We start from the raw sequence: 144,179 nt of genomic DNA, 5'->3' as shown, positions 1-144,179 counted from the left end.
ATCGCTATGGTCTAAAGAATAGTTTCCTGCAGTTTGTCCCAATTTAGCAAACTCACCCCGAATACAGACTGGTGAAACTAGTCTTTTCAGAAAACGTCTTTATTTTATTCTCCAGCACGTACAGGTAGAGACTAATCGATAACAAGAGCTTTTCGGTGCTGTTGCACGGCTAGCAGCTCTATACTCTGCTTCATCTACTACAAACAATGAGTACGTGGCAGCACCCACAGGACGTTGCCTAAGTGTTAGGCGCTCGCGGAGGCTCCCCCGCCGTCGTCAGACATATACCTTCCGAGAGGAGCGGCCGCTGTCGTGGATGGTACACAGCGGCGTGTTGCTGCTGGTGTTGGGTAGCAATGCATGTCTCACATCCCACCGTCCAGCTGCATTCTACGGGCGACAACAAGAAAGCGTTGTCGTTGGAGAGACGTGTTGCAGGTTTCCGGCGAAGAGTCACAAACGAGCCTATTGAAGATCACTCTAGACACCTACCAGCGTGGGGGCGACAAACGTGGGATCACATTCGAGCATTACTTAAGTCGAAATTAGTCTACCTGATCAATCTTCAAACTGCAGCAAGCGATCCAGACCATCGGGCAGGAGCGTTCTTTAACGTCATATGCAGACAGTGAGATGGACTTCCTGAATATAACCCCGTAAACTGTTGTCTCGTTTGAGCAATCGAGTTTATGCTATAGACTATTTTATCATATATGTAAGATACTTGTACTCTATGTATTCATCTATTAGTGCCATTGTTTTATATCCGTAACCTGAAGTATAATAAAATCATATGCTCTGCAACATGTAAATAAACAAAAAATGTGGTAACATTATTGGAAATAATCCTTAATTTTAACTGAGTACCAGGAAGCAGTGATATCAAAAATAAGCTAAGAATCTCTCTCATACTATATTACTGAAAGTAACAGCTAAATTAACTGAGTCTGTCATTACCAAGCTTGATTTATTCGTAATAATAGTTGTATGTAATAGTCTTCCTCAACCAGCCGGAGTGGCTGTGCGGTTCTATTCGCTACAGTCTGGAACCGAGCGACCGCTACGGTCGCAGGTTCCAATCCTGCCTCGGGCATGGATGTGTGTGATGTCCTTAGGTTAGTTAGGTTTAATTATTTCTAAATTCTAGGGGACTGATGACCTCAGAATTTAAGTCGCATAGTACTCAGAGCCATTTGTCTTCCTCAAACGTTTCAATTGTTCTTTTGTTGGAACTGGATAGAAGACTTCGTATTCGGTATGCCATCACTTGAAGCGAAGTAACCAAAATGATTTATATACATAATCACGACATCACATCTACGCCACGCGGTCTAAGGCGTCTTACCTCGGTTCGCACGGCTACCCCTGTCGGAGGCCTGAGTCTTCCCTCGGGCATGAGTGACTGTATTGTCCTTAGTTTAGGTTAGTTTAAGTGAGGTTAAGTAGTGTGTAAGAATAGCAACCGATGACCTCAGCAGTTTGGTCCCATTGAAAATTACCAGTACTTTCCAAATTTTACATCTACATTAGCACCTACATATAACTGTATGGCAGATGGTACATCCCAGTTTAATACGTATTGAGGTATCTGACTATTGTGCCTGCATATAGAGCATGAAAAATTATTGCTTACATAACTATGCGTTTTGTAATTCGTCTATGTTTATTTTCGTAGTCCCTATGGAAGGGATGTATTGATGGATTCTTCACTTTATACTGATTCTTGAAACTTTCTAAGTAGACTTTCAAGGAATAGATGGCGTCTGACTTCTGGCCCGTATCTCTTCTGGGTTTTCCCTATTTCTGTATCCATTCTTTGCATATGTTCAGTATCCCCAGTCAGTCTTACATTGTTTGAGTCTCACACTTTTTAACAAAATCGATGGATTGCAGTAGTATTTTATAAGCAAGTTACTTTGCATGCGGACCGTCTTTTTTTAATATCCTACCCATTCAGCGAAGCGTCCCATCTAGTGTTTAGACCCTTCTTTTGGATGTCTAAGACTTGAGGTGGCTGCCGTAACTGTAACCACTACTAAGCGCTCGACCACCGATTAACTTTAGAAAGCGGTAGCTTATTTCTGCTCATTTTGTTTATTGTTGTCAATACATAGAAACATTATACTGATCACAAAGAACGAGAAAGCTTGCCTACCTCGGCCAGGTTTCATTCAGCGAACCCAGCGCAACAGGTGGGCCGGGATAACAGACGGCCCACCGGCGGCGGTACATCTAGGCAGTAACTCAGGAGGAGATTGAGACAACAGGAGACGGAACTGCGGGGCGCAGCCAGCCGAAGGACCTGCGTCGGATGTTTACATACGTGGCGGCCGGAGGGTGAAGGATGGGTGGGAGGTGGCGTGACGCAGACGCGATCTCGGTGTGTGGACACTGTGAGGGACTTCGATGACCACCTCAGCAGCCTCTTCCGTGTATTCTACTTTCACTCTCGTTCCACTGGTTTTTGGGTCCTGACTGCGGTCGCTTTACACACACAGAAAAGGACATCATTGTTAGACTTCTTCCTGATATATTTGGAAAGGACGGCGCATGCCATATCACTATTAATAGTAGTAGGGAGAGTGGATTTTCTTGCCATTTGGAAACGGCAATCACGTGATCGTTTTCTTGCCACTGAGACAAGTAAATGATTGCCATCTTCTGCTAAGACGAGTAATGAGGCGAGACAAATTTTCTCCCTCATCACTTGAGTATAAATTTGAGTGATGATTTGAGAAAGTGAAGCAAAGCAATAATAGCGATGTTCCGTAGGGACGTTTCCCTGCAATTTAAAGTAAGCAATACTTTCTTGTTTAGTATAACAAAAAGCAGATTAGTTAAAAATCTATTATTTAATATTACAGCAAAATGGCGCTAAAGCTATTTAAATGAAAAGTAGTGCCTTTCTTTGTTAAGATGCTGTCTAAGTAGAACACATGATGCTTGATAACTTCTTTAACAAATATCGACAGACTGTAAAGGGTATGTCGAGGTTATGCTTCGAATTACCTCACTTTCACGTATCCTGGATGACATCAATAGGACCACTGTCAAAGAGTGTGGAGTCTTGGGAAGCTAAGCCTCAACCATCCTCCAAGCAGTACGCCTCTACTTCAAAAACTAAAAAAAATACCGATATTGACTAGGAATTCTGAAAGAATAGATGTTGTGGTCTTCAGTCGTGAGACTGGTTTGCTGCAGCTCTCCATGCTACTCTATCCTGCACAACCTTCTTCATCTCCCAGTACCTACTGCAGCCTACATCCTTCTGAATCTGCTTAGTGTATTCATCTCTTGGTCTCATTCTACGATTTTTACCCTTCACTCTGCCCTCCAATGCTAAATTTGTGATGCCTTGATGCCTCAGAAAATGTCCTACCAACGGAACCCTTCATCTTGTCAAGTTGTGCCACCAACTCCTCTTTTCTTCCCAATTTTATTCAATACCTCCTCGTTAGTTATGTTGTCTACCCATATAATCTTCAGCATTCTTCTGTAACACCACATTTAGAAAGTTTCTATTCTCTTCTTGTCCAAACTATTTATCGTCCATGTTTCGCTTTCATACACCGCTACACTCCATACTTTCAGAAACGACTTCCTAACACTTAAATCTATACTCGAAGTTAACGAATTTCTCTTCTTCAGAAACGCTTTCCTTGCCATTGCCAGTCTACATTTTATATCCTCTCTACTTCGACCATCATCAGTTATTTTGCTCCCCAAATAGCAAAACTCCTTTACTACATTAAGTGTCTCATTTCCTAATCTAATACCCTCAGCATCACCCGACTTAATACTACTACATTCCATTATCCTCCGTTTTGCTTTTGTTGATGTTCATCTTACATCCTCCATTCAAGACACTATCCATTCCATTCAACTGCTCTTTCAAGTCCTTTGCTGTCTCTGACAGAATTACAATGTCACCTCAATATTTTTATTTCTTCTCCATGGATTTTAATACCTACTCCGAAATTTTCTTTTGTTACCTTCACTGATTGCTCAATATACAGATTGAATAACATCGGGAAGAGGCTACAAACCTGCATCACTCCCTTCCAAACCACTACTTCCCTTTCGTGCCCCTCAACTCTTATGACTGCCATCTGGTTTCTGTACAAATTGTAAATAGCATTTCGCTCCCTGTATTTTACCCCTACCACCTTCAGGACTTGAAAGAGAGTATTCCAGTCAACATTGTCAAAAGCTTTCTCAAAGTCTACAAATGCTATAAACGAAGGTTTGTCTTTCCTTAATCTAGCTTCTAAGATATGTCGTAGGGTCAGTATTGCCTCACGTGTTACAATATTTCTACGGAATCCAAACTGATCTCCCCCGAGGTCAGCTTCTACTAGTTTTTCCATTCGTCTGTGAAGAATTCGTGTTAGTATTTTGCAGCTGTGTCTTATTAAACTGATTGTTCGGTAATTTTCGCATCTGTCAACAGCTGCTTTCTTCGGTATTGGAATTATTATATACTTCTTGAAGTCTGAGTGTATTTCGCCTGTCTCAAATATCTTGCTCACCAGGTGGTAGAGTTTCGTCAGGACTGGCTCTCCCAAGCCTGTCAGCAGTTCTAATGGAATTTTGTCTACCCCCAGGGCCTTGTTTCGACTCAGGTCTTTCAGTGCTCTGTCAAACTCTTCACGCATTCTCATATCTATCATTTCATCTTCATCTACATCCTCTTCCATTTCCATAATATTGTCCTCAAGTATATCGCCCTTGTATAGACCCTCTATATACTCCTTCCACCTTTCTGCTTTCCCTTCTTTGGTTAGAACTGGGTATCCATCTGAGCTCTTGATATTCATACAAGTGGTTCTCTTTTCTCCACATGTCTCTTTAATTTCCTGTAGGCAGTATCTATTTTACCCCTGGTGACACAAGCTTCCACATCCTTACATTTGTCCTCTAGCCATTCCTGCTTAGCCATTTTGCACTTCCTGTCGATCTCATTTTTCAGACATTTGTATTCCTTTTTTCCTGCTTCATTTACTGCATTTCTATATTTTCTCCTTCCATCAATTAAATTCAATGTTTCTTCTGATACCCAAGGGTTTCTACTAGCCATCGTCTCTTTACCTATTTGATCCTCCGCTGCCTTCACTATTTCATCCCTCAAGGCTACCCATTCTTCTTCTACTGTATTTCTTTCCCCCATTCGTGTGAATTTTTCCCCTATATTCTCCATGAAACTCTGTAAAACCTCTGGTTCTTTGAGTTTATCCAGGTCCTGTCTCCTTAAATTCCCGACTTTTTGCAGTTTCTACAGTTTTAATCTACAGTTCGTAACCAATAGATTGTGGTCAGAGTCCACATCTGCCCCTGGAGATGTCCTACAAATTAAAACCTGGATCCTAAATCTCTGTCTCACCATTATTTAATCTATCTGAAACCTATCAGTATCTCCAGGCTTCTTTCATGCATATAAGCTTCTTTTATGATTCTTGAACCAAGTGTTAGCTATGATTAAGTTGTGCTCTGTGCAAAATTCTGCCAGTTGGCTTCCTTTGTCATTTCTTCCCCCCCAATCCATAATCACCTACTGTGTTTCCTTCTCTCTCTTTTCCTACTACCGAATTCCAGTCACCCATGACTATTAAATTTCCGTCTACCTTCACTATCTGAATAATTTCTTTTATTTGATCATATATTTCTTCAATTTCTTCGCCATCTGCAGAGCTAGTTGGCATATAAACTTGTACTACTGTGGTAGGCATGGGCCTCGTGTCTATCTTGGCCACAATAATGCGTCCACTATGCTGTTTGTAGTAGCTAACCCGCAGTCCTATTTTTTTTATTCATTATTAAACCTACTCCTGCATTACCCCTATTTGATTTTTTTATTTATAACCGTGTATTCGTCTGAACAAAAGTCTTGTTCCTCCTGACACCAAACTTCTCTAATTCCCACTATATCTATCTTTAACCCATCGATTCCCCTTTTTAAATTTTCTAACGTACCTGCCCGATTAAGGGATCTGACATTCCACTCTACGATCCGTAGAACGCTAGTTTTCTTTCTCCTGATAACGACGTCCTCCTGAGTGGTCCCCGCCCGGAGTACCGAATGGGGGACTATTTTACCTCCGCAATATATTACCCAAGAGGACGCCATCATCATTTAACCATACAGTAAAGCTGCATGCCCTAGGGAAAAATGATGGCTGTAGTTTCTCCTTGCTTTCAGCCGTTCGCAGTACTACGACAGCAAGGCCGTTTTGGTTACTGTTACAAGGCCAGATCAGTCAATCATCCAGACTGTTGCCCCTGCAACTACTGAAAAGGCTGCCGCCCCTCTTCAGGAACCACACGTTTGTCTGGCCTCTCATCAGATACCCCTCCGTTGTGGTTGCACACAAGCCTCCCCACCAACGGCAAGGTCCATGGTTCATGGGGGCTGCAAGAATTATGTCATAAAATTACGGACAATAGCTGTAGCAGATACTTTTTCTGTTCTCGTAGTCCGCTACAGCTGATAACTTTATACTTTCAGAACACGTAGTCAATAACTTTTAAATTATTTAATTTTGCGTGTAGGGGTCGTGTAGTCGGTAGAATAGTCTATGCGATTGGTAATTTCTGAATGCTATCCCCTTTTTGACGGCGCTGTCCTGAGGTCACCGATGATGGGAGCAAAATTCCTTCCAGGATCCACCGCAGTTTCAGCAGGTATCAAGGATATTAAAACAGGTCTATGTCTACAGATAACACAGCGCTCTTCAACTCGATTGTCTCCTTCCTTCTTAGGAAGGTGTTCCGTATTGGGCAGTGTATATTCAAGCATTACCGTCTTGAAGGGCTCTAGGGATACGCTACCGATTGGATAAATTTCCCTCAGTAGCGATGATAGCGATTTAAATCATGACCTCTTCCCTGTTGCACCCGTTGGACAGCATACCTGAGACATACATCCATACCGAGCAACCTATACTCGTCCATAACGGTTATCAGACGCAGGACACATCCTGAACTAGAGGGTAACAAGAGCCCGAAGACAAAGACCCGGGTATTCCTTTGCTCACCTTCGCTGCTCAACTACGTTGTTGGTTGTCCTGTACTATTGTTTGTTATGGACACCTAAAGGCTAAATGTTATCTTGTGTTGGCGGCTGTGTATTGAGCTACAATATGTTTTATGTACAGCACATCACATTGAAGTTTATTTCTAAATTTCATATGCAGAACGTTCCAAATAACGCCAGCCACCATGTCGTTTCCTTCCACAAACGCATCGCGAATTGGCCACAGCCAGATAACCAGAGAAATTAGACCGTAAGAGGCTTACTATCTGCTGTTAGTTTCACGAATCATTCGAGAATGAAATTGGGAAAAAAATAACGAATTCAAAGAACACGTCGCACAAACACTGTAAGGGTGCTTGGCAGTAGAGGTGTAGATGTGCACTTCGTTGGGCCATAGAATGGAGAAAATTTGCAGCGTCGAAATACGGCGACTTCGTTGTTTCCGATGTCAACCGTGCGTGCCACAGACAGCGTAGTACACCATCTTTCTAAAAGAAACATCTAATTTCGCAAAACCGTATCTTCTACGTAAATGGAGATAGATATTTGGATTAAATTTTAAGTTATGTACCGAAACAAAAGTTTTGTATCCGTGTCACTTGTAAACTATCGGTTGCTGTGAAACTTCCTGGCAGATTAAAACTGTGTGCCCGATCGAGACTCGAACTCGGGACCTTGCCTTTCACGGGCAAGTGCTCTACCAACTGAGCTATCGAAGCACGACTCACGCCCGGTACTCACAGCTTTACTTCTGCCAGTATCCGTCTCCTACCTTCCAAACTTTACAGAAGCTCTTCTGCGAAACATGGAGAACTAGTTCTGCATGTTTCGCAGAAGAGCTTCTGTAAAGTTTGGAAGGTAGGAGACGGATACTGGCAGAAGTAAAGCTGTGAGTACCGGGCGTGAGTCGTGCTTCGGTAGCTCAGTTGGTAGAGCACTTGCCCGTGAAAGGCAAGGTCCCGAGTTCGAGTCTCGATCGGGCACACAGTTTTAATCTGCCAGGAAGTTTCATATCAGCGCACACTCCCCTGCAGAGTGAAAATCTCATTCTGGTATCGGTTGCTGTGTTTGCCAGTAAAATCTGCTGTTAGAAGTAGCTCCCAAGTTTGTACACAATTACATTGCGTTTGACGAGTTGAGCGTGCCGACTTCCACGTGCTGGTGAACGCTCGCAAACGATGCGACTTGTGCATCCGGTGCGTGTGCCGTAACGCAGTGCACGCGGCTGTAGCGCGCTCGAGGGCCAGTCCGATGGCTGTGTCCGACTCCCAAAGCTACGCTGTTTACGGAATTAATGGACGTAAAATTCCTATGCTAGCCCTACTAAAACGCACATTTCCTCCATTGCTAGTCATGTTATTCTCTCTGTAGAATACATCAAAAAAAACTTCAATAGGCATGGAAAAAAGGCAAAAAAGAAAGTACCATATGCGGTCAATGAGGATATTGGCTTATAAAAGTTTTCAATAGTTCTCCACATCAAATAAATACTATTTCATCATTCTCACTTTTTAGTAAAATGCTAAGGTCTTTCTTACTTGACCATCGTTCCTATTCAGCAGCAGAACCTTTACAAAATGTGAAATACAACATTAAAACAAGAAAGTGCAAAATATCCTACCGCAGGTAGTGCAAGCTGTCTTGTAGATCAAGCCACTGAATAACATCGGGGAGAGACTACAACCCTGTCTCACTCCCTTCCCAACCAATGCTTCCCTTTCATGTCCCTCGACTCTTACAACTGCCTTTCGCTCCTTGTATTTTAACCCTGCCACCTTTAGAATTTGAAAGAGAGTATTCCAGTCAACACTGTCAAAAGCTTTCTCCGAGTCTACAAATGCTATAAATTTAGGTTTGCCTTTCCTTATTCTTTCTTCTAAGATAAGTCGTAGGGTCAGTATTGCCTCACGTGTTCAAGTATTTGTACGGAATCCAAACTGATCTTCCCCGAGGTCGGCTTCTACTAGTTTTTCCATTCGTCTGTAAAGAATTCGTGTTAGTATTTTGCAGCTGTGGCTTATTAAACTGATTGTTCGGTAATTTTCACATCTGTCAACACCTGCTTTCTTTGGGATTGGAATTATTATATTTTTCTTGAAGTCTGAGGGTATTTCGCCCGTTTCATACATCTTGCTCACCAGATGGTAGAGGTTTGTCAGGACTGGCTCTCCCAATGCCGTCAGTAGTTCCAATGGAATGTTGTCCACTCTCAGGGCATTGTTTCGACTCAGGTCCTTCAGTGCTCTGTCAAACTCTTCACGCAGTATCGCATCTCCCATTTCATCCTCATCTACATAACCTTAAATTTCCATAATAATGTCCTCATGTACATCGCCCTTGTATAGACCCTCTATATACTCCTTCCACCTTTCTGCTTTTCCTTCTTTGCTTAGAACTGGGTTTCCATTTGAGCCCTTGGCGTTCATACAAGTGGTTCTCTTATCTCCAAAGGTCTCTTTAATTTTCCTGTAGGCAGTATCTATCTTACCCCTAATGAGATAAGCATCTACATCCTTACATTTGTCCTCGAGCCATTCCTGCTTATCCATTTTGAACTTCCTTTTTGCCTGCTTCATTTACTGCATTCTTATATTTTCTCCTTTCATCAATCAAATTCAATATTTCTTCTGTTACCCAAGGATTTCTACTAGCCGTCGTCTTTTTACCTACTTGATCCTATGCTGCCTTCACTACTTCATCCCTCAAAGCTACCCATTCTTCTTCTACTGTATTTCTTTCCCCCATTCCCGTCAATTGTTCCCTTATGCTCTCCCTGAAACTCTGCACAACCTCCGGTTCTTTCAGTTTATCCAGGTCCCATCTCCTCAAATTCCCATCTTTTTGCAGTTTCTTCAGTTTTAATCTACAGGTCATAACCAATAGATTGTGGTCATTGTCCACATCTGCCCTGGAAATGTCTTACAATTTAAAACCTGGTTCCTAAATCTCTGTCTTACCACTATATAATCTATCTGATACCTTTTAGTATCTCGAGGGTTCTTCCATTTATACAACCTTCTTTCATGATTCTTAAACCAAGTGTTAGCTATGATTAAGTTGTGCTCTGTGCAAAATTCTACCAGTCGGCTTCCTCTTTCATTTCTTAGCCCCAATCCATAGTCACCTACTACGTTTCCTTCTCTCCCTTTTCCTACACTCGAATTCCAGTCACCCATGACTATTAAATTTTCGTCTCCCTTCACTATCTGAATAATTTCTTTTATTTCATCATACATTTCTTCAATTTCTTCGTTATCTGCAGAGGTAGTTAGCATATAAACTTGTACTACTGTAGTAGGTGTGAGCTTTGTATCTATCTTGGCCACAATAATGCGTTCACTATTCTGTTTGTTGTAGCTTACCCGCATTTCTATTTTCCTATTCATTATGAAACCTACTCCTGCATGACCCCTTTTTGATTTTGTATTTATAACCCTGTAGTCACCTGACCAAAAGTCTTGTTCCTCCTGCCACCGAACTTCACTAATTCCCACTATATCTAACCTTAACTTATCCATTTCTCTTTTTAAATTTTCTAACCTACCTATCCGATTAAGGGATCTGACATTCCACACTCCGATCCGTAAAACGCCAGTTTTCTTTCTCCTGATAACGACATCCTCCTGAGTAGTCCCCGCCCGGAGATCCGAATGGGGGACTATTTTACCTCCGGAATATTTTACCCAAGAGGACGCCATCATCATTTAATCATACAGTAAAGCTGCATGCCCTCTGGAAAAATTACGGCCGCAGTTTCCCCTTGTTTTCAGCCGTTCGTAGTACCAACACAGCAAGGCCGTTTTGGTCATTGTTACAAGGCCAGATCAGCCAATCATCCAGACTGTTGCCCCTGCAACTACTGAAAAGGCTGCCGCCCCTCTTCAGGAACCACACGTTTGCCTGGCCTCTCAGCAGATACCCCTCCGTTGTGGTTGTACCTACGGTACGGCTATCTGTATCGCTGAGACACGCAAGCCTCTCCACCAACGGCAAGGTCCATGGTTCATGGAAGGGGGGGGGGGGGGAGGTATAGGGTAATAAACAGTAAAGCGTACATACAGCTTTCCAGCACCTGCCGTTTTATAAAATATGCGTCAATGACGCAGTTTTTGCACATTTTAGTGGTCCACTGCATGCCGCGTTGTGTATCATATTGTTTGCCGGCGCTCTATAAGCGAGTTTTAATTTTTATGAAAGTTAATGTAAGTAGCGAGAAATTACTGATGATATGATCCAGTGGCGAAGATTCCGGTGCAGGCAGGCTGACTTTTTTTCTGGTTTTCGTATGTTATATCTTGGTTGTACTGGAACGATTCCTGTAACAATGAATTGTCTCTCCCGGTCCTATCAAGTTCAGCTACAAATCCTAATGATATCAGAAAAGTATTTAAATCCAACTTACCTTTCTTGCTCCAGATATTTTTGCCAATTGAACTGATCGATTGCCAAAACACAGTAACGAAACCTTGCAAGTAGGTGGGGCAAAGCCCCTAATATTATGTAATCTAAAACAAAAAAAAAGCTGACGTTATAAAAATGGGCAGTAATTTCATAATGGCAACTCCATAATGTCAAGAGTAGTATTTACATCGCATGTTACACAAGTTGCATAAAATCGTTCACGGAAGCCTTTCGCAGCTCTTAGCACTTATTACCGACCCGAGACGAGTGGCTGTCAGCTTCCCACACGATTGCAACAGCCACATGGACAACACGACTGTGTAAACTTTGAATAGCCCGTGTTCCAATATGATGCGACGCAGTATCGTGATAGCAAAAATATATTGGAAAGCTCAGTAAATATCAGCTCATACGCTTGGCTGAATAATAACATTTAATGTTTAAATGAAGGTCCGAGGACTGTGACTTCGCAGCCTTATTAAATATATTTGTAATTTCATTTATTAGGAAATAAATTTTTTCGAGGCTTATCGAAAAACATAACTCTCGTTGCATTCGAAAATTTCTTTTGGGTAGAGGGGATGGGACTCAAATTTCACTGGAATTTTATGTCGATTTTCGTAACACTTTCTTGCCAAAAATTTACACTGCTTGCTTTATTTAGAATCAGAACTTGATTTTAGGGATCAGCTGCATTGTTTCTACTGCTACATCAGAGATGATAGATACAACCACAGAACGAATAAACAAGTAGTTTGCGTCCGAGAAAAAAAAGAAGTAAATTGATACTATACTGTCTTGTACGAAGGCAAAAATATTCGTGATAAAAATCCAAACAAGTGTTTATTACAGACTGTCAGTGTGCTTAAGTGTTAATTACCGAACTCGATCATTTTTGAGGCAGATGATATATCTTTTCTGTTCACTACTTCTCCATACAGTTGACTGAAGTAAATAAAATACCGTATTACGCTAATGTTAAGATAAAAAGTACCTGTAGTGTCGTTCAGACCACTATGACCCAGCATTCATGAACGATGATGCAACAGATGTTATCATTGAGAAAACTGGATGGATAAAAGCACGATGTAGCAGTTAACTAAAGCTTCCACAACCCGTGCTACTAGTATAGAGTGTGTGTAGCATGCTGATGGGTTGTATTCGGTTGTATTCTGAAGCTCTTTCAGCTACCTGTCTTAGTATGTGATTATCTTGCTTCACTCCCTACACTGCAATCTGAGCACAGTTTGCATGGTACTCATTAATAATGACACTGAATACCAGAAGGAAAAAGGAAAAATATTTGCAGTTGATATTACTTCATAATCATTATAAAGAAAGTAGTGTAATATTCAGCAGTTATTATTTTCAATAAACTTCCCGAAGATCTCAGAAAAGCTGACAGATTAACTTAAAGTCTTTAATTACAAGTAGATAGATTTCCTTTGACAAATACTTTCCATACAAGAGTTCCTCACAGCATTTGAGAACGTTCCTTTTTAATGTGTTACTTATTCGTACATCTCCTCACGCGGTTTTTGATGTATTATTAATTACGTTTTCTTTTGAAACTTCCTGGCACATTAAAACTGCGTGCCCGACCGAGACTCGAACTCGGGGCCTTTGCCTTTTGCGGGCAAGTGCTCTACCATCTGAGCTACCGAAGCACGACTCACGCCTGGTCTCACAGCTTTCCTTCTGCCAGTGTCTCGTCTCCTACCTTCCAAACTTTACAGAAGCTCTCCTGCGAACCTTGCAGAACTAACACTCCTGAAAGAAAGGATACTGCGGAGACATGGCTTAGCCACAGCCTGGGGGACGTTTCCAGAATGAGATTTTCACTATGCAGCGTAGTGTGCGCTGATATCTTCCTGGCAGATTAAAACTGTGTGCCCGACCGAGACTCGAACTCTTCTGCCAGGTTCGCAGGAGAGCTTCTGCAAAGTTTGGAAGGGAGGAGACGAGACATTGGCAGAAGTAAAGCTGTGAGACCAGCCGCGAGTTGTGCTTCGGTAGCTCAGATGGTAGAGCACTTGCCCGCGAAAGGCAAAGGTCCCGAGTTCGAGTCTCGGGCGGGCACACAGTTTTAATCTGCCAGGAAGTTTCATATCAGCGCACACTACGCTGCAGAATGAAAATCTCATTCTGGAAACGTTTTCTTTTATTTATAAATTTTCCAATCAGTAATTCATAAAGTGTACATTTATTCGTACCATGACTAAGTTTTTTTGGTTTGTGTGGTCCTAAGAAACCTGACAAATACGTAAATAAATTCCAAATCCTTAAACACAGTGCTCGCTGGTTGGAAATAAAATCTAATAATAATGCTACTATATTGGACTATATAGACCTAGCGTACCTGAACACTACTTAGAACTAACTATGTCGTAGTATCTGTAACATTATGTGATTGCCTTATCATTTTAAATCATTCACTAATCGAGCAATCGCTCGGCAACAGCTACAGTTAGCAAATATGTTGCGAGAATGTAAAAGGTTAACGACCTGTGACGTAACTTGTTTATTGTCGAAGCGCCGTCAGAGATGCAGTGAGTTGTTGACTTTGAAGACCGCGGTGCGAAAAACGGACAGAAGAAGAACACTTTTACACATTTTCTTTTTCTTATGTACGAGATATTCTCGATGAACAGTTACTCATTCTTCTCTTGTCTCTTCTAACTTGTGTCGGACGCGCATGCCTTGCCGCCGTATTATTATCGTTAAAAATAATATTATTTTAGTGTAAAGTAAAGTGCAATACTAAAAGTGCAATACTGCGCACCAGTAAATTTATTGTGCGACGTGTATGTGAAAACGTCAAAGGAATTATTCTCATTACCAGAAGAGAAGTGCCAGTCAAAACGGCATCCATGTTAAATTTTTCATTGCAGTGTAAGCTCTTCTATTAATTGCCATAAATTCAGATTTAAATGGAATTGGTGTATGGACTATTTATTTAGTGTAGAATTTATGTCTCACTCCTTCATGAAGTTATTTAATTTTGTGTATGTTTCTGCCAAATAGAGAGTTCAGAGTCACGAATTCTTTCGTCGAAATCGGACGGAAGTTGTATGCGGCGAAATATTTTCTCCGCGCCACATTCTACTGGTAAATGCATGATAAACTACCGTCCCTTAGGAAATTCATGTTGAGCTATCCAAAAGTAATTATATTTTGAATAGGCATTTGCTCTCCTCTGCAATGCCACTTCCGACTGATCAGACGATCCAAAAAGAGGCAGCGTAAGTTAGTTTAAATAGTGTGTAAGTCCTGGAACCGAGGACCTCAGCAGTTTAGTCCCTTAGAAATTCACACACACAACATTTGAAAAAATAGTTCAAATGGCTCTGAGCACTATGGGACTTAACATCTGAGGTCATCAGTCCCCTAGAACTTAGAACTACTTAAACCTAACTAACCTAAGGACATCACACACATCCATGACCGAGGCAGGATTCGAACCTTCGACCGCAGCAGTCGCGCGGTTCCGGACTGAAGCGCCTATAGCCGCTCGGCCACCGCTGCCACAACGTTTGAATTATCGTATGCCAAGGTCGTCCAATGTTACTTCCAGCATGTTGCCAAGTAAATATTTTGTCTTACCGGCCGTTTTGGTTTCCAAATTGATCACTTCTCTATAATGACGTAATTTTAGAAACAGCTGACATTACAGTCCTTCCATGGAAGCAAACCTGATGTCTACTGACTGTTTTTTTTTTTTAGACAAAATGGTCAGCCTGCTGTTAATAGCTCTGCCGACAGTTTTGTAGTCGAAGTTCAGCAGTGTAATAGGCTGCATTTTTCCTAAGTTTTCAGTCTGTTCTTTGGTACGAAAACGATTTTGCACCCTTTAATCTCGTTAGACACAATCTCATCATGAATTATGTTATTTAAAAGCTGTGAATGTAGTCCCAGTGATATCCTAGAATTTGTGATGGAACGCTTTGAGAATTTCGTCCAGTCCTAGAGCATTATGAGCTGATGATTTAACAACGAATTCAAATATTTCATCCACGCTGAAACCAGCTGCAAATTCTCTGTCGTCTTCAGTGATTCCTCTGTTTAACGTATGTGTGCGTACAGGTATTAAAACTCCAGTGGTGTAACACAAGGAGTAGAGTTCTGGTAATGTCGTTGTATGTTGTTCACCATCTCCTTTCACCATTCCGGTTTCCACTTGGTCTTGAAATATGCGCCTGAGATTGTTTTGATGTTTGATGAGGTGATAAAGAGATGCTGTCTCGAATTCTACTACGGATATTGCGTTGAATTTGATTTTTACCCTATCTAACTGATTTCTTCTGATGGTAGTGACTTTCGCTTTAGTTCTCCTTATATGTTGCAAGTGCTCGTTTGTAAGGTGGTATTTTTAGGTAGACCTCTAAGGACGGCGAAGTAAAATTCCATGGCTTTTTCTGTTTCATTGGTTTTATGTCTTCCATGCGTTCCAAATGTCGTAGTAAAGTTGGTACTTGTCTTGCAATAAACAAGCGCACTTCCTGACCCAATTCTTCACAGCCGAGTGAACAATATGTCCCTCCTATCCGGCGTCAGTCACGGGGGGCACTGATCCTACACTGACTCCCATGACTTGTATAGTACAGAATACAGATGTAAAGTTACAGATGGACATGTCCTCAAAATGACGATATTTGGAATTATTTATAAAGAAATTAATCCTGTACTACGGTAATAATATTTATTTGTAGATTTATAATTTTGCTGTAGTATACTGATCGAAGAGTTTGATTCCCTTAGATTCAGTAAGGAAACAAGGAAACAGGACTAAAATTCACTGCTCTGGTGACAGATTATGACCAGCTCGTGGACAATCGTTCACTAGTATACCTTCATTGAGAAGAAAGATACCAGATCTAATGGTTTGTGTCGTCTCAGTAGAAACCGAATGTGTTTGAGGTAGGAAGCTGGTAATCGCCAGTCGGTCTAGGTAGGAGCAGTAGGCCGCTCTCCTACAATAGAGGGGTTCAAATCCCCATACAGACATGATTTTATATTCCGAAGTTTATCTTGGCATCGTTGGCTAATGAAATAGACTGCATTTCCCCTTTTTTTGTTGGTTTTGGTAATTGCATGAAATGGAGTACATGAATGTGCGCAGCGTATAGGCAGACATAATTTAACACTTATGTTGTCATGCGAATGTAATGGTAGCTCAAGCGTGTGATACAATCTAGGCGACTTCTACATTTTATGCGAAAGTATCAGTTAAGCAGATCAGAAGTGTACATGAAAGTAAATGGATTTGTTTATTTATTTAGATTGCTTTTAATTTGTATAATAACAGTCATAGTTTCCTTAGGCTTCAAAGTTAGAAGACAAGTAACAGATAACAACAAATGTTATTTGCTCAGTCTACAGACACAATATCTGATTATGACCCAAAAAACATGAAATTTCTCGTTATTAGTATTTCATTCTGAAATGAATTCGCTCATGAATTAGGAGAACATGTTCAGAATTAAAACTACATCGGTTATGTTCAACAGAAAGGACGAATTTGGGATTAACTAGTTGTCAACGACGAGAACAATCTCTTAATGGTCAGGGTTACAGAATGAAATGTGACATGTAATTTTCAAAAAATATTTCCTGTTATTTATGGAAACGGATTCTGGTAAACCATTGAATAATTGAACTTGTGTGGTTCAACCCCACTCGTCCTGGCTCATAGTCTAGTGCATTACCCAGCTCTCCGTGTATGGTGGAAATGTGACGCTGTTACGTAAGCAAGTAGACAATATAACCAACTTTTTATGGAATGAAAAGTCGTATACAGCTACTATACATTTTCACAATAGTCAGTGGAAAATAGGGTTGGTTGTTGTGTTCACAATAGCCCAAAAAATATACAGTAAATGGGGATCTCGAACCAAATGCATTCATACTCCGTAGTTAACATGTGCAGGACACTTTGCAAAAAAACCGGTAGTGAGTTACTTGATAATTCATAGACAAGTACATCGATAGAAGAAGCGAACTTGCTGTGTTGCACGTTATTTTTAACAGTTCCCGTGCGTAAAGAGAATGACAGTAGACTGGCGAGATTGGTCAGGGGCACGTATTTGAAAATTTCAGATGCTGTATATGTATCTTTTAAGGGAAAATCTATTTATTCTCCAGTTTACATAGTTAAACACAAAAATCGCTTACAAGGACGTTCAATTCATGTGTACTTACGACCGAATGGAAATTTGAAAACTCATTTTAAAAATACACGAGCAGTCCCAGGAATAACTATTAAATATTGACACAAGCAGCATCCCAATCTTTGGCTCGCATCCATCTCAGTAAACGGCTCGCCACGTCACTAAGTAGATGATTCTGTTGTGCACACACATATTCCTCTGAAAGAAATAATAAAAGCCTAACCCCCAGTGTTTTCATACTTTTGTTAAGCTTGATGGACTGGTATGACCCGAGGTCATTCAACTGCGCCTAGGGTGCCTAGGGCGTGCTGTTGTATGCAGATTTTGTGAGATGTTTATTCAACGTCCTGTCAATCTCTTGCCTGATACACCATTCAATTTTTCCCATTCTCGTTTGTCCAGTGTTTAAAATTTTCTCGGTCGGTTCTCAATTCTGCTTCTGTCAAATATTTGTTTTTATTTAATTTCGCTGGTTTTTCTACTCTGGCGGTACTGTGATGTCAGATCGTAAACTCGGCGCTGTTGTGAATAATAGTTTGTTAGTGATACGAGGAGTGTTTAGTAAGTAATGGAAAATAAAGCCGCTATAGTTTGATGAAGTTCTGCTAGGTGGCGACGCTATTACAGCCTTCAAAACGGCGTCTGTAAAAAAGAATTTCGTTAAAATACGTTGATTTAATTCTCACATATAGTGTGCATTCCAGAAATGCAAAAAAACGTAAAAAATTACAAGCGAGAAGCAAAAAACGAAGTACAAAAGTGAAACAGAGGAGCAGTAATTCATCGAATAAGACATAAAAATGTTCTTCCTCCAAGTCGGTCTGCTCGTTTAACAATTCTTGTTGCAAACTTTTGTGCTAACTATACATTCATATCTCTTCTAAAGCATCCTATAATAGACTTATTGGAGCATTATGCAGAATTTTTATACTGTCATTTATACTACTTACTGAGTGCTCACTCCTTAATAGATGCTGTCCAAATACTGATTTGTTACATGCTACTCCAGTGAAACGCTCTTGGAACCGGATACTGACATAATGCTCCATTTGTCATAAATATAGTATCTCACTGTCATTACAATTAATTTTGCAAACATTAGAGTGGTGAAACTCGTTCGGGTGGTTATGTCATTTACAACAGGGTGAATTGGGATACCTTATTTATACAATTTTGGTTGAACCTTCAACGTGGCAAATTGTTGATTCATCACTGTAGATATTCTTTTCAGTAATAAGGTATACTGCCAAAAGACAGGATGGCTGCGGGTAATTTTTCTGTTGGAAATTAGAAGATATATTCATGAATTAAATTGATTTTCGAAGCCTATCCTGAAATTAAACCAAAAACTATTTAATACAAAAGATACACTGCTGATGTGTTAACACTTCACATGGGCGAAAAAGATAACAATGCACAAAACCCAAGCAGCATGCATCTTAAGTTGTAATTTACAGTAGAACATGAACAAAGTAAGTTAATTAATTTTCTGGATTTCACTATTATGAATATTAGGAGTAGGCATCAATTCCTCTGTTTTGGAAAGCCAACAAATTCTGACGCAGTTATTAATTCCCAATAATGCCATCCCGATAAATATAGAAAGTCATTCATGACGATAAAACTAAAAAATAAATTTTGAATTCTGAAACAAGTTACGTGAGCAAATGCTTACGCTACTGGAGAAGCGGACGCTATTCTGAAGTATCATCTGTAAAAACAATCCGTTTTGACAATACAACATTATATGGGCCCCATTTAAGACAGCATATATCGGTTATTTAGAAATATAAGTTTGGTCACTACAGATTCCACACAAGTGAAATCGAAAACCACTGTAGATAACCACCGAAAAGAGTTTCATCAACCCACCATTTGTAAAACTGAATGCAATGCTTGTGATAAACAGTATGTTAGGATAAAGAGGCCGCCATGTCAATATCCGTTTCAAAAAACACACTTCTGGTGAAGCACGTAACAAATCTGTTGCGCATTGTCTTAAAAAAAAAATACCAGTGTTGCGCGGTGAGTGTACCGTGTTGAAAGATTTAGAGGTCAGAACGCCAACGCAATATTATGTTCACCACACCATAGCACCTGGCCCACCGGAACGATTATGTTCGATAATATTCCTGGTCGCATTACATGTTTCCACCTCTCGTCGTATGAGTGTACGACCAGCATTGTCCAACGTGATCATTTTGGTGGTCCAGATATTATAGTGTGGAGTGGCATGATGTTACATTCGGTCCTGACTGCTTTGTTATGTCCAGTGGACCTTCATGAATAGCACTGACCTCAGTGTAACCATTGACCGTGAATGAAATTGTCATTTATGACAGCCTCATTCCGTATTTGTTTCAGTTACCTTCTGCTCTATACTGTACCAGTTCTTTCTATGTATGGTGCAAATCTCATCGAATTAAATTACTTGACTGTACTGTAACACATCATACGAAAGCTACACTACTGGCAATTCAAATACACTACACCACGAAGATGACGTGCTCCAGACGCGAAACTTAACCGACAGGAAGAAGATGCTGTGATATGCAAACGATTAGCTTTCCAGAGCGTTCACACAAGGTTAGCGCAGGTGGCGACACCTACAACGTGCTGACATGAGGAAAGTTTCCAACCGATTTCTCATACACAAACAGCAGTAGACCTGCGTTGCCTCGTGAAACGTTGTTGCGATCCCTCGTGTAAGGAGGAGACATGCGTTTCCGACTTTGATAAAAGTCGGATTGTAGTCTATCGCCATTGCCGTTTATCGTATCGCGACATTGCTGCTCGCTTAGGTCGAAATCCAATACTTCTGTTAGCAGAATATAGAATCGGTGGGTTCAGGAGGTTAATACGGAACGCCGCGCTGGGTCCCAACGGCCTCGTATCACTAGCAGTCGAGATGACAGATCGTGCAGCCACGTCTCGATCCCTGAGTCAGCAGATGGGGACGTTTGCAAGATACCAACGATCTGCACTAACAGTTCGACGATGTTTGCAGCACAATGGACTATCAGCTCGGAGACCATGGCTGCGGTTATCCTCGACGCTGCATCACAGACAGGAGCGCCTGCGATGGTGTACTCAACTACGAACCTGGGTGCACTAGTGGCAAAACGTCGTTTTTTCGGATGAATCCAGGTTCTGTTTACAGCATCATGATAGTCGCATCCGTGTTTGGCGACATCGAGGTGAAATCACATTGGAAGCGTGTATTCGTCATTGTATGATCCAGCGTGGTGGTATGGGGTGCTATTGGTTACACGTCTCGGTCACTTCTTGTTCGCATTGACGGCACTTTGAACAGTGGACGTTACATTTCAGATGCGTTACGACCTGTGGCTCTACCCTTCATTCGATCCCTGCGTAACCCTACATTTCAGCAGGATGATGCACGACCGCTTGTTGCAGGTCCTGTACGGGCCTTTCTGGATACAGAAAATGTTCGACTGCTACCCTGGCCAGCACATTCTCTAGATCTCTCACCAACTGAAAGCGTCTGGTGAATGGTGGGCGAGCGACTGGCTCGTCACAATACGCTAGTCACTACTCTTGATGAACTGTGGTATCGTGTTGAAGCTGCATGGGCAGCTGTACCTGTACACGCCATCCCATCTCTGTTTGACTCAGTGCCCAGGCGTATCAAGGCCCTTATTACGGCCCGAGGTGGTTATTCTGGGTACTGATTTCTCAGGATCTATGCACCCAGATTGCGTGAAAATGCAATCACATGTCAGTTCTAGTATAATATATTTGTCCAATGAATATCCATTTGTCATCTGCATTTCTTCTTGGTGTAGCAATTTCAATGGCCAGTAGTGTACATTTTTTCTTAAATTTGCACACCAGTGCACCATAAAGCTGAGAATGTTTCTATGGATTTTCCATAAAAACTAGAAGTTTCGATGAGAAGACATGCAGATTAGCACGTTAACGAGGTATTGTTGTGATCAAGACCGATAATATAGCTTAAAATTCCAGGAAGTGATCGCTGTTTTTCTCACTCGGACATCAGACATAATGTCCTCCATTTTGAAACTAAGATAAAGCATCTAAAGAGCTTAAATTTTCTATAATTTTTCATCCGTTTCACACTGTTCTTATACGAGGGCTGTCCAGAAAGTAAGTTACGATCAGTCGCGAAATGGAAACGACTAAGAAAATCCGATAAAGCTTTGCACAGATGTGTTGGCCAGTGTCTCTAGTATGACTCTAGGTAGAATTATGTCGCTCTTTTCAATCCTGAGCTCTTAGTGAGCACGTAAAGATGTTATAGAAAATAGTGTCTCCCGCCAAGTACGAGTGCCTGGTGAGAATTTTCCCCTGAAGCTACGCAACCAACATTACATAACTGTCGTACGGTTTCTCCTTCAAGACAATTCTCAGCCTCATTCTGCAGGGGAAATGAAGATGTTCCTGCACCATTTCAATTGGAAATGTTTGTTTACCCACAATACATACCGTAATTGTCTCCCACTGAGTTTCATCTCTGTTCAAACGAACCGCTGGCTATGAAGACAACATTTTGGCACAGACAACGAGCTTTAGGCCAGCCTAGAGATTGGGGGAGTGCACTGGCGGCTGCCTTCTTTGATGATGGTATTGGAAAGTTGGTTCAACGCTACGACAAATGTCTGGGTCAGAACGGCGACTACGTAGAGAAGTAGCTGAAAGATGTAGCTAACTATTACAAAATGAAACATTTATGATTTTTCACTGTGATTTTCATTTCGCGATCAATCGTAACTTACTTTCTGGACAGCCCTCGTACATCTATTATTTTTATCAGAATGCATCTGTTTCACAAAGTGGCCATTATTTATATAATTGATCCCACGACTTCATTTGAATGCCTGTGTAAGTGCTTATTCTACTTCTCCTAATCCACTTTTGAGTATTTGCTATAAAACTGGGGTACGTTGTTCAAAGAAACGTGAGAAATAGAATTTTCCTCTGAGGACGTCATATTTAAAATATATACTGTAGATCGTAATTCGTTGCATTTTCACCAAGCACACTTTTAGTAATTTTATGCAAGCAGACGGTGGACGATCCACAGAGCATTTGGATGGCGCTGGCCTTTTCATTACTGTCGTGAAAAATTTCTTTAGTTGTGTAAAACGTTGAGGGGTAAAAGCTAAACCTAAGCAAATGGTTAGGAAAACAAATATGCTGTAACTTCCTGACAGATTAAAACAGTACTTCAGACGAGTATTAAAACAGACTCTTGCCTTCCACTAAAGAAACTCCTATTATCTAAGCTATCCACGTGAGCACGCGAGTCTCAGGACGCTCCTCAAAACTTGAGTCCGCCACTACATCCAAAGGATCGTTCACATTAAAATATTAAGCTCTTTTGCTTCAATTGCCTGAACAGCTGCCGCAACGTAAAGATTGTTTCCTGATTTTTCATTCTGTAGAGGTACAGTCATACCCAAAAGTAACCGAACGACCTGAATTGCGTTTCGCCTGATTCCCATGTAACTGGCATAACACGGCTGTTTAGCAGGTCCTCTAACCGCTCGTTGGTTCAGTCGTTTGATTATTGAAAATGGTTCCAACATGTCACCACTAGAAAACACTGCTCTGTATCGCAGTGACTCAAGATGTAAAGTAATACCACGATGCTACAAATATCAGGGAACACCTTATCACAGATAAGACTGCCCTTAAGGCTTGAAAGCTCACATTCATTACAATAAATGACATACCTGAAATGTTACATCTCTCATTATTACGTCAGATAGATAATGCACGTACTTCGTTCTTCGTATTAATGATTTCCTATTCAAAGTAACATACAGTACGTATTATTTATCACAAAATGACATTAAAAATTTAAGTTATTCACGAGCTGTTAGTTGAGAATATGTATGAACTTCAAATGACACGATGAACTGTCTTGTTCTGCATATGGATTCAAACCCAGGTCAGACAGACTAAGCAAACTTTTCGTGACTGACACAAACTAACTGTCATTCCTGATAAGGCATACAGAGAGCGATATACCTTGATTTTAGACCGTATCAGTTAGCAAATATCAACTTTAAATTACATAACGCAAACATTTGTAGCGGACGCGAATTCCTACCCAGCATCTATTGTCCCTGTTAACGAACTACGAGACATGTCAAATAATACATCTTCACAAGTAACTTACTTGAAAGGCCGTCAGGCAAAGCTTTGTATTCGACGGGGATTAGAACCCAGAAACTAATCGCATTGATATCGAAGCACAACCAACTGTGACATATCGGATTTTCTCGGCACTAGCTATATGTTTTAACTGAAATGGCGAGAGGAAACATTAATTTTTTCCTTCCCAGGACTCCAACCCGGCACCTACCACTGTTATAATCTAGAGAAAACGAACGTTAAATACGGGTTTGTTGCACCAGCAGTGACATGTGAACATGTTTGAACTAGAAATAATATGACGAAGAGTTCAGTGCTCACTGGGAATAGAGCCCCACACATATCGTTGATTGCACACAAAGAGACGTCAGCTACAGCATTTTTCAACACCACCAGCTCGGAATAACATCTTGAACTTACAGTGATCTCGGAAATAGTTCTGAGTCCCACTGGGAGCCAAAAACGTCAGATATCGTTAGTGCTGACAAGGAATGAAAAAACATTAAAAATTAAATTTTTTATCCACCAGCAGGTAGGTGTTCTCATGCTAGGGCTTGGTAATACATAATGAAATCTTTAGTGCCGGGCCAGGATTCGAACCCATTCACACGTAATATGTGGAGATGTTGGGGAATCTGCAGTTTTGAACAAACAACAGATTGTAGTCGAGCTGTATTGTCACGAAGGGATCAAATTCCGCGTTAAGGGCAGTCTGAGTTGCAACCTCAGTTTAGAACCAATTTTATCGACGTACAGAAACTCAGATAAAAGATGGAATAAGTGTCCTGTGACCCTACATAGCGTTTGTTTCGTCACTGGAAATAAATAACTAGTATAAGAGAGGTTACTGGTGATAGAGTTTCTACATGTGGCTGCTCCAGACTTTATTGTGGTTCAACATAACGTCTACTTGGCAGTGAAGGAATATCATCTTTAATGTGAATTTCAGACCACGCTGCCATTATATCTCCTTCAGTTGGTGTAGTCAGAAGAGAATGGAAGCATTCCCTCCCTATATAAAATCATTGACAGAAGTGGAAATCGAACCCATACCATAGGTATAAGAACCTACCATCAGTACAACTGACCACCAAACACTCTTCTCTGTGGCTCATGTTTCTATCAGAATACCGTTGGGCCACACTGGATGTGACTTCAGACACACAGGCTCCCTGTAGTAAATTGCAGCATGTTCAGTAAATTCATTTACTTGGTTGACAGAATCACCAAGAACTAGCTTCCTCGGCTACCCAGTGCATACATTCGACTCTATTTTCTAATCACCAAAATAAAATCACGTAACTGCCACCTACACAGAACAGACAACAGTGTCGGATGCAGAAATTTAAATAGGAAGTTTTCCTATCCACTTGAGGTATTCTATTGCGCTATCTGTCTGTAAAAAACGTCGTGCAACGCAATAGAAAAGCTCTAACTGTTTCTCTCATAAGTCTAGATCCGGCCATTTGCATTATATCGCAGCGCTGTAGTATGTAGAAGTTCTGGAGGAATTGTTGTTCAACTCAGGAGTTGTATCTCTGTGTCAGCTAGTAGCGTAATAGTAAGTGTAGTGCACCATAGATAAAATGTTGCGACTTCGAATACATTTACTGCTAAATTTTTTTTAAATGCAATTCTGCTGTCTGCTGAAGTTACCAATCTAATGGAACTTTGAACACAATTCTCTTCACTTCTTAACCCAAAATAGTCGCATGTGGAGAAAGGGCTAACTTCTGTGACATTTTGTTGTTTTCAGGTTTAACAGACAGCCAGGCAGCAGATGCATCTCGAAGCTTTTGTATTATGTATGGGGAGCGCGCATCGTGCCCAAATACGTCATAAAAGTATTTTCTACATTAGCTGTCATGTGGTAGTGGCATTTTATTCTTCTTCAAACATTGTTTGACAGCTTTAACTCAGGACAAGTTTTCTACATGCATGTAATCAATAAACATCATGTGCATCGTGAGACTGTTATAGATAACATCAGAGAAATCGCATATATCGTTGATGATTAATTTCGCTCTCATGTTTACTATCGTTTCCACAGCACTAAAGGAAACCATACGAAAATTGTGCACTATATTATAAGAAATGAAATAAAATTACCCACAATAACCTTACGACGAAAGTCTGTTTTAATAAAACTAGGTATCCGTACACAAGCATTCCTCTATCGACATGAGTTAGTGAAATACTAGTCACTTAGATTTTGGTGGGGTCTGTGTTTAATTGGTATGCTGTGTCATACTCAAGAGGTATGCAAATGTGGCATTTCATAAATATGTAATTCTAGAAACCCAAAATTTGCTTGTCAGCAGCGGAAAGAGGCGTTACCTGTTGTGCAGCATTGTAAGTGTTTCATCACTACACTATGAGCAGGAAGTATTTTATTGGGAATTCCTTATTTATGTTTGAACTGACTGCTTGTAGCTCTTTCACAGAAGGGGTATAAACGTTTAAGTTAGTGAGAGTGGAACTGCCAACCACAACATAGGCATTTTCACAAATCAGCACGTTACCACAGAGCTGGCTAGGAGGTATGTGTCTTAGCTGCCTATTACGAGTGCAATAGTGCCTAGAACTCATAAACCGCTTTTTAAGGACGAGATTAGTTGCGATTTCCACCTGCAACGACTTTCGTGGGCTGAAAACCGTAAGTTTACAATCTTTTGTTACACCTCAAGCGATAATAACTGAGATTATTCAATGGAAACGACAGGTAAAAATCAAGTGAACTTTGAGGCTTAATTCCGTGCACACCAGGAAGTAACTCGTCGATCACAGAGTTGCCAAACATATGTTGGCATGTTGCCAAATCTCAGTCACAGTACCCGCAGGAAGAAGACGAACCGATGTGATCCTAAAGCGGGCTTGGGGAGTGACCCATAGCTGGTGTCTCCAAATCGCAGCTGCTACGGGCTAAGATGATATTCCTTCTCTGCCAAGTAGACATTAGGTTGAACCACAATAAAGTCTGGAGTGGCGACATGTAGAAACTCTATCACCAGTAACCTTTCTTATATGAGTTATTTATTTCTAGTGACGAAACAAACGCTATGTAGGATCACAGGACACTTATTCCATCATTTATCTGAGCTTCTGTATGTCGATAAAATTGGTTCTAAACTGAGGTTGCAACTCAGACTGCCCTTAACGCGGAATTTGATCCCTTCGTGACAATACAGCTCGCCTACAATTTGTTGTTTGTTCAAAACTGCAGATTTCCCAACATCTCCACTTATTACGTGTGAGTGGGTTCGAATCCTGGCCGGGCACTAAAGATTTCATTATGTATTATCAAGCTCTAGCATGAGAACACCTACCTGCTGGTGGATAATAATTTTGATTTTTAATGCTTTTTCATTCCTTGTCAGCACTAACGATATCTGACGTTTTTGGCTCCCAGTGGGACACAGAACTATCTGCGAGATCACTGTAAGTTCAAGATGTTATTCTGAGCTGCTGGTGGAGAAAAATTCGGTAGCTGGCGTCTCTTTGTGTGTAGTCAACAACGATATGTGTGGGGCTCTATTCCCAGTGAGCACTGAACTCTTCGTCATATTATTTCTAGTTCAAACATGTTCACATGTCGCTGCTGGTGCAACAAACCCGTATTTAACGTTCGTTTTCTCTAGATTATAACAGTGGTAGGTGCCGGGTTGGAGTCCTGGGAAGGAAAAAATTAATGTTTCCTCTCGCCATTTCAGTTAAAACATCTAGCTACTGCCGAGAAAATCGGATATGTCACAGTTGGTTGTGCTTCGATATCAGTCCGATTAGTTTCTGGGTTCTAATCCCTGTCGAACACAAAGCTTTGCCTGACGGCCTTTCAAGTAAGTTACTTGTGAAGAAGTAATATTTAACATGTCTCGTAGTTCGTTAGCAGGGACAATAGATGCTGGGTAGGAATTCGCGTCCGTTACAAATGTTTGCGTTATGTAATTTAAAGTTGATATTTGCTAACTGATACGGTCTAAAATCGAGGTATATCACTCTCTGTATGCCGTATCAGGAATGACTGTTAGTTTGCGTCAGTCAGGAAATCTTTCCTTAGTCTGCCTGACCTGGGTTTCAGTCCATATGCAGAACGAGACAGTTCGTCGTGTCATTTGAAGTTCATACATATTCTCAACTAACAGCTCGTGAATAACTTAAATTTTTAATGTCATTTTGTGTTAAATAATAAGAACTGTATGTTACTTTGAATAGGAAATCATTAATACGAAGAACGTACTACGTGCATTACCTATCTGACGTAATAATGAGAGTAGTAACATTTCAGGTATGTCATTTATTGTAATAAATGTGAGCTTACAAGCAATAAGAACAGTCTTATCTGTGATAAGGTGTTCCCTGATATTTGTAGCATCGTGGTATTACCTTACATCTTGAGTTACTGCGATACAGAGCAGTGTTTTCTAGTGGTGACATGTTGGAACCAGTTTCAATAGTCAAACGACTGTACCAAGGAGCTATTAGAGGACCTGCTAGACAGGCGCGTTATGTCGGTTGCATGCGAATCAAGCTAAATACAGTTCAGGTCTTTCGGATACTTTTGAGCACGACTGTACATACACTGTAACATAAGTGCCAGGTAGAGTCAGTACTTAGGTCCAGTGTCTTTCCCCCGTGATATATAAACTTTTAACCTGTCGATAAGATTCAAATTCACGCATGTTGCCCCATAAATTGAAAATCTGCACTATAAATAATGAACGGCTTCTGAGCTTTGTACGTCTGCGATTTTCCCAGATTTCATTAGTGTCGACGTACCTCCAATCCTTATAGCTGCGAGAAGATGTCTAGTGAATGTGCACTTCTTTGTTAATTGTTTTACACGTACATCTAGGTATGTATCGAGTTACAATAGTTGATGAACTATATGAGCCACGTAAAACTTTAGAGCTTACTAATAGGAATCTATGTAACAACAATAAACGTTGAACTTATAAATACAACAGATATGTATTTCTAGCATTTTGTGTATAATGCCGTCCATGCAGAGCAATACCAGTTATTGCTATGTTATCAATATTACTAGAGTACCCGAATGTATGGGATCTGTTTCTAGTAAGATTTTCAGATTAAAAGCATTTGTAGTGTAATGTTTTGATGGTGTTTATGTACATGCAACAGCGACAGAGGTGTGCCAAGCTTATCTATTTGTAGCCGTATGGTAAGTCTTTCTTCTGCGTTTCGCTGTTCATGGAGAAATTGAATCGAAATGGTCTCTAAGCCATTATTGTCAGCTGAACTTTGTAAATTATAGTTCAAGTTATAATAGAATAGTTACTTTGCGCATATAAACTGGACAAAGAGCAAGCAATGTTACTGATTTAATGATCGCAACAGCTACTTCTCCTGGGGACGGTGAATTCATTAGATGTCAATGGAAAATTACCGGGTTTAGAGCGTAACTCCTTTTTCGTTGCTTTGCCACTGGACTGCGCTAGCCTTCATTCACCGGATTCTGCACCAGCTGATGCTGAGCGTTACAGCAATCGAAATACAACCATCGGAATTTGGAATGAAACAGTCATAGACGGAGTAATGGTGTACAGTATATTCTTAGACTTTCTTGTGAAAGATATAAAAGTTGTCGAATGAGGAAGAGGTGCTCACCATTCCAACCAACTTCGCTACGCATTTAGGTCTTCATATTAAGTAAGCTGTATTGTTAAGTGCAGTCAGGATCAGACAGAGAAGATAATGGTGCATTTCCGTCTCGTAGGAGGGACAAAGTAGTTCTTATTCGCCTTTGTATCGGACACAGCCCCATGACATACGTTCTTCTCTCGCTGCACGAAGATCTAGTATCAGCGCAGTGTTTGTGGAGTAAGTTCACAGTACATCAGTTTTTAACATTTTGTTTTTCAAATGCTGAGAAGAGGGACGTCTGCGGCATACCAAGAGGTCTACATTCAATTACGGGTGACAATGAGACGATAGCAAAAAAGCTTTGTGTGGTGTCAGAAACCCTGATACATTTTACTGGACGAAGATTTTAGTATGTTTTTGGGTGGCTAGTTCGTACCATTAATTGATCGATTTAACAATACAATAATCTGTTTCATCAATACTTTACGGTATGACAGTAGTATAAATAGAGGCACTGGTGAAGGAATTTGCAACATTTCAATGTTTCTGTTTCTGTTTGTGAGTTCAGTAATATTGACTCCTCGCAATTGTATATTAAGAGTGGAGCCTGATGACTCCGCTATTTAGCGCCAAAATTGAAATCATCCATGCATTTACTGCTAAAGGTTAATATACCGTTAAAAACTAGGTGTTTGGTGAAGAATATCAGTATTTCGAGTATGGATGCAATAACTTAACAACTGCACTGTTTCGCTCACTTTGTGATCAGGAGCAAGGAACATAAATTTATACTCTGAGACTGTTGGCATATCGTTCTTTTTTTTTAAAAAAAAAAAAAGGAGAGAGAGACAAACTTATCCTATATATCTCGTTCATATAATAATTTCATCGTCAAATCATTGATAGCAGCATTATTTACATCGAAAAGATGTTATAGAAGCACTATTTCAAGGAAAAGTGCGTATGATTTTTTGTACGTATCGCTACATAATGGCCATTTACGTAGTGGTTAATATCATGATGATCAAAATATTTTTCACAAAAGGAAATAAAGGATGTTCATAAACGTTTACCCTAATTTCAAGATTAAATATTAATTACATTTATTTTAGTACCATTCTTTTCTTTGTTACAGGTCTACGAGGGAGCCCATGAAGTTTCTGTGCAGCTGTGTCTCTTTCAAACTTCCGCCACAAGGATCACTGTGTGACGCATACCATAAAAGTGCCTTCCCTTTCCCCCCCTTCCACTAGGAGAAAGGTCATTGAGTTATGTGGCTAGCAGAAACCAAATCACCCATTATGTACAATGGAAGTCTGTTCCGTTATGGAAAGAAGGCACCTGTTATGAAGTTACCAGAACGTGGCTGGAAACTTTTTTAGCAATGGAGTTGGTCCAGAAATGGACACGTAGCTGCAGACCATCTGTTCCGGAGGAAACTGTGCAATCAATTCAAACCGCATTCACGTGGTCACCATAGGCATTAATCAGACAAGCTTCGCGAGAGTTTCAAGTGCCAAAGAGTACATACAGTAAATGTGGTATGCATACAAGGTCCAAATTGTTCAGGCATACCGTCATGTGATCGGCGACAACGTGAACAGTTTGTAGTGGCAATGCTGAACCGCTTGGATGAGGGCAATGATTTCTTGAAAGGGCTGTGTTTTTCCTATGAGGCTACATTACACGTTTGTGATGCTGTTGACTGCCATAAAGTGCGGATCTGGGCATCAGAAAATCCTGATTTAGTGGTAGAACACATTGGGGACAGTCAAAAGGTTAATTTGTGGTGTAGGTTAATGTGTGATCGAGTGACTTGCCCATTCTTTTTCCTTGAAAGAAATGTAAGGGGATATATTTACCTAGACACGTTGGTGAATTATGCCGTTCCCCAGCTACAGGATAAGCAGGACATTATCATCTTCCAGCAAGGTCTCGCTCCACCTCATTGGCCTCTGAAAGTCTACCATGTTCTTAATCAAATCTTATGCAACAGATGGATTGGCAGAGACAGCCCAATTCCGTGGCCCCCGAGCTCACCTGACATTACCCCATTAGGTTTCTTTCTTTGGGGGTATGTGAAAGATATTATGTACAGAGCAGCAGTTCCTGATATTGTGACACTACAGCAAAACATCAGAAATACTGGCTTGATATTTTGCGTGGTATCAGGGTAGCACACGTTAAAAGTGATTTAAATGTTGAAGTGTATTACCTGTACTGAATGTTTATGTAAGGCTCAAAACTTAACGAGTATAGGTATGTGTGGCATAACGCACGTTTCATTTACTGTATCCAATAAAGCGTTACATTGTTTTGTTATCAGGGTAAAAATTTATAGGCAGCCTGTATATTTGACTTAAACAATACTCGATTTATTATTGAAGCTTGCTCAAAACAAACAAAAAAGGAAAATATGTTTATCTTCTACGCCACTAGGGAAACGTATATAAATTTTACATCAACGGCAAACATCTATCTATTGAATAGCACTCTTACCCTATAAGAAAAAATATCCTGTTCAGATAAATTTGCTTCTCTACCTCTGAGGCATTTTATGGTGTGCCTACTGGATAAATAGATAAAAAAAGTTTATTATTATAAATTATGCCCTTTCGAAAGCTTTATATGAATACTGAATATGGTTCCTTTCCTATAGTCTGATACTCGTAGTTTTGCACATTAAAGTTCCATTTTTTGCCTCACCTTCCATTTACAACTTATCGACGAGCACCAACTTCATCTGCCTCTTCTGTTCCAGCTACAAGGATGCCAGAATTTCTGCATTTCATTTGCAACGTCCAACACCACTTCAAAATCTCCATCCAATACCAATGATGCTGAACACCTTTTATGTTAAGCCAACAACACGCTATAGAAGCATCAACTTTCCCAGCACCTGCATCATTCTAACCAACCGCATCAAGTTGTGCCATGAATTAGCGATTCACGGCACAGTCGTATTCCAGAGCGTTGGTATTGCCTGTCGCCACAGCAGCTACGCTTGCAACATCAAAATTGCCGCTAGCAGTATCATTGCGAGGCATGGAACGCCTTGATGCCTGATTGAGTTGCTGCCTGGCGTACGGGAGTAAACTGACAACATCACCTTGGGGAACCAGCATCAGTGGGCCGTGGACAATGGCAGATGAGTCTTCCTGTTCAGCGCCGGGGCGACATGACGTGATGGCCGACCTTGTTAATGTACCAGTACGGCTGACCCTCGGGATTGTAGCAGCTCCGTGCCGAAGGGGATGGCTGCTGTCGTCGTCGGAGAAGAGCGTCAGTGCAGACAAGAGTTGAAAGGCGGCTAACTGGAAGGACACACAGCTAGCAACTTCCAAGAAAAGCAGCTGGCTGGACTTAGCGTAGGAGTGAGTCCTGCAGTGAAGCAGCGAGACAGCCCATTGGACTGGCGGTGGCTTGCTGTCAACACAGTCTGGAGCAGTAGACGCGGGAAATGCATCATGGCCAGGAGTCTGATGTTATCAGTGTTTGGCTATAGCCATTAAAGGAAATTGAGCCGTTTGCGATCAAATGGTTCAAATGGCTCTGAGCACCATGGGACTTAACATCTGAGGACATCAGTCCCCTAGAACTTAGAACTACTTAAACCTAACTAACCTATGGACATCACAGACATCCATGCCCGAGGCAGGATTCGAACGTGCGACCGTAGCGATCGCGCAGTTCCAGACTGTAGCGCCTAGAACCGCTCGGTCAGTCTGGCCGGCCGTTTGCGACTGGTGCAGTCTTACTCCGCAGACGAGTGCCCCTGTATGGAACAAATTAATCAGATGAAACCATGTGGTTCCAGAGACCATTTCAACTCTCAAACATCTATTGTGCATATATGCAAATTGAATTGGTGACTAAAAATTTGTACCAAGATCTGGGTCTCGGTTCGCATCCTGGTCTTGGTACAAAGTTTCATTCATTTCTTCTGTCCACATATATACATTATAGATGGTTGAGACCTGAAAAGTCCTCTGGAACCACATAGTTTCATTTGATTAAACACCTATGGCTGAGTTTCAGGCAGTATCCTCCGTTTCGTTTGAAGCTGAGGTGGTAATCCAATACAGTTGGCGAGTCTCTGCACTGCTTTTCAAATTTAGGGGAAATACAAAGTGGACTGAGGCGTGAATGGGAATTTGGACTGACGAAGGATGTATGTTAGGGTGGTATGTGCAGTTGTGCAAAGCCACTGTTCCACAGTAGCGTAGTGGTTAGCTTATTTTGCTACTGAGATGGAGATTTGGATTAGAATCCGAGCCTTGGTAAAACAAATTTCTTCGTCATTACTGCCTGCATGTATACATCACGACCAAATGAAGGTACCAAGTGATTACAATAGAGATCAAAATTTTAAACTATATCGAGGTCACTGTGAAGTTGGAAAGCAACAGCAACCACTGTCTTGCTCGTCTGGCCGAAATGAGTCGTAAACAACTGGTAAACAGTTGGTTCAGCAACTATAGTGGTTTCTTCCTTTTGTGTAAATGGACATATACAGCTGCGTTTGCTGTATGAAAGGAAAACCCTGGTTGTGTAATTGTTTATGGTATAATATTTCTTGTCTCCTTTACTGTAAGGGTGATGAAATTCAACGAGATGGTAGATTATCGTGTGTTCTGTTGTGTTAGATATTATTGTGCCGTGCGTGTGCAACGTCTTTGGTTCTCGTGAAACGATTTCCTCTGCCCTAAGTTCATCTCTGGTCTGTTTGTTGAAGACCAGAGGGCGCCTGTGCGTGAATCAGGACGCGCATAAGCAACGGTGGATTCCGATATTGGACCGTGATCGTCTAGGTATTGGGAAATTACTTGTTAGCAAGTATGGGAAACTGGATGTCTGTGTTTACCGAGGACGCATGAGGGCTCTGTTAAGTCTGAAATGTTACAGTAAATAATTTCTGTGCCAGATGGAATATTATGGTCTCTGTAGAAAAACAATAGATATGTTAAAGTCGATCTTGTTTTGTCACATTCTGGTATCTTTAAATTTTTACCGTTGAATGTAGTTCGGGTACAGGGGAGAATGCCCATTCATTATTTAATGACAACCATTCAAGTGACGAAATCGGTACAGTAAATTATTATTATAGTCCTGCGACATCTTTTACTACAGAGAAATCGAAGGTGCTTACCGGTTCTTTGAGTCTGTAAAAGGAGGTAAGTGAGAACGTATTAATTCCTTGTTGGTTTGTAGTGCGTCAAAACGGGCGCTTATGCATTAGGCTTTCCAAGAGCTTGAAATCCTTAACTTTCCGATTTCCCGACCACAACACAAAAGCAATGATTGTTTCCTCCAGGTCAGCTCATCTCAGAAGCCCTCTGACTCCCGCATATCGATCTAAAGCTAGGCAGGCAGTTTTTTTTTTTCTTTTCTAGATCGTAAAGCAACCATGATCATGAAATATTGCACAAATAAAAAATCCATTCGTAGCTCTCTTGCTAATGTAAATCCCTTTTGTGTTCTGCGACTAACGATTCCTTCGCGAATCATCCTCAGATTGCAGGCGTATCTGATTTTCAAAATTATTTCAAAATTATACTAGTATTTTTCTCTCACTAAGCAGTCAACAATTTTTCTACCCCTGTCAGTAAAAGCAAGCCACATAGGAGAAGGTTATACAGGTCAAACGTAGCTGGAAGGCGGTGGGGTTGCCTTGTGGATTGATATTGGGGACTATTACGCCGACATGAGTTTAACTGTCAGTTATTCGACCATTGAAGGAAGTGACTCTGCTTGGAAAACTGTCGCGTGCATGTATTTTGGACGGTGTGACGAGGCTCTTTTTGTAGCTGGGAGTAATTTTGTTCCAAGAATTTTGTTCCTGGTGCCTACTGCTCCTACTTGATATTTGTGTCGTTGTTTCGGTCCGCTGTAGTCAGCCAAAGCCGTTCGTTTGTGTTTTGACACTTGGCCTTCTATGGCCGATTTTTTGGACATGAATACGCGACTATGGCGGCCGTGTATTAGTTGTTTAATGGCCACGTTACTAAGAAGTCTGGCTGACTTGTGTGTGCAAGACGTTCTTTCTGTGACACCATTCTGTCGCTTACCTGCCCTGGTTCTTTTATGTATTGCTTGCCAATCTTCTTGAAGGTGTCTAGTATTTTGTTAAAACAGTGTTCAAGTTTCTTACTGTCAAGGTCAACTGTAAACTATGTGCCTCACGTAGTACCAAAGTGTGTTTGATGCGAGTCGTGTTCATTTAATGCTCACCAGACTCAAAGTCATCGACGGTTTTGGCATTGTAGTAGATTAGTGTTTAGTGCCAATGTCTGCTCAGATACTTTGTAATACATCTATCAAAGAGGTATCTATTTTGTTACGGCAGCTGGCTAGTTGATTACATTAAGTCCACATTACTTTCCATATGCTATTTTCCAAAGTAGTTGCCTGTGTGATAATTATCTCGCCAGTTGCTTACTTAACGATCTTGCCCACTGGGATTAGTTGATTCAGTTCGTATATACTACAGCTCCCGTTGTTTATTTTCCTCTGGTCTCTAAAAGTAATCGCTTTTCTTACGTTGGTCTTTTGTAGATGAATTAATACTGCTGATTTCTTAGAAATCCTGTTTGAGTGAATATAAGTGGAACTATGCGTAGGCGGGCTTTAGTATAAGTTTAAATTGATGTTTTGCTAGGCCATTGCTCTGTAAAGCTCTCTGTATTTAAGGTTCAGATTCTCCAGAGTTGTTACTCATTTTGATAAATCATGAAGCACCTTCATCAATTACAAAATTGTCGCCTGGCGGCCGGCTATTAATTATGGTACCCCTGTATTTGTCATAACGCTTTTAAGGATCCTTGACGTGTAATTCCCTTGGCATAAGTTTGGTTGGTGTTACCGGCAAAGTAGTCTAATGACTGAGGAAACATGTTTATGGAAACTGCTGGTAAAATTGTATTATTTGAAGGTTCGCCATGGTAGACACAATCATTTGACCTTAAGATGTTATAGCGTTTGCTGAGTATAGTCAACTAATGTTCCTGAATACCCTGTTATTGAGCAGTGCTATTGGATGATTAACAAATTTGTAGCAACTGCTTAGCACTTGAATTATTTTATGATTTCATTTTGATCCTCCAACGTGTAGTGACCTTTGTTGTTTTTAATTGTTATCTTACTATAATGCATTTCAAGTATTATATTTAAATGCATGATCTCTCATTGCTAAAGGTTTAAATGTTTGTATTAATGAACCATTGTTCTAGTACATTTTTAATGAAAGAGGAAATATTCAGATCCTAGCTGCATACCACACACATAAATCGCTAATCAGCCCCCCCCCCCCCCCAGATTTGAATTTTGGCAAATTTAACGCCGAATACCTTATATGCATCATCTTGTGGACTTGCTCGGGGTTGTAGAAATCGATACCTACTCTAAATACAAAAGTAATTCTGTCTGCTGTCACCTACCTTTTCCTGACTAAACCACTCAACCGATTGCGATGAAATCTGGGATGGAGGTAGCTTAAACCCTGAGAAAGAACATAGGCTAATTTATAACGCAAGAATATGCTACTTTATAACGCAAGAAAACAGAAATAAATTGAGCCCAAAGAGATAAAGAGATATATGCGAATGGGAGGTTGATGATGCTTTGCACATAGGTCAGCGACTCTAAGTGTTTATAGATTCTTCTTTGACTATGTAAATCTGTGCACCAGCGGTCGATTTCTGAAATTTTAGAAAGAATTGATACACTGCCTTGCGAAGATGGACAGTGTTGCAGCGAAGTATTGTGGAGATACATTAATAAAATGCCGTGGTAAGCCGGAGACCCACATTTACAACTTTTTCGTCGGGGAAACACTGAAAAAGCCCTTATTAATAGTATATGTTTTACGATATGCCATGTAAACTAAGTCTGATCTAGACATAGTTCTAAGAGAGTTCGAGCTATGTGAGGTACTTCCATGCAGAGTGTCATGTGGCCTTAAGAAGTAGGGAGACACTAGAACAGTAACAAGCCCACTTATATGTCAGATGCTCAGCATCCTGCTAAAGTTGACAGCTTACAGTGGAAGTAGTTGCTGCACTGTTTCTTCTTGCAGCTATAGCTACAATAGCATTACTATTGCAAGTAGCATCTGAGTCATTGGATGGGCTGCCTTTTTTTTCGGTCATCAGTCTACTGACTGGTTTGATGCGGCCCGCCACGAATTCCTTTCCTGTGCTAATCTCTTCATTTCAGAGTAGCACTTGCAACCTATGTCCTCAATTCTTTGCTTGACGTATTCCAGTCTCTGTCTTCCTCTACAGTTTTTGCCATCTACAACTCCCTCTAGTACAATGGAAGTCAAGCCTAAACTGCAACAAAGTCCCATAAAAACAATTCATGGGATACCACACCAGAAGGGACCAGAAAGATAAGGTCAGTGACATTGGAGAAATCTGCCAGTTATCTCTTTGCATAGTGTTGAACCTTCGGTTAAAAATGAATAACTAGATAAAATGAAATACTTTGCATGCCACAGTTTATCCTAGGTAAAGCAAAATTGAAGGCAGCAAAGGTGTGCCGATTAATATTGATAACATTATCACAGAAATAGTGTAGTTATCATGTGGTAGCTTGGTAGCTATCTCAGAAATATTAACTTAAGACCAATTGACCGAGAATTTCATGTTAAATTAAGCAAACCCAGGACAGTCTTTCAATCTGAATGCACTTCAAGAAAAAGTAGCAATTCTTGAGGGACGAGGACGACATGGTAAAACTGTTAGAAGAATACATATTGTTATTTGATACTCGTGGAGCACTGCATGTCATGAAAAATAAATCAACACTACATTCACAGTGCATATCAAACACCTGTCTGTAAAAGCCGTATAGAGTCCTACAGCAACTACAACCTGCCATGGAAGAATTTACGACAGTAACTTGAAGATTAAATCATAGAAACATGTTAGAGTACCTCATCAGCAGCAACTGTCATCATCCAATCGACTCAGCAGATGGCAGAAAGTCATATGCGCTCTGTTTCGACTACCACTATTTTAACTAGAAGACAATATCAGATGTCTGTCCCGTGCCAAATATTTGAGAACCCTCTAAATTTATTTCACAGTTAGGGACTTACGAATTGGGTACCATCAGCGAGAGGTAGCACCTGTAGATGGTCTGAGACTAGGATCCTCGGCCTCCTCTAAATCGCCACACGCCTTTTGGTCTCAAAAACGTTGACTGTTAAAGAGTGTACTGCGAGGATTGAAACTGTAGAAATGTGTGGTCTGTTTGGATGATACAACTGTGTTCTCCAAAAGTATCCAGGAACTTATAGTACGTTTATACATATTTTTTGACTTTTTATATGCTGTATGGTTATTGCTTACTGCAGAAAAATGCCATTTAGTTTTGTAAGAAACTTGTTACTTGGCACAGATAAAATGTTGTACTCACCAATCCGCACCTTGTAGCTGCTGTAAAGACTTCCCCACCACAGTAAAGGAACTACAGTCATTTTTAGGCCTTGCAAATTTTTATCGAAAATTCTTTCCAAAGTTCGTTGAAATTGCCACACCCCATACCCAATCCCAATTATTGAAATGAGGTATAAGGTTCATTGGTAATCTGATTGTGAAGCAGTATTGCTGCAACTAAAAGATTTGCTAGTGTCTAGTCCAGTTCTTGCCTTCGCAGATTACCAAAAAGAATTTATGCTGCCATGTGACTATAGCCATTTTGATGTAGGTTGCATTTTAAATCAGCAGATAGATTGACAAGATCACTCCTGGCATAAGCATTTAGACAGCTTATTGGAGTGGACAAGACTTGTTTGATAACTGATGAAAAAATTCATATATTAATGTATGAAATAACTCATATGTAGTGTTATTTATATGGACGAGTTTTTAAAGTTATAAACTATCATCCTCAAGTCAAGTTGTTATTATGACATAAAGATTCAAGAAGTAGGCTTACTAGATGTGGATTGTATCTCAGGGAGTTCAATTTTCTAGTGACACACCAGCCAGAGAAGTTATGTGAAAATGCAGGTGGTATCAGTGCTTTGAAATGCACTTGTAGAAGGAGAATGAATCGAAGGAAGCACAAACAATGGCTCCAATTGTCAGCAGTTCATCAGACGACTGCAATTCAGCATGTGACTGTAGCGCTGTATAAACAGATGAAATGCAGAAAATGTGTACTAGTGAACTTAAGAAAAGAGGTACTAAGGCAAGTCTATGTCTTGATCTTGGCCAGACATAGTGGTTGAAGGGTGCTGGAATGGTGAGTAGTACAACATTACTGGTGAGTAATGTGTAGGTATGGTGTCGATTGTTACATCGCACACTGTATTCCTTGCATGCAAAGGATGAAGATCAATCACTAAAGGATTGTGCTGCAAAAGTTACCCAAGATACATAAGCCATTTCACATGATTGGTATGGATATCCTAGGGGCATTCACATGAACACCGGCAGGAAACAGTTATATGCAGACAGTAATCGATCATTCGTCTCGTTTCATTCCTATGATACCCATATCAAAGAAGAAGGCAGAGACAGTAGCACATACGATGGTGAAGCTCGGGCTACTAAAATTTGGAATGTCTAAAAAAGGGGCGAATTTTAAGTCCAATTTAAGGAAGCAGTTACGCTGGTTATCACACATTAAGCTGCTTTGGACCAGTGCTTTACACGCAAAGGTTTGAATGGAGGAGTCCATTGTAGCACCATCATCACTGTCTTCAAGGATTAGGTCTTTTGGCCTGTTCTGCCTCAGAATTGTTCATGCCATCTGTTTAAGGGACGCCAGTGTTCTTCTTGTCAGTTAGGTTATATTGTATTGAAGCTTTAGTTATCCTATTATTTGGCATATGAGTACATTGGGCATGGTCTTTCGAGTTCAGTTGGTATCGTAATACCACAGCCACTTTCGCCAAGTCGCCACAAGTGGCCGAGGAGGAGGAGTAAGCCCAGCCCCTGGGGTGAGACGCCGGGTGCAGTGATTCTGCAAGGACCCAACAGGAAGCCGGGGAGGACATCCTCGCCTCGTTCAAGGAGGGCACGATGCATAGGGCCTGTCTTGCAACGAGAAATGTGCCGAGAGCTGATGGGCACCAGCAGCCATTTGGACGGAACAACAAGAATGTACGCACAAAAGCATCTGAGTTCTTGTGGCCTGGTGACAGTCATTTTACCTGCCTTAGAAGGCAGAGATGTGCAGTCAATTCCAGCACACCACAGACACAAGGAGCAGCAGGCAAAAAGTGTGGGGAATTGGTGCAGGGAGGCGTGTGAAAGAAGCCAGCATTCTTAAGAAGATGTTTTTTCTCGACGGTGAAGACATTCCTCGTAAATGACGGACACCAGCAGATTCTGAGATGGAGCCCAAATATGAGTCTGTCCAGAGCTCACGCAGAGAGAACCGTTATAAAGAAGTGTTTTGTAGCTGCTCGCCCAACAGCCTCAGATGCGGGAAAATATCTTAAAAATGAGAAATCGCGAGAAAGAGGCCAATTCACGAGGCACACGCCATCCCAATCTAGATGGAAAAGTTCGACCCTGCACGTAGAGGCGTGGCGATGAAACGGCGATCTTTCATTGAGCTATATTCAAAGAAATAATGTTTCGAAGAGAAGTTGATCTAAGAGATGGAGGAGAAGCCAGAAAGGGGAGTCGTGGAGACAAAAAAAAAAGGTTCAAATGACTCTGAGCACTATGGGACAATTTCTGAGGTCACCAGTCCCCTAGAACTTAGAACTACTTAAACCTAACTAACCTAAGGACATCACACACATCCATGCCCGAGTCAGGATTCGAACCTGCGACAGCAGCGGTCGTGTGGTTCCAGACTGAAGCGCCTAGAACCGCTCGGCCACTCTGGCCGGCACAACGAAGAATGGTGAGACCATTCGTTCACTCCTTCTTCTCCTTAATAACTAAGTCATGTCAACGTCCAGTCAAATCGGATCTGAGATTTATAATGTTGTTTTGTTTTTTCTAAACAGCACAAATATAAATACATTTCTTTCATGTTTTGATCATATAAGCAGTCGCTTACATTCATAAATTAAGTCCTTAATTTTGTATCCATTGTGCTTGATTCCATTTAATTATTGATATTAATCAACTGTTGGCACCAAACGTGATGCAATCTCATTAGTCATCTCCACGTCATTTCACGTCCAACGGCATAGAAAAGAATTTCACGAGTCCACTGCAGTATTTTTCACTTATATTTGTAATGGAATCACCATTCACTCCTTCTCTTATATCAGTGATTCTATTTGGTGTACTTCATCAGGTGCTAGGCGCTAAGGCGCTAACACTTGCTACCATTTAGTAGCAAAGACAACACTATTACTATAGAGTTTAATCAGTGTTTCTTTACATGTTCTGTATTTTATGCGTTGTATAGTACCACAGAAATGTCTGAATCTGGCTACGTTTAGTACTACAGTCTGTAACTTGGAATATTTAAAATTGCACCCTTAAATTTAAACTATTAATCATTCAATTATTTGTCAATCTACAATAATTTTGGCTTTTATGGGCTCCAATCCTTGAAATGCCATCAATTTCATTTTTCTGTCGATATTTACACTCCACATATAGTGGCAATTTGTTAAATTTATGAACTGCAGTTTGAGCCTTTTCATCAGGTTCTTCTACTCATCTGATAATCAGGAAACAGCATTGTCACAAAATGGAAATTATCATTTCTTAATTTCATTTAGTACAACCAATGTTTGTACCCTGGCGAAGGTGGGAAAGGCTGGACGTCCACATCATACTTCCAGAACGGCGGCAAAGTACGAGGTTGTCCTGGCGCACAGATACTTAGACATCGTCATCACGACACTGAGCAGCATACTGCCACATAACTGCCTATCTGTCCGTAATCTGGTTTATGTGGGTTTAAATGCTGCTGTTCCCCTCTGACTTTGCTGTTATGGTAGCATTGATGTGTCACACCGAAGTATCTGGAACAGAAGAAACGAGCTGCTACCGTAAGTGGAAACCGATCCGGCTGTAGTACTTAGTGATGACTGGCCTGGTTTCATGAAGTGGTAGGCTGTGATGCGGATGATATGTTGGTCCACTCAGCATATGGGTCAGTGACTGGCGCTTGGCTGACTCCATTGCGACCTAATTATCGTCCTATCGTTACATCTCTGGCTCCAAGTCCCGTTATAATTTTTCCCTTTACAATTCATCCTTTCTACAGAAGAAACCTGCCCTCATATTTTGTTGATACACAGGCACTGGTTCATTTACAACCAGTTAAACGTAGCGTTTTCACATCCACTTGCAGTCTGCTTTGTGCTTTGCACTGTTTACACTTTCCGTCAGACTTTACTAGCACTCGTTGCCACGAATAGGTCTTTGTTCATGGTCTATTACTAGACTGAACCCGTATGTTGAATGTTGCCAGAATTGGGACGATCTGTCCTTCACCCGAACTCGTAATATATGATTCCTATTACTGCTAAAACCACACAAGCAGTTGAGATTGAGGCTCCTATAGTTAGCAGCTGTTGATGTTTACCACGGTAGTTTTGTACATTGTCTCAAAATTGCTCCATCAATAAGCGAGCATTTTGCGCAGGTGCCATTTGGTCTAGGGAGGTAAGCAGAATTAGGTCTAGTGTTTGACTTAGGTAAGTTGGATGTTATGCGGGCAGAATCTCCAGGGGTGATTTCAGCGGCGTAAATCAATATGTGGCAGATATTCAGGGTGGTTGTTGCTTTGTGGTAGCAGGTAACTGGAGGGTCGGTTAGGATATATTACATTAGGTACCATTAACAACCCACGACCTTGTAATTTTATTGCCTGTGAGCCACTCTGTTGACCTAACAAACATGACTGTTTAGTTTGGTACAGAGTAAGGAATATAGGCAGTGTAAACCTACGCCGTAGAACAATTCCGTTTCGCTTTTAATTATTTCTTTTGGCTTCCTGTTATACTTTCTTTATAATACCTAGGAACGAGATGTACCAGTTATCAAGATCTGACAGCCTGTGTTTGGCCTTTCTCTTTTTTGTTGCACCGATGTGTCTGACGCTGTAGTTACGCAACAGCTGACACAGCAACTCATGTTTTCTCTGTGTGTCACTGAATTTCGTCTGGTTTTTCTAACGCAGTGCAATATGTCAAATTTGTCTTCTAACCGCCGTTTATTGTTCTGTTGTGTCCAAATATTTCAGTTAAATCCAGTTCTTCAGCTCCTACCTTCCAAACTTCACAGCAGAAGTTTGGAAGGTAAGAAGTGAGGTACTGGAGGAAGGAAAGTTGTAAGGACGGACTGAGTTATCCTTGAGTGCCTCAGTCAGAAGAGCGCTTGCCCACGAAAGACAAAGGTCCCAACTGCGAGTTTCGGTCCGGCAAACAGCTTTAATCTGCCAGAAAGTTTCATATCAGCGCACGCCCTGCTACAGAGTGAAAACTTCATTCTGGAAGACATAACCTGTTATAGAACGTGTCATGAGCACTTCTATCACTCTGCAGCAGCATATTACACTAATTTTGACGAGGATTCCTGTGTTCCTTTTCGTCCAGAGCCCGAAGCTTGGAGATGTAACGTTCCTTCTCGTCCTTGGGTAGAGGCATGTGTTCTGAAGGTTTACTCTCGCTCAGGGCTCAAGTGCATAGCGATGTGTTGGAACAACTGCAGGACTGTCTCACTTCTATTGGTTAAACTTTTACTTCTTATCTTTTTTCTCTACGTATTCTCCTCCTCTCTTCTGAAGATACTGCCAACAGCAGAGGCAACACCGTCAGAGTGCCTTTAAAACGACGAATCTGACGTTAAGTATCGTTGTGCGGGTTGGTAGCTGCAATTTGACGTTAACAGGTGACGCCAGTTCTACTATCTGAAAGCGACCCTGATACGTGTCACAAACTTTTTATTATTTCCTTTACGTAAACATAAGTTGGTTATCATTACTCAATGGTTTGTATGTTACTTAGGTCACACTGCTTTCTTATTAGTGGTTCTTTTCTTGTGTTCCAAATCTTTGGTGTTCATCTTTTTCGCCTGTCGCCAAACAATGTTTAAACTTAGAGAATTGTTTCACTGATGAATAGCCATCCTTTGGGAGGCTTACAGAACACAAGTGGGGAATGCACCTTCTGGCAAAACTGGATGGCCCTATCAGGGTGTATACGCAGAGCGGACAAGGAAACAAATTACCGGATCTCCCGGTTCAAAATACACTTTCTCCCGGATGAAAACATACTTTTTCCCAGTTAACTGACAGTAGATTTTATCTCGGAAGTGTATAACTTCTACGTCCTTTGAATGGTTATGGTTTTATATACGGGTGTAGAATTTCCCAGTGCTTTAGGAAACTAAACGCAGGAAAAAAACGCGTTTGAAAAGATCTTTGATGTGCAGCAACATGTACCCTGCATATTTTCGTATTACGAAAGTATAAATTCTAATTCCACCAAACACCGCATGTTACTTTCTGAAACATTAAAATCGAGACTGCGATGGGCTTTTGAAAGCCAGTCATAGCTAATGTCACGTGATCTAGCTGACCAATCACAGCAGGTATTCTGTGCTTAGGACACGTGATGTAGTCTACCAATAGCAACACCACTGTTGAGTAATGCGAACACGCAAACAGAAAAAAGTTAATGGTTTAAATTAATTTACATATTGTTGCTACACGAAATGCAAAGCTGTCACATGTAATATTGGTCTATAATATTAACACGCTGCAAGAGAAGCTAAGCTGTCACATACAATGTTGGTCTTTTATGCTCGTATTACAATTTAAGATACATCACGTAAAGGTGCCAGTAAAATTTGTAATAACGACATAAACGTCTGATCTGGGATCGAAATTCATCTAAATGGCTCGTCATCAAAGAGTTGATTTTTAAATGAGAGTCAAACGCTCTGTGATTTAAGAAATTCATCGTACAATATCGCACATAGTTCCGTTGTAACTGCCAGAATGATACTTTGATGGCAACGCTTTCAAACCACCATTCGGAATATTTTCTCGCAACCTGTTAGAAATAGGTTCGTTTCTGCAGTTGCCAGAGAGCGCCAGATGACAGGCGTCACCGCGATACGATGTCGTAGGCAGGCCCGTATGTTCGTACGTATAAAACATTAAAAGATCTTACATTACGTCATAAAAGAAACAAGGCATCAGAGGATACTCCAAGAGGATCGGAATTTCGTGACCCCAGATACCCAGTGAAGTAGGACACGACCTGATGTTAAGCTTTTCAATGTGGTTTTCGGGATGTAAATTTTCTTGGAGTACTGTGTTATCTCATGTTTGGTTCTTTATTATGGCATAATGCCAAACGGCTAGAAGTTGAAAACGTGCAATTGAAATGCAGCTAACAGTGTGGAACTAAACTCTTCGTATCAAATATATTGTCTGCCTCAGCGGAAAAGATTAATAAAAGAAAAAGTATTTGGCAAACTGACAAAAATAATATCATTGTTGCACAAAGCAATTAATGCTTGACTGTCAGAAAGGTGGAAATAAAATAATATCTGCAACTCATAACACATTTTAGCCTTCCGTAATTATGTGAATGTATTTTAATTTACTTGATAGCTCCCGGCCACAGAAATCTGTTTTGTTTTCATTTGACGTGAGAGCAGTAAACGAAGAGGAAATAACAAAATCACTAATGTAAACATGGGTCACGTGGAGACTACCCACTTCCCCACTGTAACTCAGACTGCTCTGCGTAACAGCCCCGGATATACGATATTTTCGAACGGGGGCAATACCACTCCATTCCCTCGAGCATTTGAGATAGGACGTAAAAAATTTTAAAAAAATCGAATTTTCAAAAATATGTTCATTTTATAGCGCACATTTTTCTGTAGTGTCTGATGCATAAAACACATGTGTTCGAGAAAATGTAAGACATGTTATCTGGTCGTAAGTGTACCAAAGTGCAGTGCCTCGCCTTCTCACACAGCATTCTTCCATCGCACGTCACTGTACTTCACTCTGTGGAATTGAAACGTGAATATTTTGTAATGGATGCCATCAGACCATATTCAGGACAGTGAAAAAGTCCTGTGGTGCCTCTCCTGCTTATATTCGGCCGGTTTGACATCCTGTCCCTCTTTTTTTTAAAAAAAGAACTCTTCAGAAAATTTGCGCTCTTTGTTCGCTATCAGCTAGCAACTTGCTGCTTTGTGTGACATAAAATTAAATATAGGATACATAAACCCAGTAAAGACAGGAGGCAAGCAAGACAATACACATTTCTTCAATCCTTAGCTCCTAGAATTTTTTTTCTGTCTAATCTTGGTACAGCTTTACATGGTGTGCTTTCCTTTCTGCCGAAGAATGTATCACCTCATCAAAGTTCGTCAAACGTTTTGCTATATGAAAAGTCGAAATGTCGTTGTCTAATACTGAAAAAGCTGTTAATACAAATAGGACCCAAGCCTGGTGTGGTTTGCCGATCTCATTACGTCTCTTTTGTCACTGTCTGCTAGATAAAACAAAATAGGCCTTTCTAATGCTGCAACAATTGTAATACACACCAAATAAACGAGACTGTTTAGGCACAAACGGTCTTTTTTATAACGACAGAATATAATTCACAAAGTGCCAATATGAGGTGCCCATTAGGCCTACTACAAGCAAAAAGCATTACGTTAAGAAATAGTTTCACGCTTCATTCATATGCCCCAGTTTCTCAAGCATGAGATCGAAAAGTAGTAGCACGAAATTTTTAATACAAACTTGGAATAGACATATTGTTCCATAATTTGTGTGATGTTCCCGTTTCTTGTCCTTCCTCGTTCTGAAAACAGTCTTGTTATCACTAATTCTGTATCTACTCCTGCCAATAGGAAAGCTTATTCGCAGGTTAACTTCACTATCTCGGCCAGAATCACCGGTTTAGTTATCCTGCTACACTCCTGGAAATGGAAAAAAGAACACATTGTCACCGGTGTGTCAGACCCATCATACTTGCTCCGGACACTGCGAGAGGGCTGTACAAGTAATGATCACACGCACGGCACAGCGGACACACCAGGAACCGCTGTGTTGGCCGTCGAAAGGCGCTAGCTGCGCAGCATTTGTGCACCGCCGCCGTCAGTGTCAGCCAGTTTGCCGTGGCATACGGAGCTCCATCGCAGTCTTTAACACTGGTAGCATGCCGCGACAGCGTGGACGTGAACCGTATGTGCAGATGACGGACTTTGAGCGAGGGCGTATAGTGGGCATGCGGAAGGCCGGGTGGACGTACCGCCGAATTGCTCAACACGTGGGGCGTGAGGTCTCCACAGTACATCGATGTTGTCGCCAGTGGTCGGCGGAAGGTGCACGTGCCCGTCGACCTGGGACCGGACCGCAGCGACGCACGGATGCACGCCAAGACCGTAGGATCCTACGCAGTGCCGTAGGGGACCGCACCGCCACTTCCCAGCAAATTAGGGACACTGTTGCTCCTGGGGTATCGGCGAGGACCATTCGCAACCGTCTCCATGAAGCTGGGCTACGGTCCCGCACACCATTAGGCCGTCTTCCGCTCACGCCCCAACATTGTGCAGCTCGCCTCCAGTGGTGTGGCGACAGGCGTGAATGGAGGGACGAATGGAGACGTGTCGTCTTCAGCGATGAGAGTCGCTTCTGCCTTGGTGCCAATGATGGTCGTATGCGTGTTTGGCGCCGTGCAGGTGAGCGCCACAATCAGGACTGCATACGACCGAGGCACACAGGGCCAACACCCGGCATCATGGTGTGGGGAGCGATCTCCTACACTGGCCGTACAACTCTGGTGATCGTCGAGGGGACACTGAATAGTGCACGGTACATCCAAATCGTCATCGAACCCATCGTTCTACCATTCCTAGACCGGCAAGGGAACTTGCTGTTCCAACAGGACAATGCACGTCCGCATGTATCCCGTGCCACCCAACGTTCTCTAGAAGGTGTAAGTCAACTACCCTGGCCAGCAAGATCTCCGGATCTGTCCCCCATTGAGCATGTTTGGGACTGGATGAAGCGTCGTCTCGCGCGGTCTGCACGTCCAGCACGAACGCTGGTCCAACTGAGGCGCCAGGTGGAAATGGCATGGCAAGCCGTTCCACAGGACTACATCCAGCATCTCTACGATCGTCTCCATGGGAGAATAGCAGCCTGCATTGCTGCTAAATGTGGATATACACTGTACTAGTGCCGACATTGCGCATGCTCTGTTGCCTGTGTCTATGTGCCTGTGGTTCTGTCAGTGTGATCATGTGATGTATCTGACCCCAGGAATGTGTCAATAAAGTTTCCCCTTCCTGGGACAATGAATTCATGGTGTTCTTGTTTCAATTTCCAGGAGTGTATTATTCTCCGATTAGGTGGTGTTACATGTTCGTACAACGCGTTTTTCGCGCTTCTTCCAGAATAGAACTTAAAGCGGCTGCTAGCGGGGACTGTACAACTGGCCCTTACTAGTATAGCTATCTGTCCTAGAATTTCATTTTCTTGGATATACCGAGATGGTAATACGAAATCTTTCTTATCTGTTATTCGTTTATTTCCACTCCTGTAGTCAGAATGTATGGATTTCGTTAGTAATTACAACTACGCTCGTCATTCGCAAACCCAATCAACCACACAGTGTGACAGCGGTTGACATTCATCCGTTCGGCCTTACTCCGCTCAGCTCTTATAGCCCCTTTTGTCTGTTGGAAAGTTTGTTTCTACATGCGACGAGGATTCCCCTGACAGAGACATCATGTACACTATGCACGCATTCACAAATCAACTTACGAGTCATCCAGAAATAAACTTAGAAAGTGTTCAAATGGTTCAAATGGCTCTGATCACTATGGGACGTAACATCTATGGTCATCAGTCACTTAGAACTACTTTAACCTAACTAACCTAAGGACAGCACACAACACCCAGTCATCACGAGGCAGAGATAGAAAGTGTTAAAAAATGTTCAAAAACCGACAGGGATGCGTTTCAAAGTCATATGAGCAATCGATAGACTAACGTGCGCTGGATGCTACTCGCTTTGTGAAACAAGGCTCTTTCCCTCAAGAATGTTTAATTTGCCCCCAAGCTCCCCCCCCCCCCCCCCCCCCCCCCCTGCTGCGCATGCATGAATCTGGCAACTAGGGCGCTCCCGGTAGCATCTAGCTGCTTGCTGTGATTCCTTACACAGCCAACATCCACAATTCTGTAGCCAGAGGCGGGAGAAGGTACTACTCAACTGCGCATGCGCATGATAACGCTCGTTAACTGCTAAAACAAATCTAGTGTAAACAGTTGTGATGTCACGCTCATCGGAGGCAATTTGTTGTTAAAGAGCATTGCACAGTCTTTCTAAAGCCTTTGACACATTTTTCTGTTGGCAGACGCTTGTATCAGCACTGTGTTTTGTTGCCGTATATTGCACATTTCCCTTGCAATTTCAGTTTCATTTTCGTTTTTTCTCTCGTTCATCTTTTATTGCTGCAGTATTACTCGGCAGTATCTGGACACAGTAATATCCTTTGTTAGAGTATCGGTTCTTACCAATCAAAATTACAAAACTTAAAGTGAAAAGAAAAACAATGAAAAATTTCCGGAATTCTAAAACACTCCCGGGTTTTTCCCGATTTTCTCCCGGATGAAAAAATTCCCGGGTATTGCTAATCTCTCATGGGCACCTCCCTCGGTATGAGGAATAGGAGAATGCTCGGCAGGTATGAAGGGCGCTAGGGAAATAATATATCCAAGATGGACTAAAACCAGCACAATGGGAAGGCAGATGTCAAGGCCATAGATGAGGAAATTTTTCTAGGACAGGTCAACTCTGAGATAAAATGAACAGGGATGGAAACTTAAAACTGGCAGTTCCACCCCTGTTGTTACCCTGTAAAGAGTTTGCAACGCGGCCAGGGAACGAAATGTGTGTGAATTCCTATGGGACCAAACTCCTGAGGTCATCGGACCCTAGACTTATACACGGCTTAAAGTAGCATACGCTAAGAACGACACGCACACACCCATGCCCGAGGGAGGACTCGAATCTCCAGCGGGTGGGGCCGCTTAATCCGCGACATGGCGCCTCTAACCTCGCGGCCACTCCCGCATTGCTAAAAATCTAATGAAAATTCCAGGTGTGCTGATAACTGAATGCCGACTCATGAAAGAAGTAAGATACAAAAGACACATTACATATATCATAAACGTTTAAAATGGCAATATCAAATGTAAGAGGTCTAATTCATACAGCCAAGAAAAATAATTGGGAAAAGAACTAGGAAAAGCTGAAATCGATATTTCTCATATCAATGTAGCGAAACATTACATAGAATGATCTAATTTCACAAATGTATGATGACCTATTGCGTAGTCTAACAAGAAAAAAGAGATGCTGCTGGAATTTCCAAATGGCGGCAGAAAGCATTAGAGAGCGAAATACATTTGTACATGTTTATAAAGAATAATGATAGCACTAAATTTTAAAGTTGAGTGAGGATACATCCTCATATTGCCTTTGTATTGGTCAGAAGAAGGAAGAACTCAAAATAGTTATGAATTTTATGACCTGTTATGGAACAAAATATAAAAAATAAATAAAAATTATTATGTACTACTTCTAGAAGAGTTAAATGTTCATGTGGAGTAGGAGACTCATTAAGTGTTTGGTAGGTACATAGGGTAAAAATATACTGAGTAACAATAAAAAGAAACTAATAGTGTGGGACAGACATAATGAATTAAGAATAATACATTTTAAACATCATAACATCCATTAATTTATATGGGCAGTTCGAGGTACAGGTTCAATAATAAACTAGTTTCTTTCATAAGGTTCTACAGAAGCTTTGATGTATCATCAAATCACTTTTTAGTACGAAGGAACATGACTTTTTCAAAAAGATGGAAAAACAATGCATAAACAACAAGTCAGTTGTAAGACGTTGTAGACTGCATCTACACCAAGAAAGGAGTATCACACTATTAAACAAAAATACACAAAAAGAGATGTCAAATGAAACCAATAAGTACAAATAAACATGGAGAATGAAATACTGTTACAGGAAATCTTTCCCATTCAGCCACTGAAGGTTCAGAAATGAGACAAAAGACAAAAAGGAGGCATATCTATACACTTTGTATTAGTTAATACTGTGTATTACGCGAGGGGTTACAAAAGTAAATTTGCTGTAGTAAAGAAATACGAAAAAATAAATATGGATGTTGGGACCGATATCCAAGTGAAATAGAACATATTCATGAAAGACAAAACAAAGCATGCAAAAGTATGAAGCACTTGAATAAACAAGAATGAGATATCTTACAACTGAATGTAATGTCCGTAAAGAAGTGATTAGACTGTGTAAACCTCTGTGGACTAGTAATAAAGAAGAACCAGAAGTACACATCAATTCCAGTGAATCTGCAGATCTGATAACAATGGAAGGACAACAAAATGTGATCAAAGAAACAAAAACCAAAAAGTCGCAAGTCAATTATAATCTAAATATGGGGCTGATCACCTTGTCAAATACAGTGTAGATCTTCAAATTTTATGATGGTTTGCTGACTGAGCAGACATTGCCAGATGAATGGTTTGAAGCTTTGGTATGCCCTACTTACAAGAAAGTCGATGAATTACAATGGTCAAATAACTTAGGAATAAGTCTGATAAAGTCCTGTTACAAATTGTGTGCTAAAATTATAAGCAATAAATGAAGAGATTAATATCAGTGTCAGAGGTACAACATGGTTTTATAAAAGGCAGATAGGGTTATGATTGTGTTTACTACTCTGATTGTGTTTACTACTCTGGCACAAGTAGCAAAGAAATGAAGAGTATTTAGGTTTCCGGATTTACGTTTTCGCCGATATGAAAGGTGTTTGACAATGTAAAGGGGTTTGTGCTATGGGAATCCCTTATGGAAATCGGAGTTCCAGCACATCTGGTAGAGGCAATTCAGAAATTATACAAAGGAAACACAATAATTATACAAAAATAATACAATAAAAATCTGTGCTGTAAATAATGGGACATAATCTACCAATATTAATCAAATAACTAGATAAGGCTACCCTCTGTCCGCCATCTTTTTCAATGTCTATATTGTCGCAGAAAAAGCTGAATAGTACCGTGGTGTAGTCGTTATGGTACTAAAGTGTTGCATGGAGGGTCGTGAGTACGAAACTCACCTGGAATGCCCAATATTAATTTCTATATTAGGTCCGAGTACATTCTAGAAGTGTCCACAAATGTCAAGAATCATTGTACTGGAATGTTCCGTAGCTGCATATATACTGTATACGTTCGCTCCCCGCTCTAGTATACGCAAGTGCTGAATAAACCTTCGTTAAGTGAAATTAGGGTTCGTCATTCATCAGATCACACCTTCTTCTACGTGACAGTATTGATGGTATCATTCATAAACAGTTGGTTGTATGGTGGCATGGACGTGTCACACCGAAGTATCTGGAACAAAGGCAACGAACTGCTACCGTAACTGGAAGCCGATCGGGCTATAGTACCTCGTGATGACAAAGTGGTAGGCTTTGATGCGGATGATATGTTGGTCCACTCAACACTTTTTTGACCCTAGGAGGTCGCTATGCGTTGCCACTTCGGAAATCCAAATACACACTGCAGTCAGGAATGAAGCGTTGTGTTCCAGTCTGTTCCAGTCGTAAATGCGACAGTGCGGCTTTTTAACACCGTTCACTCTTTCAGAATACCTAGAAGGGTCATTTCAAAGTTAGATCGTGCGAGCTTTGTCACTTTACAGCAAGAATGATTTACGGCACTGGAAGCTGCCCTTCGAATCGGCGAACATCATTGTGACGTCATTTGAATGTTCAGCGTCTACCGTAAGACACAAAAACAGTGGTGCCCGGGTCAAAAACGCCAACCTACGACTAGCATGTAAAAATAATGCACAGCCGGTACCACCAGAAGATTGCGACGTAAGCGCTCGCTGGCTTTTTTTAAGCCAACTGGGACGGTTGTGTTAGCTCAGACAGATCAGTTTAGCCTCTAAGGCCTCAGTTACGAACAACAGTACAAGCCGGCCGTGACAGGGGTTCGCAAATATGGAATCTAGATCAGTGATACCGGTTCTCTTAACCAGTGGGTGCAAGATTTATCTGACGCTTCATGATTTCGGGTTGTGTACGGATCTCTGATGCATCTCACCGTCAATCATAGTAATTTGAAGGCTGTGCATTATCGGGACAATTTCCTTCAACATAAAGACCTACACTACGGTCAAGATGTTGGTGAGGGTTTTGTGTTCCAAAACGATAATCCACGAGCACACCGCACCCATAGCAGTTACACCTTTCTCAAAGAAGCAAGATTCAACCGAATAACAATTACTGAAATCATTATTTTTAATATAACACGATTTTAAAACGGACTATAAAGTATAATCTGGTTCCATTACATCACTGGCTCTCTGGTACAGCAATCAGTATGATATTTTTTGAACAAAGAGTATCTAGGTTGCAAAATAGTTTCTGTTAATACCATTTACGTGTTTCTCCCTTTTGAGGCATCGTCAGATAACGTTAAAATGTATCAGAAGAAACTTCATTTGTCAGTTCCCATAACAGGGTACTAAATAAGATAAAAAATCACGTTGAGAAGGCATCTGCTTGTCAAGTCTAATTGGAACCGAAATGAATCTTACTTGTGCCAAGACTGGATCAGCATAGTGTTCAAAGTGTGCTGATCCGGTCTTAACACACGTAAAATTCCAATTGCAGTTGTCTTATCCAGATGATTTTTACTTTTATGCCATGGTGTGTGAATTGACAAATGAAGTTTCTTCTGCTACATTTTTATGTGATCTGATGCCTCACAAGAGCGAAACGCGTAATTGGTATCATATAAACAATTTTACAAACCGAGTTTTCCTTTATCAAAAAATAAATAAATAAGAAGTATAAAATAATTTCTATACACCATTTAGACTCCTAACCCCATAGAGAAAGTTCAGAAAATTTGTGCTTGTGATTTTTAATATGAGGACTGTCCCGAAAGTAAGCTCCGATCGGTCGTGAAATGGAAACCACAGTGAAAACCAGAAACGTTTTATTTGCAACAGTTAGGGACACCTTCCACCTACGTCTCTACATAGTCGTCGCCCAACTTCGAGTTTTGTCGTAGTGTTGTATCAACTTTCCAATACCCTCGTCATAGAAAGCAGCCGCCAGTGCTTTCGACCAGTTATCTGTACTACTGGTCTGCAGCTCGTTGTCTGTGGCAAAATGTTGTCTTCATAGCCAGCGGTTCTTGTGAGCAGGGATGAGACTCAGGGGGAGCTAATTACGGACTGTATTGTGGCTGATCAAACACTTCTCATCGGAAAGGCTGCAGGAGCGTCATCAATGCCCCTGCAGTGTGCGGCCGAGAATTGGCATGAAGAAGGAACAGCTCGACAGTTGTGTTATGTGGGCTGCATGACATAAGTGAACTCCCTAACTAGGCCCTCATACTTGGCGGGGCACGCTATTCCCTACACATCCTTACGTGCTCACTGTTCACTCAAAACTAGAAAGAGCGACGCGACACGATCGACAGGCACACTAGAGACTCTGCCCAACACATCTGTGAAAGATTTGTGAAAGGCTTTACCGGATTTTACCAGAGGTTTCCATTTCGCGGCCGATCGGAACTTTCTTTCTGGACAACCCTCGTAGCAATGGCAAATTTGTAAAATTTCAAATAAAAACCGTGGGGCGCGTGCAAAGATAACTGATGCATGAATAGGTCACCTAAGTCTCTAAACAACTTTATTGGACAGCAAATGATACGAATTGTTGTGTAAGATTTCTCAGTGACAGCTACTATCTACATTCTTTACTGTTATCAGATGCATGTGACCAACATTTTTTGTTTTAAATTTTACAGGTACTGTAATAGCTGTTAGAAATTCACAAGCGCAAATTTTCAGGACTATCTGTATGTGACCCATATTTTTTGTTTTAAATTTTACAGGTACTGTAATAGCTGTTAAAAAAGCACAAGCACAAATTTTCAGGACTATCTGTATGTGCTTAGTAAGCTGTATGGGGCTAGGAGATATTATTTCATAAAAAATAAAAGAGTGATAATGAAATTTTTTTATTTAAATTAAATTTGTTTTTGGTTTTAGTGTCGTGTGTGCGACATCTTGAATAGATTTAAAACATTTTCATGGGATTACAACGGACGTATGGTAAACTTCAGGTTCACTCCAGTTTCTTCTTACCGGAGCAAACCTAAAAGACCTCAATGGTAGAAATTAGAAAAAATTCAGCTCACACGGGGGCTTACCAGGAATCATTCTTACCGCGAAACGATCACGGCTGTAACAGGAAAAGAGGGAAATAGCAGGAGTTCACGAAGTACCCTCACACACTAGCCAAGAAAGCGAGTTAAAACTGCAATATCTTCCAGATGTGATTTATGTTGGAAGTTTCAAGTCTGAAGATCATCGGAAAGTTAGTTCAAAATTATTTGCAATATTTGTTTCGAACAGACAAGAAAGTGACGTAACAAAAACAAAGTGATCCGCTTGAGCATGACTGAAATCACTTAAAATGAGAACCTATCCTCACGGAGTGGATGACCTAAGGAAGAGCCCTGTTGATCAGAGGCACACGTTCCAGCGGCGTCAGCTCTCGATACATTGTGGTCAACAGGCCAAATAGGATCCAGGCAATGAAACGTTGTATCGAATGTTATCCAGCAGCAAGTTTTAATTTCACTGTCGTGAAAAGATGTGCAGATGCAAAATTACTGTCTTCATTTTGTTCAGTGATTTGTTTTTGATTCAAAAGAAAATAAATGTCTTAATTTCATATTGTTCACTCTTGTTTAATGGAGGTGATGTAAAACATTGTCAGCATATTATTATTATATTGCAAACAAGAGTTACATGGAGCTCTGTCCTGCATCCAAGCATAGACGTCCATATCTGCGTCATCAAACCACGATTCGCGTAAATGAACAGCCTGTGCCGACACTTGTCAGCGAAATGTGAGTAAGCGTAAATCGTTTCATTCCGTTGCGTAAACAAATGAAAAGAGAGCTGCCAGTGTTAATATCACATGTTAAGCGCTTAATACCGGCACTTTTGTAACATAGTCGCAGGGGATTGCCTACTCAGTTTAATGATCTGTTTCCTGCTTCATCAGCTTTCGTTTTATTGATATCCACTTCGTATTGCACGATGACGTTGCGATAGCTCATTGGACCGTTCTTAGTAAAGGGATTGGGAAGGCATTTGACATGATTCTTTGTACGACCTCTGTAACGTATGGGGAAAGGGACTTAACTTGAGAAATATGTGAGATCAGCAGCTTAACGAAAGAAGTTTCATGATTACAGAAGAAAGAACATTCAACCTTCATATATAACGAGATATTAATATAAAAAGTATTTCTATTTTTATAAACGCGAAACTATGCACACTATGTGAAAAGTACTTGAGTACTGTTGCTCGTAATTATTGCACAGCATTCTGATTCGACGTTTATGATTTCTTTCGGAGGCCTGTTTCCAGTAACAAAGTTCATTATTATGTCTTAGGATTTAAGAAAGAACGTCCTCGTTCCATCCACCATAAATTCACCTGGATCAGTCTCCTCCAGCTCCATTTAATTAAAGTCACAATTACGGATCCTACGCCAGTAAAGGATAGACAAACATGAATGATTTTATATTTAAGCTTTTGAAAATGTCTGTACCTTTGCTTGGTTTCCTGTATCTCTTAGTAATTCCCAACATGTAACTCTCCATTGTTCGTTGAATGCTGAATGTGTTGAATATAAAAAATGAATCTTTAGACTGTGAATTATTCTGCTGTTATTTACTGAGGATAGTGTACTCCGCAAAGAAATGTCAGCTGTGTTGCGGCGGAGATCAATAAAGGAGTAGTACAGTATAACAGCTCTGAAGATGTTGTGTTGAGTTGAGTTATAAGTAAGTCAAAAGATACACTAAGTTTCTCCTGCAATTCTACTTGACTGCCTGCAACATTGTAAATGGAAACTGTTCCCCAATGAATCAAGTCTCTGAAGAGAAATCATTGATAAAAAAATGGTTGGGACTGACTTATATTTTGTTTAATAATGAGAAAAATTATCAGTATGATATTAATGTTCACTATGGTGGACTTTGCAGTTAAAAAGTTGTTAATAGAAATTTGTTAATAAATACAAATTAAGTCAACAAACTTCATGCAAATGCAAGGAATTTTTCTTTTTAGCACCGATCATTAGGCTAAAACAATTACAAAAATATTATTGGAACGTAATCAGGGAAAACGGAATAAAAGAATGGAGCAATCATTACATCAATGATAACGAAATACATATAAAGACTATATAATTTAGTTAAGGCCGGTAGTGTATATTATGCTATTGTTTTTTCTGTAAAGAAATTGCCGGCCGTTGTGGCCGAGCGGTTCTAGACGCTTCATTCCGGAACCGCGCTGCTGCTACGGTCGCAGGTTCGAATCCTGCCTTGGTTGTCGAAGTGTGTGATGTCCTTAGGTTAGTTAGGTTTAAGTACTTCTAAGTCTATGGGACTGATTACCTCAGATGTTAAATCCCATAGTGCTCAGAGCCATTTTTGTAAATAAATTATTTTGAGATCTTTTGAAATATTAAATTTCGGTGCAGATTATGTCTCAAAACGAACGAAATATTTATATGATGATATACGAATGTGTGTTCGAGTTGATGTCTAACCTTTTTCCTGCAAATCCAGAGCTTCGGGATTCAATCCAGTAGCTTTACGGATGTATGCCACTTACCAGTGTGTTCTTTGGTGAAGGAATTTCTGAAGGCTGCGTTCAGTAACTGCTTTAGCAGCAACGGTCAGCGATAGTATTTCCATTGCTGTCGTGGAGAAAAGGCATTAATTGTGCCTTGCCGCTAGCCTATTTTTGAAACGACAAGAATCTCTTAGGATTTCTGCCAAGTTTCGTTATGGAAGCTACTATTAGCATCTCACATTGAAGTCACCGCTAAATTTCGAGCTTCTGTATAAAAGACCAGTCTTGGGGGATTCGCGTTCGTTAATTTATTTTGTATAAATCTCTCTGTTGTTGTCCATACTATTTATTTCAAATCAAGAAACAAGTGGTCTTCACTCACATTGTTAATTTGAGAGGAGTGGAGATAGTCTCTCGGGAAGGCATCATGCGAATTTTATTTCTTCTTTGAACAATTTTTTTCGTTTAATTTTGGAGAGCTTGAGATTTACAGTATTCAGTCTCGCTACGACAACCCTATGTTCACTGATCCCTGTAGCCCTTTTGATGCTCGAAACTAGTTCAGGATTATGTGTTGGTAAGAGGTCAAGTGTGTTTCCATAACCGCTTGTTTTTCGAGAGGGCTCTTGAACTAGCAGTTCTAAATAATTTTCAGAGATGCGTTGAGCACAATTTCGGATGATGTTTTACGATTACCTGCGGAGTAAACATGTATTGTCGCCAACATATCGAGGAGAAATTGAAGTCACCACTAACTACAATCGTATCAATCAGTTATGTGTTCGAAATAAGACTCAATTTTCCTTTGAACCTTTCAGGAATTGTATCATCTGAGTTGGGAGGTCGGTAAAGGAATGGAATTATTATTTTTTTCCGTTTGCCAAGAATGATCTCTACCCATACTAACTAACAGGAACCATCAACTTCAATTTCGCAACAAACATGCCACGACCAACTGTATCTAGCCTATCTTTTCTGAGCACCATTAGGTCCTTCGCACGAATTTCGCTTGAACTTTTCTGCGGCTTTAGCCAGCTGTCTGTGCCTATAACATGTGAGCATCAGGGCTTTCTATTAGCACTTGGAGCTCTGGTAGTTTTTCAACTCAACTACGACAATTTGAGCTGTAATACAGATGGTTCCTGGATCTATATTCTTCCTGTGTTCGACCTGCACCCTCAAAAGCCCTTCCTGTTTTTCCCTGAGGCCCTCTATTCTAAAAAAAAGAACAGTCCACGCCACAAAAACCCCGCTTCTCGTATAGCTGCCTCCTGCATGTAATGGACTTCCCAACATATTAAAAAAAGGAACACGTAAACGCACGAGCCTATGGCGCAATTCGAGGAATCTGCAGCCTACACGGTCGTTGAACCGTCTGAAGCTCTGGTTAAGACCTTACCCTCCGTTCTGTACCAGAGGTCCGCAATCGGTCCTGCCGATAATGCTGAAAATTGTGAGCTCTGATTTGATCTCGCAAACAAGACTGGTAGCCTTTACTACTTGTCGTAGCTCGAAACCAGAGAGAATATCTTCTGATCCAATGTGACACACATTATTGTTGCGGACATGACCCACCGCCTGCGGTTGGCTGCACGCTTTGCTCTTCATGCCTTCAGGAAAGACACGTTCCACATCTGGAATAACTCCACTCGATATGCACACTAAATTCACGTTGGCTATCTTACCCTCCTTGCCAGCCATAGCCTTAGGGGGGGGAGGGGCATACTGCGCCTAATTGGAGCTCCCAGCTACCAATAATCCACCTTATATTACTGCCCCTAACTTGGAGGCTGAGAAGTTTCTTCCGAAACAGGATAAGCGACTGCATCTGGCTGAGGGACACTTTCAGCCACAAACAACATCTGGAACCTTTTTGTCAGACTAACTTCGCTGCCTGCTATGCCCCGAGGTGACCTCCCACTCGACCATGGGTGAGGGGTCACCCTCAACGCTAGCAGTAACTGGCTGGCCACCAATGCGACTCGTTGGATGTGCTGGACGTCCATTGGATCCATGCCAACACAGCCTGGAGGTGAGAGCGAAATGTCACCAACTCAGCTCGCATCCTCACACAGCAATGACAGTCCTTGTCCATACTAACGACCATGGAAAACTATACTACACAGACAAACAAACGACTATCGACATTAGCTACCAAACACTACAGTAGACACTGACGATAACGCAAGAACTTTGTCTAATAAATTTGTTTAATATGCTAAAGTTCAAAAACTGAACAACCAAACCACACAAATGAAGCTATATAATTAGCTCCTAGTTATGAATTCGTAAAACGTTACAAAATATGTTACATCTCTGTTGCTGCTTGTGTCACGGTCTGCTGCTGCTGTCTGACTCCACGAACAACACGGAGCCCTTAGTAAATACTAATACTAAAAGTCACCAGGAAAACACATTTTTTCAGTCAAAATATCTGTGTTATTCTGTCTATAGCTGTGTTGTGACAAGGCGGCTTCCATGTAACTGTTCCAATATTTAGTGTCTAACAAGTGCGTAAATTGGAGAGCATACTTTTAGTGTAGACTGAAATGAGAGATTGCACGCAGGGTAGTGTTTGCTTTATTACTAATGGGGAGAAGGAGGGAGAGGGCAGAGTCTCAGCAGATAGCGTAAATTTACTCCGTCAGACAGTTTTCAAATTGAACCGAGGGCAATGGCTTACGGATATGTGTGAAGTATTAACACATAAATTTTAGTCATGAAAATTTTATAGGCTACTAGGACTCTAACTAGATACCTCCGAGCAAAAGGTAGCGTTAGTGGCATCGGTTACAGAAGCGAAAAATTATTTATCTCTCGGGCTCAGATAGTATACAGTTGCGGATCACGAATTCAGTTCCATCAACTATCGTACTGAAAATGAATTACATGAGAGAACTTTGCGCTTCAGGTGCAGAGTTATTAATTAATTAAATGACATAGTTTGTATCGAAATATTCTACATACCAACTACGAATTTCAGAAACTTTGACGTCGCCTACGGACCAGTATACAAATGTATACCAGAACAGAAGCTAACGAACTCAAATTGCGGATGTCAACAAATATGCAGTTTCTATCACGCAGCTTCGTCGATAGGCTTTTGAAGTTCTGTTGCCACTTCGATGCAAACGGCTTTATGTTATATTAAAGAGGATCCTCTTAAATGAACTGAAAGAGCGGCGTTAATGAAATCTATGCACACAAACACTGAATTTTCGAGCTCGTGTAGAACTTAGGGTTGGGAAAATTAATCAGTCGTGCGTTTTGTAGCGCTGTGGTCAAACAACTTGATTAGAAATGGAATTTGTCGCCGGCACGGGTCGATGGTAATTGAATTTAGCGGCGAGCGCTTGGGCGACCATGCTGTATGCACTCGTATGTACTGACAGTGTGAGGCAGGGCTCGAAAACTCCACCCGCTGCCGTCTCCAATCAACCTGCGTACAAGGGTTCGGTGAATAGGAAAAGGGGCATCTTTTATTTGTTTGCTGAGATTCTTTATGATTCACAGTTGAGACGCTTCTTTTCCCGAAAGATGTATTACGTCCGTATTATCAGATGCTCCATGGTGCGAGAATGTCGGACGTTCGGGGTGCAGATTTGATTGTGTAACACACAAAAAAGAAATCATAGATAACATCCCTCTGCCATCTCTAAAATCATTGTGGAAAAGGACTACCAGACAGCTATTGAAATTGGTGTGCAAAATCTATGAGACTAGAGACATATTACGAGCCTTTCGAAGAAATATCACACACACAATGTTCAAGACCAAAAGAAGAGATAAGTTTGAGAATTATCATACAGTCAGCTTAATAGCACAAGCATCGAAGTTGTTGAAAGAATAATATATAGAGCAATGGAAAAGAAAACTGAGGACGTGTTAGGTGATTGGTTGAGCTTAAGGAAATGTACAGACAGACGGTTTTGATGTTGCACTTGATAATATAAGCAAGGTTTAAGAAAAAACAAAGTACATTCATTTCTCGACCGAGAGAAAGCGTTCGACAGTGTGAAATTGTGCAAGGTGTTTGAAATTCTCCAAAATATAGGTGTAAGCGATAAGAATAGAGGGGTAACGAACAAAATGTACGAGAGCCAAGGGACTAATAAGAGAGGAAGACCAATAATAAAGAGCTAAGCTTAAAAAAGTGTATGAAACAAGGTTGCAGTGTTAAAGATACGAGGGAGGAAGAATAACAAGATCATTAACGACGGGGCTGCAGTGCTTCCACAATGTTCTTCAACATGTACATCTAAGAAGGACTGACGAAAATAAACAATAGGTTCAGGAGTGGGATTAAAATACGGGCGAAAGAATATCACTAACGAGATTCACTGATGACATAAGACTCATTGATGTAATTGTTTCTGCCGATCGCGGTGGCCACGCGGTTCTAGGGGCTGCAGTCCGGAACCGCACCACTGCTACGGTCGCAGGTTCGAATCCTGCCTCGGGCATGGATGTGTGTGAGGTTCTTAGGTTAGTTAGGTTTAAGTATTTCTAAGTTCTAGGGGTCTGATGACCTCAAATGTTAAGTCTCATAGTGCTCAGAGCCATTTGAACCATTTTTTTTGTCATTGTTTTCCTCAGTGAAAGGGAGGCAGAACTATTGATCATAGCCAGTGTAATGATATTGTACCGAGCAAGGAATATGAATTGAGAGTAAACCGAAGAAACATGACAGAAATGGAGGACAAGCAGAAACGACATTAGCAATAAACTTAGCTTTAAAACTGGGGCTCTACTACCTTGGAAGCAAAATACGATATGATGGCCGAAGCAAGGAGGACGTAAATACCACACCAACACATCCAAAGAGGTCATTCTCGCCCAAAAGAAATCTACCACTGCTGACCAACAAATATCTGACAATGTATCTTTGGTGCAAAGCATTGAATGGAACATAATCAAGTGGACTTACGAGATAAGATTGTAGGGGGAGACAGAGACTGGAGTTTTTGTTTTGTTTTTGTTTTTTGTTTTTGTCATCAGTCTACTGACTGGTTTGATGCGGCCCGCCACGAATTCCTTTCCTGTGCTAACCTCTTCATCTCAGAGTAGCACTTGCAACCTACGTCCTCAATTATTTGTTTAACGTATTCCAGTCTCTGTCTTCCTCTACAGTTTTTGCCCTCTACAGCTCCCTCTAGTACCATGGAAGCCATTCCCTCATGTCTTAGCAGATGTCCTATCATCCTGTCCCTTCTCCTTATCAGTGTTTTCCACATATTCCTTTCCTCTCCGATTCTGTGTAGAACCTCCTCATTCCTTACCTTATCATTACACCTAATTTTCAACATTCGTCTATAGCACCACATCTCAAATGCGTCGATTCTCTTCTGTTCTGGTTTTCCCACAGTCCATGTTTCACTACCATACAATGCTGTACTCCAGACGTACATCCTCAGAAATTTCTTCCTCAAATTAAGGCCGGTATTTGATATTAGTAAACTTCTCTTGGCCAGGAATGCCTTTTTTGCCATAGCGAGTCTGCTTTTGATGTCCTGGAGTATACTCAACAAATAATTGAGGACGTAGGCTGCAAGTACTAACAAGGGCCGGAAAAGAATCTACGTGCGATCACGCGCCTAAGAAGTTTGGTAAGAAGGTGCTAAGCATCGAGTCGATAAATAAGACGAATCGTAGTGAGGATGTGTACAACGTTTTCTCAACCCCTGAACATAAAATTTAACTGTCAAACACCGCAATTACCGAAAATTCGTTAACTATAAAATAATATGACTTAGTTTTATTATTTGCAAACCGCAGAGAACCACATGCAGAACGGATGGCAAATATCGCTAATTATTGTAATTTTTTTATTTATTGCTATCGGAATTTCGGGTAGTCCTCATTTGGAAGTAACATTCACAACCGAAGAAATGTACACTCCCATAAATACGCTGCTACTACAATTTTAACTGTGCTGTCAAGTTGTGATTTCATTTAAACATTTTTGACAGCCATAAGTAGTAATTATTATGAAGGCTGTGGATACAATCAACAACAGACTTCTTAACCTTAGCAAAACCAACGCTTTCTCCATAACGCGTATTACTAATTGGGGATTACTTTATGCTGAAACTAACAAAACGTAACAAAATTAAATTCGTTAATTCTTGTTGCCTTACATTAACAAAATCTTTTTGATGATTTTCTTCTGTGTAAGTAGAGTATAGGAACTGAAAATATCGTTTAGCACACTCTTAGCAACATCAAGGCACTTGCAATGACTTGTACCACGAGTTGTACTGTGGCCATTAGAAACGATTTTTTAAAAGACAACTTTGGTTACCTGTTGTTAGCTTTTACTCACAGCATGTTGTTTGCAGAAGTATTGACGTGTAAGTGAAGTTTTTAACTGAAAATATAAAATGTGACGTTCGTTGCTTAAATTTTTTGGTTACGTTTAAATGAAAAATTTATAACACTTCTGGAATCTGGTATAAGTATTCATTAATTGCAATATATTCTTTCAGAAGTACAATGTTTTGATTACAATGCTTGATTATAATGTCTTCAAAAAGTATGTATAAAGTAAGCCACGTCACCTTGGTTTTCTAACGGTTACAATTCTTTGATATACTTTAATAATTTAGGTAATAATTACGTTTTGGGATTTTTCCTTTGTGGTGGAATGAACTGGGCCTGGGGCTGCATTCCCCATCGTGTAAGGCAGTAGTTTTTCACAAAGAAGCTACCAGAATTTATTTGTTTGCTTTCCGGTTTCGGATTATAATAACTCAAATTCGAACGTAAGAATTAATGAAAGCGACTCTTGTACTTAAATTGGAGTTATACAACTCATGAACCTCTTTTCCAAAAAAATTCATTTTGGCTTCTGGTTGGGGAAAGATTACTCCTGATACTAATAATTATACTGCGATATCCCGATGAACATCAAATGGCGTCTTTGCTCCCTGACTGTTTTTAAAGTGTTGTTTAAAATGTGAGCGTCGTGCGATGGGAAAAGCAAGTGTACCTAGGGAAGAGGACACGTTGTAGGGTCATTGCGCCACGAGGAGTGGCCGCAGAGTGCAGAATGGCGGCTCACAAGCATCAGCGCAGAAAAAGGGAGTCGTTCTTAGATCATCCAGCGACAGCGTAAATCTCTTATAGTGGACAGCAACTAATGTTTTAAGTACGACTGCCGGCAGCCTGCAGCTCTGCTGCCCAGCTGCTTGACGAGCGCACTGTTATAACAAACGTCTGTGTACATGGTAATCAATAGTAATTCACTCTTAAGGCTATGGATGATTATTTAAGGTTATTTTTTGATGGCGTACACAAATTTGTCTTAGGCATCTCGATTTAATACGAACATCAATAAAATTTTTATTGTACAAAACTACACAACAGACATTACTCCATTAATTGATACCCTATTTGAAGTTTAACGAGGCTGACAAACTTGGACGCGACCCCAGATAGACAGCAAATGCACTCACCCTCCGTCTATAGATTTGCGCCAGCACGCACTCTGTTGGGCTTTAAAAATAGCTGCTATTGTTGTGAGCGGTTACGAATTTCTCTGGTACATTGCTGCTCCGTAATATTACTCGTATATCTGTGCATAATTAACAGGCGTACAGTAGTAGAGAAATAAACAAATCAAGAAATAGGGGCCATTGTGAGTACAAACGCATAGAGCTTACATCTCGAATGGTACAAATGATTATTAATACAGAAATATACCAGTTTCGTCTGCTTCACAAGTTCTGTAGCAACGCTTTTTAAAGCATTCTTAGTTATAGCAGATTTTCCTTCTGTTACCATTTCCGTTTAGAGAAGCGTTTTGTGAATACTGCGAGTATGACTTTTCATTTGATGTCATTCCTCCTGAAAGACAGCGTTCGCACAAGGTGGAGCTAAGTTTGATTATTGGTGACAACACCAAATGAAACTGTGAAATAGCGCCTGATTAAAATATATGCACATAGCTGTGAGTAACACGAAATTTGCTTCTTGCTTAACTAGAAACATAATAATATTTTTTTTGTTACAACAATGCCAGAAAAAAATTAGTACACCCTGAATGACAACGTTGATTTTCATCCGATCATGGCATGTGCCATCTGGAGGATAGTAGGTGTACCGATAATAGTTTCAGCGTCGTCCACCAACAGACATCGTCATGCATAGCTATGAGAGCGTCATCTGTGTCTAACCTTTAGGAGCGAATGCTCACATTTAGAAGATTCTGTGTGGTGCCAACGTGTGAAGCCGATAGGCAATCATGTTACGGAGACTCACTCGTGCTTCCTACAGCCAACTGCACGAGTTAAAAAAAGGTCAAATTGTGGGCTTCCGAAATCGATTACAGCATCCTGTTTCTTATGCACCGATAAGAGTTATGTTATGTACAACCATGTTACACGGCACAATTTATGTCCTCTAGCGGTGATGACCACAGATATGGAGACATCAAATAAAGATGGAGTGTTACAACGTTTATTTCATTTAAAAAGCTTTAAGAATAAATCGATTTTTTACAGCGCCATCGATCCGTTATCTGAATCTCGTAGGAAGAGAAAGTACTGTAAGAAAAGAGCGAGGTGCTCCAGCAAGCTGCGATCCCTGTCAGATCACAACGGTGACTCTCCAAACAGAGTTTCCTATGAAAGAAGCGATGTTCGCAGATCCTTATCTGTGGTTTATTTCGCCGACCGGGATGGCGGAGCGGTTCTAGGCGCTACAGTCTGGACCCGTGCGACTACTACGGTCACAGGTTCGAATCCTGCCTCGGGCATGGATGTGTGTGATGTCCTTAGGTTAGTTAGGTTTAAGTAGTTCTATGTTTTAGGGGACCGATGACCTCAGAAGTGAAGTCCCATAGTGCTCAGAGCCATTTGAACCATTTTGTGGTTTATTTCACAATTGTTTGACCATATTTTGCGTCAACGATCTTTTACCTCCTTTGACATGGCCCTTCGGTGTAATCAGAAGTAGCAGAAATCAGAAAAGCGAGAAACTTAACATCAGGGTTGATGGTCACGAAGCAGATAATATTAAGGAATTCTGATACCTAGGCGGCAAAATAACAATGACGGACGAATTATATCAAAAGCCGGATAGCAATGGCGGAAAGGACATTCTTGGACAGAAGAAGTCTATTAGTGTCACTGACTTTAAAATGAGGCAGAGTGTTATATGGTGGTGAAACGTGGACTGAGTGGAAACCGGAACAGAAGAGAATCGAAGCATTTGAGATGTGGCGCTACAGATTAATGTTGGGAATTAGGTGCACTGGTAATTTAAGGAATGACGAGGTTGTTCGCAGAATCGGAGAGGAAAAGAGTATATGGAAAACGCTGAAAAGAAGAAGGGACAGGATGGTAGGACCTGTGTTAATGAAGGGGATAGCTTCCGTAGCAGCAGAGGGAACTGTAGAAGGTAAAAGCTGTAGAGAAAGACAGAGATTGGAATACATCCAGCAAATAATTGAGGAATTAGGTAGCGAGTCCTGCTCTGAGATGAAGCGGTTGGCAAAGTAGAGGAATTCGTGGCGGGCCGCATCAAAACTAGTCATAATGCCGATGACACAAAAAAATACAGCTCTCCTAAAAGAGGCGTCATCTTTGGAAATTTTAGTACCTAAGCCCTTCAGTTCTATATGAAAAGCTTTAATTTAAAAAAAATAATCTAAAACAGTCCATATTCCAAATCAGCTTTCAGGTCAGACATTACCGTGAAATGGCAGAAGTCATGGGACTGCCATACACACATACACGGATGGCGGTAGCATCGCATTCTCAAGGTATAAAAGGGCACTCCATTGGCGGAGTTTTTACTAGGTCACACATGTAAAAAAAATTCCGACGTGATTATGGCCATACGACGGGGATTAGCAGACTCAATGATAGGTGGAATTTGACGCAGGGGATATTCCAGTTCGCAAATCGTTAGAGTAATCAGTATAACGAGATCAACAGTGTCAAGAGTTTGCCGAAAGTATGAAATTGCAGGCCTTACCTTTCACCACGGGCAACGCTGTGGCCGACGGCCTCCACTTAATAATCCAAGAGCAGCCGCGTTTGCGCAGAGTTGTCAGTGTTAACGGACGCGTGAAGTGAACGCACAAATCGATATGGGACGTGCGACGAATGTATCCGCTAGTACAGTGCGGCCAAATTTGATCGTTATTGGGCTATTGGAGCAGACGACAGTCGCGAGTGTCTTTCCTAACAGCACGACGTCGGCTGCAGCGCCTCTCCTCAGCTTGCGCACATGTTTCTTGGACCCTAGACGACTGAAAAACCTTGGAATGGTCAGATGAGTCCCGATTTCAGTGTGTAAGAGCTGATGGCAGGGTTCTGTAGGAGCTTTCAACAACTTGTAGAGTACATACACTACGCTGCGTAAAAGGAGGTCCAACACTCAATCAAACAGCGTCGTTTCTTCATCTTCTTTTTCTGATGATCAGCTTCTTGCAGTAAAATAAATGCTGAACATGCGAAGACTGCTAGACCCTCATCTTTCCTCCTAATATCGGCCAGTGAAATTGCTAAGTAAAGCACTACTTGTAGTAATCATAAAACGGGAGAAACCTCTAGAAGTTATCACAGCTAACTGTGATTCCACATGGGCGGTTCCCTTGGCGCAATCCCTTAGTTTGTAGATGACAGATCGAACACCAGAGTGTTGGTGACCAACGTTCGGCCAACCCACTGGCTGTCGTTGGTTGGCATTCGTTGTTCCAGTGTGTAAACGCCTTTGCCGTGTACCTCTGTACATTGTCACTTCCTTCCTTTCCTGTTCCAGCTGCTAATGATGCTCTGAAAAAAATGTCTGTTTTGGACCTGAGCATGAGCTTCAATTTCTTTAATTTCACATTCATGATATTTTCGCAAGAGATATGCAAGAGGAAGCAATATATTGTTTGACGCTTCTAGGAACTTACGTCCACTGAATTATAACAATCACATTGTGATGAAAACACCACACTACTGTGACATTTTCGCGCTTACTAAAACAAACCAATCACGAAAAGCAGTGGTTTTGTTTCGATGCTACCTGTTGTCTTTATCAGTCGTATCTGGTAACATTACCAGACTGAAGAGCAATACTGAAGTATTGGTCGAAATGTTTCCAATAGTTTTGAAAGAATCATGTGTGAATTATATTTCTGGAGTATTCTACTAATGTAAAGAGTGTAGAGAACTTTCGCTACCTCGGTCAGTGTGGCCGGACAATTATTTATCATATGGGTACCCAACTTTACAGGAATGCTGTTATGACTATGCGCTGCATGATTTGCGCTGTTAGTAGGGTTAGTATCATGATATCGCAGTAGACGCCAGTACTGGTACAGTAACATAGGGCTGAAACACAAGCTTCAGCGTACGTCAGAGTTTCAGACAGCCGAAATAAGTCTGGACAGGGTGAGCAAGCCTTTACTGCTTTATCAGAGCAAAAGGAACACTTCTGCAGCTGTTCGCGGGTATCGATGCATTAGAAGAATACTGGGAGATCTTCTTTCGGCACCGGGGTTGTAAAACATGATTCAGAAGTTCGAATTAGCCGACAACTGCGAAATCGTATCCAGCCTCTCATAGATGCAGATGATCGTCGCATTGAACACGTTTGTAACCTGAAACGTAAACACGATACACAATTAGCAGATGTTACCACCCTTATGTGGAAATTGAAATATATTTATTTCAGTGGTTTATTCGTTATTTATTTTCCGCACATCCTTACAAATTTTTACAGAAAATTTAGTTACGGTACGGAATGAGGAGGTTGCCCGCATGAACGGCGAGGAAAGTAATATATGGAGATCATTGACTAGAAAAAGGGACAGTATGATATGACATCTGCTAAGCTATGACGGAATAACTTGTATAGTACTAGAGGAAGCTGTCAAATAACACTAGTTAACAAATTTAAACTGTTTCCTGCATCTGGTTAGCAAATTGGTGGATTTACCTAATTTTGGAGTGCTGAATACACTGGTAAAATCAGTTTTTCTCTATGACGTCACATTTCCTAGATACAGCAAGATAAAAAATGGCAATAGCGAAAATTGTCACAATTAACTCAAAAAATACGCATTCAGAACGTTTGAAATCAATACTAGTTTGTATGTATATATGGGCATGATGCCAATAAAAGGTCCAGATTAGTTCAGAAGATATTTTCACTTTTAATCGTCTTTGGTTTTTGAAAAATGTGACGACGGAGATCTTCTTTTCTTTTCCGTGTCATCGCCCACCCTAACAAGACCCCAGCAGTAATCACCCTTCACCTAAGGGTTCCAATGGCCTTGGTAACGGTGTTCCATTGTAAGAATTTCTTGGTGAAATAGTTCACCATACTCATCGCTTACGGCTCCCAAATTTTCCGGGAAGAAATCTGGGTGAGAATGTGAAAAGTGAATTTTAAGCAACATTCTACAACCCGTGATCTTATAGTTCTCCGACAGATAATTCACAATGGTAACATAGTTTTTGTTTTTTCTGTTACCCCAAAACCCCTTCACAATTGCTTTAAAAGAAGACCAAGTAGCTAATTGGATATCTGTGGGTTTGGTATCAAAGGTTGGATTTTTCAGCAATTTTCTTATGTGTGGTCCTACAAATATACCCTCTTGCATCCTTGCCTCACTTCATTTGGGAAACTTTTCTTTTAATTGATTGAAGTCCACGCCTTCTTTAACCAGAGCTTTTACAAAGTTCTTGATAAGGCCCAACTTGATATGAAGGGGAGGCAAAATGATATTATCGGGGTCAACCAATGAGGTATTGTTCACATTTAGCTTTTCAACAACATATGACTTTCTTATAGGCCATTACTTGATTGTATAGTGGTTCTTGGTATCACGGCAGTCCCAGAGGCACAAAAACCAGCACTATGTCGTGAATCCAGTCTGTAAACCCGTAAAGTGTGGAACAATTTTTAAATCACAGCAAAACTGCCACTCACCATCCTTATGTTTGATTGGTTCTAGCAACAAAGCCATGGTTCCATAAGTTTCTATCATGTCTACTGCGTAAGCCATTGGTACCGATGGCAATGCATTGCCATTATGTATTACTACCGCTTTGAAGCTGGTTCGACTGGAGTCAATAAATAGTCGTCATTCCTGTGGATTATGTGGTACACCTAACTGCATCACCAGATCATTGACATCTCTACATACACACATTGAATTCTGTATATCGAAATATTGAGCGAAGGAAGCACCTCTTGATCTGAAATAGGAAATTTTTGTCCCTGGAGCTAGAAGGTTCCGTTGCAATTTCGACCCCAAGAGTTCAGCTAGCTGTTTCGAAAGTTTTAGATGGCGAACCAAATCATTCAGTTCCTTTAAATTAAAGAGCTGAGGCGAAGTGTCATGATATTGAGAGCGGTACTCTTCTATACGTACAATACTTTCTGATGCACTTGACATGGTGTCTGGTAAGGTGGCTTTCAAGTTACAGACAGGACCAGGCAACCCCACACCATGGGGCACAGACAAATGCACTGAAGACACATTTCATTTTATGTCTAGCTTTGCTTGAATACCCCGAAATAGTTGTAAGACAGAAGTAACAGTCTGAATATTGGTCATTAAGTCCACACCACATCATCGGAACAGCGAATGGCATGGCTCGGCGTTTTCCTTTCAACCACTCGGTTAAGGTTGTAGTACAGGCTATGCAGACAAAATGAGGTGCAAATTTTTATCTGATCACCAACAGGACAATCAAAATGCAATTTATATGCCTTCTGCACCAAATGAGTGATTGGTTTTCTTTGGGCTTTTGGAGTGAATTTCCCACACACATAACAAAAGTTCTCGGGGTGGTTTAGACAGCAACGACATTTACTGGTTGCCATTCTTCTTAGTGTAAGTTGTAAACACAATAAGTCGGAACTATCTTTCACAGGAAACACTCACTGAGGATCTCTTTCACACCACTGGATTACCACAACAACCATTTACTGACGATTTGTAGATCTTCTAGCTCTCCTCTGCAAATCAAAAACAAAGAATTAAACATCAAAACAGCAAAAAGCGAAACTTTAAAAGCTCAAAAATGGTACGTGCTAGAACATTTTGAAAGGTATATTCGGATTCTATACAGCAAAGTACATGCTAGTTGATGTATCACATCCCAGATGCAAAATGGCTGGTCACTAGTGTAATAAGTCGCGCGGGATTAGCCGAGCGGTGTAGGGCGCTACAGTCATGGACTGTGCGGCTGATCCCGGCGTACGTTCGAGTCCTCCCTCGGGCGTGGGTGTGTGTGTTTGTCCTTAGGATAATTTGGATTAAGTAGTGTGTAAGCTTAGGGACTAATGTCCTTAGCAGTTAAGTCCCATAAGATTTCACACACATTTGAACATAACTAGTGTAATTGAGGATGTAGGCTGCAAGCGCTGGTCTGAGATGAAATGGCAGGCAGCATCAAAACAGTCAGAAAAAAGAACCAATGTGGAGGTATCTCGTATAAACCATGGAATACAAGTGACACGGCAGCTACTTGGGCGCCAGGTCTACCGCCTTTTGGCCCTCAAGGACGAACACAGCGAGATGGGTTCCACACGGTTGTTGTTTTCGAAATACATGTTCATTCCTACAGAGGAGATTTTCGGGCTCCGGAAACGTTTCAATTCACGAACATCTGTTCCAAAATTGTACAACGGACCAACGTTAGAGCTAGTTATGTGCGTCAGTCCTTGGAAACGAAAATGACCTGCTATCTTTTCCAATCATCACGAACACTTCGCTCCCTCATATACCTACGGTACATAGCTGCTACAAAAGGGGAATACTCTTGTGTAGAATCGAACTGATAGGTCGTCATGTCGAATGGCCTTCCCTCTATTGATCGATTTGTATTGTAAATACCTTTTGGACTGATATCCTAACTTCTGCTTGCCTGACGATCTTCTCCACGAGGATGATTTGTACCCATACATATTGTAAAAATGGATGTATGTATATATTATGCATATACACAGAAGAGCCGTAGAAAATGGCACAACTGCCTAATATCGTGTAGGGCCACCTCGAGCGCGCAGATGTGCCGCAACACGACGTGGGAAGAACTCGACTAATGTCTGAAGTAGTGCTGGAGGGAACTGATAGCATGAATCCTTCAGAGCTGTCCATAAATCCGTCAGAGTACGAGGAGATCTTTTCTGAACAGCACGTTGCAAGGATCCCAGATATGCTCAATAACGTATATTTCTAGTGAGTTTAGTGGCCAGCGGAAGCGTTTATTCCCAGAAGAGTGTTTCTAGAGCCACTCTGTAGCAATTATGGCCGTGTGGGGTGTCACATTATCCTGCTGGAATTGGCGAAGGCTGTCGGAATTTATTATGGACATGAATGGATGTAGGTGATCAGACAGGATGTTTACGTACGTGTCACCTATCAGGGCAGTATCTAGACGTATCAGGGGTCCCATATCACTCCAACTACATACCCCCCTCACCATTATAGAGCCTCCACCAGCTCGAACAATCCCATGCTGACATGCACGGTCCATGTATTCACGAGGTTGTCTCCATACCCATACAAGTCCATCCGCTCGATACAATCTGGAACGAGACTCGTCCGACCAGGCAACATCTTTCCAGCCATTAACAATGTTGACGGACCCAGACGAGGAGTAAAGCTTTGTGTCGTGCAGTCATCAAGAGCCTTCGGTTCCGAAAGCCTATATCGATAATGTTTCGTTGAACGGTACGCACGCTGACACTTGTTGATGGCTCAGCATTTAAACTTGCAGCAATTTGCAGAAGGATTGCAATTCTGTCACGTTGAACGATTCTCTTCAGTCGTCGTTGGTCCCGCACTTGCAGAATCTTTTTGTGGCCTCAGGGATGTCGAAGATTGGATATTTTACCGGATTCCTGATATTAACGGTACACTCGTAAAATGGTCGTACGGGAAAAACACCCCACTTGATGGCTACCTCGGATGATGATAATGATGTTTGGTTTGTGGGGCGCTCAACTGCGCGGTTATTAGCGCCCGTACAAACTCCTAATCTTTGCTCAGCCCACCTTCGCCACTTTCATGAATGATGATGAAATGATGAGGACAACACAAACACCCAGTCATCTCGAGGCAGGTGAAAATCCCTGACCCCGAAGTGAATCGAACCCGGCGGCTACTTCGGAGATACTGTGTCCCATTGCTTGTGTATCGGTTATAACACACGTTCAAACCATTGAAATGTTGATAACCTGCCATTGTAGCAGCAGTTAGGGATCTAACAACTACGCCAGACTTGTTGCCTTTCATAGGCGTTACCGACCGCAGCTCCGTATTCAGCCTGTTTACATATCTCTGTATTCGTAAACGCACGCCTGTACCAGTTTCTTTGGTGCTTCAGTGTGTGTTCCACATCTCCTCCTAAGCCTCTGAACCGATTTCAACTCATATTAGTTCACACTACCATTTACTGCCTGGAAACATCGCTGTGTGGGTAAGAACAACATTGCCATCAAAGAGGGGGGGGGGGGGGGGGGGAGTGAAGGGGCGGACCTATGACGTGCAGGTAGGAAAACTTGTGGTACGGTCGTAGGGGACCAAACTGCTCAGGTCATCAGTCCCGAAGCCTAAACAAAACTTAATCTACCTTAACTTACTCCTAAGGACAACATACACAACCATGCCCTAGGGAGGACTCTAACCTCCGACGGGAGGAGCCGCACGCACCGTGCCAAGGCGCCCCAGACCGCTCGGCTACCCGGCGCGACTGACGTGCGAGTAACCATACTGAACTTATCTAGTATTTGTGAATGAGAGCATTTAGTGACTAGCGACAAACTTAACGCAAATTTACCGAGATTCACGGAACTTTTATCGCTGAAAAAACTCAAAAAATGGCATTTCGTTCTGCAGTAAAACTGCCGCATGAAGTATGACGTTTTAATTTATTACTTCTTTACTACTAAGTGTATTCTTGGCACATTTTTGAGACATTATTCACATATACATCTGAGTACCATCAAAATGGAAATGCGACGCTGTAATCATTAAGTTGCGTTAAAATGAAACTGCTGGGTGAAATTCGCTGCCGGCCGCGGTGGTCGAGCGGTCTGGGCGCTTCAGTTCGAAACCGTACGACTGCTACGGTCGCACTTTCGAATCCTGCCTCGGGCATGGAAGTGTGTGATGTACTTAGGTTCGTTAGGTTTCAGTAGTTCTAAGTTCTAGGGGACTGATGAACTCCAATGTTAAATCCCATAATGCTCAGAGCCATTTGAATTTTGAAATTCGCTAAAGGTACAAATGAAATATATGTATAAATTCGTGCGAAATATGGTGTACGTGAAATATATTTGACTCGTTCGTCCTTAGTAAATCCTACGGGTATGAAGCTCATCCTGAAGTCCTCTAACAAAATTTGGAACATATACTAGTTACGATCTGGAAAGAAATACCCTGGAGGTAAGAACCACTGGCTTCGGACTGGGGTGAGCGTGATGACGTGGAGCGAGAAGCAGGGAGGAGGAGATGGGGAGGATGATATCGACTAACAGAAGATTTAAATAAATACATTCCCGAGCAACGCAAGTTGGTCGTCTAGCAACTATGTGCACAACATTGTGTACTACAATATCAGTTTTCTGATAGTGCCGCAAAATCCTTCGCAAATGCCAGGCAATCGACTTGGGGTCTCATACATATGTATATTAAATTGAACAATACCCATTGAGCTTAACAAAGTAAAACTAGGGTAAATTAGAATGTCAGTGGTGTTCATTGCAAGACTTAGTGTAAGTTACTTACGAGATACCTTAAAAGCTCCCACACTGAATTTGTACAATACCTGTGGTAGCACCCACTAAGGAACAACATAACTGCATACACAAGTTACGTGGGTTCTGAGCAGCAATGAGAAAACTGACCATCACAGGTAATGTTAAAAATGACCGTTGGCTGCGGCAATACACGCTTCCAAGTCTGATATGAAACGACTGCTGCATACATGCTAGAATTTCAGCGATGTCCGAGCAGGCTGAAATAATGTTTCGTTGCATATCATTGGATGTAGTTGATAGTCTTGCAGACAGCGACTTTTGCCTTTCCCCTCAGAAGTCGTCAAATCAGGGAAACTGGCCGGCCAAGGTACACTCCTCTACATCCAATCCTGTGACTTGGAAACAATTCATGAAGAGATGCTGTGTACTTCATGGACTATGGGCTGGACAGCCATCATACTTGTACCACAAGTTCCTACTAGTCTGCAGAGGAACGTCTTCTAGCATGCAATCAAGATGGCCTGTTAAGAAGCTTCGATACTTGTGTACGTTCAGTGCTCCACCTACGATAAATGGGCCTAAGAGCTGATGGTTCAATATCCGACACCACACGTCTACGGACCATGGACACTGACGTTCACCTGCTGAAGCCAACAGGGATTATCAGCAGACGAATATTGCAAGTTTGGGCGGTTTAGCTGGCCAGATTGGTAAATGTTGTGTTAAACCCCAACTCCAGAAGTTAACACGATTATCCTAATGGTTTCCACGCAGACCTTGATGGATAGAGATGTGATAGGAATGCAACTGATGTCAATGGAGAATGCGCAGGACACATTCATGATTCTTACCACTTCCTCACAAGATTGTGTGGGAGATGACGTGCGGATCAACTACAACACCTTCAAGAATATTAATTTGCCCCTCTTCTGTCGACACTTGTCTCCTTCTCTTACGTTGTCTAGGTGTTACAATACCACTTTCACGCAACTGTTTGAAGAGGTTGATAAATAATTGCCGAGATAGTTGACATCTGTTGATTTATCTTGCAACATATACCCTACATGAACGAACTGCAGTCTTCCTACAGTCTCCATGGACTACGAATGAGCATGACAGCCTTTCCTGCACTGGTAAATTCCATCGGCCACTCATGACCTACTACTTGGACTGTCTCAATGACTAGAAAGTCGCATTGCACTCAAGGAAGAACACACAAGCACACTGTAAGGAAATAGAACAGCGTGGAACCTAGCAACTATGCAAGTTGATGCCACAAAGAAATGTTGACGTGGAAACTGTTCCAAATGTGGTATCTCATAAGTGACTCGCACTAGAATCCTGCAACAAACGGGACTGCCATTCTAATTTACCCTACTTTTAGTCTGATAAGTTCAACATTGCTCCATTTAAAACATGTTTGCACAAAAACTACACTTTCTAAATATTTTGTAGTCTGTTTATTGCCTAACAGTATGAACCCATGAATACCAATCTATCCTGTGAAAACTGCAGGTTAATTAGACTTCCCATTTTCTTAATATCTTCAGTGAAAATTTTAAGTGATGCACCCTGTATATAGGGTGGTCCATTGATCGTGACTGGGCCAAATATCTCACGAAACAAGTAACAAACGAAAAAACTACAAAAAACGAAACCTGTCTAGCTTGAAGGGGGAAGATGGTGCTATGGTTGGCCCGCTAGATGGCGCTGCCACAGGTCAAACGGAAATCAACTGCGTTTTTTAACATAGAAACCCCCATTTTTTATTACATATTCTTGTAGTACATAAAGAAATATGAATGTTTTAGGTGGACCACTTTTTTCGCTTTGTGATAGATGGCGCTGTAATAGTCACAAACGTATAAGTACGTGGTATCACCACAGAACAAAAAAAAAAAAAAAAGAGAAACGCAACTCCTGTGTTAAATGTGGGAAACACGGGGCGACAACAGCGCCTCAGGTCGTATGGAGATGAACTAAAATATGAAAACATTGTGGACTGCATCGCCCCCTAGTTTACTTACATTGTAGGTTTTTATTTTTATTTTTATTCTATTACCTTATTTTTCTGGGCGTGGTTTGTAATTACTTTAGCTGGCATCATAATAAAATAAATGAAACACAGCTATAGCACACTGTACTACAGCAGAGAGAAACCTATTCAGTAATATTTTCAGTCTATTTTTGGCGTTTGCGTCTGATAGACAATAAAACATGATAGGAGCAGCGACTGTCAGGCGCAAACGTCTAAATAGACTTTTAATTTGACATGCTTATATTGTTATCTATCAACGTGTAAAAGCTCCAGCATGTTTTATGGTTCATAAGAACTAGACACAACACTTGAAACTGAGAGTAAGTCGAACAAGCTTGTAGTGTAAAAAATTGAAGGAAAAGAAAAATAACATTGTAGCAGCTAAACTGGACTACAAATATTCCTGAATAATGTCATAATTTGTGCGTCATATAAGCTGCTGGATCAATGGAGAAGAAAAGCCTATTATTAAGAGAATAAGCATCAGTTAAAGAGGTTCAATTAAGAAATATTCGTCACAGTATTAATTAATGAAGAATTCTAAAATTTGTTACAACTATGTTTCAGAACTATAAGTTCTGAGTAACTGCCCAGCAAACTTGCTCTACTGACCATTAATTTCTTTAAAATGTTCCTACATCTTACTACTGTAAATACTTCGACACAAAAAAGAAAACATCAATATCAAGTACCAAAAGCCGGAAAGGTGGATAAAAACAGTGAAATGGAAACAGTGAAATTAAAACGAAACTTACTTTTTATTTCTCAAACACACACGAAAAATTGTCTTTCACCTGTTATAAAGCTTTAAACCGTTTTACTGAATTTGTCTTTATCAGTATCAAGTCTTTTATTACTGATGGTGTGTTTCCAATCTTTCGAAGATTTGTAAAGAAATAGAGGTACACATTGTCTTAAAATATACTGTTCAGAAAAATGGGCATTGAAAAATGTTATTTCCTCTGGAAACGTAAACAGTGAATAGAATCCATGCTCCACTTGTTCCTGGTGTCTACATTTATCTAAGAATTCATACAACTGACTATGAACTTTGGCTACAAAGGACATTACGCTGTTACTAGCATACAATAATTTTGAGTTTAAAGCAACATATTCTTTGAAACTTGTAAATAAATGATGCTCTGTGGGTGTTGGTGAGAACAGAATTGTTTTACAGTCACTACAGTTTGTTTCAGAGGTTACACCCATCTTTCATAGAATGTAACCAGCTACATATACTACCGCTTATCTGTCATTTCTTACATCAGCCCCACAGCTACCAGCAGCAGCTCCATTATCAGCAATGGCACAATATAAGGCACTTTGGTCCATAATGGAATGGTCTGTTGTGGAGTCAAGAAAGTTGCCATCACTAGCTCCCAAAAACTGCATTAAATTGCTTAATGGCATGCATCTATCGTCCTCACAATTATCTAGTGAATTTGTAGTTAAGGATATGTTATTGACTGTAACTGTTTTCAATGCTGATTTAAACTGAAAGGAAGTTTGGTTGGTGTTTGCAAGCACCATGCTGCCTCAAACAACAAAATACATTCTGCACTGGGTCTTGAAAGCCCTCATGCTGAAAAAATTGAAGTCTTTCTTTAAATCTGTTCCAAATGAACATCAATGATATTATTGTAGTTTGCCACCCACTTATGAAACTGAACATATTTGTCTTATCTCTCCCTGTGCCTAGCTCACATGCTTTCCAATTTGACTTTCATTTTAGTAAAAGAATCCTTTAATTCAAAATGATTCCTATGTAGATTTGGCAATGTCTTAAACATCTTCTGCTGATCCAGAAGAAAAGCCCTGTGCATATATTCAAAACTTGCCTCTTTTTTAAACCCAAACTGTATTTTATTTCGTAGCAGAGCATTTATGGTATTTTTAAATAGATGTGGGAGATCATAAATGGCTGCAATAGGTTCATCTCTGACTACAAACTCAAATGGACTGAACTCAGTAGATTTCTCACACCAGAGTTCCTTCAGTGCTCTCTGGTTGATTGCACTCTGGTTACAAACTGTACAAACTACCTTTAGCCCTATTTCTTGCAATTGCCTTATGACATAGGTAATAAGACTTTTTAAAGTGATACTTGAAACTGAGTTGTGAGTAAAATAATAAGCAACAACTTGGTTCCAGCTTTTATGTATGCCTCTAACGATGAAAACTAATGCATGATTTGCTTGAACATTTGACCTCTCTAAATGCCCTAAACCTTGAAACCCTGAAATTTCTTCTTTGATTGCATTATAATACAACCCTCTTTCTAAAGACATTTCATCAAACAACAAAGCACAATATTTGTCACTATTGTTCATTACGTCAACTTCTACTTTCATTAAATTCATGACCGAAGTATTCAATCCTAGTTCAAAAGGTATAGGAAACAACAGACATTTCAGATAAATCACAGAAGGAAGATAAAAATGAACAAACATTTGTATAGGCGGGAACATGGTGTGTATAAGAATAAAGCAAATGCTTTGTCCTTGGGTGTCCATCGCCTTGCATTTGCTAGACAATCAGAATTTCTTAATTGGCTGTTTATGAAATCTTTGGCAACAGAGTTTCAATTAGATTCTATGAAAGAGAAAGTATTGCTGCCATATAAATCTTTAAGTGCTTTCAGTTTTGATAGCCTTGTTAGAGTATTCCTATGAATCTTGTACATTTTTGATTTTGTCGGAGTTAAGTGTGCTTTTGAAACCCCTGTACCTAAAACCCCACTTTCCTCCTTAGAAAATGTTTCAGATAAGAATGTGAGTTTGCTATCTGCAGACTCATTTTGAGGTAAGATAAAAAATTTAAGAGATGCATCACTCAATGAATTACTTTGCTCAGCACAACTAGTGCTAGGTAATTCTTTAACACAAGTTTCACCTCTGGTATTGGCACCAGTATAATAAAGATTTTCGATGGTACCACTAGTGCTTGGTAAGTCTAATTCACTATTAACACCAGTTTCACCTATTCCACTTCTGATACAAACACCTACATGAGAACTACTTGCCACAGCACAACTAAGGATTCGTAGTTAATTAACACCAGTTTCACATCTGGTATTAGCAGCTGTAAAATGAACAGTTGCCATAGCACCACTAGTGCTTGGTAGGCCCCATTCACTATTAACGATAGTTTCACCTTGTTCACTACCGATTTTGGCAATTTCACAAGGAACACCTGTCACCTGTTTTGGAAACACACCCCTGTTTAGCCAATGCCTACTTTTATTCGTAAAATCTTCTTCGAAAAAATTATCTTTACAAACAAAATAAGAAGCACAGTTCACATCTGCTGTCAGTTTACAAACACTCTTCCACTTTAGAAGCCACCCTTGAGGTTGTTTTGGAAATCTCTAGAAATGTTTGTTGCAAATTTCCGCCGTTGAACCCACGTAATAGGCAGATAAACAGCCGGGGAACTAGCAGGAGTATTTCGACGTTAATCTGTTGTGTTGAATGTACTGAAAAAATCATAAAAGTCTTCATTAAATAAAACTACTACAGACTTATTAAAGTTATTTAAACAAACAAACAGAAACCGCACTGCTTGATTTACGATAGAAGAGAATACATTTCATTTATAGGGTATGAGATTTTTTAATGAAAAATTAAATGTCTTACCTTACAATTAATGGTGGACATTTTTTAGCAGCAAATCTCTTCAATTCCACGGTGAACTTCATGAATTTAAAGCAAAAAATATGGTTATAATGAAGATGAGTAGTATGTAAATATGAAACAAATACAAAGACGACTGTAACCGAGGACCACAGACTTCAGTGCAGAGCAAGACGATAGAATATTTCAAAACAACCACCACTGGAGTTTAGACAGCTCTCATCGGTCAATTGCAGCTTCATTTGACCCCTAGCGCCTCTAGTGGAATTACGTTGCTTGTTGCCCGTATAGCTTTCACCCTAGTGGCGAGGACGGTATTTGCTTCGTGTGAAAATGGACCGATTACCAATTGCGGAAAAGGTCGATATCGTGTTGATGTAGGGTTATTGTGATAGGGCGTGTGCTATGTATGCTACACGGTATCCTGGACGACATCATCTAAGTGTCCGGACCGTTCGCCGGATAGTTACGTTATTTAAGGAAACAAGAAGTGGTCAGCCACATGTGAAACGTCAACGACGACCTGCAACAAATGGTGATGCCCAAGTAGACGTATAAGCTGCTGTCGCGGCTAATCCGCATATCAGTAGCTGACAAATTGCGCGAGAATCGGGAATCTCAAAAACGTCGGTGTTGAGAATGCTCGTATAAGCTGCTGTCGCGGCTAATCCGCATATCAGTAGCCGACAAATTGCGCGAGAATCGGGAATCTCAAAAACGTCGGTGTTGAGAATGCTACATCAGCATCAATTGCACCTGTACCATACTTCTATGTACCAGGAATTGCATGGGTACGACTTTGAACGTCGTGTACAGTCCTGCCACTGGGCACATGAGAAATTACGGGACGATGATAGATTTTTTGCACTCGTTCTATTTAGCGACGAAGCGTCATTCACCAACAGCGGTAACGTAAACCGGTATAATATGCACTGTTGGGCAACGGAAAATCCACGATGGCTGCGACAAGTGGAACATCAGCGATCTTGGCGAGGTTAATGTACGGTGCGGCATTATGGGAGGAAGGATAATTGGGCCCCATTTTATCGATGGCAATCTAAATGGTTCAATGTATGCTGATTTCCGACGTAATGTTCTACCTATGTTACTACGAGATGTTTCACTGCATGACAGAATGGCGATGTACTTCCAACATGATGGATGTCCGGCACATAGCTCGCGTGCGGTTGAAGCGGTATTGAAAAGCATATTTCATGACTGGTGGATTGATCGTCGAAGCCCGCATGTTCACCGGATCTGAGGTCCCCGGATTTCTTTCTGTGGGGAAAGTGGAAGGATATTTTCTATCGTGATCTGTCGATAGCGCCTGACAACATGCGTCAGCGCATTGCCAATGCATGTGCGAACATTACGGAAGGCTAACAACTCACTGTTGAGAGGAATGTCGTTGCACGCATCGCCAAATGCATTGAGGTTCACGGACATCATTTTGAGCTTTTATTGCATTATTGTGGTACTCACAAGTAATCACGCTGTAACAACATGAGTTCTCAGAAATGATAAGTTCACAAAAGTACATGTATCACATTGGAACAACCGAAATAAAATGTTCAAACGTACCTACGTTCTGTATTTTAATTTAAGAAACCTACCTGTTACCAACTGTTCTTCTAAATTTGTGAGCCATGTGTTTGTCACTATTACAGCGCCATCTATCCAAAGCGAAAAAAGTGGTCCAACTAAAAGATTCATATTTCTTTACGTACTACATCAATATGTAATAAAAAATCGGGGTTCTTGTTTTAAAAAACGCAGTTAATATCCGTTTGACCTGTGGCAGCGCCATCTAGCGGGCCAACCATAGCGCCATCTGGTTTCCCCCTTCAAGCTAGACACTTTTCATTCTTTGTAGTTTTTTCGTTTGACGCTTATTTCGTGAGATATTTGGCCCGGTCACGATCGATGGAGCATCCTGTATATATACTGTGAAGAGTGATGGACCTATAACTGTCCCCTGATGCACACGTCTCGCTACTTTAGGGTCTGAAGACGTTGCTGCGATCGGAGTTGCGATGGATTTTCGGGGCGACGCGTAGGTCTGCTCTGGTGCCCCTGGCGACCGGCCGTCCCGCACAGTGAGTTTGGCGGTGGCCGGGCAGACTGACAGCCGCAACTGGGCCGGCCGTCGGCCTGCGAGAGAGTTCGCCCGCAGACGGCTGCGCCGATAAGCGACTCCCGCGAGGGCGAGCCTCGCCGGGCAGCGCAGCGCCAGATGTCGCGCCGCCAACATAAACATCCCGTCCTCTGCGGCCGGTGCGAAGTTGCCCGCGGCCTGCGCCCTAGGGCCGGACACACCGCCAGATAAGGCATCGAGCCGCACCGCGCCGTCCGCCGCAGTTCCTCCTGGACTTCCGCTCTTCCCTCTTCATCAGATAGTGCGTAACCCCTAACCTACAGGTCACGTTACGCCGATGTCTGCCCCAACCTACCCTCTTTCACATTCCTGCCTACTGGAAATTGAAAACTGTTTCTTGTACTGACTGAGGCAGGAGAATTTTTCTTCGTCATAACTTCGTACCGTTCAGTCATATTGTGCACTGCAGGCCTCTAACACTGCAACACAACGGATGATAGCAAATTCGAAAATTTTACTTGCTGTGCATATTCATTATGATATGACGAATCCACCTTTAAATTTGTACGTGATTTACAGATGCACAGGGTGCGGAACTGATATAATGGCTCAAACGATGCTTGCTGTCACAAACTCTGGCAACTAAAGTAGGGGCTGGCTAGTGCTAGAGTACACTCTCTAGACTACCAGTTGTTCCATGGCAACATTCATACACCCTTTGTACCAAGGTATGTCAGGACAGTACGGACGACATGTGGTCTTGCATTATCTTGTTCAAAGATAATGTTACGGAGACTTAGAAGGTAGGCCAGAGCCACCACCCTGAACATGTCAGAAGCATGACGACTGCTGTCCGTTTTACCAGCAATGCCATCCAGAGGTGATGTTAGGCACCCCATACACTCAAGTGAACTGCTAGAACCGTGGCGAACGCAATCTGCCTCATTAGTTGTCCTCGGAGTCTTCGCACAGTGATACATCCGTTCTGATGCTATATATATAAAGAAAACTCGTCTGAAAAGAGGATGTGGTCGAATCAAACTTCCTGAGAGTTTACATTGTGTGCCGTACCGAGTTTCGAACTTGGGAGCCATGCCTTTCGCGGGCAAGTGCTCCACCAACTGAGCTACAGAATCACGACATACGAGTCCTCCTTACAGCTTTACTTCCGCCAATACTTCGTCTCCTAACATCCAAACTTCCAGACGTTCTCAGCGTACACTCCACTGTAGAGTGTTTATTCATTTTGGAAACATATCCCATGCTGTGGCTAAGCCATATCGAAAACTTCTGTGAAGTTTAGAAGGTAGGAGAGGAAGTAGGCTATTACGGGAAGTAGAGCGGTGAGGAGTGGTCGTCAGTATTCGTTGGGTAGCTCAATTAGCAGTTCCGCTTCGAACGACGAGCGAGAAGGTTCTTGTTTATTTTACTTGCCGCAGCGTCGCTTGTGTGGAGTTTTCCTCGTTAGTGCTTTTTCTGTCTGCCGAGTGAGTCGAAGCGCCTCCACTCCGCCTTTAGTGTCTGTTTGTGTTCGTCTACTTGCAACGGCGTTGGCCGCTCCACTATGGCTACCATCGTTTCCACGTGTATTCCACGAAAAGGTACTGTGAGCGTTATTTTCGATAAAACAACGCGACACGTGTAGCCCGGGTCTTTAGAAATCCACAATTGGCTTGTCGATACCAGTCGTGTGAACTCTGATCAGGTCCACACCGCTTATTTTGATGCAGACGAATAAGTGCTTTACGTGAAATTTATGGATCCCCTTCACGTTGAGAGATTACTGTTGCGACGTAGTTCTTAAGTCCCATTCAAGCATCGCGATAATTTCGTTAGTATGGTGTCACTCGCACATTCCGAAATCAAAGTACAAATGGATGACAAATTTCTAAAGGACATATTGACTCTTTATAGTAATGTGAAAAAGTCCGCCCTGAAAGCTGGTCTACTCGACACAGATTACAGTGTTACAGTGGAATTCGGTTCGTGGAAATGCATGTCAAACGCCGTATTCCATCACATTTACAAGTTTGTGGTTACCGCCCCCGTGTCATGTATACTGGTCAAGAGGGAACCTCCTTCCTACGTAATGAAAATGGACACGTTCGGTCTAATTCTCCGCGGAGGGTTATTGTATTAAAGCCGTCATTAGTGCAGCGTCGCAAATTGACGGTTGCTGTTCTTGTTCCTTCCACTCCCACCGTCGAACCTACTTCTGCTTTGGATTATAATGAACCAACAGTCAGTTCTGATAAACTTGTAACTGAATTTCCTCCTTTACCTCCGCGACAGGTTCAGAATCCTGTTGGCCCCAGGATAGAACTTGCTACGTAAAACAAACAAGCGACGTCGCACTCAGCATGGTGATGATGAGGATTTGGCTGTGCCTTCTGCGCCAATCTCCTCCACAACGATTGTGTCCCCTGCTCCTCTCGATGCTACGAAACCTCCCGTCCGTGGTACAGTGAGTGGCGAAGAAGTTACCTCCAGCATCCTTCCTGCTCCCGAAGTGGCTCCTTCTGAGCTGCCTGTGTGTGGAGAGGGAGCGTTTCCCCCCCCCCCCCCCCCCCCTCTTCGTCTTTGAGTCCTCCGTTACAGTCTGAGACGATGCAATATCCTCCTCCTTAGTCTTCAGCCACCTACGGTTTCCTACATTTGCAGACTACAGCAACTGCCGAGGAGAATAAAATTAACAAGCAAGTATCACCTATTGCATTGGCAGTTCCACAGAATGCTTCCACCTTAGTGACTGCATCACATGACCCTAGTTCTGAGAGGCAGGTAGCTGTGCCTATGACCGCTCCCACACCGCCGTCTGCAGAGGCCGCCATACCACGTAGCCGACAGAAACAACATATACGCCGGCCGTGGTGGTCTAGCGGTTCAGGCGCTCAGTCCGGAACCGCGCGACTGCTACGGTCGCAGGTTCGAATCCTGCCTCGGGCATGGATGTGTGTGATGTCCTTAGGTTAGTTACGTTTAAGTAGTTCTAAGTTCTCGGGGACTGATGACCACAGATGTTAAGTCCCATTGTGCTCAGAGCCATTTGAACCATTCTTTGAAACAACATATACAACCTGACCGTGCGGCGTAAGAAGAAAAAAGATTGCGATGACGGGGTTTCTGGTCCCCGATGTCTGTTTCCTCTGTGGATTCGGCAAAGGACCTTCACACTCAGTTGTCTACCTAATTCTACTCTGACCTCGGACGTTCTGTATATACCTGTATAGCTGTGATCAATGACTCAAGCCTACACTTTCCTTTCCTTAAACGTTAATCATATGGAATCGGAATTCCGATTGGCATAGCTGCGTCAGTTCATTTATGATTCCTGTGCAGACATAATCCTTACAGGAGGTGCTATTTATATTTCTCCTTGCCTGGTTTTCGAGTGATCTTTAATGTAGCACCCGAATATTCTACGGGAACCGCCTTATTCTTTCGCGAAGGCATTCCTATTGCTCAGTTGGCGATGTCGGATTCTGTGAGAGGCATAGGTTGCCAACTTGTTAATCTTACCTTGGTTCTTTTCTATGCTCCTTCTGGCACTAGTCGTGCAGTGGATCGTTAGCGTATTTATAAAGAGGGTGTTCTTTATCTGCTGCGTAAGAGTCCCCGGGCATTCTGTTGGGTAGTGATTTTAACTGTATGTTGCGTCCTGAAGATCAATCTCCAAATTTTAATTTCTGTCGCGAATTATATGAAGACATCTAGGTATGTAAATACCCGACGTTAGTTAAATTTACTCACTTTACTGCGACTTCTAGTAGCCGATTAGATAGATTTTACTTATCAGGCTGTTTGCGCAATTGCATTCTTAACGTGGAAGTCATCCCAGCTTCCTTTCGGGATCAATGTGCTGTGACTACAACTCTCAATATACAACGGCAGCCAGTCATATTGTTTTGCACTCTGTGGATGTTAAACGTCTCTCACCTAGCTGATCCATCTCTCCATGACGTGAAGCGAGCCGTGTGTCCACTGGGAAGTACTCTTCCATCCTTGACTGCACAGCTGGCAAAACCGAGGCTCAGGCAAACTTTGATACTTTTCTGTGTTGCCAAAGCGCGAGACTATCGGAGAACTTACGAATATTCCTATTCCAGAGTGCTTGAACTTTATGATGCTGCGAATAGCGGATGTTAGGCGTGTAAAGGCAAAATTGTTGACCTTGAAAGGAATAGAAATGGAAGGGTTGAAAATGCGATCCAAGCCACGATCATTGGTGACGGAAGAACTGACTTCCTTATATCATTTTCTTCGGCATCAGCACCGTCGCCGACGCGCTTGTATTCATTCTCTCATGGCAAATAATGGACGTATCGTACCAGAGCAAGCTGATATAGTGCGTGTCTTACACCAATACTATGTAGACATCTACGACATCGATGAGTCCAGCGCAACGACTTACGACTCACAAGTCAGCATCTTGCGCACGACAATTAATCCTGAAAATAGTGAAACGCTCGTAGCTGCATTTCAGCCTGAGGAAGTTTACAAACTTATTGTGGGATCGCCTTGTCAAAAATCTCCGAGTCTGAATGGACTTCCCAAGGATTTTTATGTGAGCTTTTGGCTCCTTTTGGTTGCCACCTTTACGTCTCTTTTGAATGAAGTGTTACAGGGCAGAGTAGTGCCGATCTCGTTAAAAGTAGAAGAATTGATTTAATCCAGAAACGCCCTCGACCGGCTTTCCTTGATAGCTTTCGCCCAATTACTTTGTTAAAATTTGATTATAAGACCATTGTGAAGGTAGTTAATAGTAGGACGTCGGCTCTGATGGAGAAAATTGTTGCCAAACATCAAAGCAGCGTACCTGATCGTACCATTCCTACTGCTATAGTCGAGTGTCGTGAAGTAGTTTAGGTTGATGTTAAAAACGTCCGTCCCTTGCGGCCTTGCTTTCCCAGACTTTGATAAGGCATTTGATCGTGTTAATCACGACTTATTGCTTCGGATTCTGGAGGCAGTTGGTTTTGCTGCTGACACACGGCGAGTGCTCTCAAATCTGTATATTTCAGCTTCGATGGTTGTTAATGGTCAACTAACGCCCCAGATAAATATCCGTCAAGGAGTGCCTCGAGGCAGCCCGCTGTCAATGACTTTGTGTTGTTCTGGAGTCCTCACGTCGGATGCTACCATCCCAGATAAAAGATTGGACGCTTTTCGGAGGGACTACAGCTGTTCGTGCATATGGGGATCATGTGATGGTTCTACTCCCTAATTCTGAAGTCTTTAACTGATGATTATTTTCGGAGTTGAGGTGCACTACTTAATGAACGGAAGTGCAGGTTTCTTACTTTGCGAGGTTTTGGTGACGCAGTTGTTCCATGGGCTAGTGTGGTGGATCGGCATAAGTCTCTCGGTATCAATACTGATCTTTGTCCACCGAAAATGGCGACGATCAACTGGAAGTCCGTTACGGGAAAAATTGAAGGAGCCATAATAGAACATGAAAGGCATTCTCTTACTCTGCTCCAGAAAGTTCGTATACTGGATACATATCTTTTATGCAAAGCTTATTACGTGGTCCAAGTTTATCCACTTCCCTCGACGATGGCGAAGAAACTACAGCCATCTGTCTAGTCGTTTCTTCTGGAAAAGACATATCTTTCCCTTAAGTTGTGAGGTGCTTACAAGGTCTCGTACCTTCGGGGGTTGAACCTGGCTGACATTCGAAGCAAGACGCAGATGCTATATGTGCAACGTACTGTTTTGATGATAACTCAAGAAAATCACACATTCATGTCTCGTTTATTTCTCTGTATCCGTCCTGCTAGCCACCATATCGACGCTAGTGGCATAAATTATAAATGAAAACACATTCGTAACTTCTATCCAGCGGTGAGCTGTTTAGGGGATGACATTTTATGGAGACCCGTCCTCGCCATGAAGTTCCTACAGAATCGTTGGAAAGCTGTCCCTTGCCCGAGCCTCGTTGAAAGAGGACAACCTCGACGACAGTTTGGTGCAATATCAGTCTTCCGATTCTGCCGATGCGCGTAGCGTTCTCTTCATATAAGGAAGTAAATAAATTAATTCCAACGAACGGGCGACTTTTCCTCATTGGGTTTAGCGACACGGATTAAGGTGGTCTTTGTACGTCCACAGATACGATACGACATCGCTTAACTTGTGGAGGCCATATGGCCAATTGGTCTTGGATTAGGACGCAACTGGCTTTGCTTACTCGATGTTCTGCGACTTTATACAATATGGACATCATATTGCGACCGGATTCTTCCTTCATTCCACAGTCGAAAACCCACAGCGTGATGTGGTTACTGGGACACTTCGTTCATTATGTCGTAGCAAGGAGCAAGATCACATGAACCCCATGCAGTACATGATGACTGCCCATTGGCCATGCTTACGAATGCCTCGATATCGAGACCTCTTCGCCAACATGTTGAATCTTGTTTTCCGTCGGCAAGGTTGGTTAAATTCATTTCTCTGATGATAGGTGTTTTCCTTGTTATGTATGTCTCCCGTCTGATCTGCTTCGGTTTGTTCTCTCCTAGTTTCCCAGCTCAGTTTTGTTTAGTGTCGCGCAGGATAGGCCGAGCGTTCTGAGGCGCTGCAGTCATGGACTGTGTGGCTGGTCCCGGCGGAGTTTCGAGTCCTCCTTCGGGCATGGGTGTGTGTGTTTGTCCTTAGGATACTGTAGGTTACTTAGTGTGTAAGCTTAGGGACTGATGACCTTAGTAGTTAAGTCGCATAAGATTTCACACACATTTGAACATTTTTTTTTTTTGTTAAGTGTTTTGACTTATTATCGCTTCAGTTCTATTGAAAAATGTGTATAGATGAAGTATTTATACCCATGAGCCTCTACAGTTCTTGAAACCATATTGAAATTTTTCTACGTTTGCTGTTTAGAATGTGTTCTGATTCGTTGTCTTTCTGCTTTTAGATTCTATATAATGCAAAATAAATACAAATGAAAATACTAAATAAATATAAAAAATTGTTTATACATATCATGAGAGCTTGGTGGTGATTTTTCAGCTATGGTCTCCGTTTTCGTTACTTTTTCCTTTTGGTATTGTTTTGCTATCATACACTCCTGGAAATTGAAATAAGAACACCGTGAATTCATTGTCCCAGGAAGGGGAAACTTTATTGACACATTCATGGGGTCAGATACATCACATGATCACACTGACAGAACCACAGGCACATAGACACAGGCAACAGAGCATGCACAATGTCGGCACTAGTACCGCATATATCCACCTTTCGCAGCAATGCAGGCTGCTATTCTCCCATGGAGACGATCGTAGAGATGCTGGATGTAGTCCTGTGGAACGGCTTGCCATGCCATTTCCACCTGGCGCCTCAGTTGGGCCAGCGTTCGTGCTGGACGTGCAGACCGCGTGAGACGACGCTTCATCCAGTCACAAACATGCTCAATGGGGGACAGATCCGGAGATCTTGCTGGCCAGGGTAGTTGACTTACACCTTCTAGAGCACGTTGGGTGGCACGGGATACATGCGGACGTGCATTGTCTTGTTGGAACAGCAAGTTCCCTTGCCAGTCTAGGAATGGTAGAACGATGGGTTCGATGACGGTTTGGATGTACCGTGCACTATTCAGTGTCCCCTCGACAATCACCAGAGGTGTACGGCCAGTGTAGGAGATCGCTCCCCACACCATGATGCCGGGTGTTGGCCCTGTGTGCCTCGGACGTATGCAGTCCTGATTGTGGCGCTCACCTGCACGGCGCCAAACACGCATACGACCATCATTGGCACCGAGGCAGAAGCGACTCTCATCGCTGAAGACGACACGTCTCCATTCGTCCCTCCATTCACGCCTGTCGCGACACCACTGGAGGCGGGCTGCACGCTGTTGGGGCGTGAGCGGAAGACGGCCTAACGGTGTGCGGGACCGTAGCCCAGCTTCATTGAGACGGTTGCGAATGGTCCTCGCCGATACCCCAGGAGCAACAGTGTCCCTAATTTGCTGGGAAGTGGCGGTGCGGTCCCCTACGGCACTGAGTAGGATCCTACGGTCTTGGAGTGCATCCGTGCGTCGCTGCGGTCCGGTCCCAGGTCGACGGGCACGTGCACCTTCCGCCGACCACTGGCGACAACATCGATGTACTGTGGAGACCTCACGCCCCACGTGTTGAGCAATTCGGCGGTATGTCCACCCGGCCTCCCACATGCCCACTATACGCCCTCGCTCAAAGTCCGTCAACTGCACATACGGTTCACGTCCACGCTGTCGCGGCATGCTACCAGTGTTAAAGACTGCGATGGAGCTCCTTATGTCACGGCAAACTGGCTGACACTGACGACGGCGGAGCACAAATGCTGCGCAGCTAGCGCCATTCGACGGCCAACACCGCGGTTCCTGGTTTGTCCGCTGTGCCGTGCGTGTGATCATTGCTTGTACAGCCCTCTCGCAGTGTCCGGAGGAAGTGTGGTGGGTCTGACACACCGGTGTCAATGTGTTCTTTTTTCCATTTCCAGGAGTGTATTTAATTTGTTCTCCCATTTGTAGCTTATATTAAATGATGATAAGACTATGGTCTAGTGAAGTTTCATTATAGTACCAAGTCACTCTGATAATAAAAGAAAAAAACGAAAAATAAAAAAGAAAAGAAAGAAAAAAGTAAAAAAAGAAAGGAAAATAAAAAAAATGGTAGAACTCTTGCTCGCGAAGGGCAAAGGTACCGAGTTCGAGTCTGGGTCCGGTTCACAGTTTCAATCTGCCAGGAAGATACACTTCAGTTCACACTCCGCCGCAGAGTGATAATTTAATTTTGGACGTGGTCGAATGTTGTCTTTGGGCGCTCCACTGCCGGCGCTCCTCGCTCTGTTGCCGAGTAAAGGCATTCGCTTCCACTTCCATAGTTTTCCTGATTTTTTTTCTTTATTTCTGATGTGGTCTGATCTTTAAGCACTTAACACTTCGTCTCCGGTAAACAATTTCTATGGAAAACATTTCATATTTTCCTCATATTTCCCAAGCTTCTGATCCGTACGCTCATATGCTTTCTGGTATCGTTTGCACATAATATTTCTCCTTTTGTTTCTGATCTCACTATACGAAAGGACTGACAATAATTATTTTAAACATCTTCTACACTTTCAGTTCTCAAGTATGGTTACGTTTACTATTAAAAATTTGCAGCACCTAAATAATACTTATCGTCATCGCACGGTATTATATATTAGTTTTCTTTGTGTTAATTTTCAAACCGTCCGTGCCAGATACATAGGACAGCTTTCTCGGCTAGAGTAGTCACTATGTAATTGCCTGGTCATCAGTGAATAAGAGATCGTGTAGTTTATTATCCCTCACCGACATTCCTATTCGGATACATTTGCTACTCTACGTCTTTAATACTTCTTCCAAACAGATTTTAAATCACAGAGGATCCAGCGAACAAGCTTTTCAGAGGCGTCTATTTGTTATGAATTTGGAATTCCTCTCATAATAAAATAACAAGTTTCTCTCAACTGGTGCATCCATGGTATAATGTTCTAATTACACTTGTATAGGGTATTAAGACACCAATATTCCTCATGCTCTGCCACGACATATTTGATAGCACTGCGTCATATGCAAATCCCGAAGTACACGGTTGTTAAATTTTTCTGTTAGTTACTTTAGTATGAAAATATCATCTGCACTCCGTCTTCTGATTCCTTAAAATGTTCTTCAATTGTATTTTACATCGCTGGTGAGTAGAGCCTAGCCACCACAAATTATACTTACTTCTCTACAATTCCTATATTTATTTCTGTTTCTTTCCGTAAACACAGAAGTTATACTTACCTTCTTTCATTCAAGGGACAAATTGTCAGCATTTAAGTATTTAATAAAAGTGATAGTAGAGACATCCAGTAAGATAATTAGTACCGGTTTTACCGGTTGATTACAGATATTTACAGGAAATTTACCAATTTCAGGACTTTTCCTTACTTCTGCTGGCGTTATAATTCTTACTTTGCGTTCTTCAGTTCCACCTCGTGTACTTTCTTCCAGGAATTTTGCTCTATTTTCAGTCAATACATCCCGTAAATAATTTTTATATCACTGCACAGAAATTAGACTTAATAGTTCGGTATCCTAATTCTGAATTTTATGCCTTTCGGTAACTTTCCAAGCTTTATGTCCACTTGTTTACCAGTACACTACCTACCAATTCTTTTCTTTACCACTCTGCTCTTACTTTTCCTTCGTTTATATTCTTCTTTGTTTGCTTTGTTTTTTGTGACCATTTATTTATTACAAAACAGATCATTAGGATATTTATTATCAGTTTGTCCACATGTTGCACAAGCGACTGTAAATAGTTATTGCAGTAGATGATGAGCATTTTGAAAACTGATGAAAGATACGTAAATTTATAGATGAGGTTGTGATTGCTTTCTTTTGCCATGTACCATTTGTTGTTGCCGCTGGCGTTGTAATTTTACAGCAGAAATAAAAAATGAAACCTTTTCACCTCAATTTTCTGTTTAATGTACTCGTTCAATACATAAGATTTATCGCCGTTTCAAGGCTCTGACAGAGAAAAGAGTTACCATACTACTACCATCACTGGGAATCATCTCTCGATGTCAAATCCTTTGGTTCCAATTGGTACGTAAGTCCAACCCGTTGTAGGGGTGTGTATTTAATGTCATTCTGAACGGAATTTTCTTTCCACTATTTCTAATTCATAATTTTAGCAGCTCTACAAATAATTAATGAACTATAACGAGCGTGAGTGTCCTATCAACTGGGAGTGAGAATTCTTATTGTCTTCACGAAATTCTCTATAAGACAACATATCGTTTGATGTTCAAATCAAATGCAAACACAGATACTTAATCTACAGCGGCTCGTGCAATTCACTCTAAAATTATTCCAGCTGTACTGCCACGTCATCTTATAAAATAAATAACATACCAGAATAATAAAATAAATTAGTAATCTGTCCGACCGTGTTTCAGGCTGCCTCCTCAAGCTTAGGTGTTGAGTCTACTCTGTGACGAAGGCCTTTACAGCAAGACAGAAATGTTTCCTGTTTTAATATTTTAGTGCTTGGTTATAAGACGAGGTGATAGTACAACCAGAACGATTTAATAGGAGTAATAATAAGTTCTAAGTACGGTACTGTAATCTCATCGCCACTATTTATCGGATTCACGGGAATAAAACGCTGTTGAATTTATCTCTAATCGTCACTCGATACTAGCAGCAGAGATGTCCAGAGTTTGACAGGCGGTGGCCTGTTTCAGGTCTTTCTCCTTACATTTTGATCTGTTTGCATTATGAATTTGCGCACGAGTCTCTCTTGCTTCATTTACTTTTCGATTCTGTTTTGTTTGTGGACTTTCCACTTGTTCTGCGTAGTGTTTACGTGAGTGTCTCGGACGTAGCGTGTAGCAACGTAGGTAACCTACTACTATAGCTAACATTTCATTCTTGTAGTAGCTTTTTTTTCCTTTACATGCATCTCACCTTTTTCTTCCCGTAGTAACGGTGTGCGAAGCTCAACAAAATTTGCAGTTTCCGACGAACAACTCCTGACGTGAGTACGAGCGACACCCGCCTCCCGTTTCAATATACACTCGCCTCATAGAAGGATACATTTTAACTTTATGGTGGGAGCTACGGAACGAGCTTCCATATCCCTGACTGGAAGAGTACTTAGACCCTTTCTGGGACTGGCTAGAAAAGATTGTGCCGGATGCCTTTCCGAAGTCTGATGGAAGGCTACCAACAACCGAGAGACATTCGTAGTCATATTGGGATTATCGTGGGCATCCTGATTCGAACATCTACTTGGTGGTGCTACTCTGGACTCCGCGTTCGTACGTGTGTTTCTTGACTTCTGCCCTCTGCCAAATAGTCGAAGTTTGACATTGAACTTAAACAACGTTAATCAGGTGAATGATGAGACCTGCGGTTCTCAGTCCCACCACATCGGCTCAGACCAGCAGAATTACGAGCGGCCGCAGTTGGGCGCACCCCGACTTGTTGGCAACCACCTCAGTGGTAGTTATGAGGTTGCATTCTCAGTGCGCACTCCATATATCAGAAATCGCGATATTTCTGTTGAAGAGCAATTAAATCCTGATTTCTATTTTTTAGGCTTTCTAAACTGATGTACGCACCTTAAGCATTGTATGCAAGTTCTTCTGCAGTCTAATTCTTGCTTCAAACGGGATATTTCTCGAAACCAATCACGTTTGTTTCGCTGTCGAATTAAGTCATTGGAGCACCCCCGCCTAGTGATATTCCTTTACGATTCTTCCTTTATAAATTGATGTCTTGTATGTTCTGTTCGAATTCATACCGTTAGTACTACCTGCAAAATGTTGAAAAAAAGTCATTGATTGAGTGAAAAATCAAAGTAATATTACGCGTTTCGTGGTTTGCCTCCATCAAATCTCCTGGAACTTCAAGCAACCAGGTGACATAATACACTCCTGGAAATGGAAAAAAGAACACATTGACACCGGTGTGTCAGACCCACCACACTTCCTCCGGACACTGCGAGAGGGCTGTACAAGCAATGATCACACGCACGGCACAGCGGACAAACCAGGAACCGCGGTGTTGGCCGTCGAATGGCGCTAGCTGCGCAGCATTTGTGCACCGCCGCCGTCAGTATCAGCCAGTTTGCCGTGGCATACGGAGCTCCATCGCAGTCTTTAACACTGGTAGCATGCCGCGACAGCGTGGACGTGAACCGTATGTGCAGTTGACGGACTTTGAGCGAGGGCGTATAGTGGGCATGCGGGAGGCCGGGTGGCCGTACCGCCGAATTGCTCAACACGTGGGGCGTGAGGTCTCCACAGTACATCGATGTTGTCGCCAGTGGTCGGCGGAAGGTGCACGTGCCCGTCGACCTGGGACCGGACCGCAGCGACGCACGGATGCACGCCAAGACCGTAGGATCCTACTCAGTGCCGTAGGGGACCGCACCGCCACTTCCCAGCAAATTAGGGACACTGTTGCTCCTGGGGTATCGGCGAGGACCATTCGCAACCGTCTCAATGAAGCTGGGCTACGGTCCCGCACACCGTTAGGCCGTCTTCCGCTCACGCCCCAACATCGTGCAGCCCGCCTCCAGTGGTGTCGCGACAGGCGTGAATGGAGGGACGAATGGAGACGTGTCGCCTTCAGCGATGAGAGTCGCTTCTGCCTTGGTGCCAATGATGGTCGTATGCGTGTTTGGCGCCGTGCAGGTGAGCGCCACAATCAGGACTGCATACGACCGAGGCACACAGGGCCAACACCCGGCATTATGGAGTGGGGAGCTATCTCCTACACTGGCCGTACACCTCGAGGGGACATTGAATAGTGCACGGTACATCCAAACCGTCATCGAACCCATCGTTCTACCATTCCTAGACCGGCAAGGGAACTTGCTGTTCCAACAGGACAATGCACGTCCGCATGTATCCCGTGCCACCCAATGTGCTCTAGAAGGTGTAAGTCAACTACCCTGGCCAGCAAGATCTCCGGATCCGTCCCCCATTGAGCATGTTTGTGACTGGATGAAGCGTCGTCTCACGCGGTCTGCACGTCCAGCACGAACGCTGGCCCAACTGAGGCGCCAGGTGGTAATGGCATGGCAAGCCGTTCCACAGGACTACATCCAGCATCTCTACGATGGTCTCCATGGGAGTATAGCAGCCTGCATTGCTGCGAAAGGTGGATATATGCGGTACTAGTGCCGACATTGTGCATGCTCTGTTGCCTGTGTCTATGTGCCTGTGGTTCTGTCAGTGTGATCATGTGATGTATCTGACCCCAGGAATGTGTCAATAAAGTTTCCCCTTCCTGGGACAATGAATTCAAAGTGTTTTTATTTCAGTTTCCCGGAGTGTAGTTATATGTCGCAGTGGTAATTCTAGAGCAGTGCTTACCTACAATGCTATACGCTACTAATTCTTGTAGTAATTTTCTTCATTAATAATGTTATGACGTGAGACGGACCAAGAATAGCGAAGATATACTTACATTTCTTGTGGGAAAACTACAGTACTGTATCTCAAGCGATTTCATATTCATTTGAGGTTAACAGCTTGCGCGACTCACCCGTGCTCAAGGCGTTTCCATAATGTCGTCGCCCAGATATTTCAAAAACTACTTAGGACACGTTTCAAACACAGTATCAATCACGATATTAAAATTTCTAAGTAATTGCACACAAAAGGCTAGTAACTTACTTTGCAATTAACACGTCCAGTAGTTTATTCCAATTCGATTCAAATACAAGTGCTCCTAACGCCATTCGAAAGCGTTAGAGAGTAAAGACACGGCATTGTAAAGCTTATTAAGATCTGATAAGAGAACACTAAAACAAAAAAATTGTGGGAAGTTCGTTTAGTGCGAGGTCCAAGGGTCAATTTTCACCACATTATCTAGTGGTGTAGAGTCTGCTGACACAGTAGCTCAGCGTGTTCGGTCAGAGGGTTAGCTACCCACTGTATTAAAAAAACGGAGTGAACGGATCAACGAAGAGCCTGAACGGGTGTCATGGAACGCCCTCACCGAACGAATTCTACGATCCATATAGGGTAGTTTCATTGATTTAGAAGCAAAACGTCTTCGGTCCCAGGTTCGAATCCTGCCGCTGCTTAAATTTTGATTGATAATCAGCATTGTAGGCCGAACACTTCCTCCATACGAAGTCACCCCTCATTCTGCCAACAGCCTTGTCAAAGAGGGCGGAGGAGCGGACAGAGGTTCAGGGCACTCTCTTGTCCTAGGGGTGGGAAACTGCCCCTGAAGGCGGAAGAATCAACAATGATCAACAACATGAGGATGCAGAAGGCAATGGAAACCGCTGTATCAAGGTCACGTAACGAGTATCCACAGGACATGTGGCCTGTAATTGAATAAGTGTCATGATCTCTCCATTAGCAAAAGATTCCGGAATAGTCCCCCAATCGGATCTCCGGGAGGGGACTGGCAAGGGGGAGGTTACTATGAGAAAGGGATTGAATAATGAATGGAATGATAACATTCTACGAGTCGGGGCGTGAAATGTCGGAAGCTTGAACGTTGGTAGGGAAACTAGAAAATCTGTAAAGGGAAATGCAAAGGCTCAATCTAGATATAGAAGGGGTCAGTGAAGTGAAATGAAAAGAAGGCAAGGACTTCTAATCAGATAAATATTGGGTAATATCAACAGCAGAAGAAAATGGTAAAACGAGAGTAGGATTCATCATGAATAGGATGGCAGGGTAGAGAGCTACTGTGAACAGTTCAATGATAGGATTGATCGTATCAGAATCGACAGCAAACCAACGCCGACAACGGTAGATCAGGTATACATGCTGAGGTAGCATTCTGAAGATGAAGAGATAGAGAAAGTGTATGACGATTTTGAAAGAGTAATACAGTACGTAAAGGGAGATGAAAATCTTCTAGTCATCGGAAACTGTAATGCAGTTATAGAGCAAGGAGTAGAAGATAAGGTAACAGAAGAATGTGGGTTTGGGACAAGGAATGAGAGAGGAGAAAGACATAAAGTTCTGTAACAAGTTTCAGCTAACAGCGACTACTCTGTTCAAGACTTACAAGAGGAGGTATACTTGGAATAGTAGTAGAGATAGAGCCAGGAACAGACATAGACTAAGATCAAAATATAGCAGCGATGAAGAGTAGGCTGAAGTTTAAGACATTAGTCAGGAAGAATCAATACATAAAGAAGTGGGATACGGAAGTTCTAAGGAATGACGAGATACAGTTGAAGTTCTCTAAGACTATAGATACAGAAATAAGGAATATCCCGACAGTTAATACAATTGGCTATGAATGGACATAATTAGAAAGGGCCATCACAGAAGTTGGGAAGGAAAACACAGGTACAAAGAAGGTAGCTGCGAAGAAACCACGAGTAACGGAAGAAATACTTCAATAGATCGATGAAAGGAGGAAGTACAGAAATGTTCCGGGAAACTCAGGAACAGAGAAATAAAAACCACTGAGGAATGAAATAAATAGAAAGTTCAGGGAAGCTAAGATGAAATGGCTGCAGGAAAAATGTGAAGACATCGAAAAAGAAATGATTGTTGGAAGGACAGGCTCGCATACAGGAAAGTCAAAACCACCTTCAGTCACATTAAAAACAATGGTGATAGCATTGTGAGTGCAACGGTAATTCCACTGTTAAATGCAGAGGAAAGAGCGGATAGGTGGAAATAATACATCGAAAGCCTATATGAGGGGGAATATTTGTCTGATGTGATAGAAGGAGAAACAGGAGTCGATTTAGAAGAGATAGGGGATCCAATATCAGAATCAGAAATTAAAAGATCTTTGGAGAACTTACGGTCAAATAAGGCAGAAGGGGTTAATACCATTCCATTAGAATTTCTAAAATCATTGGGTAAGTGGCAACAAAAAAGCTATTCACGCTGCTGTGTAGAATGTATGAGTCTGGCGACGTACCATCTGACTTTAGAAAAAGCATATTCCGAAGACGGCAAGAGCTGACACGTGCGAGAATTATCGAACGATCAGCTTAACAGGTCATGCATCATACTTGCTTACAAGAAAAGAAAATTGGCTTTAGTAAAAGTAAAGTGACGAAAGAGGCAATTCTGACGTTATGGTTAATAATGTAAGCAAGACTAAAGAAAACTCAAGACATGTTCATAGGATTTGTTGACTTGGAAAAGTGCTGGACAGTGTGAAATGGTGAAAGATGTTCGAAATTCTGAGAACAGTAGGGGTAAGCTATTGCGAGAGACGGGTCATATGCAATCTGTACGAGAGCCAAGATCGAATAATAAAAGTGGACGACCAAGAATGAAGTGGTCATATTAAAAAGGCTGTAAGACAGGATGTGGCCTTTAGCGGCTACTGTTCTATCTGTACAAGATGAGAGTAGCGAGAAACTTAACATCAGGATTGATGGCCACGAAGTAGATGAGGTTAAAGAATTCTGCTGCCTAGGCAGTAAAATGACCAATGACGGATGGATCAAAGAGGACATCAAAAGCAGACTATCAATGACAAGAAGGGCATTCCTAACCAGAGAAGTCTACTAATGTCAAATATTGGCCTTAATTTGAGGAAGAAACTTCGGAGAATGTAGGTTTGGAGTACAGAATCGTATGGAAATGAAACGTGGACTGTTGGAAAACCGGAACAGAAGAGAATCGAAGCATTTGAGATGTGGTGTTAAGACGCATGTTGTACATTTGGTGGACTTGTCTATAGTGAAAAGTAAAGAAATCGTTTCGCACTACCCGCAGATGGATTTTTGAAATTCCGACATCACGTAATTTCAGCACCGGAATTTAGCCGGTAAACTGAGCACACACTTGGTGACTATCTGATTAAGCTACATGCCTTTTTTGTTCGGAGTAACTGTGGTATAATTCCTATGATGCACCAGAGTAAGGCAGTGCTTGCAGTTTCAGGGCCGTAGTGGGTGCACAGCAAGATAAGGGCCGAGCAAGAGCGCAGGGGAATGTACAAAGCGGACGCAAAATGTGCCCTAAAAAAAGAAACGTGGCAATTTTATAGAAAGTTCCCGAAGATAAAAAGATGACAGCATGAGACTGTTTCAGCCGGTCGTCTTGGAGAGCTAAAAGTGTTTACATTGCGATCGGGACATATGAAGTGTGTTCATTTTCAGCCATACCGATCGCCCCATAGACGAGCGTGTGTACCTTGCTAAAAAAAAGAAAGATGATTTAAGAATTTTGTTGGGAGTCGCAGTTGAGTTCGAAGAACCCTGCCCCTGCCCACAGCGTCACTGCTATAGCATCATTTCGTCCAAGAAACATCGTTAAAAATCTTCCGCTGTCGTTATGATGGTTAACGTGGGAACAGCACGATTTGGCCACACAGCGGCCTCCTAAATAACTGGCTCATGTTCAACGACGGACTTCGTGCTGCTACTTCGCTACCATATTGTGGGTCTCAAATTTTGGCAAACCGATGCTGAAGCAATGACTGCAGGCCTCCGATTTTTGCCCATTTCTGCCGGCTGAGGACTAGAGCGAGATTCTTTGCTTCAAAGTTCTTCGAAGTATATTACAGAATAATAAAGTAAACGGAAAACGGATCTCGTATGTGGCTACCACTTAATCAGGTTTTAATAACATGTCAGGAAACGCCGTAAATGAAAGGTTTGTAAGTTACCTTCTAAAATGTGCAGCTTATTGTGGTGGCGATATAGCAGAGATATAGTGACAGCGGAGATAGTTAACGAAACAGCTGCGTTTCCATATTTCAGGTGAAGCAGCTGATAAAGAATATTTTTATTTTATTTTTTTTAAGTATGAGGTAAGAGATGTTTACCCAAACGACGTAATAGCTTTCAGGGCATTTGAAGGAAAGAATGGAAGATTTGGGTTTAACGTCCCATCGACATCGAGGTCATTAGAGACGGAAGACAATTGCAGTGACTGCAGCATGTCATGCATGCAGCTTTATCAAATTAAAGATGGTGATAAACTAGTTAAGGCGGAGTATCAGTGAAATCAGCCAAGTATATTCCCAGCTATCAGTCCCGAAAATACGATTCAGCTGCTGAACTTGGCTTCAGGGACTTCAAGACTTTCGAGAATTTACGATCTGAAGTCGGATAACTAATGACAAAGGAAATATTCTTTTCGTTTGATATAATTAGGAATAAACAGTTTCGGATTTTTTCCTTTACTTGTATTGTGGAACCCTTCTTCTTGCCAAATTTCATAGTTATAGGTCAACGATACGTACCCAATAGGTTTTGATGAACAAGTTTTCAAGTATTAAAATAATTTACATAAATGACCGTATTCTTTCACTGCATTGACTTAGAACTTTAAAAATTTTACACAGCCAAAGGACCACAGACATTAATGTGTGATATGAATTTGAACTTGATACATTCACTCGTTGCTGAGAAAAGGGGTTCCTGGTAGTCGGATAGACAGGCAGGCAGAGAACAATGTGATCCTAAAGGCGTCAGATTGAAGCATGGGACCTCAGAAATTATAGAGTTACCTGCTCCGTAAAATGCCATTCATCTGCTAAACTTGACTTCAACGATATAATCAATGAGGCTGTTTCAGGCAAGGCTAGGAAATGAGAAATAAAATTATGATAAAATCATAATATTCCAGTAGAGAGATTTTTCTCAACACATTATTACAGCTCTTATGCATTATTAGTAGTTTATGAAAAATAAATAATATGTTTTCTTTATTATACATCATACTGAAACAATTGTTCAGTAGATGTGATCAATAAAAAGGTACGGATTTTGTTTTAGTTTCAACTTTTTTAGAAAGTTTATGCAAATTGTTACTTATAAATTATAGAGTGAAGCAATCAGTCGTCCTTTATTAGATTTTATTGCACAAATCGATATTTCGGCTAGTGGCTAGCCATTATCAATGCTACGAGGGTCGGTCAAAAAGTAATGCCTCCCATTTTTTTCTACTTAAAAAAATTAAGTTAAGTGAAAAATTTGAATTTGGCGCCATTCCTCAAACCTTCTTCTGCAATCCACTGCAGTAGTAACTTTCTGTGTCAAGAGGTGGCAGCACAGCAGAAGTTTGTAAGATGGCCGACATCGATGTTCGTTTGAGACAGCGTTGTGTGATTGAATTCTTGAATGCAGAAGGTGAAACGCCCATACGCATTCATGAAAGACTGAAGAAGGTGTATGGTGTTGTGACAGTGGATGTCAGCACTGTTTGACGATGGGTACGTCGTTGTAAGGAAGCTGAAGGGCAAACACCGTTGACTGACGAAAAGCGGAGCGGCAGGCCGGTGAGTGCAGTGACTCCACACAACATTCAGCAAGTTGATGACATCATTCGTGGTGACCGTCGGGTGACTGCAGATGAAGTGTGTCGCATTATTTCTCTTAGTAAAGGCAGTGTGATCACGATTATTAAACAATTGGGGTACTCAAAAGTTTGTGCACGGTGGGTTCCAAGAATGTTAACCGATCAGAATAAAGAGGCAAGGAAAACAATAGCCTCCCAACACTTGCAACGCTTCCGTTTGGAGGGAGATGAGTTTCTCAAAAAAATTGTGACCGGGGACGAAACATGGGTGCATTTTTTTTGAACCCGAATCAAAGAGGCAGTCAATGGAGTGGCGTCACACAAGCTCGCCGAGGAAGAAAAAATTCAAAACTGTGCGATCGGCAGGGAAAGTTACGGCAACAGTTTTCTGGGATACAGAGGGTGTGATTCTGGTTGATTATTTGGAGCAGGAATGCACAATAAATTCTGTTCAATACGTCACAACCCTCAAAAAACTTAAAGCACGTCTTCAGCGAGTTCGCCCAACAAAATCAATGGCAGATGTTCTTCTTTTGCATGACAATGCAAGACCACACACCAGTCGTCACACCTCTGACGAGATTGTCAAAATTGGATGGGAAGTTTTGCCTCATCCCCCATACAACCCTGACCTGGCACCATCAGACTTCCATCTGTTCGGGCCACTAAAAGAAGCTCATCGTGGGATTCATTTTGAAGATGAGGAGGCCGTCAAAACATCCGTGCGTCAATGGCTTAGGAAGCAGAGCTGTGATTTTTACCGTGCTGGGATACATGCCCTTGTTCAAAGATGGACCAAAACTGTAGAGATGGGCGGAGATTACATTGAAAAATGACAAAATGATCCTCAATGTTGTGGTTTTCAACCTATGTAATTGCATTTAAATTTCCTGACAATTAAACGTAGAAAAAAAATAGGAGGCATTACTTTTTGACTGACCCTCGTAAAATACAAGAAGTGCGTAGTCAGATGATATAATAAAAAGTTACAACTAATGGCATAGCTTATATCGCTTGTATATTACGTACCATTATTTTCTATTCTCGATGCATTCTAATCCCTGTTGTTCGGGCGTCAGTCACATTTCTTTGAATACTACTGTATGAAGAAGGTAGGCTCTGTGGAGAACACGTCAGTTGAATGTATGTATGGCGCCCTCTATATGAACTATGTAGTTAATATTTAAGAGAAGTAAAAAAAACTTCAAATTTGCATTGGAATTACAAAGTTAAAACGTAAGTAAAATTCCTTACATTGCTGTCCGACTTATTTCATGTTTGCCAGTCAATATAGAAATATATATAAGAAATTTCCAGGTTCACTCCTTGTGAGTCAATTGTTTTATTCTTTAAACACCTAAGTAATGTCAGATGGGTAAAACCTTTGACATCTAATGTGAGGTTGCTACACAAATGTGAGAAGGGCAGGTTCATCGATCTCCTGAAAGAGCTGAAGATCTTCTGCCATCACAAGAATGCCGATACCAACCTGATTAATGATCATGTCATTCTGAAAAATGCACTGTTATGGGAATTGTTTGAAAACTTGTTGCTAGGAAACATTGTAAGGTTCGACGCAGGGGGAACAAAGCAGCTTCTGTTGTCTTGGCAATATGTAGCAGCCATTAGCATAATAGTGTACGAGTATTATGGTTAAGACATTGAACCCACGGAACTTTCTCTATGGCACCTTAGTTCAGATGCATGTACATTGTTAATAACAGCAATTTGGTGTACTGATTTTATTGTATTTATAAGTAAAATCGGTTTAAAGTGACAAAGACACTAGTAGCCTCTACATCTGTAATGGAATACCAAATAACAGCAACCATCCACCTGGCCAACATTTGTCCCCATCTATGAGCTATTTAGTAAATAGGAGGAACAACATACCTATTGTGATGTTTAAATGAAGAGATAAAATAATGCAAAGATAAAAACATTTAAATTAGATCAACTCAAATAGTTGCATACAGCATGTGCCTCCTTGTGTCTTAAATATAAAATACTTTAAAAAAATTAAAAATAGTTTTACACATCTGAAGTTACTTAGGTGTTTAAAGAATAAAGAAACTGACTCACAAGGCTTGAACCTGGAAATTTATTATATATATTTCTATATTTACTAGCAAATATGAAATAAGTCGGACAGTGATGTAAACAATTTTACTTCTGTTTTATTCTTGTAATTCCCATGCAATTTTGAAGTTTTTTTTACTTCTCTTAAATATTACATACATAATTCATATACATACAATCAACCAATGTGTTCTCCACACAGCCTACCTTCTTCGTACAGTAGTATTCAAAGACATGTGACTTACTGCCCGAACAACAGGGACTTACATGCATTGGGAATAGAAAATAGTGGTATGTAATATACAAGCCCTATAAGTTAGGCCATTTGTTTAACTTTTTATCATATCACCTGACTATGCACTTCTTGTATTTTAACTCTGATAATGGTTAGCCATTAGCCGAAATCTGGATCTGAGTAATAAAATGTGAAAATGGATGAGTGATTGGTGCACTCTATAATTTATAGGCCACATAACGTAGAGTGCAACCACTTTACGAATGGAAGGTAACCTGATGAAATTATTACTTATTTAATGTAATTTAATTTGTTATATTATTTTGGAAAAATGCTTTCCTTCTATTAAACCCATTCATAAACTATAAATTAGCGTGGGAAAAATTGCACAAGTAGTTTCACAGATGATGGGAAGGTAAATGGGGGGGGGGGGGGGGGGCGTGTAGGATAACTTCCGTAAGGTGCAGTCTGGAGTTTGGAGTTTTCCATACCGTAAGCCTCGTGCCCTGTAAAAAATGTGAGCTGTAGGCCACTAAGAACAAGTAGAGTAAACAATTATAACACAACGAAACTGTTAAAACTTGTTTGGATTATGCTTTATTAGAAGGATCCTCCTCGAAGATGATCACTTATTGCGTTGCACCACCTGGCACTCACACACCAAGGAAACGACGCAGCGCGGTGGGTCAGCCACCCTTAAGTCTCTCTGTGACAGTTTTTCTTTTGTCTTGCTCCCCTACTCCATATCCCAAGACGACGGAAACGGAAAGAGAGAGAGCTTGAAAATAAAACCAACAGCTATTTTAGTAGAAAGGCTCTTACCCAGAAAGAAACGGAAACATCTTTGCTCTCCGGAGAGCAAGGCTGTCGCCAACGCTTGAGCACAAAGAGGTGGTCTTGGCACGGTCCGCGCGCGATTGCAGAGACATCCTGTTATGCTCGCGAAATCTCAGGACAGGGCGAAACCTTCGTATTCCAGAACTTCTCTAGTTTCCAGGAAGCTGTGGGTGCCACGTATACGTGATCGGCGTATTCTCACTTGAGGTCAACTATTTCTGTGACGAGTTTGATAAGTTTATGAGTGTGTGATAATTTCATTAGAGCTACTCATACTAAAACTTCATTTAATTTTCCAAAAGTAAAACAATTATCACCTAACATAAAACCTAAAAGCCTAAAATCACCGAATTTGGCACAAATTCAACACTGGCTAGTGTGAATAAATTTAAAAGTAAAAGTATGTGGAAGCATTAAAACCAATATGAATGTAGAAGCAATGCACACAGTCTTGAAGTATTATCTTTACTGGTAGAGAAATATATAAATTGAAGACGGTACTGATGAGAAAAACATAGGATAAACATTTAGATAGAATGCTGAAAGTTTATAACGGTGCACGTTCTTATCGAATAAAACTCATTCATGATTCAAAAAAGTTGCTAAAAACATTGAAAAAAGCCAAATTATGTCTGATAATGATGGTACCTGATCTCAAATTAAGTCTCAGTGACAGAGTGGCATCGAATATACCGTTCTTTTAAACAATTTTGAATACAACCTGAATTGCAAAGGCGTCTTTTTTTTGTAACATTCACGTTTATAGTTTCACCTGTTGTTGTCATAACAATTTCATTAACTTGAATATATGCAACCATTTTTATCGCTTATCAATGATGTATTCGTTACATTAGAGAAAAACAGCCAGACAGACTGAAAAAAAAACTTTGATAGAAGAGGCGCTACCATTTGGAGTCTATTAAAAAACAAAATGATGAGCAGGAAATTGCATTCAGTAAGGCAATTACAAGCTAAATTAAACATTGTCATAACTCATGTAAGCTCATTATAGTTGGGTGTGGAACAGTTCATTGTCACTTTCCAACTCTGACTTCAATAAGGAGGTCCGACTTGTATCAACAGTGAAAAAGTGCGATGAATATCTTGTGAGCTTAACCTCTGTTCATAGAGCATGTTTGAAAAACCAACTCTTATGGAGAAATCTAATGTTACTAGTGCACTGTAACAACCTGACAGTGAAGAGTGACTGTGCATGTTGGCTGTGATTAACATACTGTAAGAAATAAGTTTATCTGCCCTTGAGACATGTAGCATGCATATGTATACATCGTGGTTCTCTTGGCCTTCTAGAGAAATTCACTATTGAAAAAAAAATTAAGTAATGCTTCAAACTTGGTTATCTGTGTTCATATGGTAATTCAAGTATTATCAATAAAGAAAGTAATTCGGTGTGTGTCCGTGTCTGATAGTTCATGTACCCCATTATCTCTGTATATGAGTAGGCATGCTTTGTTTGGCGCTTCAGTTTACATTGTTAAGTGGCCTTCCAACAGGCACAATAACTGGTGTAACTTATGATACTTTCTGTATTTTGGACGGGTGTTGTCCGCTTGTGTAACGGTTACCTAAGCTTGGACGTTGTCAGTACATTTAGTGGCTGTCAATGTAATTACTTTTGCTCATAAGATTATTCGTGAAACCTGCTTGCAGCCAGGCCTATCTTGTGCTACTTTTTCTTGTTTTTAGAAACTGTATATGTCCGGCTTCAAGCCTGCTCTTAATGGTATGTATTGTTAAAATATGTTTGTAATGAATTGAACATTTTCAAGTTTCCTTAAGGTTGTGAGAGTTGTGATCTTTTTAATAGGGTTTATTTTTAAATTGTGATGTTAATATTGTGGTTGTGTAATAAACTGTGTTCCATGGAATAACAAATGACGAAATCTGTGGGCCACCTTCCAAGTGTTTTCGTTAAATCCATCCCAAGCCTAGTTGTGAAGTATCAACCGCTGCTCATTAATTCCAATTTTTTCATCATTGTCTGATTCAGAATTTGTTTATTTATTTTGTAACGGTGATGTTAACAGTTTTGTGTTAAGATATTAGTTTTGCATTTTTGTGTCATTTTCTTCATTAGTACAACGACAATGAAAACGAGACCACGGTCAGGACTGGACATGACTGTAGAAGTAGCTCCAAACCAGGTGTCGGAAAATCTGAGACAAAGCGCAGAAAATTCTTCTCAAAATGATGAAGTCAGGGAACTTTCGAACTATACATTGAATAATTAGAGTGCAGTCTATTACTTGCCAGTCATGCATGATGTTCTGCAGGGAACTAGACGCATTTCTGAAGGGGGAAATGCCATGACACAATCCGATTGTGTTATGAGAAATTCAGTCATTAGTTCTACTTCTACAGAGCAAAGTAAGTTTTTATTGCTCTCTTTCAGTAATAATTTTACTCAGTTAACAGTAACTCAACTTGATGAGATTAAAAAATCTAATGACGAACTTCGTGGCGTGATCAAAGAATCTAGTAGTAAACAGAAACAAAATTTCAAGCTGCTGGAAAAGAACTTCAAATCGTTTCGCGCTAGACAAATGACCGCGCGTCCGCTACGGTCGCAGGTTCGAATCCTGCCTCGGGCATGGATGTGTGTGATGTCCTTAGGTTAGTTAGGTTTAAGTATTTCTAGGTACTAGGGGACTGATGACCTCAGAAGTCATGTGCCATAGTGCTCAGAGCCACTTGAACCATTTTTTAGACAAATGACAATTTAAAACGTAAATTCGAAGAAATATCAGAACGGTTGAAAACGCAGGTACACGAGGAACTCAAGTCTGATATTAATAATCTCAAGTCCAGACTTGATCACGTAGAGTCTGCTGATATTATTGAGACAACAGGCGTCACAACAAGAACTACAAATAGAGGAATTAGAGCAAAACTTCGAACCATCACAGTTACAGACTAACACTGAAGTTTCAAAGGCGCAAACTCAGTTGATCACAGCTGCAAATCGAGTCGAACAACTATATAACTGTACCATTAGGTTAAATAATAATCATGTTGTAAATCACAATGAACGCACTAATTTTGGAAATGCTGAACACTTCTCTCGTCAATGTGATATGTTTGCAGGACACAATGACTGGAATGCGTGTTGCGGTATGAGAGAAAACTCATCCGTCCAGATGGTTTTGATTAAAAACATTTTCTCACAGTTAGGAAATTAAAAATTTTTCTCAATACCAGCAATGAAATTCACCCAAGGGAGTTATTACAATCATTTTACTATCGTCAGCCAGCAATATGGCCAATTGGTCACAAACTTGAATTCATTTGCAATTATATCGAAGGAGAACCTGCGGTGGGAATGAGATCGATAGCACGTGAATGTCACACGTTCTGTGAATTTCATCACGCTTTCTTTTCCGCTTAATGGGTTGAAACAATTCAAGATCTCATGAAACATAACATATGATGATGAGAATTATGAATAATCGAATTTCTCAACTTCTCAACTTTGAAAACACGTTGGGCATGAACAGATATCTAACTAACCCTTACAGTCCTTCGGAACCAATCCACATTTGTTTGACTAAATTATCTATCAGATTACGCCACGTAGTTTTGGCAGGACGTTGGAAGGATGACTTGAAGCTTTCAAAACTCTTTTGCAGGAGTTGGAATTTGACAATAATGATAACACACACAGAAACAATAGTAACCAGTATTGTGAAAATCACTGTCCGCGACGCAGCCGAAAACGAAGAAGAAATTCGCATGAACGGTGTGACAAGAGACATAATAAAGACAAGCATGATGTGATACATTCATCCCTACAATACACATTACAGACGCTTGAGAAATGATTCTCGTGACCTTCGGAGTTATCAGTACAGGAATAGAAATCGCGGATCCCGTGAACATAGACGTTATGGGAATGCAGACAATTTTAGAAGCAGTGGTAATGATAAAGTAATCGAAATTGGTGTGCCAGCACAAATTTTGTTTCCGAACGTGGTGCACAGATTGTACAAATCATGGTATAGAGCCCACAGGAAACTAAAACTATTATCAGTTATGTAAGACGAAATAATTATTATTACTAATCAAATCAAAATCGGCGTGAAAGTAGGAATTCCAATTCTAAGAGTGATGCAACTATAGAAATCAGACCGTCCAATCTACGCAACAATTTCTGGCAAAACGCACCGACACAACATCGACTAGCAGTCGCGCCTGCAAAACCCGTTTGCTGATTCCAACACTCTGCAGATGATCCATATGAGCTTCATAGGTTTTGATGACATCAGAGACACATTGTTACAAGAAAATGACGACGGGGAAAATTCCCCTTGTATATCCACTTGCAAAAATTTCCGTAGGAAGTGTTTCACTTTCTGCTGTACCGGTACTTGATTCTAGTAGCTCAGTTCATGGGATTAGTCAAACCAAACAGTGTTTGGTAAATGCGTGCAGTCACCTGTTTGTCCAACTTTACCACTATTAAGAACTTAACTGAAAGGAGGGATTCAAGGAAAGAGTGTAGACGAGCCATATCTCGTTACTTTTCATGTGTTAGAAACAAAAGTTTTCTGCAAGTTTTCTAATCGTTCCTCTTTTGTCAACAGAAGCAATTTTTGGCGTAGAGTTTTAACGTGAATATAAAGCTATTTTAAGTTATTGCGATGCTAAAGTAATGTTACATTGTAATCAAGTACGTGTAACGCTTAAATTTTAAGGATGGTTGACAAAGGAAGGTGAAGGTGTGAACTGTTTGAGTTTCCTCTTTTCGCTCGCACCTACTGAAATTGTCTGACGGTTGCATGAGTGATATAACAACATTTCATTGTGAAGCTGAACAATATATTAGCACAGAACAGTTAATTTAAAAGAAAGTACACACAGATGGAGTATTTTCTAATGCAGACGCACATGAATTAGTCGAAATTTTAAAATCACATTCTAAAGTTTTTTTCTCACACGATAGGTATTCTAAGTAAAGAAACATAACACATTTTCGTACCACCTTATGTTATTCCGTTGACATACAGAGAAAAAGTTAAACAAGAGATACGATCGATGTTGAATCAAGGAATGATCGAGCATAATGTGAATTCATACAACAGCCCATTACACGTTGTTAAAAAGAAGGAACATTCTATTAGACTTGTTCTCGATTCCAGACAGATCAACACTCTAATAGAACTAGAAACCACAAACACTAGACGAATTACTGCAGAAATTTCATGGTGTAGAGATAGTGTGTTTTCTACAGTTATGACCTAGCTTTTGACAGATCGAATTACACCCTGAATGTATGAAATATAAAGCCTTTCTCTATTTTGGAAACTAATGTAGATTTAGAAAATTACCATTTGGTCTCAGTGTTTCATCTGTTGCATTTATCCGAGATATGAATGCTATCTTACCAAAGCATTTGAAAGGCTGGATCACCACTTATGTTGATGATATTTTGACCGCTGAAACTTCTGGGATAGAACACAGCCAGATACCGAGGAAACTATTAAAAACATTTCTTGAGCATTTCATTACAGTTAGAAAAACCAGAATTTGGTAAAACACAAATTAAATTTCTTGGCCACATTGTCTCTACGAAAGCTATCTCACCCAGTCCAGAAAAGCTGGAAGCAATTGGAGAATGCCTGCACCTACAAACTAACGACGACTTAGAGGACTCTTAAGCCTTCTCAATTTATATCGATGTTTCATTAACTAGCCCAGCTTGTCTACATTTAGACTAAGTGAACTCACAGGTAAGAATATAGTTTGGGAATTTAATGATCTCTCCCAGACCGAATATGATGATCTGAAAACAGCAATGATTAAAGCACACATATTATCACTTTTATGTAACGTCCCATTAGAAAAATTATAAATGACTGTGCTTAAACTGACACACAATATTTTTAGCTCAACGCAATCTGACTTTCAAAAATCCCTACAGAAGCATGGCCATGACTAACAACAACCTGTATCTATCATGAATCACTTACCTCACAAAAATCTTCGTTACTCGAACTACTGCAATACAGCGAGCGCCACTACTGACATCTAAATAAAAGATTCTAACTACTGAAGGCCCTAACTACTGATAGGCATAGTCATCAAATAAAAGATTTTGATAGAGAACAAACAAAGTATTTACCTTAGTAACGTTCAAAAGTCATTATATATATATATATATATATATATATATATATATATATATATATATATATATATATATATATATATATCAGTTCATGACATCCAGTCTTACAAATTTACTGTCACTGATGGACACAGGTCCAGATCATCCGCTCTCAAAACTCTGCCATCTCTCTCTCCACATCCACCACTGCTGGCGGCTGTCCGCCACCTCCAACTGCGCAACGCTACGCGCTGTTAACATCCAGCTGCCCAACATAACAATAGCGAATATTACAACAATGCCAAACAGCCAGAGCACAGTCAGAGATTTTCATATAGAGCGCTACGTCGCGTTACCAACAGAAAAACCTAAACAGCCTAAGTATAGTTTGTTATTTATCTTTTGATTTTTGCCTTTCGACAGTTAGTTTAAAATCTGATACTAGTGAACACTTGTTTCAAGAAAGTGTATAAATTTGAATTCTTACACATAAAATATAGTTTTTTCCAGCAGAACGTAACTATTTTGTCACCGAACTCGGGGCAGTAGCCATAGGCTGCACATTTGAAAATTTTTTTACGTTCTACAAGGTAAATACACTTAGGTACATACCGATCATTGGGCACTCCAGTTCCTTATTGCAGCTAACTACATCATGATATTTTAGGACTTGGGCTTTATTCCTTCAGAATTTCAGTTTCAATGTCATTTACATTCCGGGTTCAGAAAAAATTATTGCTGATGCACTATCCCGTGCATGTGTCGTTTTAATCAAGAATAATGAAGAAGGCTCCAAAGAAAATAATATTAGTTTGTCATATATGCAAAAGTAGCATCTGAAAACTTCATTTGATCTTCATTAGGTAATATTGTTCATGAACAAGAGGAAGATCCAATCTGGAAATACATAAAACAGAAATGCGAACACAAATCAAACACTGCGACAAGGAAGTCTTACCTTGCATGTAACAACATTTTATTCATATGCAGATGTCATGACAGTCCTATTACGGTACTGTGCATTCCCGACGGTCGACTAATTCCTTTGGTACACAATTCCCAGTTACGCACACTTTGGTGCTAAAAATTTTGTTCGAGATTACGGGATACATTTTACTTCGACAATATGGAAAAGATAATACATACAGTCTTGGAAAAATGCAAACTGTACCAAAAGGGAAAACCACCTACCTTTAGCCACAGAACAGCAATATATCCGATCATTCCTGTGAAGCTAAGAGAATTAGCTCCTGTTGACATTTTCGGTCCAGTTACGAGATCTAAACATGGCCATTCATTTGATTTTGTAGCTGTTGAGCTTACCTCTAAATTTGTCTCATTCACACCTTACGAAAAGGAACTAAAAAATTGTTTCTGTAGCATTCCTAAAGAATTTTCTGAAGGAAGTAGACCATTAACAAAGTAGTTTCTGGTAATGGCCTACAATTTCGTGCTCCCTGCCGCCGTTGGATAAGCAGCTGCAGCAGCAAGTCGTATAACCTAGCTTACTTATTTGTTAGATAGTTTAATTAATTTCTTTGCGTGTTTTTGGGTACTTGCATTGTTTAATTCATATATTTCGGGCGTATTATAGTATTTGAGGGTTGTAGCATCGCGCCTTAGTACCTGAATAGTGCAAATTCGCGTAGTCGTCTGTCTTCTGTTTTTGTTTTGAACAGCCAGTGTCGGTTGGTCACAGTCATTGTGCTCCCTGCCGCCGTTGGATAAGCAGCTGCAGCAGCAAGTCGTATAACCCTAGCTTACTTATTTGTTAGATAGTTTAATTAATTTCTTTGCGTGTTTTTGGGTACTTGCATTGTTTAATTCATATATTTAGGGCGTATTATAGTATTGGTCAGTTGTAGCATCGCGCTTTAGTGTTTACTTCGTAGATTCTTATTTAAATTGCGTGTGAGTTTCGTATAGGAGGTACAATTTCGAGCTTTAGTTACTGTAATCGTAAATTCAGCAGATTGTAGCGCAGTCGTCAGGCATTTGTACAGGTTAGTTGATACATTCTTTTCGTGTTCCGCTTGCGTTATCTAGGTACGGACTCTTGTTTCGGTAACTGTTGTTAAACATCGATTAGAATGGACAGGGACTGCGATTGCTGTGTTCGGATGAGGGCTGACTTGGCATCCCTTCGCTCACAGCTGCAATCGGCGCTGACTTCGGTCGCGCAGCTTGAGGCTGTTGCCAATGGGCACCACTGTGGGGAGCCGGACTCGGGTATCACGGGGATGTCAACCTCATCCCGTCTGTCCCCAGATCGGTCTGCCGCTGTGGTTGCCCCGGTTGCTGCCCGCAGTGGGGCTGAGCCCTCGCCTGTGGTTGATTGGGAGGTCGTTCCAAGGCGTGGCAGGCAGCGAAAGGCGTCCTCGGAGGCTGATCAGAAAGCCTCCCCGATGCGTCTGACAAACCGGTTTCAGGCACTGTCTCTGGTTGAGCCAGATGCAGCTGCCTGTCCTGTTTCAGAGGATCATTCTCAGCCTTCAAGGTCCGGGCAATCGCAGAGGGTGGGCTTACTGGTAGTTGGGAGCTCCAATGTTAGGCGCGTAATGGGGCCCCTTAGGGATACGGCGGCTAAGGAGGGGAAGAAATCCAGTGTGCACTCCGTGTGCATTCCGGGAGGAGTCATTCCTGATGTGGAAAGGGTCCTTCCGGATGCCATGAAGAGCACAGGGTGCAGCCAGCTGCAGGTGGTGGCACATGTCGGCACTAATGATGTGTGTCGCTTTGGATCTGAGGAAATTCTCTCTGGATTCCAGCGGCTATCTGATTTGGTGAAGGCTGCCGGTCTTGCTTACGAGATGAAGACAGAGCTCACCATCTGCAGCATCGTTGACAGAACCGACTGCGGACCTTAGGTGCAGAGCCGGGTGGAGGGTCTGAATCAGAGGCTCAGACGGTTTTGCGACCGTATTGGCTGCAGATTCCTTGACTTGCGCCATAGGGTGGTGGGGTTTCGGGTTCCGCTGAATAGGTCAGGAGTTCACTACACTGAGCTGGCGGCTACACGGATAGCGGAGGCTGTGTGGCGTGGACTGGGCGGTTTTTTAGGTTAGAAGGCCTCGGGAAAGTGCGGGATGGGCTGCAATGTCAAAGGGTGCTGGGCAATTACAGGACGTGCTTGGATCAAGGAACAGTCGGAATTATAGTTGTAAATTGTTGTAGTTGCGCTGGAAAAGTCCCTGAGCTTCAAGCGCTAATGGAAAGCACAGAAGCTGATATCGTTATAGGTACAGAAAGCTGGCTAAAGCCTGAAATAAGTTCTGCAGAAATTTTTACGAAGTTTCAGACCGTGTTCAGGAAAGATAGATTAGGCAGAATTGGTGGTGGAGTGTTTGTGTCTGTCAGTAGTGGTTTATCTTGTAGTGAAGTCGTTGTAGATACTCTGTGCGAATTGGTGTGGGTGGAGGTTATACTTAACAGCCGAATTAAGTTAATAATTGGCTCCTTCTACCGACCCCCAGACTCCGATGATACAGCTGCGGAACAGTTCAGAGAAAGTTTGAGTCTCGTAACAAATAAATACCCCACTCATACGGTTATAGTTGGTGGGGACTTCAACCTACCCTCGGTATGTTGGCAAAAATACTTGTTCAAAACCGGTGGTAGGCAGAAAACGTCTTCCGAGATTGTCCTAAATGCATTCTCCGAAAATTATTTCGAGCAGTTAGTCCACGAACCCACGCGAATTGTAAATGGTTGGGAAAACACACTTGACCTCTTGGCCACAAACAATCCAGAGCTGATAGAGAGCATCATGACTGATACAGGGCTTAGTGATCACAAGGTCATTGTAGCTAGGCTCAAACCCATTTCTTCCAAATCCATCAGAAACAAACGCAAAATAATTTTATTTAAAAAAGCGGATAAAGTGCCACTAGAAGCCTTCCTAAAAGACAATTTCCATTCCTTCCGAACTGACTATGCGAATGTAGACGAGATGTGGCTCAAATTCAAAGATATAGTAGCAACAGCAATTGAGAGATTCATACCTCTTAAATTGGTAAGAGATGGAACGGATCCCCCGTGGTACATAAAAAAGGTCCGAACGCTGTTGCAGAGGCAACGGAAAAAGCATGCGAAGTTCAGAAGAACGCGAAATCCCGAAGATGGGCTAAAATTTACAGACGCGCGAAATTTGGCACGTACTTCGATGCGAGATGCCTTTAATAGGTTCCACAACGAAACATTGTCTCGAAATTTGGTAGAAAATCCGAAGAAATTCTGGTCGTATGTAGAGTACACAAGCGGCAAGACGCAGTCAATACCTTCGCTGCGCAGTGCCGATGGTGCTGTTATCGACGACTGTGCCGCTAAAGCGGAGTTATTGAACGCAGTTTTCCTAAATTCCTTCACCAGGGAAGACGAATGGAATATTCCAGAATTTGAAACACGAACATCTGCTAGCATGAGTTTCTTAGAAGTAGATACCTTAGGGGTTGCGAAGCAACTCAAATCGCTTGATACGGGCAAGTCTTCAGGTCCAGATTGTATACCGATTAGGTTCCTTTCAGATTATGCTGATACTATAGCTCCCTACTTAGCACTCATACACAACCGCTCGCTCACCGATAGATCTGTACCTACAGATTGGAAAATTGCGCAGGTCGCACCAGTGTTCAAGAAGGGTAGTAGGAGTAATCCATTTAACTATAGACCTATATCATTGACGTCGGTTTGCAGTAGGGCTTTGGAGCATATACTATATTCAAACATTATGAATCACCTCGAAGGGAACGATCTATTGACACGTAATCAGCATGGCTTCAGAAAACATCGCTCTTGTGCAACGCAGCTAGGTCTTTATTCGCACGAAGTAATGGCCGCTATCGACAGGGGATCTCAAGTTGATTCGGTATTTCTAGATTTCCGGAAAGCTTTTGACACCGTTCCTCACAAGCGACTTCTAATCAAGCTGCGGAGCTATGGGGTATCGTCTCAGTTGTGCGACTGGATTCGTGATTTCCTGTCAGGAAGGTCGCAGTTCGTAGTAATAGACGGCAAATCATCGAGTAAAACTGAAGTGATATCAGGTGTTCCCCAGGGAAGCGTCCTGGGACCTCTACTGTTCCTGATCTATATAAATGACCTGGGTGACAATCTGAGCAGTTCTCTTAGACTGTTCGCAGATGATGCTGTAATTTACCGTCTAGTAAGGTCATCCAAAGACCAGTATCAGCTGCAAAGCGATTTAGAAAAGATTGCTGTATGGTGTGTCAGGTGGCAGTTGACGCTAAATAACGAAAAGTGTGACATGATCCACATGAGTTCGAAAAGAAATCCATTGGAATTCGATTACTCGATAAATAGTAAAATTCTCAAGTCAGTCAATTCAACTAAATACCTGGGTCTTAAAATTACGAACAACTTCAGTTGGAAGGACCACATAGATAATATTGTCGGGAAGGCGAGCCAAAGGTTGCGTTTCATTGGCAGGACACTTAGAAGATGCAACAAGTCCACTAAAGAGACAGCTTACACTACACTCTTTCGTCCTCTGTTAGAATATTGCTGCGCGGTGTGGGATCCTTACCAGGTGGGTTTGACGGAGGACATCAAAAGGGTGCAAAAAAGGGCAGCTCGATTTGTATTATCGCGTTATAGGGGAGAGAGTGTGGCAGATATGATACACGAGTTGGGATGGAAGTCATTACAGCATAGACGTTTTTCGTCGCGGCGAGACCTTTTTACGAAATTTCAGTCACCAACTTTCTCTTCCGAATGCGAAAATATTTTGTTGAGCCCAACATACATAGGTAGGAATGATCATCAAAATAAAATAAGAGAAATCAGAGCTCGAACAGAAAGGTTTAGGTGTTCGTTTTTCCCGCTCGCTGTTCGGGAGTGGAATAGTAGAGATAGTATGATTGTGGTTCGATGAACCCTCTGCCAAGCACTTAAATGTGAATTGCAGAGTAGTCATGTAGATGTCATGTAGATGTAATACATAGCTAAAAACATTGAGACTTAGAAAAGTTAAACCAATATTTATATAGCGTTTTGTGCTATCTTGCAACCCTTCGGAATGCATTATGAAACTCTTAAGTAAACTGTGCAGACCGTATTGCTGTCGTCGACACATAAACTGGGATTTACACTTGCCCGATTTTCATAGTATCATTAACGAACTACCAAATGATTCTACAACTTTGCCTCCTCTCTTTCTGTTAAAGATCCATGATTAATTGTAACATTTTTTTAAAATAATATATGTCAGCATTAATATCTTTGGACAAATCTGTATGTCTTTCAATGATGTTATGTGTCACACATTTTGCATGTTGTGGACCAAACATGTACTTCATGTACGTTGTATGCTGTACCAACAGAAAATAAATTATCATAGAAGAAGTTTGTCACCATGTGGTTGGTCTAGTCTTAATATTTACAACTGCACTTCAAGATCCATGATTAATTGTAACATTTTTTTAAAAAAAAATATATGTCAGCATTAATATCTTTGGACAAATCTGTATGTCTTGCAATGATGTTATGTGTCACACATTTTGCATGTTGTGGACCAAACATGTACTTCATGTACGTTGTATGCTGTACCAACAGAAAATAAATTATCATAGAAGAAGTTTGTCACCATGTGGTTGGTCTAGTCTTAATATTTACAACTGCACTTCAAGAAACTTGCTACACTTATGTAATTATCTGTGACTGTACATATTTTGAGTCATATAGCTAGCTTATGTGCACATTCACTTAATATAGGTTTTATTTTCAAACATATATAACTTAACTATTTATCATTTATTGACTGTAATTCATTTCTCTTATTGTGTCTTATAGGAGACTTTTGATGTTCTTTTTGAATTAGGAGAACCTATTTTCTCAAAGAGATATAACTTCAATGATTTTATGCTCTGATCATGAATTTTTTGGTATTCATTGTGCCATCTGTACTGATTCTGTACAGTATTTTATCTGAATATACAAATGATTGACACAATAAAACATTTTGGTGTGGTTGTTAGTGGACATAATGTACATAGCTAGTCTCTGAGTCTGCTCACACCTTAAACTTGTGTGTCCACAAATGAATATATTATCATTTTGATGCGGGTGTCAGTTAGTCCTTGAGTCTGCTTAACATCAAACTTTTGTTTCCTCAAATGAATACAGGGTGTTACAAAAAGGTACGGCCAAACTTTCAGGAAATATTCCTCACACACAAATAAAGAAAATATGTTATGTGGACATGTATCCGGAAAAGCTTAATTTCCATGTTAGAGCTCATTTTAGTTTGTCGACCACCTGCGCTCAGTGGAGCATGTTATCATGATTTCATACAGGATACTCTACCTGTGCTGCTAGAACATGTGCCTTTACAAGTACGACACAACTTGTGGTTCATGCACGATGGAGCTCCTGCAAATTTCAGTCGAAGTGTTCGTATGCTTCTCAACAACAAATCGGTGACCTATGGATTGGTAGAGGTGGACCAATTCCATGGACTCCACACTTTCCTGACCTCAACCCTCTTGACATTCATTTATGGGGGCATTCGAAAGCTCTTGTCTACGCAACCCCGGTACCAAATTTAGAGACTCTTCCTGCTCGTATTGTGGACGGCTGTGATACAATACGCCATTCTCCAGAGCTGCATCAGCACATCAGGGATTCTATGCGACGGAGGGTGGATGCATGTATCCTCGCTAACGGAGGACGTTTTGAACATTTCCTGTAACAAAGTGTTTGAAGTCACGCTGGTACATTCTGTTGCTGTGTGTTTCCATTCCATGATTAATGTGATTTGAAGCGAAGCAATAAAATAAGCTCTAACATGGAAAGTAAGCGTTTCCAGACACATGTCCACATAATACATTTTCTTTCTTTGTGTGTGAGGAATGTTTCCTGAAAGTTTGGCCGTACCTTTTTGTAACACCCTGTATATTAACATTTCGGTGTGATTCTCAGTGGACATAATGTATGTAGCTACTCCCTGAGTCTAATTACACCTCAAACCTGCGTGTCCTCATCTGAATGTGTTAACTTTATGGTGTGGTTGTCAGAATCCCTCCACAAAATTTTAAAAAGTGAAGGTCGGGGTTATGAAAGTTGGAATTTCGTAGTTTTCTGAAAGTTTGATATTGATTATGTTGTTGTGTGCATACATAAACTCTGCATCTGAGATACTATTATCGCTAGTGATAGCAAGTGAACAGTTATTGAGACCGATCAGATGCAGCCTGGTGTGAGAGAAGTTGTATGTCAGCAGCATGCTCCTACCATGATAGTAGCACCAGAGGAGACTTTGGTATTAATTTAGGATTTTTGGTAATTTGCCTTTTTGCTACATTAGTTCTTGCTTGCTTATACACAGGAAGGATTTTGTCAAATTTGTGTAAGCATAAATTGAAAGTAATATTCGTGTCTATGCTGTCAACAAATATATGATTTTTGATTATAGACATTGTGGAATAATTAAAGTTTTCAAAGTATTCAAGCAAAGGAAAGGTTTGAATAAAGTTTGTCAATATATGAATCTTCATTTTCAGAATAGAGTAAATTAAAAGCTTTTTCATTCCTTTTATTTTTTAAACTGCTTGAGGTTTGTTGATGTAGTTCCCCCTGATCATTCAGTATTCAAATTCTGTACAAAAAAAGAAAACATTGGAGTAGTTGGATGAGTAGTTGTAACCATGCATTGCACTCTGCATGGATCTCATTATTTCTTTTGAATTATTTTAGAATGTTGCTAGACATGCTGTTGCAGTGGGAAGATGAGGTAAGTTGTCTGTTGCATACAGTAGCATTACAGTATAACAGTTGAGATGTTAGAGAATAATTTAAAATCGCACTCCGATACAAGAAACTTGATTTTTCATGATTTGTAGGCAGATTAATTAATTTCTGTTCGTTCTCTATCAGAATACTGACATGTTCAATAATAGGAGGTTCCAGACAATGTTTAAATATTGACTTGTTGGAATTAGTGTTTTTGTAATACATGTTCTACAGCTACATGTAAGATTTTATGATACTGATAATAAGGTTTTACCAGACTGACTTGCAATTTTTAGAGAAAAGTATAGATAATGACAATATTCTCAGAGATGGAACTTTACACATTTCCATCTGTCTTTCACTAGGCTATCAATAATTACTATAAATTTTGATAGTTAAAACAAACAGCTTTCAATATGTAGACCTGAATGAGGAAAAAAACAATAAAAATTAATTTTTTTAAGCTGATTATATGAATCTGGAACACCCCTTCACCTGTTAAAAATCAACATATTTTCTTGTCTAAGTTATTCAGAGGAGATAATTTGTTTTATGTAATAAGTTCACAGTTATTTTTCTCCAGTATTCCTACATCAACACAAAGACGTTCAAATGACGAGCTCCACAATTACTTTTTTTTAGTTTATAGAACTGGCAATTGCATTTAATGCTTATCAGTGAAAATTTTAATTCTGTTACTTTTTGAAACAAAAAAAACCTTCCCTCATACTGAAAAGCATTGTATTGAAGTAGAAAGTGTCAATTAAACGAGCTCCTCGTCAGGTCGTGAAGGTCCAAGGGATATATACCGATCGCCACGTCACCTCTGCCTTGCAGCGACATGCAGATACCGTATGGAGGGGCATGTGGTCGGCACGCCACGCTCCCCGCCGTTTAGCAAACTTTTCAGATAGTGGAGCCGCTACTGCTCGGTGAAGTAGCTCCTCAGTTGGCATCACGAATCTGACTTCACCCTGTACCAATTCTCTTACAAGGAAAAATCCTTGGCAACACCAGGAATCCAATCTGGGTCCTCCACATATCAGCCATCTACGCTGACCACTCGGATACAGAGACTGACGAGAAATGTCGACGCCAGAATTACTTTTTTTTGGCCATGATTCAACAGGCTGGAAAAGTGAAGCAAAGTTTCTCTTTCAGAATCTTGTATAAGAGGAGATAATTTGCTTTCGAATGAAACAAGTACAAACCTCGAAAAAAATTGTTTTCTTTCCGCTATAGTGTACAGTGAAGCTCATGTAGATGATAAGTAACGTCAAAATCGAAATGAAATGTTTCGGTCCATTGATTATTCGTAAGGTCTAGACTCTAGATAGTGAACAACATTCTCGAGGAGAAATGCCTTAATTTCTGTCGATAGGAATGAAATGTTTTCTCTTAAAAACCAATGTACCTTGTTGCGCAGCAGAAGATCTGGATACTCACTCTTATTTCAGATAAAAATTCTTTCAACTGGAGATGACTGACAGTTTTAGCCATTACGGAGTAGATCATCGTAAGCACGAAGTCCATGACTTTGCAGATTTCTTCTGGAAATATCTGTGCAGAAAGCGCGTTCTAATGAACGATGTTATGGTCAGTACATATCTCGTGAGTAATTTATTCTTTAAAAACAGCATCTGACCCGTTTCTTACGGTGATCATAATTTCCTCTCATCCGATGAAATTGAGAGAGCTTTATCGAGTGCAATATGATGATTTCAGTGCACTCAATTATAGCATTTGCTGTATCCTCTCCACTGTTTGACCTTCGTGTGCCAATAACGCTAAACGTTCTTCTTTAGGGCATATAGACAAAATAAATTGCACGAAAAATGAAACGTGTGTTACATCATTTATGTCACACGACTGGTCTACTATCAGCGATAAGCTGAAATCAATTTAAGATCTTCGACTTGCTAGTTGGTTACATTCGAAGACATTTTGACTGTCCTTCTAGCAGTGCTTTAGAATATCCTGGCAATTTTTTATTTATTCTTTTTTACGATATCTGTTTCGTTCTTGTAAAAACAAAACAGCTTTTCGGATGTTTTATAAAACAACATTTTACGAGGCGACTTCAAACAGTAAGTTACACATTATTATTACAGACTGCTGAACTGCATTACAAAGTGACACAGATAAATGACTATTTTTCAAACAAAATCACCGAGCCGCTGTATTTAACATTCGGTACCTTCTACCTATCGATTAGAACTACGACGACAGAAACCCACTCCTTAGTCACAGAGAAATTTGGCAACCAGTGTGTGGGCGTCTTCATCGTCTTAAAATCTGCGATTGCTCTAAATCAGTCCCTCGAGTGTTTGGTAAATATCGATTTATCACTCACACCTGTGAGTTCTTGGTGAAATTGTTGGCATCTTTTTTCTAAGCTAAACGCAGCGAGCGAGGTGGCGCAGTAGTTAGGACAATGGACTCGCATTCGGGAGGACGACTGGTCAAACCCATCTCAGGTCATCCTGCTTTAGGTTTTCCGTCATTCCCTAAATCGCTTCAGGGAAATACCGGGACGGTTCCTTTTAAGTGGCACCTCCGACTTCCTTCCGCATCCTTCTCTAACCCGATGGGACAGATGACCTCACTGTCTGGTCCCCTGCCTCAAATCAACCTACCAACTATCTAAGCTAAACGTGGCATTGCATTTGGTCCACATAGCACCAGAATCTAATGGAAAATGAATTTAGAAGTTTTTCCCGCAAGAATCGTACTTCCTCGCGTACATTTTTGTGTATGTTTTCAGTTGTCGTACCATTTCCCTTCTAAACTGTGATGCCCCTGTTATCCGAACCGCAACAGAACTGTGTCTGCTGGAAACCGAGAACAAGGTGCCAGTCCTATAACGGAATTGTCTTGAGGTGAGACAACATGTGTAACTTATTATTTAAAGTCTCTTCAGATATATTCGCTGTCTGTATATGGCTTTTCTTCTATTAACAATATTTTAACTTGAAACGTCCCCTTAGAAAAATTAATGAATTACTGTGCCGATAAGCCCCTTACGTTATTTGATTTTCAAACAGCTGAGCAAAGCTTAACGTACTCTCTGTACTTACTCTGATCATCACTAAACTGACACACAATATTTTTAGCTCAACGCAATCTGACTTTCAATAATCCCTACAAAAGAATGGCCCTGACTAACAATAACCTATACCTTTCATGAATCACTTACCTCACTAAAGTCTTCGTTTCTCGAACTACTGCAATACAGCGAGCGCCAATACTGCCAGCTAAATAAAAGATTCTAACTACTGAAGGCACTAACCACTGATAGGCATAGTTAGTAAATGAAAGATTTTGATAGAGAACAAACAATGCAATTACCTTAATAACATTCAAAAGTCATCATATATGTGTTAGTTCATGATATCCAGTATTACAAATTTACTCTTTCCGATGGACACACGTCCAGATCTTCCGCTCTGAAAATTCTGCCATCTCTCTCTCCACATCCACCACTGCTGGCGGCTGTCCGCCACCTCCAACTGCGCAACGCTACGCGCTGTTAACATCCAGCTGCCCAACATTACAATAGTGATTATTCCAAAAATGTCAACCAGCCACAGACGTCACACAGCACCGTCAGTGATTTTCATATTGAGCGCTACGTGGCGTTACCAATATAAAAGCATTAACAGCCTACTTACAAACTTACCTTAAAATTGATGTATTAAGATTGTTCGATGATTACACTCTCTAATCAAACACAGAACATGATTTCTCTTGAGTCTTCTGATGTTCCTTCACCGTTTTCTTTTTTGTATCAGAGACATGTTACCGAATACTAATTGACACCTGTTTAGTTGTAACATGTCTGCCCAAATTTGATTTACTTTTATCAGCCAATTTTATATGACAAGTAAGACAGTGCGGTAAGCTGTACCGGGGAAACGTCGGTCCATTGAACTTCAACATCGGGAGCTTCATTCTTCGGTTTTTATTTGTTATTCTTTGTAACGACGTCAAATAGGGCAACTAAAGAAATACTCCATTTTGTAATGATAAAGGCACGAAAACAAAACAATTACAATATTCTGAAACTGATGAGAATAACAGTTCTGTAGGATTTGCAGCTGGTTGGAAAAATACGGGTTTGAACAAGTGCTTCAATCGTGGGCGTCTTCCCTTTGATACAATTCCATTCTTTTCTGCCATGACAAACGCTCTGCAGTTATACATTCCAGAACGCCATGCAAACATATTACTTGATGATAAGCATTCCCATGATCATTTTATCTTTCTGAAAATGTATGTCAGAGCTAACGCGTTGCATTTTGTAGAACAGCCACATTCAAGGGGACAAAGAGCGGCATATAGCTCGCTTTTCGCGGTTTGCTGACCTCTGCTTTATACAAAACATTTATGCAACGCTACACAGAACACTATCAGCTGCTCATAAACGGCCCAAGTCAAATATTGTTTTATATGAACATTAGAGTTAAGATAATTTACGTTTCCTAGCCCAGGTATTATCATCAGCTAAAGATAAAGACGCAAATAACGATATCTTTTATTTTCAATATCTGGAGACTTTCACTTTTCTGACTGATTTCTACTGGCAAAGTTACTTTAGCGGCAGAATATAAAACTTTATTCTCAACCACTGATATTCATATATACTTGACCTACATCGAAATTATTTTTAATTTTTAGTATTCCATTTCTGAACTTTACTGAATCTACATCTACATCTACGTGATTACTCTGCAATTCACATTTAAGTGCTTGGCAGAAGGTTCATCGAACCACAATCATACTATCTCTCTACCATTCCACTCCGGAAAAGCGCACGGGAAAAAAGAACACCTAAACCTTTCTGTTCGAGCTCTAATTTCTCTTATTTTATTTTGATGATCATTCCTACCTATGTAGGTTGGACTCAACAAAATATTTTCGCATACTGAAATTTCGTAAATAGATCTCGCCGCGACGATAAACGTCTTTGCTTTAATGACTTCCATCCCAACTCGCGTATCATATCTGCCACACTGTCTCCACTATTACGTAATAATACAGAACGAGCTCCCATTTTTTGCATCCTTTCGATGTCCTCCGTCAATTCCATCTGTTAAGGATCCCACACCGCGCGGCAATATTCTATTAGAGGACGAACGAGTGTAGTGTAAGCTGTATCTTTAGTGGACTTGTTGCATCTTCTAAGTGTCCTGCCAATGAAACGCAACCCACAACATGATCTATGTGGTCTTTCCAATTGAAGTTGTTCGTAATTTTAACACCCAGGTACTTAGTTGAACTGTCAGCCTTAAGGATTGTACTATTTATCGAGTAATCGAATTCTAACGGATTTCTTTGGGACCTCATGTGGATCACCTCACACTTTTCGTTATTTAGCGGAAACTGCCACCTACCACACCATACAGCATTCTTTTCTAAATCGCTTTGCAACTGATACTGGTCTTCGGATGACCTTACTAGACGGTAAATTACAGCATCATCTGCGAACAACCTAAGAGAACTGCTCAGATTGTCACCCAGGTCATTTATATAGATCAGGAACAGCAGAGGTTCCAGGACGCTTTCCTGGGAAACACCTAATATCACTTCAGTTTTACGTGATGATTTGCCGTCTATTACTACAAACTGCGACCTTCCCGACAGGAAATCACGAATCGAGTCCCACAACTGAGACGATACCCCATAGGCCCGCAGCTTGTTTAGAAGTCACTTGTGAGGAACGGTGTCAAAAGCTTTCTGGAAATCTAGAAATACAGAATCAACTTGAGATCCCCTGTCGATAGCGGCCATTACTTCGTGCTAATAAAGAGCTAGCTGCGTTGCGCAAGAACAATGTTTTCTGAAACCATGCTGATTACGTATCAAAAGATTGTTCCCTTCGAGGTGATTCATAATGTTTGAATACAATATATGCTCCAAAACCCTGCTGCAAATCGACGTCAATGATATAGGTCTGTAGTTCGATGGATTACTCCTACTACCCTTCTTAAACACTGGTGCGACCTGCGCAATTTTCCAATCTGTAGGTACAGATCTATCGGTGAGCGAGCGGTTGTATATGATTGCCAAGTAGGGAGCTATTGTATCAGCGTAATCTGAAAGGAACCTAATCGGTAAACAATCTGGACCTGGAGACTTGCCCGTATCAAGCGATTTGAGTTGCTTCACAACCCCTAAGGTATCTACTTCTAAGAAACTCATGCTAGCAGCTGTTCGTGTTTCAAATTCTGGAATATTCCATTCGTCTTCCCTGGTGAAGGAATTTCGGAAAACTGCGTTCAATAACTCCGCTTTAGCGGCACAGTCGTCGGTAACAGTACCATCGGCACTGCGCAGTGAAGGTATTGACTGCGTCTTGCCGCTTGTGTACATTACATACGACGAGAATTTATTTCGAGACAATGTTTCGTTGTTGAACCTGTGCCAAATTTCGCGCGTCTGTAAATTTTAGCCAATCTTCGGGATTTCGCGTTCTTCTGAACTTCGCATGCTTTTTCCATCCAAAATTTAGTGTTGTTCCATGAGGGAGTAAATATTTTAGTCTGTAAGTTTCTCCTTCCCTTTCCAGATATTCATTCTCTTTCTGAATTAGCATTCTTTCATCGTCATCAACTTACGAAACAGGTACGTCGTGCTTCACTTTCTGCTTCCATATCAGTTTTCATGTCTGCTTCACAAATCGCTGACGTAATTATCAGACTACAGCCACGTCACCAGAGAAATTATCTTTAATTTCATCTCATATTTCGAATTACTGCATCTATTATTAGCTTGCATGTTTTTGTTCCCTTATTTTGCGCTTCGCTTCCAAGTTTTTCTTTTCATTTTGTAGAATGTTAGTAATTATCGTTGTTACTGCATTCACGTTGCGAACATCCATCTCAGAGATTAGGGGTTTGTGTCGTCATCATAATCTTTGCAGAAACATTTTTTTTTTTAAAGAGGGGGTCGATACGAGATAAGAAAACGTAATTTCCTGTGTTTACAACTTTCCTCTTTAAAGCAGCCGCTCCGGCTGCCTCAACTTGCTAATGTGGGCTGCGGCAGCACGAGACCATTGCGTAACGAGAGTGGGCCTGGTTACAGTTTCTTCTTTTGTGTGATGTGATTTATTGACTTCTAGTCCTGTAGCGCTGGTCAATTTTCTGCAGATGCATCAGTATGTAGTGTGCCTTGAGGTAAAGAAATTGGGAGCACCAGGAACTACAAGAGGAAAGAACTATGTTTAAATTATACGTAGGGATCTTTTCTTTCCCTTTTTTGCTACTATCGCAATGAAAATCGTAGCTAATTACTTTCCTTTTCGAGTCAGGCTTCGAAACGATGAGCAGAATGAAGTAGCAGGATAATTATGTTCTTCTAATTCTTGTAATTCGGAAGCCATTTCAGAGGTCTAATGAATGTACTACTACTTTAATCCGATATTTTTTCCCCTTTCTTTCTCTTTCTTATTACAGAGTTACAATACGGTAGCTTCTGTATTTCTTTGTATACTTTCTATAACTGTCTTCTAATGAATTATTATTCTTAATTTTTTGCTGACGTCTGGACGAAATTGTATAGTTACATAAAATATTTAAAATGCTGTAACATAAGTAATAGTTTCCGAGAGAGAGAGACGAGTTTTTACTTTATAAATATGGAGAGATCACAATATGAAGTGATAACTGTGGTGTCACCGCCAGACACCACACTTGCTAGGTGGTAGCCTTTAAATCGGCCGCGGTCCGTTAGTATACGTCGGACCCGCGTGTCGCCACTATCAGTGATTGCAGACCGAGCGCCGCCACACGGCAGGTCTAGAGAGACTTCCTAGCACTCGCCCCAGTTGCACAGCCGACTTTGCTAGCGATGGTTCACTCACTGCCTACTTACGTTCTCATTTGCCGAGAATATAGTTTAGCATAACCTTCAGCTACGTCATTTGCTACGACCTAGCAAGGCGCCATTATCAGTTACTCTTGATATTGTGAACTATGTACCGTCAAAACCGACGTTTATCATTAATGGATTAAAGTTAAGTATTCCACCAGCTATGTCCGTTTTTTCTAAAGTCTAATTTCCTTGTCCTGTTCCAGACCTCATGCTAGCCTGCGTGAACTAAATCGGGTGCCTTTCGTCCTCCTCTAGTAACACGGTGTTGGCTCTCCTGCCAACTACAACAATAACAAAGGAGTCACGAGAGAAGTGGAGAGGCTGATTATTGTCATGTGTAAGCGAGATAATGGCGTGCTTATATCAGCAGCCTCATTGACCGTTTTCGATGGATAGCACCGATTGTGAACTTAATGGAGCTAACAATCAACGTGATTCTCGTGATAAACTGATATTCCCAACAACAACAAAAAAAAGGTACGAAATCGGAAATATGAAGACGGGGGTTTGCTAAGTGCATTGCTTTCGGTAAGTAGCTCGGATTGTGTTGTCAGAGTCTAAATGTATCGAAGTGCTCCTTGTCGTGGAATGATATATAAGAAAGTAATTTGAAAACTACTATGTTCGGGTGATGCCGAAATGTGTTTACTAAGTGGACTGTTTTTGACACGTTTTAGCACGTGAAATATAAATGTCCCGAAGTGGTTCACGTGATAAACTGGTATCTAAAAAGTAATATAAAACCTATAACATTAGAACAGTGTGAGAAATGTCTAATAAGTGTAGTTACGTCGATAAACATGACGTTCTTCTGTATGAAGCACGTTTCGTTTACATCGATGGCTACAGATACATACTGATTCGTACTTCAGTCAACGAGGTGACTGTATGTAACTTACTTTGTACAGCATCGCTATACACGCGGCCGTTTTCATGAAGACAAGTCAGCGGCAATTCATAAAATGGATTACACTTCTGGATTACGAGACGACAATGCATGATGAAGACACGAAGTTTCCCCACACCTAAGGTCTTCTTCATCGGACATTACAACAGTTAGAAGCTATCCCCACGTATATTTGTTTCACAACGATTCGTTTACTAAATTTACAGCTAATTGTTTTTGCTGATATTGCATTTACCACTTTTAATTCTTGTTACCTATCTCTCATAGACTAAATTAATTCCCAGTTATTGCAGTCAGTTCTTTCAGTAATTTCTAAAGGATTGAACTAAAACTAAATCCTTTTATTAAATGCTTTTTCATAGTAAAATATATGTTTGAGAATGGTTCCTGTTTTTGATATTGCTACCATTCCTGCAGCGGTTTCGTGTGCTGCATATCCATCTGCAGTGATACAAAACTTCATATTTTATGTTTTCTTCTATATCAGGACAAATAAAAGTGTATTTGCGGCGTGTGTAAGTGGTACTCCTTTTTTTTTTTTTTGCACGTATATCGAAACTACATATTGAACTATGTGAATTATGTACAGAGTCAATTCCAGAACATTTCTGGACACATGCGACTTATCATTTGGAGCCCCGTTTTCCCTCGTACCGTTTCCCCTATGTCAGTTTTAGCTACTAACTGTGATATGCACTGTATACAAGTCTTCCATTTTGTTGAGACCAAGCATTATGACCTCCTGCTTAATAGCTTGTTTATCCGTCTTTGAAGCGACATACATGCCTGATTCTGAGCAAAAGGGACCGACAGTTTGTTGGTAGGTTTGTGGAGGTATGTGGCGTTAGATGTCTACGCACATGTCATGTAATTCGCGTAAATAACGGGCCCCTGATTTGCGTACTCGGTAATGGTGCCCGGTAGCGACTCAGATAAATTCCATAGAATTTAGGCGAATCTCGTCAACCTATGTTCACTATAAAGCTCCTCAAACCACTATGGCACGGTTCTGGCTCCGCGACATTGACAATTATACTGCTGAAAGATGATATCGCTGTCGAGGAAGACATCAAGCATGAAAGGACACAGGTGGTTCGCAGCTTTCAACTTGTTTTTCGATTACTGCCTAAGGTCCCATGTAAGAGCAGGAGAATGCCTTCCATAGCATAATAATGTTCCCACCAGCCTGTGTACGTAGCACGCTGCAAGTTTCAAGCTGTCGTTCACCTTGATGACCTTCGACCTGGAGTAGCAAAAGTTTGATTCATTCGAAGAGCCGACACGTTTCCCTTGATCGACGGTGGAATCCCGGTGGTACCGCGCCCACTGCAATCGCAGTGACCGATATCACTGGAGCAAGATGTTAAAATGTAGGGGCGGTCTGCTGCGGAACTCCGTGTTCAACAATGTACGATGAATGATGAGCGGTGTGCTCCGAAACAGCAGTGTCGTACTCTTACGGCGGAGATGTCACAGATCACCATCTATCCTAGTTTACAGAGCAGATAAGCCTCATAGCGGCATATTCTGCGAAGAGTAGTGGACGTCCATCTGCTTAGCGAATAGTGATGATCTCACTGTCGTTCTACTTCCTTCCGTAGATGCTAACGACCAGCTTCTTCGTTTACGAAATACTCGTTCACAACCCCTTCGTAACAATAATTTACCTTTTGTTAAAGTCGTTTTCTGAATGGATTTCCCCATTTGCAGCTTATAGCTTCTCTAGGGTGTTCCCCCATCAGTGTATGCGCCGCTTTCATACTTTTGTTACAGCGTGCCGTGTTCGCAACGCCCCCAACTTCGCGGTGGGCGGTGGTCACAATGTTTTGGCTGCTCAGTGTAGAAATGTTGCGCCGTTTCTGGCACCCCTCTCAAGTTGGTGTCCCAAGGGGCTGCTTCTGCCGCTAGCGCCTTAAAGAAGTCCTGATTACAAGCAGTGTGCTATAGTCGGTGACAGCGAGGTTCATCTCGGCTGAAAGTGCATAGTAAGCAACTGCGTTACGTTCCTGCACCTTGACAACGTCGCAGACCGGCGGCTCGCCTTAATCTTCCTGATGTTTAAAGAACGAGCACGCTTTAAAAATAAAGTCCCTTGCCGACTTGTGAAACGCTTGACACTTTCTAGGTGTTTTAGACATTATAATAAAACTCACAATCACACAGAATACCACAAAAACCAGTCATTCGTAGTTTCGCGCACATAAAACACGACAGAACCCTGAAATATGACGGAAGTTTACACGCGGAAACAGACTGAGCGCTGATTGGCTAGCTGCGCAGCTGTCCACTGCACATCCCTGGTCCAGAGGACACCAACGCTCACGCAGATTGTAGTAGAACACGCTCGGTTTATGACTTTTGCTATCAAAGAAGTTGTCTACGACAGATCAGGGTAGAGTATCTCTGAATCACACTCTATCAAGCGGTTCTCGGTCAGTGTATGAAAATGTCTCCTAACTACATAGTAAAAAATAGTAGGTCTATAGACGTACGACGGGGACTACAAAGAAACCGAACAAATTTTTTTGTGGGCATAGAGTTTGTTGTACCGCATTTTGCCGCATTCCAGAGTCAATAAACCGAGTGCCGTCGCTGAAGAAGGTCTGTACTAGCTTCAGCAGAGTTTGTAGTTACAACTATTTCGTGCGATGGTCGTTCTTGGAATGGCTGATTTACTTGAACAGCATGCGATCGGAAAAGTGGAACAGAAACTCTTGAAACGTAAAAAACGGAGTGCAAGCTATGGGGAAAAATCAAGCGTGTGAGTGGTTTTCCCATTTAAATAATGATGAAATATCAGTTGATCACATACCTCGTTCTGGTAGTCTTTCCACGGCCCGAATGTGGGGAAAATGAAAGGGGTTGCTGCCAATTTCGTGCCACGACAGCGGGCAGATGAACAAAAATGAGATCGCGAGGAAGTATGCTGTGCTTTGAAAGACTAGTCCCGAAATGATCCAATTTTTTTTACAAAAATTAGCACAGGTGGTGAAACTTGGTGCAATGCTTACGATTCTTAATCAAAGCAACAATCAAGCCCATGGAAGACTTCAAGATCGCCTCGCGCCAAGAAAGCTCATCAGGTTAAATTAAACATTAAAACAATGGTGATACTTTTTGTGATGTGAGAGGAGTCGTCCATTCAATGTTTCTTCCGCAGGGTCAGGCAGTTAACCAGGCTTTCTATACACTATGTGATCAAAAGTATCCGAACACCACCAAAAACAAACGTTTTTTTTCATATTATGTGCATTGTGCTGCCACCTACTGCCAAGTCCTCCATATTAGTGATCTCAGTAGCCATTAGACATCGTCAGAGTGCAGAATGGGACGCATCGCGCAACCCACGGACCTCGAACTTGGGCAAGTGCCATTCGTCTGCACGCGAGATTTCCACAGTCCTAAATATCCCTAGGTCCACTGTTTGCGATGTGATTGTGAAGTGAAAGCGTGAAGGGACGCGTACAGCACAAAAACGTACAGGCCGACCTCGTCTGTTGACTGACAGAGACCGCCAACGTCTGAAGAGGTTCGTAATGTGTAATAGGCAGACATCCATCCGGACCATCACATTGGAATTTCAGAATGCATCAGGATCCGCTGCAATTACCATGACAGTTGGGCGGGAGGTGTGAAAACTTGGATTTTCGCTGCTCATAAGCCACACACCACGACCTTAAATGCCAAACGACGCCTCGCTTGGTGTAAGGAGCGTAAACGTTGGACGATTGAACAGCGGAAAAACGTTGTGTGGAATGACGAATCACGGAACACAATGTGGCGATCCGATGACAGGGTGGGGGTATGGCGCATGCCCGGTGAAGGTCATCTGCCAGCGCGTGTAGTGCCAACAATAGCATTGGGAGTCGGTGGTGTTATGGTGTGGTCGTGTTTTTCACAAAGTGGGCTTGCATCCCTTTTGTTTTGCGTGGCACTATCACAACACAGGCCTACATTGATGTTTTAAGCACCTTCTTGCTTCCCACTGTTGAAGAACAATTTCGGGATGGCGATTGCATCTTTCAACACGATCGAGCACCTGTTCATACTGCACGGCCTGTGGCGGAGTGGTTACACGATAATAACACCCCTGTAATGGATTGGCCTGAACAGAGTTCTGACTTGAGTCCTATAGAACACCTTTAGGGTGTTTTGGAACGCCGACTTTGTGCCAGGCCTCACCGACCGACATCGATACCTCTCCCTAGCGCAGCATTCCGTGAAGAATGGGCTGCCATTACCCAAGAAACCTTCCAGCCTCTGATTGAACATATGACTGTGAGAGTGGAAGCTATCTTCAAGGCTAAGAGAGGGCGAACATCATACTGAATTCCAGCATTACCGATGGAGGGCGCCACGAACTTGTAAGCTATTTTCAGCCAGGTTTCCGGATACTTTTGATCACATAGTGTACTTGAAAGCTTTGGAAGGATTACGCCATAGTGTGCAGTGGATGCTGCCTGATTTTTGGCAGTCGGGAGAGTGATTTTCCCACCATGACAGCACCCCTTCTCACACAGCCCTGTTCTACATTTCTTGACAGAAAATTGTACAATCCCTGTTCCTCAACCCTCATATCCAACGATCTTGCTGCAAGCGAATATTATTGTTTTATAGAATGGAAATAGACATTAAAGGAAAGCGTTATGCTGATGTTGGAGAGGTGAAGAAAAAAGATTAATTTAAACAAAAGTTTTGGAAAATGGAATGAAAGATTAGGCACGCGTATTGCTGCAAATGGAGGATGCTTTGAAGGGAATTGGAGGTTTGTGCTTAAAATGTGAATAAATACGTTAAAAAAGAAGTACGGTTTCTTTTGGGTGCCCACTTGTAGATTGATTTGTTTCCATTAAGGAGAGAGAGACAAAATTGTATTTGTTATGTGTGAAACGTTTGACTCCACATTGATAACTATAAATATGATTAGCAACATTAAATCTTGTTTTTGCTGTTCTGATCTCCAGTCCAAATGCTGGACTGATGCAGCTCTCCACACTACTGCTCCTTACACGAAGCGAGGCGTCGCTTGGCATTTAAGGGCGTGGTGTGTGGCTTATGAGCAGCAGAAATTCAAGCTACTGAAGCCCATTTCCTATTGCTATACCCAAGCCTAGGTCTTCCCCTACAATATTTACTTCTCACACTTCCCTCTAGTAGCAAATTGACAACTCCTTGATGCATTAGGATGGGTCCTATCAACCGAACCCTTCTTTTAGTCGCTGTCCCCTCAAATAAATTTTTCCTTCCAGCCAGTCTAGTGATTTTGAAACGTCCCCTTAGAAAAACTGTACACGACTGTGCTTAAACTGACACACAATAGTTTTTAGCGCAACGCAATCTGACTTTCAATAATCCCTACAAAAGAATGGCCCTGACGCGGCTCACCTCCAACTGCGCAACGCTACGCGCTGTTAGTATCCAGCTGCCTCTGCTCAACACTACAATGGCAGACAACAATGCAAACTAGCCACAGATTGCGCATAGCACAGCCAGTGATTTTTCATACAGAGCGCTATGTGGCGTTACCAATAAGAAAACCTAAACAGCCTACTTACATAGCCCCCATGCTCCCCACAAAAAATTTTTACATATTGTTTTGGGCAGTGGCCAATAATGATTTGATATAATTTTTCATAATTACTATAACAAAGATATCAAGTGCGCACACTTATTGATACAATGTTGGTCAAAAGCTAAAATTTTCTCACAGTCCATATAGACAGTCCTGATCATTCATCACAGTAAAATAGTTGTGTTTTTCTCAAAGTCTGAGTAGTAAAAGCAAATGCACACGGAAGTAGTGGATTTCCATGCAGTCTTGAAGAAGTAGTGTTGTCCTTCCAACGGAAAGACAGTGCTGACTCTTGACATGCAGACAGGTAATGGGCCACAACAGAGCAAACCCACAGCAAACTCAGTCGAAGTTTTCAAGCATATTGGTAGGTAGGTCGTCACAGAGTAGACCCATTGTAGTCCTGGTAGAGATTACGGTATTGGTGGGCCACCAGAGGTGCAGACCCACTGCAGTCCTTGTAGAAATAATGGTATTGGTGGGTCATCAAAGGTGTAGACCCACTGTAGTCCTTGTAGAGATGGCCAGCAGCCATCTGTTTGACTGTGCAAGCGCACAATCACCATTGAAGAGTCTTGCGGATAATATAGCGAGTCCATAACCACCACTCGTGCACTCACAAAAATTGTTTTTGAAATGTCCTTAGAACCAGCAATGCTGTTATCTAGTCCCTTACTGAGTTATTAACACACTTGCAAACACTATCAGTCCCTACTTCTCACATATTGTGCATATACTATGACCAACAGAAACGTGTGCAGTGAAATGTAATTTACAAGTTACTTAATTTGATGAACTGGTGTCAATTACAATTTTATAACATAAGAATACAATAACAAAGGTAAAAAATATATCATTAAAGAACATAATAGTACAGATAACATTTGCAGTAATACAGGCTTTACAAAAGAATCGAAATAACATATACATCAGTGTTACAGGAATTATGAAAGAAGTACATACATAAAAAATCAGAATAACTTTTGAAACGTCAACGTCACACATGAGCATTAGAACAAAACAGAATAAATAATGTGTAAACATCTTTACGAAGTAAATAACATGTTATTAACGCAAATTATATTTGAGGATAACAGTACTCCTCATCATAATGAATGTAGCTTAGTATTAGAAGAGAAAAAATTCTATGAAACAGCACACAGAGACAGGAAGAAAACAAATACCTAACGGTACACAAACACATAGTGGGATAACACAAAGAAAGGACAGGGTTTGTTTTACTACAGTATTTTGCAAACAAAACTTTCCTTACTTCTCGGAGATCTCCCTTCATTTTTCATTATTTCCAAAAAGTCATATCGAAGCCTGCTTTCTGTATTATGCTCACATCCTCTTTCAAAAATATTTTTTTCCACTACACACTACTTTTTTGGCCAAATCATTTTCTTATAGCTTCTCAATGCATTTCTTCCAATTCATAACTCGTTCTCTTATATAGCCTACCCCATCTTAAGCTAACTTAAATCTACTGAGCTCAGATGCTAACCTAAGGGACGAGGCAAAGCAGTGGCACAAAACAATTAATACAAACAGCAATGACAAAAAAAATGCAAGTAAGCATAGCGAGCAGCAATAAATGTAATAATTTATATCTAAACATGACAAAGCTGAAACAGAAAAAAATATTACAGTAAAAATGTGTAATACCTATGTCACATCTTAACACTAGAGTGATGCATCACTAGAACATACGCTAGCAGATAAGTTACCAAACCATAAAAAAAATTATTTTTGTAAGTCCTGTGAAGGGAAATGTCTATTTGTGCTCTCTTTTCTAAGGAAGTACATCATAAAATGATTCTTTACTGGGTCTGTAGACAGAAAGTAGTTATATTAGTACATGTATTAAATTTTAATTTAAACAATGCTGCGTTGCAGAAAGAAACTAGATATTAAACAAAATAGGCAAAGCAAGGCGTGAAACGTCATTCGCTAGCCATAAGGCATTTCATAATGCAGTAAACAATCTTCCAGCTAGCAAGACAATTGACATGAAACATTTCTCATCATTTCATTTCAGTAAATATCATAAATTAAGAACTCTACAGTGTAATCATGTTTTCAAGTTTGAGGGTGTCGTATTTACGATGCTTTCTACAAAGGAATGTCGATAGCGAGGATAATGGCCTCTTTTTTTTTTCTCCACCTGTGCCTCTGACAGGCACACACTAATGGCTTTTTTTCCAGGCGCCTGTCGCGCAGCTGGGTGCCCACGACGCATTACGTGCAGGTGGTCACTTACCTTTCTTACTGAAAAATTTACGACATCAGTTTCCGCTACAGTGACAGTCACATATAAAAATATTTTCACAGGTTGAGAATTTGCGTTACAAATCTGTAGAAACAAAATCCTTTAAATATAATAGTATCCAAAAAATTTTCATAGGCATTGTAATACATTCATGCATTTACATACATTTCATAACTCTTAAAGTACGATTCTTGGTTTCCAGCAACCTTTTGCACAAACCAGAGTTCCTAACCACTACTCATTATTCCTTGCTTTATTACACATATGCATATTTGTCGACACTTCTTCAATATTTAATCATAAGAAATACATAGCATAATCAAATTCCTCACATAGCATCAGCCTATTGATCATAAACATACCACAACAGCGTAATACACATCGTCATCATAACATCATAAAACTTCAGCCAAATCTCAAAATCATCGTGGCTTCCTATTTCAAAACCTAAAAAAAAAAAAAATCTGTGCTCATGTCAAAAGTGTCATCTACCTCAAATGTACTTTAAAAATCATGACCCCATACCAAATACATCATTCAAAGCTCTCATAGTATCACAATTGTTCTGAAAAAATATGAACAGTTCACAAAGTACCGACAAAATACAACTTCGTATGTGTGAAGTTACCCAATGGTGTAATTACGTACACATCTGTCACTGATGTAGTAAAGTAAATGTTTGTCTCTCTCAGTTAAATGATCAGATAGCTGTGTAATTTATGTGTTAGAGAAATATGGTACCTATGTGTAAAGTTGTATAAACAAATACCATGTTAGCTAGGGCTCCTTGTGCTTGCCAAACACATGGTACACAAAGTAAGCGTGTACCCCCCTGAGGATTAATGTAATTATATCCTCAGGTGTTACAGATTACAGCAATGGAATGAAATGTATCACGGAAAACTTTCTTTGTAATTCAAATATGTTGAAAAATAGATAGTTTAATGCGTGTCCTGTAGCGCTAAATGTGCGTCTTGCTGTAAGACAATCTCTGTGGAAGTGTCGTAGTTATTGTCCTCCGAAAGCTAAGTTCTGCAGAAGTCAATGTACTTACCTCATGATAAACGAAATTGAAATGCTTTGCGTATAGATATCTTAGTTATTACGCTTATTGCCGTGATGAAGTAAGTACTGTACTGTACGTATTGTTGTGCCACAGAAAAGGCTGTCTCATTGTAGCTATATCACAAACGTTACTACTAAAACATGTTTTACTTTCCAGAAAAATTCAGAAAAACTGTGCAGATATAAAAAAGATACACCGCAAAAGCACAATGTAAATTGTGTCACACATTAGTAGCGTCGTGATATAATCGTGTAGCTATCAAAGAAACCAAACGCTAAGTCATCTTTAATCTCACAGAAAGTACTTCAAATAAAGAATGTCTTTTCAACTGAACCAAAATGTTGCATTAAAACCTCATTAACAGTATATGTTCTAAGTATGTAAGCCTTATAGTCGTTAAGTAATCGTGCAACTAACAAGCAAGAATGTACAAATAACAACACTGTGTCGCTGTTCACTATAACAATACATTCATAATTTCTGTTTAAAAACGTTCCCTATGTTCTAGACTGGGTAGTTAACTTCAAAACATTGTTGCATTTTAAGAGTTTCTCAGTGTGACAAAGCATGTTTTATGGCAAAGACAAAGTTAAAAAGCAGATTATATTTCAATAAACGGTTTTACATGTGAAATGTGGTGTAAACCTTTACTCTTCCTAGTACGCAGAATTTCAACCTCAACGCAATTATCATGTGGTATACATCGGTTAAGAATACAGGAGTTTTTCTCAAGGTTAGCGCCCTTGTTATTTTTCTCTGAGCCAGCCGGCGCGTATAGATATCTTAGTTATTACGCTTATTGCCGTGATGAAGTAAGTACTATACTGTAACGTATTGTTGTGCTACAGAAAAGGCTGTCTCATTGTAGCTATATCACAAACGTTACTACTAAAACATGTTTTACTTTCCAGAAAAATTCAGAAAAACTGTGCAGATATAAAAAAGATACACCGCAAAAGCACAATGTAAATTGTGTCACACATTAGTAGCGTCGTGATATAATCGTGTAGCTATCAAAGAAACCAAACGCTAAGTCATCTTTAATCTCACAGAAAGTACGTCAAATAAAGAATGTCTTTTCAACTGAACCAAAATGTTGCATTAAAACCTCATTAACAGTATATGTTCTAAGTATGTAAGCCTTATAGTCGTTAAGTAATCGTGCAACTAACAAGCAAGAATGTACAAATAACAACACTGTGTCGCTGTTCACTATAACAATACATTCATAATTTCTGTTTAAAAACGTTCCCTATGTTCTAGACTGGGTAGTTAACTTCAAAACATTGTTGCATGTTAACAGTTTCTCAGTGTGACAAAGCATGTTTTATGGCAAAGACAAAGTTAAAAAGCAGATTATATTTCAATAAACGGTTTTACATGTGAAATGTGGTGTAAACCTTTACTCTTCCTAGTACGCAGAATTTCAACCTCAACGCAATTATCATGTGGTATACATCGGTTAAGAATAGAGGAGTTTTTCTCAAGGTTAGCGCCCTTGTTATTTTTCTCTGAGCCAGCCGGCGCACGCGGCTGCCTGCTGTGCGAGTCATTGTCTGTCCCTTTGTTGGCGCGTGTCGTTATTGGGATTAGGAGACCTAACTTCTACAAATTCACCTAGTCGAGAGGGCCCTGTCCTGTAGGAATGCCGCCAGTTCTGATGCAATTCAGGTCTGTCATTTTGTCGGTAGTTTACACAGTTTCTTGTTTGTCGGTCATGTGGTGAAGAATATCTCCCGGAATTATCACTGCACTGTGGACCGTTGCGTCTGAAGTTATTGTGTCTCCCGTGATAATAATAGTTCTGGTTGCCATATTGTCTGTTTCTATGATTGTCTCTGTCATATTCATTACTACGGAAATGCGATCTTTTTCTGTAACTATTTTTACTCTGCCAACGGTTATCATACGGGAGGTGTCTGTTTTGGTCACGATTTGTATTGTGAGAATAGCCTTGTCGTGTCCAGTTATTATTTCTTTCATCGCGGAATTGCGACGGATATGGCCTGTAATTGTTGTGTTCCTGTTTTCGCGTTCCGCGATTGTCAGTGTCAATTTCTAATTCTTGTAAGAGTCCCTGAAAAGCTTCAATGTCGTCTTTGCAACGGCCTGCCAAAATAATATGCCGTAAATGTTCAGGCAATTTGATTAAGCAAATGCGGATGAGTTCTGACGGGCTGTATGGGTTTGAAAGATACTGATTCTTATGTAACATGTCTTCAAAATATTTCACAAGACTTGAAAATTCAGATTGTTCGAAATTTTTCATCATTATGATGCCATGTTTTACTCGGTCTTGTGTGGCTTGAGACCAATATGCTGAGAGGAAGGCATGGTAAAATTCTCCTTCACTGTGGAAATCGTGAATGACCGATCGCATTCTTACAGCTGGTTCATTCTCTAAATAGCCACACGTAAATTCTAATCTGTGCTCTAATGACCAGTTGGGGGGGAAACAATGAGATAATTGATGAAGCCACGCTTGTTGATGAATGTCGTTGCCAGAATTCTTAAATGTTTTGAATTTACGTGTAGTAATGAACAGCTTGTAGTCAAAATCATCGTGTCGGCGGGTTGCATGTCGGTCATTGTTACGTCGTTTCGGCGGTTTCATCTCGAAATTCGGTATATTTTGCCAATTTCTTTCATAATCTCCAAAGTGCCCTGTGTTGTTATTTTGTGGCAGTTCCGTATTTTTATGCCCTCTTCCCGTATTGGAGTGCGAGTGTCCTCTGAAATACGTAATTCATGTATTACCTGTGTCAGCTGATCTTGTACTACCCGGATTTCTCTTTGGTGTTGCGTATTAATTTGATTCTGATTTTGTTTGAATTTCCTAATTTGTTCGAACTCTTCTGTGTCATTAAAGACTACCAGTTTTGTGTCATTCAGATTATCATCTACCTTCGTAGATAAATTATTTAGCTGATCCGAAAGTTCAACTACTTTCTCTGATAATGAACTAATGTTCTCCATGTGTCTTTCTGAACCAGTTTTCAGAGTATCTACTGTGTCCTTTAAGTTTTCTTGAGTTTTTGCAAGTTGCGTAACCGAATCGGTAGATGCAACTGAGTCAATTTTAGCTTGCAAGGTCTCATGATTTACATGAACAATTGTTTGCCGTTCTTTTATGGCTGCTTCGTGATTCTGTAATGCATTTTCGTGTCGTGAAAAAATAGGTTGGAAATGCTCACAAATTTGTGTTTTTACGTCATTACAGACTTTTTGATATTTCGATTCGATTTTATGTAATTCAGTAGTTAAATCTTCACGTGTTTGTTCAAGCGTATGTTCCACTGAGTCTAACTTTTGAAGCTTTTGCTCCATTGCGTCTAACTTTTGCTGTGTTTGTCTCTGATTTTGTTCCATTGTGTCTAACTTTTGAAGCGTTTGTCCCATTTGTTGCATTAATTGTAATAACAATGCACTGGTGTCTGAAACATGTTCCTTAGTGCTACTTGGCAATGCATTTGTACCGGCAATATTCGCAGTTTGAAAAACAGAAAATGTGTCTTGACTTATTTGAGAAAGCGGTGAGGACGCAAAATCTGATCTACAGTATTTGCAAGAATGTGTCCTGGCATTTTGGAATCCTGAGGCGAGCTTTTGCCGACTGATAGATCGATAATTGTTCCCTGTTCACTACTTATTTCACTGTCTACACCATTGTTTGCAGCCCGCTCCATTTCCCTATGTACAATTACCAAATTACTACTTTGAACATTAGTTAATTCATTACTCGGTGGCGCTAACACACTGCTTTCGTCTTCACTGTCATTTCTCAGTTTACTTTGGAGCCTAGTATTACGTTTTTCACACGCCATTATTGTCACAATATTTCACACGACAACACAGAAAGAAAAAAAACAATTTGAAGAGCAAAAATAAGAGAATACATTAACATAGAAAATAATATCTAGTTAATTGCAAGCGCAGCTGCGAAATACTTGGTGCAACTCTTCATGCATGCTACAACTGTTGTACTGTACAACAATGAAAGACTACAACTACAAAGGAGATTCTCTCTACAATTACGCGCTAGCAATAAACAAAATCTACATTAATTACACAAACTACAAGAAAAAATCAGAAGATTCCAGTGAGGCATCCTTGGCTAAGGGTCGACATATGAAACGTCCCTTTAGAAAAATTGTACACGACTGTGCTTAAACTGACACACAATAGTTTTTAGCGCATCGTAATCTGACTTTCAATAATCCCTACAAAAGAATGGCCCTGACTAACATTAACCTATACCTTTCACAAATCACTTACCTCACAAAAAATCTTCGTTACTCGAACTACTGCAATACAGCGAGCGCCACTACTGCCAGCTAAATAAAAGATTGAAACTACAGAAGGCACTAACTACTGATAGGCATAGTTAGCGAATGAAAGATTTTAATAGAGTACAAACAATGTATTTACCTTAATAGTCAATATATATATATATGTATATATATATATATATATCAGTTCATGACACCAATTCATACAAATGTCAAAACTCCGCCATCTCTCTCCCCACGTCCACCACTGCTGGCGGCTCACCTCCAACTGCGCAACACTACGCGCTGTTAGCATCCAGCTGCCTCTGCTCAACACTACAATGGCAGACAACAATGCAAACTAGCCACAGACTGCGCACAGCACAGCCCGTGATTTTTCATACAGAGCGCTATGTGGCGTTACCAATAAGAAAACCTAAACAGCCTACTTACAATTTCTCAATAACTTACTTGAGCTACCAGGCCAATATTTTGCATTCCTCTGTAGCAGAATGTTTCAGATGCTTCTGTTGTCTTGTTATGTGAAGCGCTTATTATCCACATATTGCTGCTGTTGAAGTTACAACCCAGACAACTTCAGAATAGAAAAGAGTGCCTAATACTTAAATTATTCCTATCTTCTGGAGCTGGTAGTTTGTTGCAGACAACCCCATCATTTGCGAACAGCCTCAAAGAGCATCCGGCGCTTTCCGCTATAATCGCAAAGAATCTGCGTGCCCTTAACTAATCTAAGTGACCCCATAACTGGCACCATACAAAAACCAAGCTGTGGTGGGACGTCGCGGTGCGGGTGTGGCGCACAGGGGCTGTCACACCTTCTGCTGCTGACTGTGCCACCAATCTGAAGAGTGCTCGGTTATCATCATGGTCCTTACCCTCACCTTGCTAAATGGATGATCGAAAACGATC

The sequence above is a fragment of the Schistocerca gregaria genome, chromosome 2, assembly GCF_023897955.1.
Source record: "Schistocerca gregaria isolate iqSchGreg1 chromosome 2, iqSchGreg1.2, whole genome shotgun sequence".
Lineage (NCBI taxonomy): Eukaryota > Metazoa > Arthropoda > Insecta > Orthoptera > Acrididae > Schistocerca > Schistocerca gregaria.
Note: the sequence above shows the minus strand (reverse complement) of the source record.